This window comes from Harpia harpyja, chromosome 2 (assembly GCF_026419915.1).
Source record: "Harpia harpyja isolate bHarHar1 chromosome 2, bHarHar1 primary haplotype, whole genome shotgun sequence".
NCBI classification, from domain to species: Eukaryota; Metazoa; Chordata; class Aves; order Accipitriformes; family Accipitridae; genus Harpia; species Harpia harpyja.
Window position 1 is genome coordinate 22,303,735 of NC_068941.1, and position 142,369 is coordinate 22,446,103.

Here is a 142,369-nt window from a genome sequence, read left to right on the forward strand (position 1 = left end):
AAACGTCCGGCTCATTCTGCCACATGGAAGGGCCCAGCCCTGAAAGCTCTTGCTGCTCTTCACGATCACTTGGCATCCCATCCAGAGGCACAACAGCACTGGGGATCTGTGCTTTCCCAGAAACGCAACATCTCATGGCGCTCGGCCGCGGCAGAGCCTCTGCCGAAAAGGCAAACGTCCGGCTCCTTCTCCAAGGAAGGGCCCAGCCCTGAAAGCTCTTGCTGCTCTTCACGATCACTTGGCGCCCTATCTACAGGCAAAACAGCACTGGGGATCTGTGCTTTCCCAGAGACGCATCATCTCTTGGCGCTCGGCCGCGGCACAGCCTCTTGCCGAAAAGGCAAATGTCCGGCTCCTTCTCCCACAAGGAAGGGCTCAGCCCTGAAAGCTCTTGCTGCAGTTCACGGTCGCTTGGAGCCCTATCTACAGGCACAACAGCACTGGGGATCTGTGCTTTCCCAGAGACGCAACTTCTCATGGCGCTCGGCCGCGGCAGAGCCTCTGCCGAAAAGGCAAACGTCCGGCTCCTTCTCCCACAAGGAAGGGCCCAGCCCTGAAAGCTCTTGCTGCTCTTCACCTACCCTTGGCGCCCTATCTACAGGCACAACAGCACTGGGGATCTGTGCTTTCCCACAGACGCAACATCTCATGGCGCTCGGCAGCGCCAGAGACTCTTGCCAAAAAGGCAAACGTCCGGCTCCTTCTCCCACAAGGAAGGGCCCAGCCCTGAAAGCTCTTGCTGCTGTTCACGGTCACTTGGCACCCTATCTACAGGCACAACAGCACTGGGGATCTGTGCTTTCCCACAGACGCAACATCTCATGGTGCTCGGCCGTGGCTGAGTGTCTTGCCGAAAAGGCAAACGTCCGGCTCCTTCTCCCACAAGGAAGGGCCCAGCCCTGAAAGCTCTTGCTGCTCTTCACGATCACTTGGCACCCCATCCACAGGCACAACAGCACTGGGGATCTGTGCTTTCCCAGAGACGCAACATCTCATGGCGCTCGGCCGCGGCTGAGACTCTTGCCGAAAAGGCAAACGTCCGGCTCCTTCTCCCACAAGGAAGGGCCCAGCCATGAAAGCTCTTGCTGCTCTTCACGGTCCCTTGGCGCCCTATCTACAGGCACAACAGCACTGGGGATCTGTGCTTTCCCAGAGACGCAACATCTCATGGTGCTCGGCTGCGGCTGAGACTTGCCAAAAAGGCAAACGTCCGGCTCCTTCTCCCACAAGGAAGGGCCCAGCCCTGAAAGCTCTTGCTGCTCTTCACGGTCACTTGGCACCCTATCTACAGGCACAACAGCAGTGGGGATCTGTGCTTTCCCAGAGACGCAACATGTCATGGCGCTCGTCCACGGCAAAGCTTCTTGCCGAAAAGGCAAACGTCCGGCTCCTTCTCCCACATGGAAGGGCCCAGCCCTGAAAGCTCTTGCTGCTCTTCACGATCACTTGGCGCCCCATCCAGAGGCACAACAGCACTGGGGATCTGTGCTTTCCCAGAGACGCAACATCTCATGGCGCTCGGCCGCGGCACAGCCTCTTGCCGAAAAGGCAAACGTCCGGCTCCTTCTCCCACAAGGAAGGGCCCAGCCATGAAAGCTCTTGCTGCTCTTCACAGTCACTTGGCGCACTATCTACAGGCACAACAGCACTGGGGATCTGTGCTTTCCCAGAGACGCAACATCTCATGGTGCTCGGCCGCGGCTGACCCTCTTGCCAAAAAGGCAAACGTCCAGCTCCTTCTCCCACAAGGAAGGGCTCAGACCTGAAAGCTCTTGCTGCAGTTCACGGTCCCTTGGAGCCCTATCTACAGACACAACAGCACTGGGGATCTGTGCTTTCCCAGAGACGCAACATCTCATGGTGCTCGGCCGCGGCTGAGACTCTTGCCGAAAAGGCAAACGTCCGGCTCCTTCTCCCACAAGGAAGGGCCCAGCTCTGAAAGTTCTTGCTGCTCTTCACCTACCCTTGGCGCCCTATCTACAGGCACAACAGCACTGGGGATCTGTGCTTTCCCAGAGACGCAACATCTCATGGTGCTCGGCCGCGGCTGAGACTTGCCAAAAAGGCAAACGTCCGGCTCCTGGTCCCACACGGAAGGGCCCAGCCCTGAAAGCTCTTGCTGCTCTTCACGATCACTTGGCACACCATCCACAGGCACAACAGCACTGGGGATCTGTGCTTTCCCAGAGACGCAACTTCTCATGGCGCTCGGCCGCGGCAGAGCCTCTGCCGAAAAGGCAAACGTCCGGCTCCTTCTCCCACAAGGAAGGGCCCAGCCCTGAAAGCTCTTGCTGCTCTTCACCTACCCTTGGCGCCCTATCTACAGGCACAACAGCACTGGGGATCTGTGCTTTCCCAGAGACGCAACATCTCATGGTGATCGGCCGTGGCTGAGTGTCTTGCCGAAAAGGCAAACGTCTGGTACCTTCTCCCACAAGGAAGGGCCCAGCCCTGAAAGCTCTTGCTGCAGTTCACGGTCCCTTGGAGCCCTATCTACAGACACAACAGCACTGGAGATCTGTGCTTTCCCAGAGACGCAACATCTCATGGTGCTCGGCCGCGGCTGAGACTTGCCAAAAAGGCAAACGTCCGGCTCCTTCTCCCACAAGGAAGGGCACAGCTCTGAAAGTTCTTGCTGCTCTTCACCTACCCTTGGCGCCGTATCTACAGGCACAACAGCACTGGGGATCTGTGCTTTCCCAGAGACGCAACATCTCATGGCGCTCGTCCACGGCAAAGCTTCTTGCCGAAAAGGCAAACGTCCGGCTCCTTCTCCCACAAGGAAGGGCCCAGCCCTGAAAGCTCTTGCTGCTCTTCACCTACCCTTGGCGCCCTATCTACAGGCACAACAGCACTGGGGATCTGCGCTTTCCCAGAGACGCAACATCTCATGGCGCTCCGTGGCGGCACAGCCTCTTGCCGAAAAGGCAAACGTCTGGCTCCTTCTCCCACAAGGAAGGGCCCAGCCCTGAAAGCTCTTGCTGCTCTTCACCTACCCTTGGCGCCCTATCTACAGGCACAACAGCACTGGGGATCTGTGCTTTCCCAGAGACGCAACATCTCATGGCGCTCCGTGGCGGCAGAGCCTCTTGCCGAAAAGGCAAACGTCCGGCTCCTTCTCCCACAAGGAAGGGCCCAGACCTGAAAACTCTTGCTGCTCTTCACGATCACTTGGCGCCCCATCCACAGGCACAACAGCACTGGGGATCTGTGCTTTCCCACAGACGCAACATGTCATGGCGCTCGGCCGCGGCACAGCCTCTTGCCGAAAAGGCAAACGTCCGGCTCCTTCTCCCACAAGGAAGGGCCCAGCCCTGAAAGCTCTTGCTGCTCTTCACGGTCCCTTGGAGCCCTATCTACAGACACAACAGCACTGGGGATCTGTGCTTTCCCAGAGACGCAACATCTCATGGCGCTCGGCCGCGGCTGAGACTCTTGCCGAAAAGGCAAACGTCCGGCTCCTTCTCCCACAAGGAAGGGCCCAGCCATGAAAGCTCTTGCTGCTCTTCACGGTCCCTTGGCGCCCTATCTACAGGCACAACAGCACTGGGGATGTGTGCTTTCCCACAGACGCAACATCTCATGGCGCTCGGCCGCGGCAGAGCCTCTTGCCGAAAAGGCAAACGTCCGTCTCCTTCTCCCACAAGGAAGGGCCCAGCCCTGAAAGCTCTTGCTGCTCTTCACGGTCCCTTGGCGCCCTATCTACAGGCACAACAGCACTGGGGATCTGTGCTTTCCCAGAGACGCAACATCTCATGGTGCTCGGCTGCGGCTGAGACTTGCCAAAAAGGCAAACGTCCGGCTCCTTCTCCCACAAGGAAGGGCCCAGCCCTGAAAGCTCTTGCTGCTCTTCACGGTCACTTGGCACCCTATCTACAGGCACAACAGCAGTGGGGATCTGTGCTTTCCCAGAGACGCAACATGTCATGGCGCTCGTCCACGGCAAAGCTGCTTGCCGAAAAGGCAAACGTCCGGCTCCTTCTCCCACATGGAAGGGCCCAGCCCTGAAAGCTCTTGCTGCTCTTCACGATCACTTGGCGCCCCATCCAGAGGCACAACAGCACTGGGGATCTGTGCTTTCCCAGAGACGCAACATCTCATGGCGCTCGGCGGCGGCACAGCATCTTGCCGAAAAGGCAAACGTCCGGCTCCTGGTCCCACACGGAAGGGCCCAGCCCTGAAAGCTCTTGCTGCTCTTCACGATCACTTGGCACCCCATCCACAGGCACAACAGCACTGGGGATCTGTGCTTTCCCAGAGACGTAATATCTCATGGCGCTCGGCCGCGGCACAGCCTCTTGCCGAAAAGGCAAACGTCCGGCTCCTTCTCCCACAAGGAAGGGCCCAACCCTGAAAGCTCTTGCTGCTCTTCACGATCACTTGGTGCCCCATCCACAGGCACAATAGCACTGGGGATCTGTGCTTTCCCAGAGACGCAACATCTCTTGGCACTCGGCCGCGGCACAGCCTCTTGCCGAAAAGGCAAATGTCCGGCTCCTTCTCCCACAAGGAAGGGCTCAGCCCTGAAAGCTCTTGCTGCTCTTCACAGTCCCTTGGCACCCTATCTACAGGCACAACAGCACTGGGGATCTGTGCTTTCCCAGAGACGCAACTTCTCATGGCGCTCGGCCGCGGCAGAGCCTCTGCCGAAAAGGCAAACGTCCGGCTCCTTCTCCCACAAGGAAGGGCCCAGCCCTGAAAGCTCTTGCTGCTCTTCACCTACCCTTGGCGCCCTATCTACAGGCACAACAGCACTGGGGATCTGTGCTTTCCCACAGACGCAACATCTCATGGCGCTCGGCAGCGGCAGAGACTCTTGCCAAAAAGGCAAACATCCGGCTCCTTCTCCCACAAGGAAGGGCCCAGCCCTGAAAGATCTTGCTGCTCTTCACGGTCACTTGGCGCCCCATCCAGAGGCACAACAGCACTGGGGATCTGTGCTTTCCCAGAGACGCAACATCTCATGGTGATCGGCCGTGGCTGTGTGTCTTGCCGAAAAGGCAAATGTCTGGTACCTTCTCCCACAAGGAAGGGCCCAGCCCTGAAAGCTCTTGCTGCTCTTCACGATCACTTGGCACCCCATCCACAGGCACAACAGCACTGGGGATCTGTGCTTTCCCAGAGACGCAACATCTCATGGCGCTCGGCAGAGGCACAGCCTCTTGCCGAAAAGGCAAACGTCCGGCTCCTTCTCCCACAAGGAAGGGCCCAGCCCTGAAAGCTCTTGCTGCAGTTCACGGTCCCTTGGAGCCCTATCTACAGACACAACAGCACTGGAGATCTGTGCTTTCCCAGAGACGCAACATCTCATGGTGCTCGGCCGCGGCTGAGACTTGCCAAAAAGGCAAACGTCCGGCTCCTTCTCCCACAAGGAAGGGCCCAGCCCTGAAAGCTCTTGCTGCAGTTCACGGTCCCTTGGCGCCCTATCTACAGGCACAACAGCACTGGGGATCTGTGCTTTCCCAGAGACGCAACATCTCATGGCGCTCGTCCACGGCAAAGCTTCTTGCCGAAAAGGCAAACGTCCGGCTCCTTCTCCCACAAGGAAGGGCCCAGCCCTGAAAGCTCTTGCTGCTCTTCACCTACCCTTGGCGCCCTATCTACAGGCACAACAGCACTGGGGATCTGCGCTTTCCCAGAGACGCAACATCTCATGGCGCTCCGTGGCGGCACAGCCTCTTGCCGAAAAGGCAAACGTCTGGCTCCTTCTCCCACAAGGAAGGGCCCAGCCCTGAAAGCTCTTGCTGCTCTTCACCTACCCTTGGCGCCCTATCTACAGGCACAACAGCACTGGGGATCTGTGCTTTCCCACAGACGCAACATCTCATGGCGCTCCGTGGCGGCAGAGCCTCTTGCCGAAAAGGCAAACGTCCGGCTCCTTCTCCCACAAGGAAGGGCCCAGACCTGAAAACTCTTGCTGCTCTTCACGATTACTTGGCCCCCCATCCACAGGCACAACAGCACTGGGGATCTGTGCTTTCCCACAGACGCAACATCTCATGGCGCTCGGCCGCGGCAGAGCCTCTTGCCGAAAAGGCAAACGTCCGGCTCCTTCTCCCACAAGGAAGGGCCCAGCCCTGAAAGCTCTTGCTGCAGTTCACGGTCCCTTGGAGCCCTATCTACAGACACAACAGCACTGGGGATCTGTGCTTTCCCAGAGACGCAACATCTCATGGCGCTCGGCCGCGGCACAGCCTCTTGCCGAAAAGGCAAACGTCCGGCTCCTTCTCCCACAAGGAAGGGCCCAGCCCTGAAAGCTCTTGCTGCTCTTCACGATCACTTGGTGCCCCATCCACAGGCACAATAGCACTGGGGATCTGTGCTTTCCCAGAGACGCAACATCTCTTGGCACTCGGCCGCGGCACAGCCTCTTGCCGAAAAGGCAAATGTCCGGCTCCTTCTCCCACAAGGAAGGGCTCAGACCTGAAAGCTCTTGCTGCTCTTCACAGTCACTTGGCGCCCTATCTACAGGCACAACAGCACTGGGGATCTGTGCTTTCCCAGAGACGCAACTTCTCATGGCGCTCTGCCGCGGCAGAGCCTCTGCCGAAAAGGCAAACGTCCGGCTCCTTCTCCCACAAGGAAGGGCCCAGCCCTGAAAGCTCTTGCTGCTCTTCACCTACCCTTGGCGCCCTATCTACAGGCACAACAGCACTGGGGATCTGTGCTTTCCCACAGACGCAACATCTCATGGCGCTCGGCAGCGGCAGAGACTCTTGCCAAAAAGGCAAACATCCGGCTCCTTCTCCCACAAGGAAGGGCCCAGCCCTGAAAGCTCTTGCTGCTCTTCACGGTCACTTGGCGCCCCATCCAGAGGCACAACAGCACTGGGGATCTGTGCTTTCCCAGAGACGCAACATCTCATGGTGATCGGCCGTGGCTGAGTGTCTTGCCGAAAAGGCAAACGTCTGGTACCTTCTCCCACAAGGAAGGGCCCAGCCCTGAAAGCTCTTGCTGCTCTTCACGATCACTTGGCACCCCATCCACAGGCACAATAGCACTGGGGATCTGTGCTTTCCCAGAGACGCAACATCTCATGGCGCTCGGCAGAGGCACAGCCTCTTGCCGAAAAGGCAAACGTCCGGCTCCTTCTCCCACAAGGAAGGGCCCAGCCCTGAAAGCTCTTGCTGCAGTTCACGGTCCCTTGGAGCCCTATCTACAGACACAACAGCACTGGAGATCTGTGCTTTCCCAGAGACGCAACATCACATGGTGCTCGGCCGCGGCTGAGACTTGCCAAAAAGGCAAACGTCCGGCTTCTTCTCCCACAAGGAAGGGCCCAGCCCTGAAAGATCTTGCTGCTCTTCACGGTCACATGGCGCCCTATCTACAGGCACAACAGCACTGGGGATCTGTGCTTTCCCACAGACGCAACATCTCATGGCGCTCGGCCGCGGCACAGCCTCTTGCCGAAAAGGCAAACGTCCGGCTCCTTCTCCCACAAGGAAGGGCCCAGCCCTGAAAGCTCTTGCTGCTCTTCACCTACCCTTGGCGCCCTATCTACAGGCACAACAGCACTGGGGATCTGTGCTTTCCCAGAGACGCAACATCTCATGGCGCTCCGTGGCGGCAGAGCCTCTTGCCGAAAAGGCAAACGTCCGGCTCCTTCTCCCACAAGGAAGGGCCCAGACCTGAAAACTCTTGCTGCTCTTCACGATCACTTGGCGCCCCATCCACAGGCACAACAGCACTGGGGATCTGTGCTTTCCCACAGACGCAACATCTCATGGCGCTCGGCCGCGGCACAGCCTCTTGCCGAAAAGGCAAACGTCCGGCTCCTTCTCCCACAAGGAAGGGCCCAGCCCTGAAAGCTCTTGCTGCTCTTCACGGTCCCTTGGAGCCCTATCTACAGACACAACAGCACTGGGGATCTGTGCTTTCCCAGAGACGCAACATCTCATGGCGCTCGGCCGCGGCTGAGACTATTGCCGAAAAGGCAAACGTCCGGCTCCTTCTCCCACAAGGAAGGGCCCAGCCATGAAAGCTCTTGCTGCTCTTCACGGTCCCTTGGCGCCCTATCTACAGGCACAACAGCACTGGGGATGTGTGCTTTCCCACAGACGCAACATCTCATGGCGCTCGGCCGCGGCAGAGCCTCTTGCCGAAAAGGCAAACGTCCGTCTCCTTCTCCCACAAGGAAGGGCCCAGCCCTGAAAGCTCTTGCTGCTCTTCACGGTCCCTTGGCGCCCTATCTACAGGCACAACAGCACTGGGGATCTGTGCTTTCCCAGAGACGCAACATCTCATGGTGCTCGGCTGCGGCTGAGACTTGCCAAAAAGGCAAACGTCCGGCTCCTTCTCCCACAAGGAAGGGCCCAGCCCTGAAAGCTCTTGCTGCTCTTCACGGTCACTTGGCACCCTATCTACAGGCACAACAGCACTGGGGATCTGTGCTTTCCCAGAGACGCAACATGTCATGGCGCTCGTCCACGGCAAAGCTTCTTGCCGAAAAGGCAAACGTCCGGCTCCTTCTCCCACAAGGAAGGGCCCAGCCCTGAAAGCTCTTGCTGCTCTTCACCTACCCTTGGCGCCCTATCTACAGGCACAACAGCACTGGGGATCTGTGCTTTCCCAGAGACGCAACATCTCATGGCGCTCGGCGGCGGCACAGCATCTTGCCGAAAAGGCAAACGTCCGGCTCCTGGTCCCACACGGAAGGGCCCAGCCCTGAAAGCTCTTGCTGCTCTTCACGATCACTTGGCACCCCATCCACAGGCACAACAGCACTGGGGATCTGTGCTTTCCCAGAGACGTAATATCTCATGGCGCTCGGCCGCGGCACAGCCTCTTGCCGAAAAGGCAAACGTCCGGCTCCTTCTCCCACAAGGAAGGGCCCAACCCTGAAAGCTCTTGCTGCTCTTCACGATCACTTGGTGCCCCATCCACAGGCACAATAGCACTGGGGATCTGTGCTTTCCCAGAGACGCAACATCTCTTGGCGCTCGGCCGCGGCACAGCCTCTTGCCGAAAAGGCAAATGTCCGGCTCCTTCTCCCACAAGGAAGGGCTCAGCCCTGAAAGCTCTTGCTGCTCTTCACAGTCCCTTGGCGCCCTATCTACAGGCACAACAGCACTGGGGATCTGTGCTTTCCCAGAGACGCAACTTCTCATGGCGCTCGGCCGCGGCAGAGCCTCTGCCGAAAAGGCAAACATCCGGCTCCTTCTCCCACAAGGAAGGGCCCAGCCCTGAAAGCTCTTGCTGCTCTTCACCTACCCTTGGCGCCCTATCTACAGGCACAACAGCACTGGGGATCTGTGCTTTCCCACAGACGCAACATCTCATGGCGCTCGGCAGCGGCAGAGACTCTTGCCAAAAAGGCAAACATCCGGCTCCTTCTCCCACAAGGAAGGGCCCAGCCCTGAAACCTCTTGCTGCTCTTCACGGTCACTTGGCGCCCCATCCAGAGGCACAACAGCACTGGGGATCTGTGCTTTCCCAGAGACGCAACATCTCATGGTGATCGGCCGTGGCTGTGTGTCTTGCCGAAAAGGCAAATGTCTGGTACCTTCTCCCACAAGGAAGGGCCCAGCCCTGAAAGCTCTTGCTGCTCTTCACGATCACTTGGCACCCCATCCACAGGCACAACAGCACTGGGGATCTGTGCTTTCCCAGAGACGCAACATCTCATGGCGCTCGGCAGAGGCACAGCCTCTTGCCGAAAAGGCAAACGTCCGGCTCCTTCTCCCACAAGGAAGGGCCCAGCCCTGAAAGCTCTTGCTGCAGTTCACGGTCCCTTGGAGCCCTATCTACAGACACAACAGCACTGGAGATCTGTGCTTTCCCAGAGACGCAACATCTCATGGTGCTCGGCCGCGGCTGAGACTTGCCAAAAAGGCAAACGTCCGGCTCCTTCTCCCACAAGGAAGGGCCCAGCCCTGAAAGCTCTTGCTGCAGTTCACGGTCCCTTGGCGCCCTATCTACAGGCACAACAGCACTGGGGATCTGTGCTTTCCCAGAGACGCAACATCTCATGGCGCTCGTCCACGGCAAAGCTTCTTGCCGAAAAGGCAAACGTCCGGCTCCTTCTCCCACAAGGAAGGGCCCAGCCCTGAAAGCTCTTGCTGCTCTTCACCTACCCTTGGCGCCCTATCTACAGGCACAACAGCACTGGGGATCTGCGCTTTCCCAGAGACGCAACATCTCATGGCGCTCCGTGGCGGCACAGCCTCTTGCCGAAAAGGCAAACGTCTGGCTCCTTCTCCCACAAGGAAGGGCCCAGCCCTGAAAGCTCTTGCTGCTCTTCACCTACCCTTGGCGCCCTATCTACAGGCACAACAGCACTGGGGATCTGTGCTTTCCCACAGACGCAACATCTCATGGCGCTCCGTGGCGGCAGAGCCTCTTGCCGAAAAGGCAAACGTCCGGCTCCTTCTCCCACAAGGAAGGGCCCAGACCTGAAAACTCTTGCTGCTCTTCACGATTACTTGGCCCCCCATCCACAGGCACAACAGCACTGGGGATCTGTGCTTTCCCACAGACGCAACATCTCATGGCGCTCGGCCGCGGCAGAGCCTCTTGCCGAAAAGGCAAACATCCGGCTCCTTCTCCCACAAGGAAGGGCCCAGCCCTGAAAGCTCTTGCTGCAGTTCACGGTCCCTTGGAGCCCTATCTACAGACACAACAGCACTGGGGATCTGTGCTTTCCCAGAGACGCAACATCTCATGGCGCTCGGCCGCGGCACAGCCTCTTGCCGAAAAGGCAAACGTCCGGCTCCTTCTCCCACAAGGAAGGGCCCAGCCCTGAAAGCTCTTGCTGCTCTTCACGATCACTTGGTGCCCCATCCACAGGCACAACAGCACTGGGGATCTGTGCTTTCCCAGAGACGCAACATCTCTTGGCACTCGGCCGCGGCACAGCCTCTTGCCGAAAAGGCAAATGTCCGGCTCCTTCTCCCACAAGGAAGGGCTCAGACCTGAAAGCTCTTGCTGCTCTTCACAGTCACTTGGCGCCCTATCTACAGGCACAACAGCACTGGGGATCTGTGCTTTCCCAGAGACGCAACTTCTCATGGCGCTCTGCCGCGGCAGAGCCTCTGCCGAAAAGGCAAACGTCCGGCTCCTTCTCCCACAAGGAAGGGCCCAGCCCTGAAAGCTCTTGCTGCTCTTCACCTACCCTTGGCGCCCTATCTACAGGCACAACAGCACTGGGGATCTGTGCTTTCCCACAGACGCAACATCTCATGGCGCTCGGCAGCGGCAGAGACTCTTGCCAAAAAGGCAAACATCCGGCTCCTTCTCCCACAAGGAAGGGCCCAGCCCTGAAAGCTCTTGCTGCTCTTCACGGTCACTTGGCGCCCCATCCAGAGGCACAACAGCACTGGGGATCTGTGCTTTCCCAGAGACGCAACATCTCATGGTGATCGGCCGTGGCTGAGTGTCTTGCCGAAAAGGCAAACGTCTGGTACCTTCTCCCACAAGGAAGGGCCCAGCCCTGAAAGCTCTTGCTGCTCTTCACGATCACTTGGCACCCCATCCACAGGCACAATAGCACTGGGGATCTGTGCTTTCCCAGAGACGCAACATCTCATGGCGCTCGGCAGAGGCACAGCCTCTTGCCGAAAAGGCAAACGTCCGGCTCCTTCTCCCACAAGGAAGGGCCCAGCCCTGAAAGCTCTTGCTGCAGTTCACGGTCCCTTGGAGCCCTATCTACAGACACAACAGCACTGGAGATCTGTGCTTTCCCAGAGACGCAACATCACATGGTGCTCGGCCGCGGCTGAGACTTGCCAAAAAGGCAAACGTCCGGCTTCTTCTCCCACAAGGAAGGGCCCAGCCCTGAAAGATCTTGCTGCTCTTCACGGTCACATGGCGCCCTATCTACAGGCACAACAGCACTGGGGATCTGTGCTTTCCCAGAGACGCAACATCTCATGGCGCTCGTTCACGGCAAAGCTTCTTGCCGAAAAGGCAAACGTCCGGCTCCTTCTCCCACAAGGAAGGGCCCAGCCCTGAAAGCTCTTGCTGCTCTTCACCTACCCTTGGCGCCCTATCTACAGGCACAACAGCACTGGGGATCTGCGCTTTCCCAGAGACGCAACATCTCATGGCGCTCCGTGGCGGCACAGCCTCTTGCCGAAAAGGCAAACGTCTGGCTCCTTCTCCCACAAGGAAGGGCCCAGCCCTGAAAGCTCTTGCTGCTCTTCATGATCACTTGGCGCCCTATCTACAGGCACAACAGCACTGGGGATCTGTGCTTTCCCAGAGACGCAACATCTCATGGCGCTCCGTGGAGGCAGAGCCTCTTGCCGAAAAGGCAAACGTCCGGCTCCTTCTCCCACAAGGAAGGGCCCAGACCTGAAAACTCTTGCTGCTCTTCACGATCACTTGGCGCCCCATCCAGAGGCACAACAGCACTGGGGATCTGTGCTTTCCCACAGACGCAACATCTCATGGCGCTCGGCCGCGGCACAGCCTCTTGCCGAAAAGGCAAACGTCCGGCTCCTTCTCCCACAAGGAAGGGCCCAGCCCTGAAACCTCTTGCTGCTCTTCACGGTCACTTGGCGCCCCATCCAGAGGCACAACAGCACTGGGGATCTGTGCTTTCCCAGAGACGCAACATCTCATGGTGATCGGCCGTGGCTGAGTGTCTTGCCGAAAAGGCAAACGTCTGGTACCTTCTCCCACAAGGAAGGTCCCAGCCCTGAAAGCTCTTGCTGCTCTTCACGATCACTTGGCACCCCATCCACAGGCACAACAGCACTGGGGATCTGTGCTTTCCCAGAGACGCAACATCTCATGGCGCTCGGCAGAGGCACAGCCTCTTGCCGAAAAGGCAAACGTCCGGCTCCTTCTCCCACAAGGAAGGGCCCAGCCCTGAAAGCTCTTGCTGCTCTTCACGGTCCCTTGGAGCCCTATCTACAGACACAACAGCACTGGAGATCTGTGCTTTCCCAGAGACGCAACATCTCATGGTGCTCGGCCGCGGCTGAGACTTGCCAAAAAGGCAAACGTCCGGCTCCTTCTCCCACAAGGAAGGGCCCAGCTCTGAAAGTTCTTGCTGCTCTTCACCTACCCTTGGCGCCGTATCTACAGGCACAACAGCACTGGGGATCTGTGCTTTCCCAGAGACTCAACATCTCATGGCGCTCGTCCACGGCAAAGCTTCTTGCCGAAAAGGCAAACGTCCGGCTCCTTCTCCCACAAGGAAGGGCCCAGCCCTGAAAGCTCTTGCTGCTCTTCACCTACCCTTGGCGCCCTATCTACAGGCACAACAGCACTGGGGATCTGTGCTTTCCCAGAGACGCAACATCTCATGGCGCTCCGTGGCGGCAGAGCCTCTTGCCGAAAAGGCAAACGTCCGGCTCCTTCTCCCACAAGGAAGGGCCCAGACCTGAAAACTCTTGCTGCTCTTCACGATCACTTGGCGCCCCATCCACAGGCACAACAGCACTGGGGATCTGTGCTTTCCCACAGACGCAACATCTCATGGCGCTCGGCTGCGGCACAGCCTCTTGCCGAAAAGGCAAACGTCCGGCTCCTTCTCCCACAAGGAAGGGCCCAGCCCTGAAAGCTCTTGCTGCTCTTCACGGTCCCTTGGAGCCCTATCTACAGACACAACAGCACTGGGGATCTGTGCTTTCCCAGAGACGCAACATCTCTTGGCGCTCGGCCGCGGCTGAGACTCTTGCCGAAAAGGCAAACGTCCGGCTCCTTCTCCCACAAGGAAGGGCCCAGCCATGAAAGCTCTTGCTGCTCTTCACGGTCCCTTGGCGCCCTATCTACAGGCACAACAGCATTGGGGATGTGTGCTTTCCCACAGACGCAACATCTCATGGCGCTCGGCCGCGGCAGAGCCTCTTGCCGAAAAGGCAAACGTCCGTCTCCTTCTCCCACAAGGAAGGGCCCAGCCCTGAAAGCTCTTGCTGCTCTTCACGGTCCCTTGGCGCCCTATCTACAGGCACAACAGCACTGGGGATCTGTGCTTTCCCAGAGACGCAACATCTCATGGTGCTCGGCTGCGGCTGAGAATTGCCAAAAATGCAAACGTCCGGCTCCTTCTCCCACAAGGAAGGGCCCAGCCCTGAAAGCTCTTGCTGCTCTTCACGGTCACTTGGCGCCCTATCTACAGGCACAACAGCAGTGGGGATCTGTGCTTTCCCAGAGACGCAACATGTCATGGCGCTCGTCCACGGCAAAGCTTCTTGCCGAAAAGGCAAACGTCCGGCTCCTACTCCCACATGGAAGGGCCCAGCCCTGAAAGCTCTTGCTGCTCTTCACGATCACTTGGCGCCCCATCCAGAGGCACAACAGCACTGGGGATCTGTGCTTTCCCAGAGACGCAACATCTCATGGCGCTCGGCCACGGCACAGCCTCTTGCCGAAAAGGCAAACGTCCGGCTCCTGGTCCCACACGGAAGGGCCCAGCCCTGAAAGCTCTTGCTGCTCTTCACGATCACTTGGCACCCCATCCACAGGCACAACAGCACTGGGGATCTGTGCTTTCCCAGAGACGTAATATCTCATGGCGCTCGGCCGCGGCACAGCCTCTTGCCGAAAAGGCAAACGTCCGGCTCCTTCTCCCACAAGGAAGGGCCCAGCCCTGAAAGCTCTTGCTGCTCTTCACGATCACTTGGTGCCCCATCCACAGGCACAATAGCACTGGGGATCTGTGCTTTCCCAGAGACGCAACATCTCTTGGCACTCGGCCGTGGCACAGCCTCTTGCCGAAAAGGCAAATGTCCGGCTCCTTCTCCCACAAGGAAGGGCTCAGCCCTGAAAGCTCTTGCTGCTCTTCACAGTCCCTTGGCGCCCTATCTACAGGCACAACAGCACTGGGGATCTGTGCTTTCCCAGAGACGCAACTTCTCATGGCGCTCGGCCGCGGCTGAGACTTGCCAAAAAGGCAAACGTCCGGCTCCTTCTCCCACAAGGAAGGGCCCAGCCCTGAAAGCTCTTGCTGCTCTTCACCTACCCTTGGCGCCCTATCTACAGGCACAACAGCACTGGGGATCTGTGCTTTCCCACAGACGCAACATCTCATGGCGCTCGGCAGCGGCAGAGACTCTTGCCAAAAAGGCAAACATCCGGCTCCTTCTCCCACAAGGAAGGGCCCAGCCCTGAAACCTCTTGCTGCTCTTCACGGTCACTTGGCGCCCCATCCAGAGGCACAACAGCACTGGGGATCTGTGCTTTCCCAGAGACGCAACATCTCATGGTGATCGGACGTGGCTGTGTGTCTTGCCGAAAAGGCAAATGTCTGGTACCTTCTCCCACAAGGAAGGGCCCAGCCCTGAAAGCTCTTGCTGCTCTTCACGATCACTTGGCACCCCATCCACAGGCACAACAGCACTGGGGATCTGTGCTTTCCCAGAGACGCAACATCTCATGGCGCTCGGCAGAGGCACAGCCTCTTGCCGAAAAGGCAAACGTCCGGCTCCTTCTCCCACAAGGAAGGGCCCAGCCCTGAAAGCGCTTGCTGCTCTTCACCTACCCTTGGCGCCCTATCTACAGGCACAACAGCACTGGGATCTGCGCTTTCCCAGAGACGCAACATCTCATGGCGTTCCGTGGCGGCACAGCCTCTTGCCGAAAAGGCAAACGTCTGGCTCCTTCTCCCACAAGGAAGGGCCCAGCCCTGAAAGCTCTTGCTGCTCTTCACCTACCCTTGGCGCCCTATCTACAGGCACAACAGCACTGGGGATCTGTGCTTTCCCAGAGACGCAACATCTCATGGCGCTCCGTGGCGGCAGAGCCTCTTGCCGAAAAGGCAAACGTCCGGCTCCTTCTCCCACAAAGAAGGGCCCAGCCCTGAAAACTCTTGCTGCTCTTCACGATCACTTGGCGCCCCATCCACAGGCACAACAGCACTGGGGATCTGTGCTTTCCCACAGACGCAACATCTCATGGCGCTCGGCCGCGGCAGAGCCTCTTGCCGAAAAGGCAAACGTCCGGCTCCTTCTCCCACAAGGAAGGGCCCAGCCCTGAAAGCTCTTGCTGCAGTTCACGGTCCCTTGGAGCCCTATCTACAGACACAACAGCACTGGGGATCTGTGCTTTCCCAGAGACGCAACATCTCATGGTGCTCGGCCGCGGCTGAGACTCTTGCCGAAAAGGCAAACGTCCGGCTCCTTCTCCCACAAGGAAGGGCCCAGCTCTGAAAGTTCTTGCTGCTCTTCACCTACCCTTGGCGCCCTATCTACAGGCACAACAGCACTGGGGATCTGTGCTTTCCCACAGAGGCAACATCTCATGGTGCTCGGCTGCGGCTGAGACTTGCCAAAAATGCAAACGTCCAGCTCCTTCTCCCACAAGGAAGGGCCCAGCCCTGAAAGCTCTTGCTGCTCTTCACGGTCACTTGGCACCCTATCTACAGGCACAACAGCAGTGGGGATCTGTGCTTTCCCAGAGACGCAACATGTCATGGCGCTCGTCCACGGCAAAGCTTCTTGCCGAAAAGGCAAACGTCCGGCTCCTTCTCCCACATGGAAGGGCCCAGCCCTGAAAGCTCTTGCTGCTCTTCACGATCACTTGGCGCCCCATCCAGAGGCACAACAGCACTGGGGATCTGTGCTTTCCCAGAGACGCAACATCTCATGGTGCTCGGCCGCGGCTGACCCTCTTGCCAAAAAGGCAAACGTCCAGCTCCTTCTCCCACAAGGAAGGGCCCAGCCCTGAAAGCTCTTGCTGCTCTTTACCTACGCTTGGCGCCCTATCTACAGGCACAACAGCACTGGGGATCTGTGCTTTCCCAGAGACGCAACATCTCATGGCGCTCGGCGGCGGCACAGCATCTTGCCGAAAAGGCAAACGTCCGGCTCCTGGTCCCACACGGAAGGGCCCAGCCCTGAAAGCTCTTGCTGCTCTTCATGATCACTTGGCACCCCATCCACAGGCACAACAGCACTGGGGATCTGTGCTTTCCCAGAGACGTAATATCTCATGGTGCTCGGCCGCGGCACAGCCTCTTGCCGAAAAGGCAAACGTCCGGCTCCTTCTCCCACAAGGAAGGGCCCAGCCCTGAAAGCTCTTGCTGCTCTTCACGATCACTTGGTGCCCCATCCACAGGCATAATAGCACTGGGGATCTGTGCTTTCCCAGAGACGCAACATCTCTTGGCACTCGGCCGAGGCACAGCCTCTTGCCGAAAAGGCAAATGTCCGGCTCCTTCTCCCACAAGGAAGGGCTCAGCCCTGAAAGCTCTTGCTGCTCTTCACAGTCCCTTGGCGCCCTATCTACAGGCACAACAGCACTGGGGATCTGTGCTTTCCCAGAGACGCAACTTCTCATGGCGCTCGGCCGCGGCAGAGCCTCTGCCGAAAAGGCAAACGTCCGGCTCCTTCTCCCACAAGGAAGGGCCCAGCCCTGAAAGCTCTTGCTGCTCTTCACCTACCCTTGGCGCCCTATCTACAGGCACAACAGCACTGGGGATCTGTGCTTTCCCACAGACGCAACATCTCATGGCGCTCGGCAGCGGCAGAGACTCTTGCCAAAAAGGCAAACATCCGGCTCCTTCTCCCACAAGGAAGGGCCCAGCCCTGAAACCTCTTGCTGCTCTTCACGGTCACTTGGCGCCCCATCCAGAGGCACAAGAGCACTGGGGATCTGTGTTTTCCCAGAGACGCAACATCTCATGGTGATCGGCCGTGGCTGAGTGTCTTGCCGAAAAGGCAAACGTCTGGTACCTTCTCCCACAAGGAAGGGCCCAGCCCTGAAAGCTCTTGCTGCTCTTCACGATCACTTGGCACCCCATCCACAGGCACAACAGCACTGGGGATCTGTGCTTTCCCAGAGACGCAACATCTCATGGCGCTCGGCAGAGGCACAGCCTCTTGCCGAAAAGGCAAACGTCCGGCTCCTTCTCCCACAAGGAAGGGCCCAGCCCTGAAAGCTCTTGCTGCTCTTCACGGTCCCTTGGAGCCCTATCTACAGACACAACAGCACTGGAGATCTGTGCTTTCCCAGAGACGCAACATCTCATGGTGCTCGGCCGCGGCTGAGACTTGCCAAAAAGGCAAACGTCCGGCTCCTTCTCCCACAAGGAAGGGCCCAGCCCTGAAAGCTCTTGCTGCAGTTCACGGTCACATGGCGCCCTATCTACAGGCACAACAGCACTGGGGATCTGTGCTTTCCCAGAGACGCAACATCTCATGGCGCTCGTCCACGGCAAAGCTTCTTGCCGAAAAGGCAAACGTCCGGCTCCTTCTCCCACAAGGAAGGGCCCAGCCCTGAAAGCTCTTGCTGCTCTTCACCTACCCTTGGCGCCCTATCTACAGGCACAACAGCACTGGGGATCTGCGCTTTCCCAGAGACGCAACATCTCATGGCGCTCCGTGGCGGCACAGCCTCTTGCCGAAAAGGCAAACGTCTGGCTCCTTCTCCCACAAGGAAGGGCCCAGCCCTGAAAGCTCTTGCTGCTCTTCACCTACCCTTGGCGCCCTATCTACAGGCACAACAGCACTGGGGATCTGTGCTTTCCCAGAGACGCAACATCTCATGGCGCTCCGTGGCGGCAGAGCATCTTGCCGAAAAGGCAAACGTCCGGCTCCTTCTCCCACAAGGAAGGGCCCAGCCCTGAAAGCTCTTGCTGCTCTTCACGATCACTTGGTGCCCCATCCACAGGCACAATAGCACTGGGGATCTGTGCTTTCCCAGAGACGCAACATCTCTTGGCACTCGGCCGCGGCACAGCCTCTTGCCGAAAAGGCAAATGTCCGGCTCCTTCTCCCACAAGGAAGGGCTCAGCCCTGAAAGCTCTTGCTGCTCTTCACAGTCCCTTGGCGCCCTATCTACAGGCACAACAGCACTGGGGATCTGTGCTTTCCCAGAGACGCAACTTCTCATGGCGCTCGGCCGCGGCAGAAGCCTCTGCCGAAAAGGCAAACGTCCGGCTCCTTCTCCCACAAGGAAGGGCCCAGCCCTGAAAGCTCTTGCTGCTCTTCACCTACCCTTGGCGCCCTATCTACAGGCACAACAGCACTGGGGATCTGTGCTTTCCCACAGACGCAACATCTCATGGCACTCGGCAGCGGCAGAGGCTCTTGCCAAAAAGGCAAACATCCGTCTCCTTCTCCCACACGGAAGGGCCCAGCCCTGAAACCTCTTGCTGCTCTTCACGGTCACTTGGCGCCCCATCCACAGGCACCAACAGCACTGGGGATCTGTGCTTTCCCAGAGACGCAACATCTCATGGCGCTCGGCAGAGGCACAGCCTCTTGCCGAAAAGGCAAACGTCCGGCTCCTTCTCCCACAAGGAAGGGCCCAGCCCTGAAAGCTCTTGCTGCAGTTCACGGTCCCTTGGAGCCCTATCTACAGACACAGCAGCACTGGAGATCTGTGCTTTCCCAGAGACGCAACATCTCATGGTGCTCGGCCGCGGCTGAGACTTGCCAAAAAGGCAACGTCCGGCTCCTTCTCCCACAGGAAGGGCCCAGCCCTGAAAGCTCTTGCTGCTATTCACGGTCACATGGCGCCCTATCTACAGGCACAACAGCACTGGGGATCTGTGCTTTCCCAGAGACGCAACATCTCATGGCGCTCGTTCACGGCAAAGTTTCTTGCCGAAAAGGCAAACGTCCGGCTCCTTCTCCCACAAGGAAGGGCCCAGCCCTGAAAGCTCTTGCTGCTCTTCACCTACCCTTGGCGCCCTATCTACAGGCACAACAGCACTGGGGATCTGCGCTTTCCCAGAGACGCAACATCTCATGGCGCTCCGTGGCGCACAGCCTCTTGCCGAAAAGGCAAACGTCTGGCTCCTTCTCCCACAAGGAAGGGCCCAGCCCTGAAAGCTCTTGCTGCTCTTCACCTACCCTTGGCGCCCTATCTACAGACACAACAGCACTGGGGATCTGTGCTTTCCCAGAGACGCAACATCTCATGGTGCTCTGCCGCGGCTGAGACTCTTGCCGAAAAGGCAAACGTCCGGCTCCTTCTCCCACAAGGAAGGGCCCAGCCCTGAAAGCTCTTGCTGCAGTTCACGGTCCCTTGGAGCCCTATCTACAGACACAACAGCACTGGAGATCTGTGCTTTCCCAGAGACGCACATCTCATGGCGCTCAGCCGCGGCACAGCCTCTTGCCGAAAGGCAAACGTCCGGCTCCTTCTCCCACAAGGAAGGGCCCAGCCCTGAAGCTCTTGCTGCTCTTCACCTACCCTTGGCGCCCTATCTACAGGCACAACAGCACTGGGGATCTGTGCTTTCCCACAGACGCAACATCTCATGGCGCTCCGTGGCGGCAGAGCCTCTTGCCGAAAAGGCAAACGTCCGGCTCCTTCTCCCACAAAGAAGGGCCCAGCCCTGAAAACTCTTGCTGCTCTTCACGATCACTTGGCGCCCCATCCACAGGCACAACAGCACTGGGGATCTGTGCTTTCCACAGACGCAACATCTCATGGCGCTCGGCCCGCGGCAGAGCCTCTTGCCGAAAAGGCAAACGTCCGGCTCCTTCTCCCACAAGGAAGGGCCCAGCCCTGAAAGCTCTTGCTGCAGTTCACGGTCCCTTGGAGCCCTATCTACAGACACAACAGCACTGGGGATCTGTGCTTTCCCAGAGACGCAACATCTCATGGTGCTCGGCCGCGGCTGAGACTCTTGCCGAAAAGGCAAACGTCCGGCTCCTTCTCCCACAAGGAAGGGCCCAGCTCTGAAAGTTCTTGCTGCTCTTCACCTACCCTTGCCGCCCTATCTACAGGCACAACAGCACTGGGGATCTGTGCTTTCCCAGAGACGTAATATCTCATGGCGCTCGGCCGCGGCAGAGCCTCTTGCCGAAAAGGCAAACGTCCGGCTCCTTCTCCCACAAGGAAGGGCCCAGCCCTGAAAGCTGCGGCTGCTCTTCACGGTCACTTGGCGCCCTATCTACAGGCACAACAGCACTGGGGATCTGTGCTTTCCCAGAGACGCAACATGTCATGGCGCTCGTCCACGGCAAAGCTTCTTGCCGAAAAGGCAAACGTCCGGCTCCTTCTCCACAAGGAAGGGCCCAGCCCTGAAAGCTCTTGCTGCTCTTCACGATCACTTGGCGCCCCCATCCAGAGGCACAACAGCACTGGGGATCTGTGCTTTCCCAGAGACGCAACATCTCATGGTGCTCGGCCACAGCACAGCCTCTTGCCGAAAAGGCAAACGTCCGGCTCCTTTTTCCACAAGGAAGGCCCAAGAAAGCTCTTGCTGCTCTCTTCACAGTCACTTGGCGCACTATCTACAGGCACAACAGCACTGGGGATCTGTGCTTTCCCAGAGACGCAACATCTCATGGTGCTCGGCCGCGGCTGACCCTCTTGCCAAAAAGGCAAACGTCCAGCTCCTTCTCCCACAAGGAAGGGCCCAGCCCTGAAAGCTCTTGCTGCTCTTTACCTACGCTTGGCGCCCTATCTACAGGCACAACAGCACTGGGGATCTGTGCTTTCCCAGAGACGCAACATCTCATGGCGCTCGGCGGCGGCACAGCATCTTGCCGAAAAGGCAAACGTCCGGCTCCTGGTCCACACGGAAGGGCCCCAGCCCTGAAAGCTCTTGCTGCTCGTTCACGATCACTTGGCACCCCATCCACAGGCACAACAGCACTGGGGATCTGTGCTTTCCCAGAGACGCAACATCTCATGGCGCTCTGGCAGAGGCACAGCCTCTTGCCGAAAAGGCAAACGTCTCGGCTCCTTCTCCCACAAGGAAGGGCCCAGCCCTGAAAGCTCTTGCTGCAGTTCACGGTCCCTTGGAGCCCTATCTACAGACACAACAGCACTGGAGATCTGTGCTTTCCCAGAGACGCAACATCTCATGGTGCTCGGCCGCGGCTGAGACTTGCCAAAAAGGCAAACGTCCGGCTCCTTCTCCCACAAGGAAGGGCCCAGCCCTGAAAGCTCTTGCTGCTATTCACGGTCACATGGCGCCCTATCTACAGGCACAACAGCACTGGGGATCTGTGCTTTCCCAGAGACGCAACATCTCATGGCGCTCGTCCACGGCAAAGCTTCTTGCCGAAAAGGCAAACGTCCGGCTCCTTCTCCCACAAGGAAGGGCCCAGCCCTGAAAGCTCTTGCTGCTCTTCACCTACCCTTGGCGCCCTATCTACAGGCACAACAGCACTGGGGATCTGCGCTTTCCCAGAGACGCAACATCTCATGGCGCTCCGAGGCGGCACAGCCTCTTGCCGAAAAGGCAAACGTCTGGCTCCTTCTCCCACAAGGAAGGGCCCAGCCCTGAAAGCTCTTGCTGCTCTTCACCTACCCTTGGCGCCCTATCTACAGGCACAACAGCACTGGGGATCTGTGCTTTCCCAGAGACGCAACATCTCATGGCGCTCCGTGGCGGCAGAGCCTCTTGCCGAAAAGGCAAACGTCCGGCTCCTTCTCCCACAAGGAAGGGCCCAGACCTGAAAACTCTTGCTGCTCTTCACGATTACTTGGCGCCCCATCCACAGGCACAACAGCACTGGGGATCTGTGCTTTCCCACAGACGCAACATCTCATGGCGCTCGGCCGCGGCAGAGCCTCTTGCCGAAAAGGCAAACGTCCGGCTCCTTCTCCCACAAGGAAGGGCCCAGCCCTGAAAGCTCTTGCTGCAGTTCACGGTCCCTTGGAGCCCTATCTACAGACACAACAGCACTGGGGATCTGTGCTTTCCCAGAGACGCAACATCTCATGGCGCTCGGCCGCGGCACAGCCTCTTGCCGAAAAGGCAAACGTCCGGCTCCTTCTCCCACAAGGAAGGGCCCAGCCCTGAAAGCTCTTGCTGCTCTTCACGATCACTTGGTGCCCCATCCACAGGCACAATAGCACTGGGGATCTGTGCTTTCCCAGAGACGCAACATCTCTTGGCACTCGGCCGCGGCACAGCCTCTTGCCGAAAAGGCAAATGTCCGGCTCCTTCTCCCACAAGGAAGGGCTCAGCCCTGAAAGCTCTTGCTGCTCTTCACAGTCCCTTGGCGCCCTATCTACAGGCACAACAGCACTGGGGATCTGTGCTTTCCCAGAGACGCAACTTCTCATGGCGCTCGGCCGCGGCAGAGCCTCTGCCGAAAAGGCAAACGTCCGGCTCCTTCTCCCACAAGGAAGGGCCCAGCCCTGAAAGCTCTTGCTGCTCTTCACCTACCCTTGGCGCCCTATCTACAGGCACAACAGCACTGGGGATCTGTGCTTTCCCACAGACGCAACATCTCATGGCGCTCGGCAGCGGCAGAGACTCTTGCCAAAAAGGCAAACATCCGGCTCCTTCTCCCACAAGGAAGGGCCCAGCCCTGAAACCTCTTGCTGCTCTTCACGGTCACTTGGCGCCCCATCCAGAGGCACAACAGCACTGGGGATCTGTGCTTTCCCAGAGACGCAACATCTCATGGTGATCGGCCGTGGCTGAGTGTCTTGCCGAAAAGGCAAACGTCTGGTACCTTCTCCCACAAGGAAGGGCCCAGCCCTGAAAGCTCTTGCTGCTCTTCACGATCACTTGGCACCCCATCCACAGGCACAACAGCACTGGGGATCTGTGCTTTCCCAGAGACGCAACATCTCATGGTGCTCGGGCCGCGGCTGAGACTTGCCAAAAAGGCAAAACGTCCGGCTTCTTCTCCCACAAGGAAGGGCCCAGCCCTGAAAGCTCTTGCTGCTATTCACGGTCACATGGCGCCCTATCTACAGGCACAACAGCACTGGGGATCTGTGCTTTCCAGAGACGCAACATCTCATGGCGCTCGTTCACGGCAAAGCTTCTTGCCGAAAAGGCAAACGTCCGGCTCCTTCTCCCACAAGGAAGGGCCCAGCCCTGAAAGCTCTTCCTGCTCTTCACCTACCCTTGGTGCCCTATCTACAGGCACAACAGCACTGGGGATCTGCGCTTTCCCAGAGACGCAACATCTCATGGCGCTCCGTGGCGGCACAGCCTCTTGCCGAAAAGGCAAACGTCTGGCTCCTTCTCCCACAAGGAAGGGCCCAGCCCTGAAAGCTCTTGCTGCTCTTCACCTACCCTTGGCGCCCTATCTACAGGCACAACAGCACTGGGGATCTGTGCTTTCCCAGAGACGCAACATCTCATGGCGCTCCGTGGCGGCAGAGCCTCTTGCCGAAAAGGCAAACGTCCGGCTCCTTCTCCCACAAGGAAGGGCCCAGACCTGAAAACTCTTGCTGCTCTTCACGATCACTTGGCGCCCCATCCACAGGCACAACAGCACTGGGGATCTGTGCTTTCCCACAGACGCAACATCTCATGGCGCTCGGCCGCGGCACAGCCTCTTGCCGAAAAGGCAAACGTCCGGCTCCTTCTCCCACAAGGAAGGGCCCAGCCCTGAAAGCTCTTGCTGCAGTTCACGGTCCCTTGGAGCCCTATCTACAGACACAACAGCACTGGGGATCTGTGCTTTCCCAGAGACGCAACATCTCATGGCGCTCGGTCGCGGCAAAGCTTCTTGCCGAAAAGGCAAACGTCCGGCTCCTTCTCGCACAAGGAAGGGCCCAGCCCTGAAAGCTCTTGCTACTCTTCACGGTCCCTTGGCACCCTATCTACAGGCACAACAGCACTGGGGATCTGTGCTTTCCCACAGACGCAACATGTCATGGCGCTCGGCCACGGCAAACCTTCTTGCCGAAAAGGCAATCGTCCGGCTCCTTCTCCCACAAGGAAGGGCCCAGCCCTGAAAATTCTTGCCGCTCTTCACGATCACTTGGCGCCCCATCTACAGGCACAACAGCACTGGGGATCTGTGCTTTCCCAGAGACGCAACATCTCATGGCGCTCGGTCGCGGCACAGCCTCTTGCCGAAAAGGCAAACGTCCGGCTCCTTCTCCCACAAGGAAGGGCCCAGCCCTGAAAGCTCTTGCTGTTCTTCACCTACACTTGGCGCCCTATCTACAGGCACAACAGCACTGGGGATCTGTGCTTTCCCAGAGACGCAACATCTCATGGTGCTCGGGCCGCGGCTGAGACTTTTGCCGAAAAGGCAAACGTCCGGCTCCTTCTCCCACAAGGAAGGGCCCAGCCCTGAAAGCTGCGGCTGCTCTTCACGGTCACTTGGCGCCCTATCTACAGGCACAACAGCACTGGGGATCTGTTCTTTCCCAGAGACGCAACATCTCATGGCGCTCGGCCGCGGCTGAGACTCTTGCCGAAAAGGCAAATGTCCGGCTCCTTCTCCCACAAGGAAGGGCCCAGCCCTGAAAGCTCTTTCTGCTATTCACGGTCACTGGGCGCCCTATCTACAGGCACAACAGCACTGGGGATCTATGCTTTCCCAGAGACGCAACATCTCATGGCGCTCGGCCGCGGCACAGCCTCTTGCCGAAAAGGCAAACGTCCGGCTCCTTCTCCCACAAGGAAGGGCCCAGCCCTGAAAGCTCTTGCTGCTCTTCAGGATCACTTGGCGCCCTATCTACAGGCACAACAGCACTGGGGATCTGTGCTTTCCCAGAGACGCAATATCTCATGGTGCTCGGCCGTGTCTGACACTCTTGCCGAAAAGGCAAATGTCCGGCTCCTTCTCCCACAAGGAAGGGCCCAGCCCTGAAAGCTCTTGCTGCTCTTCACGGTCACTGGGCGCCCTATCTACAGGCACAACAGCACTGGGGATCTGTGCTTTCCCACAGACGCAACATCTCATGGCGCTCGGTCCGCGGCACAGCCTCTTGCCGAATAGGCAAACGTCCGGCTCCTTCTCCCACAAGGAAGGGCCCAGCCCTGAAAGCTCTTGCTGCTCTTCACCTACGCTTGGCACCCTATCTACAGGCACAACAGCACTGGGGATCTGTGCTTTCCCAGAGACGCAACATCTCATGGTGCTCGGCCGTGGCTGAGTGTCTTGCCGAAAAGGCAAACGTCCGGTTCTTTCTCCCACAAGGAAGGGCCCAGCCCTGAAAGCTCTTGCTGCTCTTCACGATCACTTGGCACCCCATCCACAGGCACAACAGCACTGGGGATCTGTGCTTTCCCAGAGACGCAACATCTCATGGCGCTCGGCCGCGGCACAGCCTCTTGCCGAATAGGCAAACGTCCGGCTCCTTCTCCCACAAGGAAGGGCCCAGCCCTGAAAGCTCTTGTGCAGTTCACGGTCCCTTGGAGCCCTATCTACAGGGACAACAGCACTGGGGATCTGTGCTTTCCCAGAGACGCAACATCTCATGGCGCTCGCCCCGCGGCTGAGACTCTTGCAGAAAAGGCAAACGTCCGGCTCCTTCTCCCACAAGGAAGGGCCCAGCCCTGAAAGCTCTTGCTGCTCTTCACGATCACTTGGCACCCCATCCACAGGCACAACAGCACTGGGGATCTGTGCTTTCCCAGAGACGCAACATCTCATGGCGCTCGGGCCGCGGCACAGCCTCTTGCCGAAAAGGCAAACGTCCGGCTCCTTCTCCCACAAGGAAGGGCCCAGCCCTGAAAGCTCTTCCTGCTCTTCACCTACCCTTGGCGCCCTATCTACAGGCACAACAGCACTGGGGATCTGTGCTTTCCCACAGAGGCAACATCTCATGGCGCTCGGCCGCGGCTGAGACTCTTGCCAAAAAGGCAAACGTCCGGCTCCTTCTCCCACAAGGAAGGGCCCAGCCATGAAACCTCTTGCTGCTCTTCACGGTCACTTGGCGCCCCATCCAGAGGCACAACAGCACTGGGGATCTGTGCTTTCCCAGAGACGCAACATCTCATGGTGCTCGGCCGTGGCTGAGTGTCTTGCCGAAAAGGCAAACGTCTGGTACTTTCTCCCACAAGGAAGGGCCCAGCCCTGAAAGCTCTTGCTGCTCTTCACGATCACTTGGCACCCCATCTACAGGCACAACAGCACTGGGGATCTGTGCTTTCCCAGAGACGCAACATCTCATGGCGCTCGGCCGCGGCACAGCCTCTTGCCGAAAAGGCAAACGTCCGGCTCCTTCTCCCACAAGGAAGGGCCCAGCCCTGAAAGCTCTTGCTGCTCTCCACGGTCCCTTGGAGCGCTATCTACAGACACAACAGCACTGGAGATCTGTGCTTTCCCAGAGACGCAACATCTCATGGTTCTCGGCCGCGGCTGAGACTCCTGCCGAAAAGGCAAACGTCCGGCTCCTTCTCCCACAAGGAAGGGCCCAGCCATGAAAGCTCTTGCTGCTCTTCACCTACCCTTGGCGCCCTATCTACAGGCACAACAGCACTGGGGATCTGTGTTTTCCCAGAGACGCAACATCTCATGGCGCTCGGCCGCGGCTGAGACTCTTGCCAAAAAGGCAAACGTCCGGCTCCTTCTCCCACAAGGAAGGGCCCAGCCCTGAAAGCTCTTGCTGCTCTTCACGGTCCCTTGGCGCCCTATCTACAGGCACAACAGCACTGGGGATCTGTGCTTTCCCAGAGACGCAACATCTCATGGCACTCGGCAGCAGCAGAGCCTCTTGCCGAAAAGGCAAACGTCCGGCTCCTTCTCCCACAAGGAAGGGCCCAGCCCTGAAAGCTCTTGCTGCTCTTCACGGTCCCCTGGCGCCCTATCTACAGGCACAACAGCACTGGGGATCTGTGCTTTCCCAGAGACGCAACATCTCATGGTGCTCGGCTGCGGCTGGGACTTGCCAAAAAGGCAAATGTCCGGCTCCTTCTCCCACAAGGAAGGACCCAGCCCTGAAAGCTCTTGCTGCCCTTCACCTACGCTTGGCGCCCCATCTACAGGCACAACAGCACTGGGGATCTGTGCTTTCCCAGAGACGCAACATGTCATGGCGCTCGTCCCCGGCAAAGCTTCTTGCCGAAAAGGCAAACGTCCGGCTCATTCTCCCACATGGAAGGGCCCAGCCCTGAAAGCTCTTGCTGCTCTTCACTATCACTTGGCGCCCCATCCAGAGGCACAACAGCACTGGGGATCTGTGCTTTCCCAGAGACGCAACATGTCATGGCGCTCGGCCACGGCACAGCCTCTTGCCGAAAAGGCAAACGTCCGGCTCCTTCTCCCACAAGGAAGGGCCCAGCCCTGAAAGCTCTTGCTGCTATTCACGGTCACTGGGAGCCCTATCTACAGGCACAACAGCACTGGGGATCTATGCTTTCCCACAGACACAACATCTCATGGCGCTCGGCCGCGGCAGAGCCTCTTGCCGAAAAGGCAAACGTCCGGCTCCTTCTCCCACAAGGAAGGGCCCAGCCCTGAAAGATCTTGCTGCAGTTCATGGTCCCTTGGAGCCCTATCTACAGGCACAACAGCACTGGGGATCTGTGCTTTCCCAGAGACGCAACATCTCATGGCGCTCGGCCGCCGCACAGCCTCTTGCCGAAAAGGCAAACGTCCGGCTCCTTCTCCCACAAGGAAGGTCCCAGCCCTGAAAGCTCTTGCTGCTCTTCATGATCACTTGGCGCCCTATCTACAGGCACAACAGCACTGGGGATCTGTGCTTTCCCAGAGACGCAACATCTCATGGTGCTCGGCCGTGTCTGACACTCTTGCCGAAAAGGCAAATGTCTGGCTCCTTCTCCCACAAGGAAGGGCCCAGCCCTGAAAGCTCTTGCTGCTCTTCACGATCACTTGGCACTCCATCCACAGGCACAACAGCACTGGGGATCTGTGCTTTCCCAGAGACGCAACATCTCATGGCGCTCGGCCGCGGCACAGCCTCTTGCCGAATAGGCAAACGTCCGGCTCCTTCTCCCACAAGGAAGTGCCCAGCCCTGAAAGCTCTTGCTGCTCTTCACCTACGCTTGGCACCCTATCTACAGGCACAACAGCACTGGGGATCTGTGCTTTCCCAGAGACGCAACATCTCATGGTGCTCGGCCGTGGCTGAGTGTCTTGCCGAAAAGGCAAACGTCCGGTTCTTTCTCCCACAAGGAAGGGCCCAGCCCTGAAAGCTCTTGCTGCTCTTCACGATCACTTGGCACCCCATCCACAGGCACAACAGCACTGGGGATCTGTGCTTTCCCAGAGACGCAACATCTCATGGCGCTCGGCCGCGGCACAGCCTCTTGCCGTAAAGGCAAACGTCCGGCTCCTTCTCCCACAAGGAAGGGCCCAGCCCTGAAAGCTCTTGCTGCAGTTCACGGTCCCTTGGAGCCCTATCTACAGACACAACAGCACTGGGGATCTGTGCTTTCCCAGAGACGCAACATCTCATGGCGCTCAGCCGCGGCTGAGACTCTTTCCGAAAAGGCAAACGTCCGGCTCCTTCTCCCACAAGGAAGGGCCCAGCCCTGAAAGCTCTTGCTGCTATTCACGGTCACATGGCGCCCTATCTACAGGCACAACAGCACTGGGGATCTCTGCTTTCCCAGAGACGCAACATCTCATGGCGCTCGTCCACGGCAAAGCTTCTTGCCGAAAAGGCAAACGTCCGGCTCCTTCTCCCACAAGGAAGGGCCCAGCCCTGAAAGCTCTTGCTGCTCTTCACCTACCCTTGGCGCCCTATCTACAGGCACAACAGCACTGGGGATCTGTGCTTTCCCAGAGACGCAACATCTCATGGCGCTCCGTGGCGGCAGAGCCTCTTGCCGAAAAGGCAAACGTCCGGCTCCTTCTCCCACAAGGAAGGGCCCAGACCTGAAAACTCTTGCTGCTCTTCACGATTACTTGGCGCCCCATCCACAGGCACAACAGCACTGGGGATCTGTGCTTTCCCACAGACGCAACATCTCATGGCGCTCGGCCGCGGCAGAGCCTCTTGCCGAAAAGGCAAACGTCCGGCTCCTTCTCCCACAAGGAAGGGCCCAGCCCTGAAAGCTCTTGCTGCAGTTCACGGTCCCTTGGAGCCTATCTACAGACACAACAGCACTGGGGATCTGTGCTTTCCCAGAGACGCAACATCTCATGGCGCTCCGTGGCGGCAGAGCCTCTTGCCGAAAAGGCAAACGTCCGGCTCCTTCTCCCACAAGGAAGGGCCCAGACCTGAAAGCTCTTGCTGCTCTTCACGATCACTTGGTGCCCCATCCACAGGCACAATAGCACTGGGGATCTGTGCTTTCCCAGAGACGCAACATCTCTTGGCACTCGGCCGCGGCACAGCCTCTTGCCGAAAAGGCAAATGTCCGGCTCCTTCTCCCACAAGGAAGGGCTCAGCCCTGAAAGCTCTTGCTGCTCTTCACAGTCCCTTGGCGCCCTATCTACAGGCACAACAGCACTGGGGATCTGTGCTTTCCCAGAGACGCAACTTCTCATGGCGCTCGGCCGCGGCAGAGCCTCTGCCGAAAAGGCAAACGTCCGGCTCCTTCTCCCACAAGGAAGGGCCCAGCCCTGAAAGCTCTTGCTGCTCTTCACCTACCCTTGGCGCCCTATCTACAGGCACAACAGCACTGGGGATCTGTGCTTTCCCACAGACGCAACATCTCATGGCGCTCGGCAGCGGCAGAGACTCTTGCCAAAAAGGCAAACATCCGGCTCCTTCTCCCACAAGGAAGGGCCCAGCCCTGAAACCTCTTGCTGCTCTTCACGGTCACTTGGCGCCCCATCCAGAGGCACAACAGCACTGGGGATCTGTGCTTTCCCAGAGACGCAACATCTCATGGTGATCGGCCGTGGCTGAGTGTCTTGCCGAAAAGGCAAACGTCTGGTACCTTCTCCCACAAGGAAGGGCCCAGCCCTGAAAGCTCTTGCTGCTCTTCACGATCACTTGGCACCCCATCCACAGGCACAACAGCAGTGGGGATCTGTGCTTTCCCAGAGACGCAATATCTCATGGCGCTCGGCAGAGGCACAGCCTCTTGCCGAAAAGGCAAACGTCCGGCTCCTTCTCCCACAAGGAAGGGCCCAGCCCTGAAAGCTCTTGCTGCAGTTCACGGTCCCTTGGAGCCCTATCTACAGACACAACAGCACTGGAGATCTGTGCTTTCCCAGAGACGCAACATCTCATGGTGCTCGGCCGCGGCACAGCCTCTTGCCGAAAAGGCAAACGTCCGGCTTCTTCTCCCACAAGGAAGGGCCCAGCCCTGAAAGCTCTTGCTGCTATTCACGGTCACATGGCGCCCTATCTACAGGAACAACAGCACTGGGGATCTGTGCTTTCCCAGAGACGCAACATCTCATGGCGCTCGTTCACGGCAAAGCTTCTTGCCGAAAAGGCAAACGTCCGGCTCCTTCTCCCACAAGGAAGGGCCCAGCCCTGAAAGCTCTTGCTGCTCTTCACCTACCCTTGGCGCCCTATCTACAGGCACAACAGCACTGGGGATCTGCGCTTTCCCAGAGACGCAACATCTCATGGCGCTCCGTGGCGGCACAGCCTCTTGCCGAAAAGGCAAACGTCTGGCTCCTTCTCCCACAAGGAAGGGCCCAGCCCTGAAAGCTCTTGCTGCTCTTCACCTACCCTTGGCGCCCTATCTACAGGCACAACAGCACTGGGGATCTGTGCTTTCCCAGAGACGCAACATCTCATGGCGCTCCGTGGCGGCAGAGCCTCTTGCCGAAAAGGCAAACGTCCGGCTCCTTCTCCCACAAGGAAGGGCCCAGACCTGAAAACTCTTGCTGCTCTTCAAGATCACTTGGCGCCCCATCCACAGGCACAACAGCACCGGGGATCTGTGCTTTCCCACAGACGCAACATCTCATGGCGCTCGGCCGCGGCACAGCCTCTTGCCGAAAAGGCAAACGTCCGGCTCCTTCTCCCACAAGGAAGGGCCCAGCCCTGAAAGCTCTTGCTGCAGTTCACGGTCCCTTGGAGCCCTATCTACAGACACAACAGCACTGGGGATCTGTGCTTTCCCAGAGACGCAACATCTCATGGTGCTCTGCCGCGGCTGAGACTCTTGCCGAAAAGGCAAACGTCCGGCTCCTTCTCCCACAAGGAAGGGCCCAGCTCTGAAAGCTCTTGCTGCTCTTCACCTACCCTTGGCGCCCTATCTACAGGCACAACAGCACTGGGGATCTGTGCTTTCCCACAAACGCAACATCTCATGGCGCACGGCCGCGGCAAAGCATCTTGCCGAAAAGGCAAATGTCCGGCTCCTTCTCCCACAAGGAAGGGCCCAGCCCTGAAAGCTCTTGCTGCTCTTCACGGTCCCTTGGCACCCTATCTACAGGCACAACAGCACTGGGGATCTGTGCTTTCCCAGAGACGCAACATGTCATGGCGCTCGGCCACGGCAAAGCTATTTGCCGAAAAGGCAATCGTCCGGCTCCTTCTCCCACAAGGAAGGGCCCAGCCCTGAAAATTCTTGCCGGTCTTCACGATCACTTGGCGCCCCATCTACAGGCACAACAGCACTGGGGATCTGTGCTTTCCCAGAGACGCAACATCTCATGGCGCTCGGTCGCGGCACAGCCTCTTGCCGAAAAGGCAAACGTCCGGCTCCTTCTCCCACAAGGAAGGGCCCAGCCCTGAAAGCTCTTGCTGTTCTTCACCTACACTTGGCACCCTATCTACAGGCACAACAGCACTGGGGATCTGTGCTTTCCCAGAGACGCAACATCTCATGGTGCTCGGCCGCGGCTGAGACTTTTGCCGAAAAGGCAAACGTCCGGCTCATTCTCCCACAAGGAAGGGCCCAGCCCTGAAAGCTGCGGCTGCTCTTCACGGTCACTTGGCGCCCTATCTACAGGCACAACAGCACTGGGGATCTGTTCTTTCCCAGAGACGCAACATCTCATGGCGCTCGTCCGCGGCTGAGACTCTTGCCGAAAAGGCAAATGTCCGGCTCCTTCTCCCACAAGGAAGGGCCCAGCCCTGAAAGCTCTTTCTGCTCTTCACGGTCACTGGGCGCCCTATCTACAGGCACAACAGCACTGGGGATCTATGCTTTCCCAGAGACGCAACATCTCATGGCGCTCGGCCGCGGCACAGCCTCTTGCCGAAAAGGCAAACGTCCGGCTCCTTCTCCCACAAGGAAGGGCCCAGCCCTGAAAGCTCTTGCTGCTCTTCATGATCACTTGGCGCCCTATCTACAGGCACAACAGCACTGGGGATCTGTGCTTTCCCAGAGACGCAATATCTCATGGTGCTCGGCCGTGTCTGACACTCTTGCCGAAAAGGCAAATGTCCGGCTCCTTCTCCCACAAGGAAGGGCCCAGCCCTGAAAGCTCTTGCTGCTCTTCACGGTCACTGGGCGCCCTATCTACAGGCACAACAGCACTGGGGATCTGTGCTTTCCCACAGACGCAACATCTCATGGCGCTCGGCCGCGGCACAGCCTCTTGCCGAATAGGCAAACGTCCGGCTCCTTCTCCCACAAGGAAGGACCCAGCCCTGAAAGCTCTTGCTGCTCTTCACCTACGCTTGGCACCCTATCTACAGGCACAACAGCACTGGGGATCTGTGCTTTCCCAGAGACGCAACATCTCATGGCGCTCGGCCGTGGCTGAGTGTCTTGCCGAAAAGGCAAACGTCCGGTTCTTTCTCCCACAAGGAAGGGCCCAGCCCTGAATGCTGTGGCTGCTCTTCACGGTCCCTTGGCGCCCTATCTACAGGCACAACAGCACTGGGGATCTGTGCTTTCCCAGAGACGCAACATCTCATGGCGCTCGGCCGCGGCACAGCCTCTTGCCGAAAAGGCAAACGTCCGGCTCCTTCTCCCACAAGGAAGGGCCCAGCCCTGAAAGCTCTTGCTGCTCTTCACGATCACTTGGCACCCCATCCACAGGCACAACAGCACTGGGGATCTGTGCTTTCCCAGATACGCAACATCTCATGGTGCTCGGCCGTGGCTGAGTGTCTTGCCGAAAAGGCAAACGTCCGGCTCCTTCTCCCACAAGGAAGGGCCCAGCCCTGAAAGCTCTTGCTGCTTTTCACGATCACTTGGCACCCCATCTACAGGCACAACAGCACTGGGGATCTGTGCTTTCCCAGAGACGCAACATCTCATGGCGCTCGGCCGCGGCACAGCCTCTTGCCGAAAAGGCAAACGTCCGGCTCCTTCTCCCACAAGGAAGGGCCCAGCCCTGAAAGCTCTTGCTGCTCTTCACGATCACTTGGCACCCCATCCACAGGCACAACAGCACTGGGGATCTGTGCTTTCCCAGAGACGCAACATCTCATGGCGCTCGGCCGCGGCACAGTCTCTTGCCGAAAAGGCAAACGTCCGGCTCCTCCTCCCACAAGGAAGGGCCCAGCCCTGAAAGCTCTTCCTGCTCTTCACCTACCCTTGGCGCCCTATCTACAGGCACAACAGCACTGGGGATCTGTGCTTTCCCACAGACGCAACATCTCATGGCGCTCGGCCGCGGCTGAGACTCTTGCCAAAAAGGCAAACGTCCGGCTCCTTCTCCCACAAGGAAGGGCCCAGCCCTGAAAGCTCTTGCTGCTCTTCACGGTCACTTGGCGCCCCATCCAGAGGAACAACAGCACTGGAGATCTGTGCTTTCCCAGAGACGCAACATCTCATGGTTCTCGGCCGCGGCTGAGACTCCTGCTGAAAAGGCAAACGTCCGGCTCCTTCTCCCACAAGGAAGGTCCCAGCCATGAAAGCTCTTGCTGCTCTTCACCTACCCTTGGCGCCCTATCTACAGGCACAACAGCACTGGGGATCTGTGCTTTCCCAGAGACGCAACATCTCATGGCGCTCGGCCGCGGCACAGCCTCTTGCCGAAAAGGCAAACGTCCGGCTCCTTCTCCCACAAGGAAGGGCCCAGCCCTGAAAGCTCTTGCTGCTCTTCACGGTCCCTTGGCGCCCTATCTACAGGCACAACAGCACTGGGGATCTGTGCTTTCCCAGAGACGCAACATCTCATGGCACTCGGCAGCGGCAGAGCCTCTTGCCGAAAAGGCAAACGTCCGGCTCCTTCTCCCACAAGGAAGGGCCCAGCCCTGAAAGCTCTTGCTGCTCTTCACGGTCCCCTGGCGCCCTATCTACAGGCACAACAGCACTGGGGATCTGTGCTTTCCCAGAGACGCAACATCTCATGGTGCTCGGCTGCGGCTGGGACTTGCCAAAAAGGCAAATGTCCGGCTCCTTCTCCCACAAGGAAGGACCCAGCCCTGAAAGCTCTTGCTGCCCTTCACCTACGATTGGCGCCCCATCTACAGGCACAACAGCACTGGGGATCTGTGCTTTCCCAGAGACGCAACATGTCATGGCGCTCGTCCCCGGCAAAGCTTCTTGCGGAAAAGGCAAACGTCCGGCTCCTTCTCCCACATGGAAGGGCCCAGCCCTGAAAGCTCTTGCTGCTCTTCACTATCACTTGGCGCCCCATCCAGAGGCACAACAGCACTGGGGATCTGTGCTTTCCCAGAGACGCAACATGTCATGGCGCTCGGCCACGGCACAGCCTCTTGCCGAAAAGGCAAACGTCCGGCTCCTTCTCCCACAAGGAAGGGCCCAGCCCTGAAAGCTCTTGCTGCTATTCACGGTCACTGGGCGCCCTATCTACAGGCACAACAGCACTGGGGATCTATGCTTTCCCACAGACGCAACATCTCATGGCGCTCGGCCGCGGCACAGCCTCTTGCCGAATAGGCAAACGTCCGGCTCCTTCTCCCACATGGAAGGGCCCAGCCCTGAAAGATCTTGCTGCAGTTCACGGTCCCTTGGAGCCCTATCTACAGGCACAACAGCACTGGGGATCTGTGCTTTCCCAGAGACGCAACATCTCATGGCGCTCGGCCGCGGCACAGCCTCTTGCCGAAAAGGCAAACGTCCGGCTCCTTCTCCCACAAGGAAGGGCCCAGCCCTGAAAGCTCTTGCTGCTCTTCATGATCACTTGGCGCCCTATCTACAGGCACAACAGCACTGGGGATCTGTGCTTTCCCAGAGACGCAACATCTCATGGTGCTCGGCCATGTCTGACACTCTTGCCGAAAAGGCAAATGTCCGGCTCCTTCTCCCACAAGGAAGGGCCCAGCCCTGAAAGCTCTTGCTGCTCTTCACGATCACTTGGCACTCCATCCACAGGCACAACAGCACTGGGGATCTGTGCTTTCCCAGAGACGCAACATCTCATGGCGCTCGGCCGCGGCACAGCCTCTTGCCGAATAGGCAAACGTCCGGCTCCTTCTCCCACAAGGAAGGGCCCAGCCCTGAAAGCTCTTGCTGCTCTTCACCTACGCTTGGCACCCTATCTACAGGCACAACAGCACTGGGGATCTGTGCTTTCCCAGAGACGCAACATCTCATGGTGCTCGGCCGTGGCTGAGTGTCTTGCCGAAAAGGCAAACGTCCGGTTCTTTCTCCCACAAGGAAGGGCCCAGCCCTGAAAGCTCTTGCTGCTCTTCACGATCACTTGGCACCCCATCCACAGGCACAACAGCACTGGGGATCTGTGCTTTCCCAGAGACGCAACATCTCATGGCGCTCGGCCGCGGAACAGCCTCTTGCCGAAAAGGCAAACGTCCGGCTCCTTCTCCCACAAGGAAGGGCCCAGCCCTGAAAGCTCTTGCTGCAGTTCACGGTCCCTTGGAGCCCTATCTACAGACACAACAGCACTGGGGATCTGTGCTTTCCCAGAGACGCAACATCTCATGGCGCTCGGCCGCGGCTGAGACTCTTGCCGAAAAGGCAAACGTCCGGCTCCTTCTCCCACAAGGAAGGGCCCAGCCCTGAAAGCTCTTGCTGCTCTTCACCTACCCTTGGTGCCCTATCTACAGGCACAACAGCACTGGGGATCTGTGCTTTCCCAGAGACGCAACATCTCATGGCGCTCGGCCGCGGCTGAGACTCTTGCCAAATAGGCAAACATCTGCCTCCTTCTCCCACAAGGAAGGGCCCAGCCCTGAAAGCTCTTGCTGCTCTTCACGATCACATGGCACCCCATCCACAGGCACAACAGCACTGGGGATCTGTGCTTTCCCAGAGACGCAACATCTCATGGCGCTCGGCCGCGGCACAGCCTCTTGCCGAAAAGGCAAACGTCCGGCTCCTTCTCCCACAAGGAAGGGCCCAGCCCTGAAAGCTCTTGCTGCTCTTCACCTACCCTTGGCGCCCTATCTACAGGCACAACAGCACTGGGGATCTGTGCTTTCCCACAGAGGCAACATCTCATGGCGCTCGGCCGCGGCTGAGACTCTTGCCAAAAAGGCAAACGTCCGGCTCCTTCTCCCACAAGGAAGGGCCCAGCCCTGAAAGCTCTTGCTGCTCTTCACGGTCACATGGCGCCCCATCCAGAGGCACAACAGCACTGGGGATCTGTGCTTTCCCAGAGACGCAACATCTCATGGTGCTCGGCCGTGGCTGAGTGTCTTGCCGAAAAGGCAAACGTCTGGTTCTTTCTCCCACAAGGAAGGGCCCAACCCTGAAAGCTCTTGCTGCTCTTCACGATCACTTGGCACCCCATCCACAGGCACAACAGCACTGGGGATCTGTGCTTTCCCAGAGACGCAACATCTCATGGCGCTCAGCCGTGGCTGAGACTCTTGCCAAAAAGGCAAACGTCCGGCTCCTTCTCCCACAAGGAAGGGCCCAGCCCTGAAAGCTCTTGCTGCTCTTCACGATCACTTGGCACCCCATCCACAGGCACAACAGCACTGGGGATCTGTGCTTTCCCAGAGACGCAACATCTCATGGCGCTCGGCCGCGGCACAGCCTCTTGCCGAAAAGGCAAACGTCCGGCTCCTTCTCCCACAAGGAAGGGCCCAGCCCTGAAAGCTCTTGCTGCTCTTCACGGTCCCTTGGAGCCCTATCTACAGACACAACAGCACTGGAGATCTGTGCTTTCCCAGTGACGCAACATCTCATGGTGCTCGGCCGCGGCACAGCCTCTTGCCGAAAAGGCAAACGTCCGGCTCCTTGTCCCACAAGGAAGGGCCCAGCCCTGAAAGCTCTTGCTGCTCTTCACGGTCACATGGCGCCCTATCTACAGGCACAACAGCACTGGGGATCTATGCTTTCCCACAGACGCAACATCTCATGGCGCTCGGCCGCGGCACAGCCTCTTGCCGAATAGGCAAACGTCCGGCTCCTTCTCCCACAAGGAAGGGCCCAGCCCTGAAAGATCTTGCTGCAGTTCACGGTCCCTTGGAGCCCTATCTACAGGCACAACAGCACTGGGGATCTGTGCTTTCCCAGAGACGCAACATCTCATGGCGCTCGGCCGCGGCACAGCCTCTTGCCGAAAAGGCAAACGTCCGGCTCCTTCTCCCACAAGGAAGGGCCCAGCCCTGAAAGCTCTTGCTGCTCTTCATGATCACTTGGCGCCCTATCTACAGGCACAACAGCACTGGGGATCTGTGCTTTCCCAGAGACGCAACATCTCATGGTGCTCGGCCGTGTCTGACACTCTTGCCGAAAAGGCAAATGTCCGGCTCCTTCTCCCACAAGGAAGGGCCCAGCCCTGAAAGCTCTTGCTGCTCTTCACGATCACTTGGCACTCCATCCACAGGCACAACAGCACTGGGGATCTGTGCTTTCCCAGAGACGCAACATCTCATGGCGCTCGGCCGCGGCACAGCCTCTTGCCGAATAGGCAAACGTCCGGCTCCTTCTCCCACAAGGAAGGGCCCAGCCCTGAAAGCTCTTGCTGCTCTTCACCTACGCTTGGCACCCTATCTACAGGCACAACAGCACTGGGGATCTGTGCTTTCCCAGAGACGCAACATCTCATGGTGCTCGGCCGTGGCTGAGTGTCTTGCCGAAAAGTCAAACGTCCGGTTCTTTCTCCCACAAGGAAGGGCCCAGCCCTGAAAGCTCTTGCTGCTCTTCACGATCACTTGGCACCCCATCCACAGGCACAACAGCACTGGGGATCTGTGCTTTCCCAGAGACGCAACATCTCATGGCGCTCGGCCGCGGAACAGCCTCTTGCCGAAAAGGCAAACGTCCGGCTCCTTCTCCCACAAGGAAGGGCCCAGCCCTGAAAGCTCTTGCTGCAGTTCACGGTCCCTTGGAGCCCTATCTACAGACACAACAGCACTGGGGATCTGTGCTTTCCCAGAGACGCAACATCTCATGGCGCTCGGCCGCGGCTGAGACTCTTGCCGAAAAGGCAAACGTCCGGCTCCTTCTCCCACAAGGAAGGGCCCAGCCCTGAAAGCTCTTGCTGCTCTTCACCTACCCTTGGTGCCCTATCTACAGGCACAACAGCACTGGGGATCTGTGCTTTCCCAGAGACGCAACATCTCATGGCGCTCGGCCGCGGCTGAGACTCTTGCCAAATAGGCAAACATCTGCCTCCTTCTCCCACAAGGAAGGGCCCAGCCCTGAAAGCTCTTGCTGCTCTTCACGATCACATGGCACCCCATCCACAGGCACAACAGCACTGGGGATCTGTGCTTTCCCAGAGACGCAACATCTCATGGCGCTCGGCCGCGGCACAGCCTCTTGCCGAAAAGGCAAACGTCCGGCTCCTTCTCCCACAAGGAAGGGCCCAGCCCTGAAAGCTCTTGCTGCTCTTCACGGTCCCTTGGAGCCCTATCTACAGACACAACAGCACTGGAGAACTGTGCTTTCCCAGTGACGCAACATCTCATGGTGCTCGGCCGCGGCACAGCCTCTTGCCGAAAAGGCAAACGTCCGGCTCCTTGTCCCACAAGGAAGGGCCCAGCCCTGAAAGCTGTTGCTGCTCTTCACGGTCACATGGCGCCCTATCTACAGGCACAACAGCACTGGGGATATGTGCTTTCCCAGAGACGCAACATCTCATGGTGCTCGGCCGTGGCTGAGACTCTTGCCAAAAAGGCAAACGTCCGGCTCCTTCTCCCACAAGGAAGGGCCCAGCCCTGAAAGCTCTTGCTGCTCTTCACGGTCACATGGCGCCCCATCCAGAGGCACAACAGCACTGGGGATCTGTGCTTTCCCAGAGACGCAACATCTCATGGTGCTCGGCCGTGGCTGAGTGTCTTGCCGAAAAGGCAAACGTCTGGTTCTTTCTCCCACAAGGAAGGGCCCAACCCTGAAAGCTCTTGCTGCTCTTCACGATCACTTGGCACCCCATCCACAGGCACAACAGCACTGGGGATCTGTGCTTTCCCAGAGACGCAACATCTCATGGCGCTCGGCCGTGGCTGAGACTCTTGCCAAAAAGGCAAACGTCCGGCTCCTTCTCCCACAAGGAAGGGCCCAGCCCTGAAAGCTCTTGCTGCTCTTCACGATCACTTGGCACCCCATCCACAGGCACAACAGCACTGGGGATCTGTGCTTTCCCAGAGACGCAACATCTCATGGCGCTCGGCCGCGGCACAGCCTCTTGCCGAAAAGGCAAACGTCCGGCTCCTTCTCCCACAAGGAAGGGCCCAGCCCTGAAAGCTCTTGCTGCTCTTCACGGTCCCTTGGAGCCCTATCTACAGACACAACAGCACTGGAGATCTGTGCTTTCCCAGTGACGCAACATCTCATGGTGCTCGGCCGCGGCACAGCCTCTTGCCGAAAAGGCAAACGTCCGGCTCCTTGTCCCACAAGGAAGGGCCCAGCCCTGAAAGCTGTTGCTGCTCTTCACGGTCACATGGCGCCCTATCTACAGGCACAACAGCACTGGGGATATGTGCTTTCCCAGAGACGCAACATCTCATGGTGCTCGGCCGTGGCTGAGACTCTTGCCAAAAAGGCAAACGTCCGGCTCCTTCTCCCACAAGGAAGGGCCCAGCCCTGAAAGCTCTTGCTGCTCTTCACGGTCCCTTGGTGCCCTATCTACAGGCACAACAGCACTGGGGATCTGTGCTTTCCCAGAGACGCAACACCTCATGGCGCTCGGCCGCCGCACAGCCTCTTGCCGAAAAGGCAAACGTCCGGCTCCTTCTCCCACAAGGAAGGGCCCAGCCCTGAAAGCTCTTGCTGCTCTTCACGGTCACATGGCACCCTATCTATAGGCACAACAGCACTGGGGATCTGTGCTTTCCCAGAGACGCAACATCTCATGGTGCTCGGCCGCGACACAGCCTCTTGCCGAAAAGGCAAACGTCCGGCTCCTTCTCCCACAAGGAATGTCCCAGCCCTGAATGCTCTTGCTGCCCTTCACCTACGCTTGGCACCCTATCTACAGGCACAACAGCACTGGGGATCTGTGCTTTCCCACAGACGCAACATCTCATGGCGCTCGGCCGCGGCACAGCCTCTTGCCGAAAAGGCAAACGTCCGGCTCCTTTTCCCACAAGGAAGGGCCCAGCCATGAAAGCTCTTGCTGCTCTTCACAGTCACTTGGCGCCCTATCTACAGGCACAACAGCACTGGGGATCTGTGCTTTCCCAGAGACGCAACATCTCATGGGGCTCAGCCGCGGCAGAGCCTCTTGCCGAAATGGCAAACGTCCGGCTCCTTCTCCCACAAGGAAGGGCCCAGCCCTGAAAGCTCTTGCTGCTCTTCACCTACCCTTGGCGCCCGATATAAAGGCACAACAGCGCTGGGGATCTGTGCTTTCCCAGAGACGCAACATCTCATGGCGCTCGGCGGGGGCAGAGCCTCTTGCCGAAAAGGCAAACGTCCGGCTCCTTCTCCCACAAGGAAGGGCCCAGCCCTGAAAATTCTTGCCGCTCTTCACGATCACTTGGCGCCCCATCTACAGGCACAACAGCACTGGGGATCTGTGCTTTCCCAGAGACGCAACATCTCATGGCGCTCGGCCGAGGCTGAAACTTTTGCTGAAAAGGCAAACATCTGCCTCCTTCTCCCACAAGGAAGGGCCCAGCCCTGAAAGCTCTTGCTGCTCTTCACGGTCCCATGGCACTCTATCTACAGGCACAACAGCACTGGGGATCTGTGCTTTCCCAGAGACGTAATATCTCATGGCGCTCGGCCGCGGCACAGCCTCTTGCCGAAAAGGCAAACGTCCGGCTCCTTCTCCCACAAGGAAGGGCCCAGCCCTGAAAGCTCTTGCTGCTCTTCACGATCACTTGGCGCCCCATCCACAGACACAACAGCACTGGGGATCTGTGCTTGCCCAGAGACGCAACATCTCATGGCGCTCGGCCGCGGCACAGCATCTTGCCGAAAAGGCAAACGTCCGGCTCCTTGTCCCACAAGGAAGGGCCCAGCCCTGAAAGCTGTTGCTGCTCTTCACCTACACTTGGCGCCCTATCTACAGGCACAACAGCACTGGGGATCTGTGCTTTCCCAGTGACGCAACATCTCATGGTGCTCGGCAGCGGCAGAGCCTCTTGCCGAAAAGGCAAACGTCCGGCACCTTCTCCCACAAGGAAGGGCCCAGCCCTGAAAGCTCTTGCTGCTCTTCACGGTCCCCTGGCGCCCTATCTACAGGCACAACAGCACTGGGGATCTGTGCTTTCCCAGAGACGCAACATCTCATGGTGCTCGACTGCGGCTGGGACTTGCCAAAAAGGCAAATGTCCGGCTCCTTCTCCCACAAGGAAGGACCCAGCCCTGAAAGCTCTTGCTGCTCTTCACCTACGCTTGGCACCCTATCTACAGGCACAACAGCACTGGGGATCTGTGCTTTCCCAGAGACGCAACATGTCATGGCGCTCGTCCCCCGGCAAAGCTTCTTGCGGAAAAGGCAAACGTCCGGCTCCTTCTCCCACATGGAAGGGCCCAGCCCTGAAAGCTCTTGCTGCTCTTCACTATCACTTGGCCCCCCATCCAGAGGCACAACAGCACTGGGGATCTGTGCTTTCCCAGAGACGCAACATGTCATGGCGCTCGGCCACGGCACAGCCTCTTGCCGAAAAGGCAAACGTCCGGCTCCTTCTCCCACAAGGAAGGGCCCAGCCCTGAAAGCTCTTGCTGCTATTCACGGTCACTGGGCGCCCTATCTACAGGCACAACAGCACTGGGGATCTATGCTTTCCCACAGACGCAACATCTCATGGCGCTCGGCCGCGGCACAGCCTCTTGCCGAATAGGCAAACGTCCGGCTCCTTCTCCCACAAGGAAGGGCCCAGCCCTGAAAGATCTTGCTGCAGTTCACGGTCCCTTGGAGCCCTATCTACAGGCACAACAGCACTGGGGATCTGTGCTTTCCCAGAGACGCAACATCTCATGGCGCTCGGCCGCGGCACAGCCTCTTGCCGAAAAGGCAAACGTCCGGCTCCTTCTCCCACAAGGAAGGGCCCAGCCCTGAAAGCTCTTGCTGCTCTTCATGATCACTTGGCGCCCTATCTACAGGCACAACAGCACTGGGGATCTGTGCTTTCCCAGAGACGCAACATCTCATGGTGCTCGGCCGTGTCTGACACTCTTGCCGAAAAGGCAAATGTCCGGCTCCTTCTCCCACAAGGAAGGGCCCAGCCCTGAAAGCTCTTGCTGCTCTTCACGATCACTTGGCACTCCATCCACAGGCACAACAGCACTGGGGATCTGTGCTTTCCCAGAGACGCAACATCTCATGGCGCTCGGCGGCGGTACAGCCTCTTGCCGAATAGGCAAACGTCCGGCTCCTTCTCCCACAAGGAAGGGCCCAGCCCTGAAAGCTCTTGCTGCTCTTCACCTACGCTTGGCACCCTATCTACAGGCACAACAGCACTGGGGATCTGTGCTTTCCCAGAGACGCAACATCTCATGGTGCTCGGCCGTGGCTGAGTGTCTTGCCGAAAAGGCAAACGTCCGGTTCTTTCTCCCACAAGGAAGGGCCCAGCCCTGAAAGCTCTTGCTGCTCTTCACGATCACTTGGCACCCCATCCACAGGCACAACAGCACTGGGGATCTGTGCTTTCCCAGAGACGCAACATCTCATGGCGCTCGGCGGCGGAACAGCCTCTTGCCGAAAAGGCAAACGTCCGGTTCTTTCTCCCACAAGGAAGGGCCCAGCCCTGAAAGCTCTTGCTGCAGTTCACGGTCCCTTGGAGCCCTATCTACAGACACAACAGCACTGGGGATCTGTGCTTTCCCAGAGACGCAACATCTCATGGCGCTCGGCCGCGGCTGAGACTCTTGCCGAAAAGGCAAACGTCCGGCTCCTTCTCCCACAAGGAAGGGCCCAGCCCTGAAAGCTCTTGCTGCTCTTCACCTACCCTTGGTGCCCTATCTACAGGCACAACAGCACTGGGGATCTGTGCTTTCCCAGAGACGCAACATCTCATGGCGCTCAGCCGCGGCTGAGACTCTTGCCAAATAGGCAAACATCTGCCTCCTTCTCCCACAAGGAAGGGCCCAGCCCTGAAAGCTCTTGCTGCTCTTCACGATCACATGGCACCCCATCCACAGGCACAACAGCACTGGGGATCTGTGCTTTCCCAGAGACGCAACATCTCATGGCACTCGGCCGCGGCACAGCCTCTTGCCGAAAAGGCAAACGTCCGGCTCCTTCTCCCACAAGGAAGGGCCCAGCCCTGAAAGCTCTTGCTGCTCTTCACCTACCCTTGGCGCCCTATCTACAGGCACAACAGCACTGGGGATCTGTGCTTTCCCACAGAGGCAACATCTCATGGCGCTCGGCCGCGGCTGAGACTCTTGCCAAAAAGGCAAACGTCCGGCTCCTTCTCCCACAAGGAAGGGCCCAGCCCTGAAAGCTCTTGCTGCTCTTCACGGTCACATGGCGCCCCATCCAGAGGCACAACAGCACTGGGGATCTGTGCTTTCCCAGAGACGCAACATCTCATGGTGCTCGGCCGTGGCTGAGTGTCTTGCCGAAAAGGCAAACGTCTGGTTCTTTCTCCCACAAGGAAGGGCCCAGCCCTGAAAGCTCTTGCTGCAGTTCACGGTCCCTTGGAGCCCTATCTACAGACACAACAGCACTGGGGATCTGTGCTTTCCCACAGACGCAACATCTCATGGCGCTCGGCCGCCGCACAGCCTCTTGCCGAAAAGGCAAACGTCCGGCTCCTTCTCCCACAAGGAAGGGCCCAGCCCTGAAAGCTCTTGCTGCTCTTCACGATCACTTGGCACTCCATCCACAGGCACAACAGCACTGGGGATCTGTGCTTTCCCAGAGACGCAACATCTCATGGCGCTCGGCCGCGGCACAGCCTCCTGCCGAATAGGCAAACGTCCGGCTCCTTCTCCCACAAGGAAGGGCCCAGCTCTGAAAGCTCTTGCTGCTCTTCACCTACGCTTGGCACCCTATCTACAGGCACAACAGCACTGGGGATCTGTGCTTTCCCAGAGACGCAACATCTCATGGTGCTCGGCCGTGGCTGAGTGTCTTGCCGAAAAGGCAAACGTCCGGTTCTTTCTCCCACAAGGAAGGGCCCAGCCCTGAAAGCTCTTGCTGCTCTTCACGATCACTTGGCACCCCATCCACAGGCACAACAGCACTGGGGATCTGTGCTTTCCCAGAGACGCAACATCTCATGGCGCTCGGCCGCGGCAGAGCCTCTTGCCGAAAAGGCAAACGTCCGGCTCCTTCTCCCACAAGGAAGGGCCCAGCCCTGAAAGCTCTTGCTGCAGTTCACGGTCCCTTGGAGCCCTATCTACAGACACAACAGCACTGGGGATCTGTGCTTTCCCAGAGACGCAACATCTCATGGCGCTCGGCCGCGGCTGAGACTCTTGCCGAAAAGGCAAACGTCCGGCTCCTTCTCCCACAAGGAAGGGCCCAGCCCTGAAAGCTCTTGCTGCTCTTCACGATCACTTGGCACCCCATCCACAGGCACAACAGCACTGGGGATCTGTGCTTTCCCAGAGACGCAACATCTCATGGCGCTCGGCCGCGGCACAGCCTCTTGCCGAAAAGGCAAACGTCCGGCTCCTTCTCCCACAAGGAAGGGCCCAGCCCTGAAAGCTCTTGCTGCTCTTCACGGTCCCTTGGAGCCCTATCTACAGACACAACAGCACTGGAGATCTGTGCTTTCCCAGTGACGCAACATCTCATGGTGCTCGGCCGCGGCACAGCCTCTTGCCGAAAAGGCAAACGTCCGGCTCCTTGTCCCACAAGGAAGGGCCCAGCCCTGAAAGCTGTTGCTGCTCTTCACGGTCACATGGCGCCCTATCTACAGGCACAACAGCACTGGGGATATGTGCTTTCCCAGAGACGCAACATCTCATGGTGCTCGGCCGTGGCTGAGACTCTTGCCAAAAAGGCAAACGTCCGGCTCCTTCTCCCACAAGGAAGGGCCCAGCCATGAAAGCTCTTGCTGCTCTTCACGGTCCCTTGGTGCCCTATCTACAGGCACAACAGCACTGGGGATCTGTGCTTTCCCAGAGACGCAACACCTCATGGCGCTCGGCCGCCGCACAGCCTCTTGCCGAAAAGGCAAACGTCCGGCTCCTTCTCCCACAAGGAAGGGCCCAGCCCTGAAAGCTCTTGCTGCTCTTCACGATCACTTGGCACCCCATCCACAGGCACAACAGCACTGGGGATCTGTGCTTTCCCAGAGACGCAACATCTCATGGCGCTCGGCGGCGGAACAGCCTCTTGCCGAAAAGGCAAACGTCCGGCTCCTTCTCCCACAAGGAAGGGCCCAGCCCTGAAAGCTCTTGCTGCAGTTCACGGTCCCTTGGAGCCCTATCTACAGACACAACAGCACTGGGGATCTGTGCTTTCCCAGAGACGCAACATCTCATGGCGCTCGGCCGCGGCTGAGACTCTTGCCGAAAAGGCAAACGTCCGGCTCCTTCTCCCACAAGGAAGGGCCCAGCCCTGAAAGCTCTTGCTGCTCTTCACCTACCCTTGGTGCCCTATCTACAGGCACAACAGCACTGGGGATCTGTGCTTTCCCAGAGACGCAACATCTCATGGCGCTCAGCCGCGGCTGAGACTCTTGCCAAATAGGCAAACATCTGCCTCCTTCTCCCACAAGGAAGGGCCCAGCCCTGAAAGCTCTTGCTGCTCTTCACGGTCACATGGCGCCCCATCCAGAGGCACAACAGCACTGGGGATCTGTGCTTTCCCAGAGACGCAACATCTCATGGTGCTCGGCCGTGGCTGAGTGTCTTGCCGAAAAGGCAAACGTCTGGTTCTTTCTCCCACAAGGAAGGGCCCAACCCTGAAAGCTCTTGCTGCTCTTCACGATCACTTGGCACCCCATCCACAGGCACAACAGCACTGGGGATCTGTGCTTTCCCAGAGACGCAACATCTCATGGCGCTCGGCCGTGGCTGAGACTCTTGCCAAAAAGGCAAACGTCCGGCTCCTTCTCCCACAAGGAAGGGCCCAGCCCTGAAAGCTCTTGCTGCTCTTCACGATCACTTGGCACTCCATCCACAGGCACAACAGCACTGGGGATCTGTGCTTTCCCAGAGACGCAACATCTCATGGCGCTCGGCCGCGGCACAGCCTCTTGCCGAATAGGCAAACGTCCGGCTCCTTCTCCCACAAGGAAGGGCCCAGCTCTGAAAGCTCTTGCTGCTCTTCACCTACGCTTGGCACCCTATCTACAGGCACAACAGCACTGGGGATCTGTGCTTTCCCAGAGACGCAACATCTCATGGTGCTCGGCCGTGGCTGAGTGTCTTGCCGAAAAGGCAAACGTCCAGTTCTTTCTCCCACAAGGAAGGGCCCAGCCCTGAAAGCTCTTGCTGCTCTTCACGATCACTTGGCACCCCATCCACAGGCACAACAGCACTGGGGATCTGTGCTTTCCCAGAGACGCAACATCTCATGGCGCTCGGCCGCGGCAGAGCCTCTTGCCGAAAAGGCAAACGTCCGGCTCCTTCTCCCACAAGGAAGGGCCCAGCCCTGAAAGCTCTTGCTGCAGTTCACGGTCCCTTGGAGCCCTATCTACAGACACAACAGCACTGGGGATCTGTGCTTTCCCAGAGACGCAACATCTCATGGCGCTCGGCCGCGGCTGAGACTCTTGCCGAAAAGGCAAACGTCCGGCTCCTTCTCCCACAAGGAAGGGCCCAGCCCTGAAAGCTCTTGCTGCTCTTCACCTACCCTTGGTGCCCTATCTACAGGCACAACAGCACTGGGGATCTGTGCTTTCCCAGAGACGCAACATCTCATGGCGCTCAGCCGCGGCTGAGACTCTTGCCAAATAGGCAAACATCTGCCTCCTTCTCCCACAAGGAAGGGCCCAGCCCTGAAAGCTCTTGCTGCTCTTCACGATCACATGGCACCCCATCCACAGGCACAACAGCACTGGGGATCTGTGCTTTCCCAGAGACGCAACATCTCATGGCACTCGGCCGCGGAACAGCCTCTTGCCGAAAAGGCAAACGTCCGGCTCCTTCTCCCACAAGGAAGGGCCCAGCCCTGAAAGCTCTTGCTGCTCTTCACGGTCCCTTGGCGCCCTATCTACAGGCACAACAGCACTGGGGATCTGTGCTTTCCCACAGAGGCAACATCTCATGGCGCTCAGCCGCGGCTGAGACTCTTGCCAAAAAGGCAAACGTCCGGCTCCTTCTCCCACAAGGAAGGGCCCAGCCCTGAAAGCTCTTGCTGCTCTTCACGGTCACATGGCGCCCCATCCAGAGGCACAACAGCACTGGGGATCTGTGCTTTCCCAGAGACGCAACATCTCATGGTGCTCGGCCGTGGCTGAGTGTCTTGCCGAAAAGGCAAACGTCTGGTTCTTTCTCCCACAAGGAAGGGCCCAACCCTGAAAGCTCTTGCTGCTCTTCACGATCACTTGGCACCCCATCCACAGGCACAACAGCACTGGGGATCTGTGCTTTCCCAGAGACGCAACATCTCATGGCGCTCGGCCGTGGCTGAGACTCTTGCCAAAAAGGCAAACGTCCGGCTCCTTCTCCCACAAGGAAGGGCCCAGCCCTGAAAGCTCTTGCTGCTCTTCACGATCACTTGGCACCCCATCCACAGGCACAACAGCACTGGGGATCTGTGCTTTCCCAGAGACGCAACATCTCATGGCGCTCGGCCGCGGCACAGCCTCTTGCCGAAAAGGCAAACGTCCGGCTCCTTCTCCCACAAGGAAGGGCCCAGCCCTGAAAGCTCTTGCTGCTCTTCACGGTCCCTTGGAGCCCTATCTACAGACACAACAGCACTGGAGATCTGTGCTTTCCCAGTGACGCAACATCTCATGGTGCTCGGCCGCGGCACAGCCTCTTGCCGAAAAGGCAAACGTCCGGCTCCTTGTCCCACAAGGAAGGGCCCAGCCCTGAAAGCTGTTGCTGCTCTTCACGGTCACATGGCGCCCTATCTACAGGCACAACAGCACTGGGGATATGTGCTTTCCCAGAGACGCAACATCTCATGGTGCTCGGCCGTGGCTGAGACTCTTGCCAAAAAGGCAAACGTCCGGCTCCTTCTCCCACAAGGAAGGGCCCAGCCCTGAAAGCTCTTGCTGCAGTTCACGGTCCCTTGGAGCCCTATCTACAGACACAACAGCACTGGGGATCTGTGCTTTCCCACAGACGCAACATCTCATGGCGCTCGGCCGCGGCTGAGACTCTTGCCGAAAAGGCAAACGTCCGGCTCCTTCTCCCACAAGGAAGGGCCCAGCCCTGAAAGCTCTTGCTGCTCTTCACCTACCCTTGGTGCCCTATCTACAGGCACAACAGCACTGGGGATCTGTGCTTTCCCAGAGACGCAACATCTCATGGCGCTCAGCCGCGGCTGAGACTCTTGCCAAATAGGCAAACATCTGCCTCCTTCTCCCACAAGGAAGGGCCCAGCCCTGAAAGCTCTTGCTGCTCTTCACGATCACATGGCACCCCATCCACAGGCACAACAGCACTGGGGATCTGTGCTTTCCCAGAGACGCAACATCTCATGGCACTCGGCCGCGGCACAGCCTCTTGCCGAAAAGGCAAACGTCCGGCTCCTTCTCCCACAAGGAAGGGCCCAGCCCTGAAAGCTCTTGCTGCTCTTCACCTACCCTTGGCGCCCTATCTACAGGCACAACAGCACTGGGGATCTGTGCTTTCCCACAGAGGCAACATCTCATGGCGCTCGGCCGCGGCTGAGACTCTTGCCAAAAAGGCAAACGTCCGGCTCCTTCTCCCACAAGGAAGGGCCCAGCCCTGAAAGCTCTTGCTGCTCTTCACGGTCACATGGCGCCCCATCCAGAGGCACAACAGCACTGGGGATCTGTGCTTTCCCAGAGACGCAACATCTCATGGTGCTCGGCCGTGGCTGAGTGTCTTGCCGAAAAGGCAAACGTCTGGTTCTTTCTCCCACAAGGAAGGGCCCAACCCTGAAAGCTCTTGCTGCTCTTCACGATCACTTGGCACCCCATCCACAGGCACAACAGCACTGGGGATCTGTGCTTTCCCAGAGACGCAACATCTCATGGCGCTCGGCCGTGGCTGAGACTCTTGCCAAAAAGGCAAACGTCCGGCTCCTTCTCCCACAAGGAAGGGCCCAGCCCTGAAAGCTCTTGCTGCTCTTCACGATCACTTGGCACCCCATCCACAGGCACAACAGCACTGGGGATCTGTGCTTTCCCAGAGACGCAACATCTCATGGCGCTCGGCCGCGGCACAGCCTCTTGCCGAAAAGGCAAACGTCCGGCTCCTTCTCCCACAAGGAAGGGCCCAGCCCTGAAAGCTCTTGCTGCTCTTCACGGTCCCTTGGAGCCCTATCTACAGACACAACAGCACTGGAGATCTGTGCTTTCCCAGTGACGCAACATCTCATGGTGCTCGGCCGCGGCACAGCCTCTTGCCGAAAAGGCAAACGTCCGGCTCCTTGTCCCACAAGGAAGGGCCCAGCCCTGAAAGCTGTTGCTGCTCTTCACGGTCACATGGCGCCCTATCTACAGGTACAACAGCACTGGGGATATGTGCTTTCCCAGAGACGCAACATCTCATGGTGCTCGGCCGTGGCTGAGACTCTTGCCAAAAAGGCAAACGTCCGGCTCCTTCTCCCACAAGGAAGGGCCCAGCCATGAAAGCTCTTGCTGCTCTTCACGGTCCCTTGGTGCCCTATCTACAGGCACAACAGCACTGGGGATCTGTGCTTTCCCAGAGACGCAACACCTCATGGCGCTCGGCCGCCGCACAGACTCTTGCCGAAAAGGCAAACGTCCGGCTCCTTCTCCCACAAGGAAGGGCCCAGCCCTGAAAGCTCTTGCTGCTCTTCACGGTCACATGGCACCCTATCTATAGGCACAACAGCACTGGGGATCTGTGCTTTCCCAGAGACGCAACATCTCATGGTGCTCGGCCGCGACACAGCCTCTTGCCGAAAAGGCAAACGTCCGGCTCCTTCTCCCACAAGGAATGTCCCAGCCCTGAATGCTCTTGCTGCCCTTCACCTACGCTTGGCACCCTATCTACAGGCACAACAGCACTGGGGATCTGTGCTTTCCCACAGACGCAACATCTCATGGCGCTCGGCCGCGGCACAGCCTCTTGCCGAAAAGGCAAACGTCCGGCTCCTTTTCCCACAAGGAAGGGCCCAGCCCTGAAAGCTCTTGCTGCTCTTCACGATCACATGGCACCCCATCCACAGGCACAACAGCACTGGGGATCTGTGCTTTCCCAGAGACGCAACATCTCATGGCACTCGGCCGCGGCACAGCCTCTTGCCGAAAAGGCAAACGTCCGGCTCCTTCTCCCACAAGGAAGGGCCCAGCCCTGAAAGCTCTTGCTGCTCTTCACGGTCCCTTGGAGCCCTATCTACAGACACAACAGCACTGGAGATCTGTGCTTTCCCAGTGACGCAACATCTCATGGTGCTCGGCCGCGGCACAGCCTCTTGCCGAAAAGGCAAACGTCCGGCTCCTTGTCCCACAAGGAAGGGCCCAGCCCTGAAAGCTGTTGCTGCTCTTCACGGTCACATGGCGCCCTATCTACAGGCACAACAGCACTGGGGATATGTGCTTTCCCAGAGACGCAACATCTCATGGTGCTCGGCCGTGGCTGAGACTCTTGCCAAAAAGGCAAACGTCCGGCTCCTTCTCCCACAAGGAAGGGCCCAGCCCTGAAAGCTCTTGCTGCTCTTCACGGTCCCTTGGTGCCCTATCTACAGGCACAACAGCACTGGGGATCTGTGCTTTCCCAGAGACGCAACACCTCATGGCGCTCGGCCGCCGCACAGCCTCTTGCCGAAAAGGCAAACGTCCGGCTCCTTCTCCCACAAGGAAGGGCCCAGCCCTGAAAGCTCTTGCTGCTCTTCACGATCACTTGGCACCCCATCCACAGGCACAACAGCACTGGGGATCTGTGCTTTCCCAGAGACGCAACATCTCATGGCGCTCGGCGGCGGAACAGCCTCTTGCCGAAAAGGCAAACGTCCGGCTCCTTCTCCCACAAGGAAGGGCCCAGCCCTGAAAGCTCTTGCTGCAGTTCACGGTCCCTTGGAGCCCTATCTACAGACACAACAGCACTGGGGATCTGTGCTTTCCCAGAGACGCAACATCTCATGGCGCTCGGCCGCGGCTGAGACTCTTGCCGAAAAGGCAAACGTCCGGCTCCTTCTCCCACAAGGAAGGGCCCAGCCCTGAAAGCTCTTGCTGCTCTTCACCTACCCTTGGTGCCCTATCTACAGGCACAACAGCACTGGGGATCTGTGCTTTCCCAGAGACGCAACATCTCATGGCGCTCAGCCGCGGCTGAGACTCTTGCCAAATAGGCAAACATCTGCCTCCTTCTCCCACAAGGAAGGGCCCAGCCCTGAAAGCTCTTGCTGCTCTTCACGATCACATGGCACCCCATCCACAGGCACAACAGCACTGGGGATCTGTGCTTTCCCAGAGACGCAACATCTCATGGCACTCGGCCGCGGCACAGCCTCTTGCCGAAAAGGCAAACGTCCGGCTCCTTCTCCCACAAGGAAGGGCCCAGCCCTGAAAGCTCTTGCTGCTCTTCACCTACCCTTGGCGCCCTATCTACAGGCACAACAGCACTGGGGATCTGTGCTTTCCCACAGAGGCAACATCTCATGGCGCTCGGCCGCGGCTGAGACTCTTGCCAAAAAGGCAAACGTCCGGCTCCTTCTCCCACAAGGAAGGGCCCAGCCCTGAAAGCTCTTGCTGCTCTTCACGGTCACATGGCGCCCCATCCAGAGGCACAACAGCACTGGGGATCTGTGCTTTCCCAGAGACGCAACATCTCATGGTGCTCGGCCGTGGCTGAGTGTCTTGCCGAAAAGGCAAACGTCTGGTTCTTTCTCCCACAAGGAAGGGCCCAACCCTGAAAGCTCTTGCTGCTCTTCACGATCACTTGGCACCCCATCCACAGGCACAACAGCACTGGGGATCTGTGCTTTCCCAGAGACGCAACATCTCATGGCGCTCGGCCGTGGCTGAGACTCTTGCCAAAAAGGCAAACGTCCGGCTCCTTCTCCCACAAGGAAGGGCCCAGCCCTGAAAGCTCTTGCTGCTCTTCACGATCACTTGGCACCCCATCCACAGGCACAACAGCACTGGGGATCTGTGCTTTCCCAGAGACGCAACATCTCATGGCGCTCGGCCGCGGCACAGCCTCTTGCCGAAAAGGCAAACGTCCGGCTCCTTCTCCCACAAGGAAGGGCCCAGCCCTGAAAGCTCTTGCTGCTCTTCACGGTCCCTTGGAGCCCTATCTACAGACACAACAGCACTGGAGATCTGTGCTTTCCCAGTGACGCAACATCTCATGGTGCTCGGCCGCGGCACAGCCTCTTGCCGAAAAGGCAAACGTCCGGCTCCTTGTCCCACAAGGAAGGGCCCAGCCCTGAAAGCTGTTGCTGCTCTTCACGGTCACATGGCGCCCTATCTACAGGCACAACAGCACTGGGGATATGTGCTTTCCCAGAGACGCAACATCTCATGGTGCTCGGCCGTGGCTGAGACTCTTGCCAAAAAGGCAAACGTCCGGCTCCTTCTCCCACAAGGAAGGGCCCAGCCATGAAAGCTCTTGCTGCTCTTCACGGTCCCTTGGTGCCCTATCTACAGGCACAACAGCACTGGGGATCTGTGCTTTCCCAGAGACGCAACACCTCATGGCGCTCGGCCGCCGCACAGCCTCTTGCCGAAAAGGCAAACGTCCGGCTCCTTCTCCCACAAGGAAGGGCCCAGCCCTGAAAGCTCTTGCTGCTCTTCACGGTCACATGGCACCCTATCTATAGGCACAACAGCACTGGGGATCTGTGCTTTCCCAGAGACGCAACATCTCATGGTGCTCGGCCGCGACACAGCCTCTTGCCGAAAAGGCAAACGTCCGGCTCCTTCTCCCACAAGGAATGTCCCAGCCCTGAATGCTCTTGCTGCCCTTCACCTACGCTTGGCACCCTATCTACAGGCACAACAGCACTGGGGATCTGTGCTTTCCCACAGACGCAACATCTCATGGCGCTCGGCCGCGGCACAGCCTCTTGCCGAAAAGGCAAACGTCCGGCTCCTTTTCCCACAAGGAAGGGCCCAGCCCTGAAAGCTCTTGCTGCTCTTCACGATCACATGGCACCCCATCCACAGGCACAACAGCACTGGGGATCTGTGCTTTCCCAGAGACGCAACATCTCATGGCACTCGGCCGCGGAACAGCCTCTTGCCGAAAAGGCAAACGTCCGGCTCCTTCTCCCACAAGGAAGGGCCCAGCCCTGAAAGCTCTTGCTGCTCTTCACGGTCCCTTGGCGCCCTATCTACAGGCACAACAGCACTGGGGATCTGTGCTTTCCCACAGAGGCAACATCTCATGGCGCTCGGCCGCGGCTGAGACTCTTGCCAAAAAGGCAAACGTCCGGCTCCTTCTCCCACAAGGAAGGGCCCAGCCCTGAAAGCTCTTGCTGCTCTTCACGGTCACATGGCGCCCCATCCAGAGGCACAACAGCACTGGGGATCTGTGCTTTCCCAGAGACGCAACATCTCATGGTGCTCGGCCGTGGCTGAGTGTCTTGCCGAAAAGGCAAACGTCTGGTTCTTTCTCCCACAAGGAAGGGCCCAACCCTGAAAGCTCTTGCTGCTCTTCACGATCACTTGGCACCCCATCCACAGGCACAACAGCACTGGGGATCTGTGCTTTCCCAGAGACGCAACATCTCATGGCGCTCGGCCGTGGCTGAGACTCTTGCCAAAAAGGCAAACGTCCGGCTCCTTCTCCCACAAGGAAGGGCCCAGCCCTGAAAGCTCTTGCTGCTCTTCACGATCACTTGGCACCCCATCCACAGGCACAACAGCACTGGGGATCTGTGCTTTCCCAGAGACGCAACATCTCATGGCGCTCGGCCGCGGCACAGCCTCTTGCCGAAAAGGCAAACGTCCGGCTCCTTCTCCCACAAGGAAGGGCCCAGCCCTGAAAGCTCTTGCTGCTCTTCACGGTCCCTTGGAGCCCTATCTACAGACACAACAGCACTGGAGATCTGTGCTTTCCCAGTGACGCAACATCTCATGGTGCTCGGCCGCGGCACAGCCTCTTGCCGAAAAGGCAAACGTCCGGCTCCTTGTCCCACAAGGAAGGGCCCAGCCCTGAAAGCTGTTGCTGCTCTTCACGGTCACATGGCGCCCTATCTACAGGCACAACAGCACTGGGGATATGTGCTTTCCCAGAGACGCAACATCTCATGGTGCTCGGCCGTGGCTGAGACTCTTGCCAAAAAGGCAAACGTCCGGCTCCTTCTCCCACAAGGAAGGGCCCAGCCATGAAAGCTCTTGCTGCTCTTCACGGTCCCTTGGTGCCCTATCTACAGGCACAACAGCACTGGGGATCTGTGCTTTCCCAGAGACGCAACACCTCATGGCGCTCGGCCGCCGCACAGCCTCTTGCCGAAAAGGCAAACGTCCGGCTCCTTCTCCCACAAGGAAGGGCCCAGCCCTGAAAGCTCTTGCTGCTCTTCACGATCACTTGGCACCCCCATCCACAGGCACAACAGCACTGGGGATCTGTGCTTTCCCAGAGACGCAACATCTCATGGCGCTCGGCGGCGGAACAGCCTCTTGCCGAAAAGGCAAACGTCCGGCTCCTTCTCCCACAAGGAAGGGCCCAGCCCTGAAAGCTCTTGCTGCAGTTCACGGTCCCTTGGAGCCCTATCTACAGACACAACAGCACTGGGGATCTGTGCTTTCCCAGAGACGCAACATCTCATGGCGCTCGGCCGCGGCTGAGACTCTTGCCGAAAAGGCAAACGTCCGGCTCCTTCTCCCACAAGGAAGGGCCCAGCCCTGAAAGCTCTTGCTGCTCTTCACCTACCCTTGGTGCCCTATCTACAGGCACAACAGCACTGGGGATCTGTGCTTTCCCAGAGACGCAACATCTCATGGCGCTCAGCCGCGGCTGAGACTCTTGCCAAATAGGCAAACATCTGCCTCCTTCTCCCACAAGGAAGGGCCCAGCCCTGAAAGCTCTTGCTGCTCTTCACGATCACATGGCACCCCATCCACAGGCACAACAGCACTGGGGATCTGTGCTTTCCCAGAGACGCAACATCTCATGGCACTCGGCCGCGGCACAGCCTCTTGCCGAAAAGGCAAACGTCCGGCTCCTTCTCCCACAAGGAAGGGCCCAGCCCTGAAAGCTCTTGCTGCTCTTCACCTACCCTTGGCGCCCTATCTACAGGCACAACAGCACTGGGGATCTGTGCTTTCCCACAGAGGCAACATCTCATGGCGCTCCGGCCGCGGCTGAGACTCTTGCCAAAAAGGCAAACGTCCGGCTCCTTCTCCCACAAGGAAGGGCCCAGCCCTGAAAGCTCTTGCTGCTCTTCACGGTCACATGGCGCCCCATCCAGAGGCACAACAGCACTGGGGATCTGTGCTTTCCCAGAGACGCAACATCTCATGGTGCTCGGCCGTGGCTGAGTGTCTTGCCGAAAAGGCAAACGTCTGGTTCTTTCTCCCACAAGGAAGGGCCCAACCCTGAAAGCTCTTGCTGCTCTTCACGATCACTTGGCACCCCATCCACAGGCACAACAGCACTGGGGATCTGTGCTTTCCCAGAGACGCAACATCTCATGGCGCTCGGCCGTGGCTGAGACTCTTGCCAAAAAGGCAAACGTCCGGCTCCTTCTCCCACAAGGAAGGGCCCAGCCCTGAAAGCTCTTGCTGCTCTTCACGATCACTTGGCACCCCATCCACAGGCACAACAGCACTGGGGATCTGTGCTTTCCCAGAGACGCAACATCTCATGGCGCTCGGCCGCGGCACAGCCTCTTGCCGAAAAGGCAAACGTCCGGCTCCTTCTCCCACAAGGAAGGGCCCAGCCCTGAAAGCTCTTGCTGCTCTTCACGGTCCCTTGGAGCCCTATCTACAGACACAACAGCACTGGAGATCTGTGCTTTCCCAGTGACGCAACATCTCATGGTGCTCGGCCGCGGCACAGCCTCTTGCCGAAAAGGCAAACGTCCGGCTCCTTGTCCCACAAGGAAGGGCCCAGCCCTGAAAGCTGTTGCTGCTCTTCACGGTCACATGGCGCCCTATCTACAGGCACAACAGCACTGGGGATATGTGCTTTCCCAGAGACGCAACATCTCATGGTGCTCGGCCGTGGCTGAGACTCTTGCCGAAAAGGCAAACGTCCGGCTCCTTCTCCCACAAGGAAGGGCCCAGCCCTGAAAGCTGCGGCTGCTCTTCACGGTCCCTTGGCACCCCATCCACAGGCGCAACAGCACTGGGGATATGTGCTTTCCCAGAGACGCAACATCTCATGGTGCTCGGCCGTGGCACAGCCTCTTGCCAAAAAGGCAAACGTCCGGCTCCTTCTCCCACAAGGAAGGGCCCAGCCCTGAAAGCTCTTGCTGCTCTTCACCTACGCTTGGCACCCTATCTACAGGCACAACAGCACTGGGGATCTGTGCTTTCCCAGAGACGCAACATCTCATGGTGCTCGGCCGTGGCTGAGTGTCTTGCCGAAAAGGCAAACGTCCGGTTCTTTCTCCCACAAGGAAGGGCCCAGCCCTGAAAGCTCTTGCTGCTCTTCACGATCACTTGGCACCCCATCCACAGGCACAACAGCACTGGGATCTGTGCTTTCCCAGAGACGCAACATCTCATGGCGCTCGGCCGCGGAACAGCCTCTTGCCGAAAAGGCAAACGTCCGGCTCCTTCTCCCACAAGGAAGGGCCCAGCCCTGAAAGCTCTTGCTGCAGTTCACGGTCCCTTGGAGCCCCTATCTACAGACACAACAGCACTGGGGATCTGTGCTTTCCCAGAGACGCAACATCTCATGGCGCTCGGGCCCGCGGGCTGAGACTCTTGCCGAAAAGGCAAACGTCCGGCTCCTTCTCCCACAAGGAAGGGCCCAGCCCTGAAAGCTCTTGCTGCTCTTCACCTACCCTTGGTGCCCTATCTACAGGCACAACAGCACTGGGGATCTGTGCTTTCCCAGAGACGCAACATCTCATGGCGCTCAGCCGCGGCTGAGACTCTTGCCAAATAGGCAAACATCTGCCTCCTTCTCCCACAAGGAAGGGCCCAGCCCTGAAAGCTCTTGCTGCTCTTCACGATCACATGGCACCCCCATCCACAGGCACAACAGCACTGGGGATCTGTGCTTTCCCAGAGACGCAACATCTCATGGCACTCGGCCGCGGCACAGCCTCTTGCCGAAAAGGCAAACGTCCGGCTCCTTCTCCCACAAGGAAGGGCCCAGCCCTGAAAGCTCTTGCTGCTCTTCACGGTCACATGGCACCCTATCTATAGGCACAACAGCACTGGGGATCTGTGCTTTCCCAGAGACGCAACATCTCATGGTGCTCGGCCGCGACACAGCCTCTTGCCGAAAAGGCAAACGTCCGGCTCCTTCTCCCACAAGGAATGTCCCAGCCCTGAATGCTCTTGCTGCCCTTCACCTACGCTTGGCACCCTATCTACAGGCACAACAGCACTGGGGATCTGTGCTTTCCCACAGACGCAACATCTCATGGCGCTCGGCCGCGGCACAGCCTCTTGCCGAAAAGGCAAACGTCCGGCTCCTTTTCCCACAAGGAAGGGGCCCAGCCATGAAAGCTCTTGCTGCTCTTCACAGTCACTTGGCGCCCTATCTACAGGCACAACAGCACTGGGGATCTGTGCTTTCCCAGAGACGCAACATCTCATGGGGCTCAGCGCGGCAGAGCCTCTTGCCGAAATGGCAAACGTCCGGCTCCTTCTCCCACAAGGAAGGGTCCAGCCCTGAAAGCTCTTGCTGCTCTTCACCTACCCTTGGCGCCCGATATAAAGGCACAACAGCACTGGGGATCTGTGCTTTCCCAGAGACGCAACATCTCATGGCGCTCGGCGGGGGGCAGAGCCTCTTGCCGAAAAGGCAAACGTCCGGCTCCTTCTCCCACAAGGAAGGGCCCAGCCCTGAAAATTCTTGCCGCTCTTCACGATCACTTGGCGCCCCATCTACAGGCACAACAGCACTGGGGATCTGTGCTTCCCAGAGACGCAACATCTCATGGCGCTCGGCCGAGGCTGAAACTTTTGCTGAAAAGGCAAACATCTGCCTCCTTCTCCCACAAGGAAGGGCCCAGCCCTGAAAGCTCTTGCTGCTCTTCACGGTCCCATGGCACTCTATCTACAGGCACAACAGCACTGTGGATCTGTGCTTTCCCAGAGACGTAATATCTCATGGCGCTCGGGCCGCGGCACAGCCTCTTGCCGAAAAGGCAAACGTCCGGCTCCTTCTCCCCACAAGGAAGGGCCCAGCCCTGAAAGCTCTTGCTGCTCTTCACGATCACTTGGCGCCCCATCCACAGACACAACAGCACTGGGGATCTGTGCTTGCCCAGAGACGCAACATCTCATGGCGCTCGGCCGCGGCACAGCATCTTGCCGAAAAGGCAAACGTCCGGCTCCTTGTCCCACAAGGAAGGGCCCAGCCCTGAAAGCTGTTGCTGCTCTTCACCTACACTTGGCGCCCTATCTACAGGCACAACAGCACTGGGGATCTGTGCTTTCCCAGTGACGCAACATCTCATGGTGCTCGGCAGCGGCAGAGCCTCTTGCCGAAAAGGCAAACGTCCGGCTCGTTCTCCCACAAGGAAGGGCCCAGCCCTGAAAGCTCTTGCTGCTCTTCACGGTCCCCTGGCGCCCTATCTACAGGCACAACAGCACTGGGGATCTGTGCTTTCCCAGAGACGCAACATCTCATGGTGCTCGGCTGCGGCTGGGACTTGCCAAAAAGGCAAATGTCCGGCTCCTTCTCCCACAAGGAAGGACCCAGCCCTGAAAGCTCTTGCTGCCCTTCACCTACGCTTGGCGCCCCTTCTACAGGCACAACAGCACTGGGGGATCTGTGCTTTCCCAGGAGACGCAACATTGTCATGGCGCTCGTCCCCGGCAAAGCTTCTTGCGGAAAAGGCAAACGTCCGGCTCCTTCTCCCACATGGAAGGGGCCCAGCCCTGAAAGCTCTTGCTGCTCTTCACGGTCACTTGGCGCCCCATCCAGAGGCACAACAGCACTGGGGATCTGTGCTTTCCCAGAGACGCAACATGTCATGGCGCTCGGCCACGGCACAGCCTCTTGCCGAAAAGGCAAACGTCCGGCTCCTTCTCCCACAAGGAAGGGGCCCAGCCCTGAAAGCTCTTGCTGCTATTCACGGTCACTGGGCGCCCTATCTGACAGGCACAACAGCACTGGGGATCTATGCTTTCCCACAGACGCAACATCTCATGGCGCTCGGCCGCGGCACAGCCTCTTGCCGAATAGGCAAACGTCCGGCTCCTTCTCCCACAAGGAAGGGCCCAGCCCTGAAAGATCTTGCTGCAGTTCACGGTCCCTTGGAGCCCTATCTACAAGCACAACAGCACTGGGGATCTGTGCTTTCCCAGAGACGCAACATCTCACGGCGCTCGGCCGCGGCACAGCCTCTTGCCGAAAAGGCAAACGTCCGGCTCCTTCTCCCACAAGGAAGGGCCCAGCCCTGAAAGCTCTTGCTGCTCTTCATGATCACTTGGCGCCCTATCTACAGGCACAACAGCACTGGGGATCTGTGCTTTCCCAGAGACGCAACATCTCATGGTGCTCGGCCGTGTCTGACACTCTTGCCGAAAAGGCAAATGTCCGGCTCCTTCTCCCACAAGGAAGGGCCCAGCCCTGAAAGCTCTTGCTGCTCTTCACGATCACTTGGCACTCCATCCACAGGCACAACAGCACTGGGGATCTGTGCTTTCCCAGAGACGCAACATCTCATGGCGCTCGGCCGCGGCACAGCCTCTTGCCGAATAGGCAAACGTCCGGCTCCTTCTCCCACAAGGAAGGGCCCAGCTCTGAAAGCTCTTGCTGCTCTTCACCTACGCTTGGCACCCTATCTACAGGCACAACAGCACTGGGGATCTGTGCTTTCCCAGAGACGCAACATCTCATGGCGCTCGGCCGCGGAACAGCCTCTTGCCGAAAAGGCAAACGTCCGGCTCCTTCTCCCACTAGGAAGGGCCCAGCCCTGAAAGCTCTTGCTGCAGTTCACATCTACAGACACAACAGCACTGGGGGATCTGTGCTTTCCCAGAGACGCAACATCTCATGGCGCTCGGCCGCGGCTGAGACTCTTGCCGAAAAGGCAAACGTCCGGCTCCTTCTCCCCACAAGGAAGGGCCCAGCCCTGAAAGCTCTTGCTGCTCTTCACCTACCCTTGGTGCCCTATCTACAGGCACAACAGCACTGGGGATCTGTGCTTTCCCAGAGACGCAACATCTCATGGCGCTCAGCCCGCGGCTGAGACTCTTGCCAAATAGGCAAACATCTGCCTCCTTCTCCATCAAGGAAGGGCCCAGCCCTGAAAGCTCTTGCTGCTCTTCACGATCACATGGCACCCCCCATCCACAGGCACAACAGCACTGGGGATCTGTGCTTTCCCAGAGACGCAACATCTCATGGCACTCGGCCGCGGAACAGCCTCTTGCCGAAAAGGCAAACGTCCGGCTCCTTCTCCCACAAGGAAGGGCCCAGCCCTGAAAGCTCTTGCTGCTCTTCACGGTCCCTTGGCGCCCTATCTACAGGCACAACAGCACTGGGGATCTGTGCTTTCCCACAGAGGCAACATCTCATGGCGCTCGGCCGCGGCTGAGACTCTTGCCAAAAAGGCAAACGTCCGGCTCCTTCTCCCACAAGGAAGGGCCCAGCCCTGAAAGCTCTTGCTGCTCTTCACGGTCACATGGCGCCCCCATCCAGAGGCACAACAGCACTGGGGATCTGTGCTTTCCCAGAGACGCAACATCTCATGGTGCTCGGCCGTGGCTGAGTGTCTTGCCGAAAAGGCAAACGTCTGGTTCTTTCTCCCACAAGGAAGGGCCCAACCCTGAAAGCTCTTGCCTGCTCTTCACGATCACTTGGCACCCCATCCACAGGCACAACAGCACTGGGGATCTGTGCTTTCCCAGAGACGCAACATCTCATGGCGCTCGGCCGTGGCTGAGACTCTTGCCAAAAAGGCAAACGTCCGGCTCCTTCTCCCCACAAGGAAGAGCCCAGCCCTGAAAGCTCTTGCTGCTCTTCACGATCACTTGGCACCCCCCCATCCACAGGCACAACAGCACTCGGGGATATGTGCTTTCCCAGAGACGCAACATCTCATGGTGCTCGGCCGTGGCACAGCCCTCTTGCCAAAAAGGCAAACGTCCGGCTCCTTCTCCCACAAGGAAGGGCCCAGCCATGAAAGCTCTTGCTGCTCTTTCACGGTCCCTTGGTGCCCTATCTACAGGCACAACAGCACTGTGGATCTGTGCTTTCCCAGAGACGCAACACCTCATGGCGCTCGGCCGCCGCACAGCCTCTTGCCGAAAAGGCAAACGTCCGGCTCCTTCTCCCACAAGGAAGGGCCCAGCCCTGAAAGCTCTTGCTGCTCTTCACGGTCACATGGCACCCTATCTATAGGCACAACAGCACTGGGGATCTGTGCTTTCCCAGAGACGCAACATCTCATGGTGCTCGGCCGCGACACAGCCTCTTGCCGAAAAGGCAAACGTCCGGCTCCTTCTCCCACAAGGAATGTCCCAGCCCTGAATGCTCTTGCTGCCCTTCACCTACGCTTGGCACCCTATCTACAGACACAACAGCACTGGGGATCTGTGCTTTCCCAGAGACGCAACATCTCATGGCGCTCGGCCGCGGCACAGCCTCTTGCCGAAAAGGCAAACGTCCGGCTCCTTTTCCCACAAGGAAGGGCCCAGCCATGAAAGCTCTTGCTGCTCTTCACAGTCACTTGGCACCCTATCTACAGGCACAACAGCACTGGGGATCTGTGCTTTCCCAGAGACGCAACATCTCATGGGGCTCAGCCGCGGCAGAGCCTCTTGCCGAAATGGCAAACCGTCCGGCTCCTTCTCCCACAAGGAAGGGCCCAGCCATGAAAGCTCTTGCTGCTCTTCACGGTCACATGGTGCCCTATCTACAGGCACAACAGCACTGGGGATCTCTGCTTTCCCCAGAGACGCAAAACCTCATGGCGCTCGGCCCGCCGCACAGCCTCTTGCCGAAAAGGCAAACGTCCGGCTCCCTTCTCCCACAAGGAAGGGCCCCAGCCCTGAAAGCTCTTGCTGCTCTTCACGGTCACATGGCACCCTATCTATAGGCACAACAGCACTGGGGATCTGTGCTTTCCCAGAGACGCAACATCTCATGGTGCTCGGCCGCGACACAGCCTCTTGCCGAAAAGGCAAACGTCCGGCTCCTTCTCCCACAAGGAATGTCCCAGCCCTGAATGCTCTTGCTGCTCTTCACAGTCACTTGGCGCCCTATCTACAGGCACAACAGCACTGGGGATCTGTGCTTTCCAGAGACGCAACATCTCATGGGGCTCAGCCGCGGCAGAGCCTCTTGCCGAAATGGCAAACGTCCGGCTCCTTCTCCCACAAGGAAGGGCCCAGCCCTGAATGCTCTTGCTGCTCTTCACCTACCCTTGGAGCCCTATCTACAGACACAACAGCACTGGGGATCTGTGCTTTCCCCAGAGACGCAACATCTCATGGCGCTCGGCGGGGGCAGAGCCTCTTGCCGAAAAGGCAAACGTCCGGCTCCTTCTCCCCACAAGGAAGGGCCCAGCCCTGAAAATTCTTGCCGCTCTTCACGGTCCCATGGCACTCTATCTACAGGCACAACAGCACTGGGGATCTGTGCTTTCCCCAGAGACGTAATATCTCCATGGCGCTCGGCCGCGGCAGAGCCTCTTGCCCGAAAAGGCAAACGTCCGGCTCCTTCTCCCACAAGGAAGGGCCCAGCCCTGAAAGATCTTGCTGCTCTTCACGATCACTTGGCGCCCCATCCACAGACACAACAGCACTGGGGATCTGTGCTTGCCCAGAGACGCAACATCTCATGGCGCTCGGCCGCGCACAGCATCTTGCCGAAAAGGCAAACATCCGGCTCCTTGTCCCACAAGGAAGGGCCCAGCCCTGAAAGCTGTTGCTGCTCTTCACCTACACTTGGGCCCCTATCTACAGGCACAACAGCACTGGGGATCTGTGCTTTCCCAGTGACGCAACATCTCATGGTGGCTCGGCAGCGGCAGAGCCTCTTGCCGAAAAGGCAAACGTCCGGCTCCTTGTCCCACAAGGAAGGGCCCAGCTCTGAAAGCTGTTGCTGCTCTTCACGGTCACATGGCGCCCTATCTACAGGCACAACAGCACTGGGGATATGTGCTTTCCCAGAGACGCAAACATCTCATGGTGCTCGGCCGTGGCTGAGACTCTTGCCAAAAAGGCAAACTTCCGGCTCCTTCTCCCACAAGGAAGGGCCCCAGCCCTGAAAGCTCTTGCTGCTCTTCACCTACGCTTGGCACCCTATCTACAGGCACAACAGCACTGGGGATCTGTGCTTTCCCCAGAGACGCAACATCTCATGGTGCTCGGCAGCGGCAGAGCCTCTTGCCGAAAAGGCAAACGTCCGGCTCCTTCTCCCACAAGGAAGGGCCCAGCCCTGAAAGCTCTTGCTGCTCTTCACGGTCACTTGGCGCCCCTATCTACAGGCACAACAGCACTGGGGATCTGTGCTTTCCCAGAGACGCAACATCTCATAGTGCTCCGGCCGCGGACACAGCCTCTTGCCGAAAAGGCAAACGTCCGGCTCCTTCTCCCACAAGGAATTGTCCCAGCCCTGAATGCTCTTGCTGCCCTTCACCTACGCTTGGCACCCTATCTACAGGCACAACAGCACTGGGGATCTGTGCTTTCCCAGAGACGCAACAACTCATGGTGGCTCGGCCGCGGCAGAGCCTCTTGCCGAAAAGGCCAAACGTCCGGCTCCTTCTCCCACAAGGAAGGGCCCAGCCCTGAAAGCTCTTGCTGCAGTTCATGGTCCCTGGGAGCCCTATCTACAGACACAACAGCACTGGGGATCTGTGCTTTCCTAGAGACGCAACATCTCATGGTGCTTCGGCCGCGGCGACAGACTCTTGCCGAAAAGGCAAACGTCCGGCTCCTTCTCCCACAAGGAAGGGCCCAGCCCTGAAAGCTCTTGCTGCTCTTCACCTACCCTTGGCGCCCTATCTACAGGCACAACAGCACTGGGGATCTGTGCTTTCCCAGAGACGCAACATCTCATGGTGCTCGGCCGTGGCTGAGTGTCTTGCCGAAAAGGCAAACGTCTGGTTCTTTCTCCACCAAGGAAGGGCCCAACCCTGAAAGCTCTTGCTGCTCTTCACGGTCCACTTGGCACCCCATCCACAGGCACAACAGCACTGGGGATCTGTGCTTTCCCAGAGACGCAAACATCTCATGGCGCTCGGCCCGTGGCTGAGGACTCTTGCCAAAAAGGCAAACGTCCGGCTCCTTCTCCCACAAGGAAGGGCCCAGCCCTGAAAGCTCTTGCTGCTCTTCACGATCACTTGGCACCCCCATCCACAGGCACAACAGCACTGGGGATCTGTGCTTTCCCAGAGACGCAACATCTCATGGCGCTCGGCCGCGGCACAGCCTCTTGCCGAAAAGCAAACGTCCGGCTCCTTCTCCCACAAGGAAGGGCCCAGCCCTGAAAGCTCTTGCTGCTTTTCACGGTCCCTTGGAGCCCTATCTACAGACACAACAGCACTGGAGATCTGTGCCTTTCCCAGTGACGCAACATCTCATGGTGCTCGGGCCGCGGCACAGCCTCTTGCCGAAAAGGCAAACGTCCGGCTCCCTGTCCCACAAGGAAGGGGCCCAGCCCTGAAAGCTGTTGCTGCTCTTCACGGTCACCTGGCGCCCTATCTACAGGCACAACAGCACTGGGGATCTGTGCTTTCCCAGAGACGCAACATCTCATGGTGCTCGGCTGTGGCTGAGACTCTTGCCAAAAAGGCAAACGTCCGGCTCCTTCTCCCCACAAGGAAGGGCCCAGCCATGAAAGCTCCTGCTGCTCTTCACGGTCCCCTTGGTGCCCTATCTACAGGCACAACAGCACTGGGGATCTGTGCTTTCCCAGAGACGCAACATCTCATGGTGCTCGGCCGCCGCACAGCCTCTTGCCGAAAAGGCAAACATCCGGCTCATCCTCCCACAAGGAAGGGCCCAGCCATGAAAGCTCTTGCTGCTCTTCACGGTCCCTTGGTGCCCTATCTACAGGCACAACAGCACTGGGGATCTGTGCTTTCCCAGAGACGCAACACCTCATGGCGCTCCCCCGCCGCACAGCCTCTTGCCGAAAAGGCAAACGTCCGGCTCCTTCTCCCACAAGGAAGGGCCCAGCCCTGAAAGCTCTTGCTGCTCTTCACGGTCACTTGGCGCCCTATCTACAGGCACAACAGCACTGGGGATCTGTGCTTTCCCAGAGACGCAACATCTCATAGTGCTCGGCCGCGACACAGCCTCTTGCTGAAAAGGCAAACGTCCGGCTCCTTCTCCCACAAGGAATGTCCCAGCCCTGAATGCTCTTGCTGCCCTTCACCTACGCTTGGCACCCTATCTACAGGCACAACAGCACTGGGGATCTGTGCTTTCCCAGAGACGCAACATCTCATGGTGCTCGGCCGCGGCTGAGACTCTTGCCAAAAAGGCAAACATCCGCCTCCTTCTCCCACAAGGAAGGGCCCAGCCATGAAAGCTCTTGCTGCTCTTCACGATCACTTGGCACCCCATCTACAGGCACAACAGCACTGGGGATCTGTGCTTTCCCAGAGACGCAACATCTCATGGCGCTCGGCCGCGGCACAGCCTCTTGCCGAAAAGGCAAACGTCCGGCTCCTTCTCCCACAAGGAAGCGCCCAGCCCTGAAAGCTCTTGCTGCTCTTCACGGTCCCTTGGAGCCCTATCTACAGACACAACAGCACTGGAGATCTGTGCTTTCCCAGAGACGCAACATCTCATGGTGCTCGGCCGTGGCTGAGACTCTTGCCAAAAAGGCAAACGTCCGGCTCCTTCTCCCACAAGGAAGGGCCCAGCCATGAAAGCTCTTGCTGCTCTTCACGGTCCCTTGGTGCCCTATCTACAGGCACAACAGCACTGGGGATCTGTGCTTTCCCAGAGACGCAACACCTCATGGCGCTCGGCCGCCGCACAGCCTCTTGCCGAAAAGGCAAACGTCCGGCTCCTTCTCCCACAAGGAAGGGCCCAGCCCTGAAAGCTCTTGCTGCTCTTCACGGTCACATGGCACCCTATCTATAGGCACAACAGCACTGGGGATCTGTGCTTTCCCAGAGACGCAACATCTCATGGTGCTCGGCCGCGGCAGAGCCTCTTGCCGAAATGGCAAACGTCCGGCTCCTTGTCCCACAAGGAAGGGCCCAGCCCTGAAAGCTCTTGCTGCTCTTCACCTACCCTTGGCGCCCTATATACAGGCACAACAGCACTGGGGATCTGTGCTTTCCCAGAGACGCAACATCTCATGGCGCTCGGCGGGGGCAGAGCCTCTTGCCGAAAAGGCAAACGTCCGGCTCCTTCTCCCACAAGGAAGGGCCCAGCCCTGAAAATTCTTGCCGCTCTTCACGATCACTTGGCGCCCCATCTACAGGCACAACAGCACTGGGGATCTGTGCTTTCCCAGAGACGCAACATCTCATGGACCTCGGCCGCGGCTGAGACTTTTGCTGAAAAGGCAAACGTCCGGCTCCTTCTCCCACAAGGAAGGGCCCAGCCCTGAAAGCTCTTGCTGCTCTTCACGGTCCCTTGGAGCCCTATCTACAGACACAACAGCACTGGAGATCTGTGCTTTCCCAGTGACGCAACATCTCATGGTGCTCGGCCGCGGCACAGCCTCTTGCCGAAAAGGCAAACGTCCGGCTCCTTGTCCCACAAGGAAGGGCCCAGCCCTGAAAGCTGTTGCTGCTCTTCACGGTCACATGGCGCCCTATCTACAGGCACAACAGCACTGGGGATATGTGCTTTCCCAGAGACGCAACATCTCATGGTGCTCGGCCGTGGCTGAGACTCTTGCCGAAAAGGCAAACGTCCGGCTCCTTCTCCCACAAGGAAGGGCCCAGCCCTGAAAGCTGCGGCTGCTCTTCACGGTCCCTTGGCACCCCATCCACAGGCGCAACAGCACTGGGGATATGTGCTTTCCCAGAGACGCAACATCTCATGGTGCTCGGCCGTGGCACAGCCTCTTGCCAAAAAGGCAAACGTCCGGCTCCTTCTCCCACAAGGAAGGGCCCAGCCCTGAAAGCTCTTGCTGCTCTTCACCTACGCTTGGCACCCTATCTACAGGCACAACAGCACTGGGGATCTGTGCTTTCCCAGAGACGCAACATCTCATGGTGCTCGGCCGTGGCTGAGTGTCTTGCCGAAAAGGCAAACGTCCGGTTCTTTCTCCCACAAGGAAGGGCCCAGCCCTGAAAGCTCTTGCTGCTCTTCACGATCACTTGGCACCCCATCCACAGGCACAACAGCACTGGGGATCTGTGCTTTCCCAGAGACGCAACATCTCATGGCGCTCGGCCGCGGAACAGCCTCTTGCCGAAAAGGCAAACGTCCGGCTCCTTCTCCCACAAGGAAGGGCCCAGCCCTGAAAGCTCTTGCTGCAGTTCACGGTCCCTTGGAGCCCTATCTACAGACACAACAGCACTGGGGATCTGTGCTTTCCCAGAGACGCAACATCTCATGGCGCTCGGCCGCGGCTGAGACTCTTGCCGAAAAGGCAAACGTCCGGCTCCTTCTCCCACAAGGAAGGGCCCAGCCCTGAAAGCTCTTGCTGCTCTTCACCTACCCTTGGTGCCCTATCTACAGGCACAACAGCACTGGGGATCTGTGCTTTCCCAGAGACGCAACATCTCATGGCGCTCAGCCGCGGCTGAGACTCTTGCCAAATAGGCAAACATCTGCCTCCTTCTCCCACAAGGAAGGGCCCAGCCCTGAAAGCTCTTGCTGCTCTTCACGATCACATGGCACCCCATCCACAGGCACAACAGCACTGGGGATCTGTGCTTTCCCAGAGACGCAACATCTCATGGCACTCGGCCGCGGCACAGCCTCTTGCCGAAAAGGCAAACGTCCGGCTCCTTCTCCCACAAGGAAGGGCCCAGCCCTGAAAGCTCTTGCTGCTCTTCACGGTCACATGGCACCCTATCTATAGGCACAACAGCACTGGGGATCTGTGCTTTCCCAGAGACGCAACATCTCATGGTGCTCGGCCGCGACACAGCCTCTTGCCGAAAAGGCAAACGTCCGGCTCCTTCTCCCACAAGGAATGTCCCAGCCCTGAATGCTCTTGCTGCCCTTCACCTACGCTTGGCACCCTATCTACAGGCACAACAGCACTGGGGATCTGTGCTTTCCCACAGACGCAACATCTCATGGCGCTCGGCCGCGGCACAGCCTCTTGCCGAAAAGGCAAACGTCCGGCTCCTTTTCCCACAAGGAAGGGCCCAGCCATGAAAGCTCTTGCTGCTCTTCACAGTCACTTGGCGCCCTATCTACAGGCACAACAGCACTGGGGATCTGTGCTTTCCCAGAGACGCAACATCTCATGGGGCTCAGCCGCGGCAGAGCCTCTTGCCGAAATGGCAAACGTCCGGCTCCTTCTCCCACAAGGAAGGGTCCAGCCCTGAAAGCTCTTGCTGCTCTTCACCTACCCTTGGCGCCCGATATAAAGGCACAACAGCACTGGGGATCTGTGCTTTCCCAGAGACGCAACATCTCATGGCGCTCGGCGGGGGCAGAGCCTCTTGCCGAAAAGGCAAACGTCCGGCTCCTTCTCCCACAAGGAAGGGCCCAGCCCTGAAAATTCTTGCCGCTCTTCACGATCACTTGGCGCCCCATCTACAGGCACAACAGCACTGGGGATCTGTGCTTTCCCAGAGACGCAACATCTCATGGCGCTCGGCCGAGGCTGAAACTTTTGCTGAAAAGGCAAACATCTGCCTCCTTCTCCCACAAGGAAGGGCCCAGCCCTGAAAGCTCTTGCTGCTCTTCACGGTCCCATGGCACTCTATCTACAGGCACAACAGCACTGTGGATCTGTGCTTTCCCAGAGACGTAATATCTCATGGCGCTCGGCCGCGGCACAGCCTCTTGCCGAAAAGGCAAACGTCCGGCTCCTTCTCCCACAAGGAAGGGCCCAGCCCTGAAAGCTCTTGCTGCTCTTCACGATCACTTGGCGCCCCATCCACAGACACAACAGCACTGGGGATCTGTGCTTGCCCAGAGACGCAACATCTCATGGCGCTCGGCCGCGGCACAGCATCTTGCCGAAAAGGCAAACGTCCGGCTCCTTGTCCCACAAGGAAGGGCCCAGCCCTGAAAGCTGTTGCTGCTCTTCACCTACACTTGGCGCCCTATCTACAGGCACAACAGCACTGGGGATCTGTGCTTTCCCAGTGACGCAACATCTCATGGTGCTCGGCAGCGGCAGAGCCTCTTGCCGAAAAGGCAAACGTCCGGCTCGTTCTCCCACAAGGAAGGGCCCAGCCCTGAAAGCTCTTGCTGCTCTTCACGGTCCCCTGGCGCCCTATCTACAGGCACAACAGCACTGGGGATCTGTGCTTTCCCAGAGACGCAACATCTCATGGTGCTCGGCTGCGGCTGGGACTTGCCAAAAAGGCAAATGTCCGGCTCCTTCTCCCACAAGGAAGGACCCAGCCCTGAAAGCTCTTGCTGCCCTTCACCTACGCTTGGCGCCCCTTCTACAGGCACAACAGCACTGGGGATCTGTGCTTTCCCAGAGACGCAACATGTCATGGCGCTCGTCCCCGGCAAAGCTTCTTGCGGAAAAGGCAAACGTCCGGCTCCTTCTCCCACATGGAAGGGCCCAGCCCTGAAAGCTCTTGCTGCTCTTCACGGTCACTTGGCGCCCCATCCAGAGGCACAACAGCACTGGGGATCTGTGCTTTCCCAGAGACGCAACATGTCATGGCGCTCGGCCACGGCACAGCCTCTTGCCGAAAAGGCAAACGTCCGGCTCCTTCTCCCACAAGGAAGGGCCCAGCCCTGAAAGCTCTTGCTGCTATTCACGGTCACTGGGCGCCCTATCTACAGGCACAACAGCACTGGGGATCTATGCTTTCCCACAGACGCAACATCTCATGGCGCTCGGCCGCGGCACAGCCTCTTGCCGAATAGGCAAACGTCCGGCTCCTTCTCCCACAAGGAAGGGCCCAGCCCTGAAAGATCTTGCTGCAGTTCACGGTCCCTTGGAGCCCTATCTACAAGCACAACAGCACTGGGGATCTGTGCTTTCCCAGAGACGCAACATCTCACGGCGCTCGGCCGCGGCACAGCCTCTTGCCGAAAAGGCAAACGTCCGGCTCCTTCTCCCACAAGGAAGGGCCCAGCCCTGAAAGCTCTTGCTGCTCTTCATGATCACTTGGCGCCCTATCTACAGGCACAACAGCACTGGGGATCTGTGCTTTCCCAGAGACGCAACATCTCATGGTGCTCGGCCGTGTCTGACACTCTTGCCGAAAAGGCAAATGTCCGGCTCCTTCTCCCACAAGGAAGGGCCCAGCCCTGAAAGCTCTTGCTGCTCTTCACGATCACTTGGCACTCCATCCACAGGCACAACAGCACTGGGGATCTGTGCTTTCCCAGAGACGCAACATCTCATGGCGCTCGGCCGCGGCACAGCCTCTTGCCGAATAGGCAAACGTCCGGCTCCTTCTCCCACAAGGAAGGGCCCAGCTCTGAAAGCTCTTGCTGCTCTTCACCTACGCTTGGCACCCTATCTACAGGCACAACAGCACTGGGGATCTGTGCTTTCCCAGAGACGCAACATCTCATGGCGCTCGGCCCGCGGAACAGCCTCTTGCCGAAAAGGCAAACGTCCGGCTCCTTCTCCCACAAGGAAGGGCCCAGCCCTGAAAGCTCTTGCTGCAGTTCACGGTCCCTTGGAGCCCTATCTACAGACACAACAGCACTGGGGATCTGTGCTTTCCCAGAGACGCAACATCTCATGGCGCTCGGCCGCGGCTGAGACTCTTGCCGAAAAGGCAAACGTCCGGCTCCTTCTCCCACAAGGAAGGGCCCAGCCCTGAAAGCTCTTGCTGCTCTTCACCTACCCTTGGTGCCCTATCTACAGGCACAACAGCACTGGGGATCTGTGCTTTCCCAGAGACGCAACATCTCATGGCGCTCAGCCGCGGCTGAGACTCTTGCCAAATAGGCAAACATCTGCCTCCTTCTCCATCAAGGAAGGGCCCAGCCCTGAAAGCTCTTGCTGCTCTTCACGATCACATGGCACCCCATCCACAGGCACAACAGCACTGGGGATCTGTGCTTTCCCAGAGACGCAACATCTCATGGCACTCGGCCGCGGAACAGCCTCTTGCCGAAAAGGCAAACGTCCGGCTCCTTCTCCCACAAGGAAGGGCCCAGCCCTGAAAGCTCTTGCTGCTCTTCACGGTCCCTTGGCGCCCTATCTACAGGCACAACAGCACTGGGGATCTGTGCTTTCCCACAGAGGCAACATCTCATGGCGCTCGGCCGCGGCTGAGACTCTTGCCAAAAAGGCAAACGTCCGGCTCCTTCTCCCACAAGGAAGGGCCCAGCCCTGAAAGCTCTTGCTGCTCTTCACGGTCACATGGCGCCCCATCCAGAGGCACAACAGCACTGGGGATCTGTGCTTTCCCAGAGACGCAACATCTCATGGTGCTCGGCCGTGGCTGAGTGTCTTGCCGAAAAGGCAAACGTCTGGTTCTTTCTCCCACAAGGAAGGGCCCAACCCTGAAAGCTCTTGCTGCTCTTCACGATCACTTGGCACCCCATCCACAGGCACAACAGCACTGGGGATCTGTGCTTTCCCAGAGACGCAACATCTCATGGCGCTCGGCCGTGGCTGAGACTCTTGCCAAAAAGGCAAACGTCCGGCTCCTTCTCCCACAAGGAAGAGCCCAGCCCTGAAAGCTCTTGCTGCTCTTCACGATCACTTGGCACCCCATCCACAGGCACAACAGCACTGGGGATATGTGCTTTCCCAGAGACGCAACATCTCATGGTGCTCGGCCGTGGCACAGCCTCTTGCCAAAAAGGCAAACGTCCGGCTCCTTCTCCCACAAGGAAGGGCCCAGCCATGAAAGCTCTTGCTGCTCTTCACGGTCCCTTGGTGCCCTATCTACAGGCACAACAGCACTGTGGATCTGTGCTTTCCCAGAGACGCAACACCTCATGGCGCTCGGCCGCCGCACAGCCTCTTGCCGAAAAGGCAAACGTCCGGCTCCTTCTCCCACAAGGAAGGGCCCAGCCCTGAAAGCTCTTGCTGCTCTTCACGGTCACATGGCACCCTATCTATAGGCACAACAGCACTGGGGATCTGTGCTTTCCCAGAGACGCAACATCTCATGGTGCTCGGCCGCGACACAGCCTCTTGCCGAAAAGGCAAACGTCCGGCTCCTTCTCCCACAAGGAATGTCCCAGCCCTGAATGCTCTTGCTGCCCTTCACCTACGCTTGGCACCCTATCTACAGACACAACAGCACTGGGGATCTGTGCTTTCCCAGAGACGCAACATCTCATGGCGCTCGGCCGCGGCACAGCCTCTTGCCGAAAAGGCAAACGTCCGGCTCCTTTTCCCACAAGGAAGGGCCCAGCCATGAAAGCTCTTGCTGCTCTTCACAGTCACTTGGCACCCTATCTACAGGCACAACAGCACTGGGGATCTGTGCTTTCCCAGAGACGCAACATCTCATGGGGCTCAGCCGCGGCAGAGCCTCTTGCCGAAATGGCAAACGTCCGGCTCCTTCTCCCACAAGGAAGGGCCCAGCCATGAAAGCTCTTGCTGCTCTTCACGGTCACATGGTGCCCTATCTACAGGCACAACAGCACTGGGGATCTCTGCTTTCCCAGAGACGCAAAACCTCATGGCGCTCGGCCGCCGCACAGCCTCTTGCCGAAAAGGCAAACGTCCGGCTCCTTCTCCCACAAGGAAGGGCCCAGCCCTGAAAGCTCTTGCTGCTCTTCACGGTCACATGGCACCCTATCTATAGGCACAACAGCACTGGGGATCTGTGCTTTCCCAGAGACGCAACATCTCATGGTGCTCGGCCGCGACACAGCCTCTTGCCGAAAAGGCAAACGTCCGGCTCCTTCTCCCACAAGGAATGTCCCAGCCCTGAATGCTCTTGCTGCTCTTCACAGTCACTTGGCGCCCTATCTACAGGCACAACAGCACTGGGGATCTGTGCTTTCCCAGAGACGCAACATCTCATGGGGCTCAGCCGCGGCAGAGCCTCTTGCCGAAATGGCAAACGTCCGGCTCCTTCTCCCACAAGGAAGGGCCCAGCCCTGAATGCTCTTGCTGCTCTTCACCTACCCTTGGAGCCCTATCTACAGACACAACAGCACTGGGGATCTGTGCTTTCCCAGAGACGCAACATCTCATGGCGCTCGGCGGGGGGCAGAGCCTCTTGCCGAAAAGGCAAACGTCCGGCTCCTTCTCCCACAAGGAAGGGCCCAGCCCTGAAAATTCTTGCCGCTCTTCACGGTCCCATGGCACTCTATCTACAGGCACAACAGCACTGGGGATCTGTGCTTTCCCAGAGACGTAATATCTCATGGCGCTCGGCCGCGGCAGAGCCTCTTGCCGAAAAGGCAAACGTCCGGCTCCTTCTCCCACAAGGAAGGGCCCAGCCCTGAAAGATCTTGCTGCTCTTCACGATCACTTGGCGCCCCATCCACAGACACAACAGCACTGGGGATCTGTGCTTGCCCAGAGACGCAACATCTCATGGCGCTCGGCCGCGGCACAGCATCTTGCCGAAAAGGCAAACATCCGGCTCCTTGTCCCACAAGGAAGGGCCCAGCCCTGAAAGCTGTTGCTGCTCTTCACCTACACTTGGCGCCCTATCTACAGGCACAACAGCACTGGGGATCTGTGCTTTCCCAGTGACGCAACATCTCATGGTGCTCGGCAGCGGCAGAGCCTCTTGCCGAAAAGGCAAACGTCCGGCTCCTTGTCCCACAAGGAAGGGCCCAGCTCTGAAAGCTGTTGCTGCTCTTCACGGTCACATGGCGCCCTATCTACAGGCACAACAGCACTGGGGATATGTGCTTTCCCAGAGACGCAACATCTCATGGTGCTCGGCCGTGGCTGAGACTCTTGCCAAAAAGGCAAACTTCCGGCTCCTTCTCCCACAAGGAAGGGCCCAGCCCTGAAAGCTCTTGCTGCTCTTCACCTACGCTTGGCACCCTATCTACAGGCACAACAGCACTGGGGATCTGTGCTTTCCCAGAGACGCAACATCTCATGGTGCTCGGCAGCGGCAGAGCCTCTTGCCGAAAAGGCAAACGTCCGGCTCCTTCTCCCACAAGGAAGGGCCCAGCCCTGAAAGCTCTTGCTGCTCTTCACGGTCACTTGGCGCCCTATCTACAGGCACAACAGCACTGGGGATCTGTGCTTTCCCAGAGACGCAACATCTCATAGTGCTCGGCCGCGACACAGCCTCTTGCCGAAAAGGCAAACGTCCGGCTCCTTCTCCCACAAGGAATGTCCCAGCCCTGAATGCTCTTGCTGCCCTTCACCTACGCTTGGCACCCTATCTACAGGCACAACAGCACTGGGGATCTGTGCTTTCCCAGAGACGCAACAACTCATGGTGCTCGGCCGCGGCAGAGCCTCTTGCCGAAAAGGCAAACGTCCGGCTCCTTCTCCCACAAGGAAGGGCCCAGCCCTGAAAGCTCTTGCTGCAGTTCATGGTCCCTGGGAGCCCTATCTACAGACACAACAGCACTGGGGATCTGTGCTTTCCTAGAGACGCAACATCTCATGGTGCTCGGCCGCGGCGACAGACTCTTGCCGAAAAGGCAAACGTCCGGCTCCTTCTCCCACAAGGAAGGGCCCAGCCCTGAAAGCTCTTGCTGCTCTTCACCTACCCTTGGCGCCCTATCTACAGGCACAACAGCACTGGGGATCTGTGCTTTCCCAGAGACGCAACATCTCATGGTGCTCGGCCGTGGCTGAGTGTCTTGCCGAAAAGGCAAACGTCTGGTTCTTTCTCCCACAAGGAAGGGCCCAACCCTGAAAGCTCTTGCTGCTCTTCACGGTCACTTGGCACCCCATCCACAGGCACAACAGCACTGGGGATCTGTGCTTTCCCAGAGACGCAACATCTCATGGCGCTCGGCCGTGGCTGAGACTCTTGCCAAAAAGGCAAACGTCCGGCTCCTTCTCCCACAAGGAAGGGCCCAGCCCTGAAAGCTCTTGCTGCTCTTCACGATCACTTGGCACCCCATCCACAGGCACAACAGCACTGGGGATCTGTGCTTTCCCAGAGACGCAACATCTCATGGCGCTCGGCCGCGGCACAGCCTCTTGCCGAAAAGGCAAACGTCCGGCTCCTTCTCCCACAAGGAAGGGCCCAGCCCTGAAAGCTCTTGCTGCTTTTCACGGTCCCTTGGAGCCCTATCTACAGACACAACAGCACTGGAGATCTGTGCTTTCCCAGTGACGCAACATCTCATGGTGCTCGGCCGCGGCACAGCCTCTTGCCGAAAAGGCAAACGTCCGGCTCCCTGTCCCACAAGGAAGGGCCCAGCCCTGAAAGCTGTTGCTGCTCTTCACGGTCACCTGGCGCCCTATCTACAGGCACAACAGCACTGGGGATCTGTGCTTTCCCAGAGACGCAACATCTCATGGTGCTCGGCTGTGGCTGAGACTCTTGCCAAAAAGGCAAACGTCCGGCTCCTTCTCCCACAAGGAAGGGCCCAGCCATGAAAGCTCCTGCTGCTCTTCACGGTCCCTTGGTGCCCTATCTACAGGCACAACAGCACTGGGGATCTGTGCTTTCCCAGAGACGCAACACCTCATGGCGCTCGGCCGCCGCACAGCCTCTTGCCGAAAAGGCAAACGTCCGGCTCCTTCTCCCACAAGGAAGGGCCCAGCCCTGAAAGCTCTTGCTGCTCTTCACGGTCACATGGCACCCTATCTATAGGCACAACAGCACTGGGGATCTGTGCTTTCCCAGAGACGCAACATCTCATGGGGCTCAGCCGCGGCAGAGCCTCTTGCCGAAATGGCAAACGTCCGGCTCCTTCTCCCACAAGGAAGGGCCCAGCCCTGAAAGCTCTTGCTGTTCTTCACCTACCCTTGGCGCCCTATCTACAGGCACAACAGCACTGGGGATCTGTGCTTTCCCAGAGATACAACATCTCATGGTGCTCGGCCGCCGCACAGCCTCTTGCCGAAAAGGCAAACATCCGGCTCATCCTCCCACAAGGAAGGGCCCAGCCATGAAAGCTCTTGCTGCTCTTCACGGTCCCTTGGTGCCCTATCTACAGGCACAACAGCACTGGGGATCTGTGCTTTCCCAGAGACGCAACACCTCATGGCGCTCCCCCGCCGCACAGCCTCTTGCCGAAAAGGCAAACGTCCGGCTCCTTCTCCCACAAGGAAGGGCCCAGCCCTGAAAGCTCTTGCTGCTCTTCACGGTCACTTGGCGCCCTATCTACAGGCACAACAGCACTGGGGATCTGTGCTTTCCCAGAGACGCAACATCTCATAGTGCTCGGCCGCGACACAGCCTCTTGCTGAAAAGGCAAACGTCCGGCTCCTTCTCCCACAAGGAATGTCCCAGCCCTGAATGCTCTTGCTGCCCTTCACCTACGCTTGGCACCCTATCTACAGGCACAACAGCACTGGGGATCTGTGCTTTCCCAGAGACGCAACATCTCATGGTGCTCGGCCGCGGCTGAGACTCTTGCCAAAAAGGCAAACATCCGCCTCCTTCTCCCACAAGGAAGGGCCCAGCCATGAAAGCTCTTGCTGCTCTTCACGATCACTTGGCACCCCATCTACAGGCACAACAGCACTGGGGATCTGTGCTTTCCCAGAGACGCAACATCTCATGGCGCTCGGCCGCGGCACAGCCTCTTGCCGAAAAGGCAAACGTCCGGCTCCTTCTCCCACAAGGAAGCGCCCAGCCCTGAAAGCTCTTGCTGCTCTTCACGGTCCCTTGGAGCCCTATCTACAGACACAACAGCACTGGAGATCTGTGCTTTCCCAGAGACGCAACATCTCATGGTGCTCGGCCGTGGCTGAGACTCTTGCCAAAAAGGCAAACGTCCGGCTCCTTCTCCCACAAGGAAGGGCCCAGCCATGAAAGCTCTTGCTGCTCTTCACGGTCCCTTGGTGCCCTATCTACAGGCACAACAGCACTGGGGATCTGTGCTTTCCCAGAGACGCAACACCTCATGGCGCTCGGCCGCCGCACAGCCTCTTGCCGAAAAGGCAAACGTCCGGCTCCTTCTCCCACAAGGAAGGGCCCAGCCCTGAAAGCTCTTGCTGCTCTTCACGGTCACATGGCACCCTATCTATAGGCACAACAGCACTGGGGATCTGTGCTTTCCCAGAGACGCAACATCTCATGGTGCTCGGCCGCGGCAGAGCCTCTTGCCGAAATGGCAAACGTCCGGCTCCTTGTCCCACAAGGAAGGGCCCAGCCCTGAAAGCTCTTGCTGCTCTTCACCTACCCTTGGCGCCCTATATACAGGCACAACAGCACTGGGGATCTGTGCTTTCCCAGAGACGCAACATCTCATGGCGCTCGGCGGGGGCAGAGCCTCTTGCCGAAAAGGCAAACGTCCGGCTCCTTCTCCCACAAGGAAGGGCCCAGCCCTGAAAATTCTTGCCGCTCTTCACGATCACTTGGCGCCCCATCTACAGGCACAACAGCACTGGGGATCTGTGCTTTCCCAGAGACGCAACATCTCATGGACCTCGGCCGCGGCTGAGACTTTTGCTGAAAAGGCAAACATCTGCCTCCTTCTCCCACAAGGAAGGGCCCAGCCCTGAAAGCTCTTGCTGCTCTTCACGGTCACATGGCACTCTATCTACAGGCACAACAGCACTGGGGATCTGTGCTTTCCCAGAGACGTAATATCTCATGGCGCTCGGCCGCGGCAGAGCCTCTTGCCGAAAAGGCAAACGTCCGGCTCCTTCTCCCACAAGGAAGGGCCCAGCCCTGAAAGCTCTTGCTGCTCTTCACGGTCCCTTGGTGCCCTATCTACAGGCACAACAGCACTGGGGATCTGTGCTTTCCCAGAGACGTAATATCTCATGGCGCTCGGCCGCGGCACAGCATCTTGCCGAAAAGGCAAACGTCCGGCTCCTTGTCCCACAAGGAAGGGCCCAGCCCTGAAAGCTCTTGCTGCTCTTCACCTACACTTGGTGCCCTATCTACAGGCACAACAGCACTGGGGATCTGTGCTTTCCCAGTGACGCAACATCTCATGGTGCTCGGCAGCGGCAGAGCCTCTTGCCGAAAAGGCAAACGTCCGGCTCCTTGTCCCACAAGGAAGGGCCCAGCTCTGAAAGCTGTTGCTGCTCTTCACGGTCACATGGCGCCCTATCTACAGGCACAACAGCACTGGGGATATGTGCTTTCCCAGAGACGCAACATCTCATGGCGCTCGGCGGGGGCAGAGCCTCTTGCCGAAAAGGCAAACGTCCGGCTCCTTCTCCCACAAGGAAGGGCCCAGCCCTGAAAATTCTTGCCGCTCTTCACGATCACTTGGCGCCCCATCTACAGGCACAACAGCACTGGGGATCTGTGCTTTCCCAGAGACGCAACATCTCATGGACCTCGGCCGCGGCTGAGACTTTTGCTGAAAAGGCAAACATCTGCCTCCTTCTCCCACAAGGAAGGGCCCAGCCCTGAAAGCTCTTGCTGCTCTTCACGGTCACATGGCACTCTATCTACAGGCACAACAGCACTGGGGATCTGTGCTTTCCCAGAGACGTAATATCTCATGGCGCTCGGCCGCGGCAGAGCCTCTTGCCGAAAAGGCAAACGTCCGGCTCCTTCTCCCACAAGGAAGGGCCCAGCCCTGAAAGCTCTTGCTGCTCTTCACGGTCCCTTGGTGCCCTATCTACAGGCACAACAGCACTGGGGATCTGTGCTTTCCCAGAGACGTAATATCTCATGGCGCTCGGCCGCGGCACAGCATCTTGCCGAAAAGGCAAACGTCCGGCTCCTTGTCCCACAAGGAAGGGCCCAGCCCTGAAAGCTCTTGCTGCTCTTCACCTACACTTGGCGCCCTATCTACAGGCACAACAGCACTGGGGATCTGTGCTTTCCCAGAGACGCAACATCTCATGGTGCTCGGCAGCGGCAGAGCCTCTTGCCGAAAAGGCAAACGTCCGGCTCCTTGTCCCACAAGGAAGGGCCCAGCTCTGAAAGCTGTTGCTGCTCTTCACGGTCACATGGCGCCCTATCTACAGGCACAACAGCACTGGGGATCTGTGCTTTCCCAGAGACGCAACATCTCATGGCGCTCGGCCGTGGCTGAGACTCTTGCCAAAAAGGCAAACGTCCGGCTCCTTCTCCCACAAGGAAGAGCCCAGCCCTGAAAGCTCTTGCTGCTCTTCACGATCACTTGGCACCCCATCCACAGGCGCAACAGCACTGGGGATATGTGCTTTCCCAGAGACGCAACATCTCATGGTGCTCGGCCGTGGCACAGCCTCTTGCCAAAAAGGCAAACGTCCGGCTCCTTCTCCCACAAGGAAGGGCCCAGCCATGAAAGCTCTTGCTGCTCTTCACGGTCCCTTGGTGCCCTATCTACAGGCACAACAGCACTGTGGATCTGTGCTTTCCCAGAGACGCAACACCTCATGGCGCTCGGCCGCCGCACAGCCTCTTGCCGAAAAGGCAAACGTCCGGCTCCTTCTCCCACAAGGAAGGGCCCAGCCCTGAAAGCTCTTGCTGCTCTTCACGGTCACATGGCACCCTATCTATAGGCACAACAGCACTGGGGATCTGTGCTTTCCCAGAGACGCAACATCTCATGGTGCTCGGCCGCGACACAGCCTCTTGCCGAAAAGGCAAACGTCCGGCTCCTTCTCCCACAAGGAATGTCCCAGCCCTGAATGCTCTTGCTGCCCTTCACCTACGCTTGGCACCCTATCTACAGACACAACAGCACTGGGGATCTGTGCTTTCCCAGAGACGCAACATCTCATGGCGCTCGGCCGCGGCACAGCCTCTTGCCGAAAAGGCAAACGTCCGGCTCCTTTTCCCACAAGGAAGGGCCCAGCCATGAAAGCTCTTGCTGCTCTTCACAGTCACTTGGCGCCCTATCTACAGGCACAACAGCACTGGGGATCTGTGCTTTCCCAGAGACGCAACATCTCATGGGGCTCAGCCGCGGCAGAGCCTCTTGCCGAAATGGCAAACGTCCGGCTCCTTCTCCCACAAGGAAGGGCCCAGCCATGAAAGCTCTTGCTGCTCTTCACGGTCCCTTGGTGCCCTATCTACAGGCACAACAGCACTGGGGATCTGTGCTTTCCCAGAGACGCAAAACCTCATGGCGCTCGGCCGCCGCACAGCCTCTTGCCGAAAAGGCAAACGTCCGGCTCCTTCTCCCACAAGGAAGGGCCCAGCCCTGAAAGCTCTTGCTGCTCTTCACGGTCACATGGCACCCTATCTATAGGCACAACAGCACTGGGGATCTGTGCTTTCCCAGAGACGCAACATCTCATGGTGCTCGGCCGCGGCACAGCCTCTTGCCGAAAAGGCAAACGTCCGGCTCCTTCTCCCACAAGGAATGTCCCAGCCCTGAATGCTCTTGCTGCTCTTCACAGTCACTTGGCGCCCTATCTACAGGCACAACAGCACTGGGGATCTGTGCTTTCCCAGAGACGCAACATCTCATGGGGCTCAGCCGCGGCAGAGCCTCTTGCCGAAATGGCAAACGTCCGGCTCCTTCTCCCACAAGGAAGGGCCCAGCCCTGAATGCTCTTGCTGCTCTTCACCTACCCTTGGAGCCCTATCTACAGACACAACAGCACTGGGGATCTGTGCTTTCCCAGAGACGCAACATCTCATGGCGCTCGGCGGGGGCAGAGCCTCTTGCCGAAAAGGCAAACGTCCGGCTCCTTCTCCACAAGGAAGGGCCCAGCCCTGAAAATTCTTGCCGCTCTTCACGGTCCCATGGCACTCTATCTACAGGCACAACAGCACTGGGGATCTGTGCTTTCCCAGAGACGTAATATCTCATGGCGCTCGGCCGCGGCAGAGCCTCTTGCCGAAAAGGCAAACGTCCGGCTCCTTCTCCCACAAGGAAGGGCCCAGCCCTGAAAGATCTTGCTGCTCTTCACGATCACTTGGCGCCCCATCCACAGACACAACAGCACTGGGGATCTGTGCTTGCCCAGAGACGCAACATCTCATGGCGCTCGGCCGCGGCACAGCATCTTGCCGAAAAGGCAAACATCCGGCTCCTTGTCCCACAAGGAAGGGCCCAGCCCTGAAAGCTGTTGCTGCTCTTCACCTACACTTGGCGCCCTATCTACAGGCACAACAGCACTGGGGATCTGTGCTTTCCCAGTGACGCAACATCTCATGGTGCTCGGCAGCGGCAGAGCCTCTTGCCGAAAAGGCAAACGTCCGGCTCCTTGTCCCACAAGGAAGGGCCCAGCTCTGAAAGCTGTTGCTGCTCTTCACGGTCACATGGCGCCCTATCTACAGGCACAACAGCACTGGGGATATGTGCTTTCCCAGAGACGCAACATCTCATGGTGCTCGGCCGTGGCTGAGACTCTTGCCAAAAAGGCAAACTTCCGGCTCCTTCTCCCACAAGGAAGGGCCCAGCCCTGAAAGCTCTTGCTGCTCTTCACCTACGCTTGGCACCCTATCTACAGGCACAACAGCACTGGGGATCTGTGCTTTCCCAGAGACGCAACATCTCATGGTGCTCGGCAGCGGCAGAGCCTCTTGCCGAAAAGGCAAACGTCCGGCTCCTTCTCCCACAAGGAAGGGCCCAGCCCTGAAAGCTCTTGCTGCTCTTCACGGTCACTTGGCGCCCTATCTACAGGCACAACAGCACTGGGGATCTGTGCTTTCCCAGAGACGCAACATCTCATAGTGCTCGGCCGCGACACAGCCTCTTGCCGAAAAGGCAAACGTCCGGCTCCTTCTCCCACAAGGAATGTCCCAGCCCTGAATGCTCTTGCTGCCCTTCACCTACGCTTGGCACCCTATCTACAGGCACAACAGCACTGGGGATCTGTGCTTTCCCAGAGACGCAACATCTCATGGTGCTCGGCCAAGGCTGAGACTCTTGCCAAAAAGGCAAACATCCGCCTCCTTCTCCCACAAGGAAGGGCCCAGCCATGAAAGCTCTTGCTGCTCTTCAACTACCCTTGGAACCCTATCTACAGGCACAACAGCACTGGGGATCTGTGCTTTCCCAGAGACGTAATATCTCATGGCGCTCGGACGCGGCAGAGCCCCTTGCCGAAAAGGCAAACGTCCGGCTCCTTCTCCCACAAGGAAGGGCCCAGCCCTGAAAGCTCTTGCTGCTCTTCACGATCACTTGGCGCCCTATCCACAGGCACAACAGCACTGGGGATCTGTGCTTTCCCAGAGACGCAACATGTCATGGCGCTCGGCCACGGCAGAGCCTCTTGCCGAAAAGGCAAACGTCCGGCTCCTTCTCCCACAAGGAAGGGCCCAGCCCTGAATGCTGTGGCTGCTCTTCACGGTCCCTTGGCGCCCTATCTACAGGCACAACAGCACTGGGGATCTGTGCTTTCCCAGAGACGCAACAACTCATGGTGCTCGGCCGCGGCAGAGCCTCTTGCCGAAAAGGCAAACGTCCGGCTCCTTCTCCCACAAGGAAGGGCCCAGCCCTGAAAGCTCTTGCTGCAGTTCATGGTCCCTGGGAGCCCTATCTACAGACACAACAGCACTGGGGATCTGTGCTTTCCCAGAGACGCAACATCTCATGGTGCTCGGCCGCGGCGACAGACTCTTGCCGAAAAGGCAAACGTCCGGCTCCTTCTCCCACAAGGAAGGGCCCAGCCCTGAAAGCTCTTGCTGCTCTTCACCTACCCTTGGCGCCCTATCTACAGGCACAACAGCACTGGGGATCTGTGCTTTCCCAGAGACGCAACATCTCATGGTGCTCGGCCGTGGCTGAGTGTCTTGCCGAAAAGGCAAACGTCTGGTTCTTTCTCCCACAAGGAAGGGCCCAACCCTGAAAGCTCTTGCTGCTCTTCACGATCACTTGGCACCCCATCCACAGGCACAACAGCACTGGGGATCTGTGCTTTCCCAGAGACGCAACATCTCATGGCGCTCGGCCGTGGCTGAGACTCTTGCCAAAAAGGCAAACGTCCGGCTCCTTCTCCCACAAGGAAGGGCCCAGCCCTGAAAGCTCTTGCTGCTCTTCACGATCACTTGGCACCCCATCCACAGGCACAACAGCACTGGGGATCTGTGCTTTCCCAGAGACGCAACATCTCATGGCGCTCGGCCGCGGCACAGCCTCTTGCCGAAAAGGCAAACGTCCGGCTCCTTCTCCCACAAGGAAGGGCCCAGCCCTGAAAGCTCTTGCTGCTTTTCACGGTCCCTTGGAGCCCTATCTACAGACACAACAGCACTGGAGATCTGTGCTTTCCCAGTGACGCAACATCTCATGGTGCTCGGCCGCGGCACAGCCTCTTGCCGAAAAGGCAAACGTCCGGCTCCCTGTCCCACAAGGAAGGGCCCAGCCCTGAAAGCTGTTGCTGCTCTTCACGGTCACCTGGCGCCCTATCTACAGGCACAACAGCACTGGGATCTGTGCTTTCCCAGAGACGCAACATCTCATGGTGCTCGGCTGTGGCTGAGACTCTTGCCAAAAAGGCAAACGTCCGGCTCCTTCTCCCACAAGGAAGGGCCCAGCCATGAAAGCTCCTGCTGCTCTTCACGGTCCCTTGGTGCCCTATCTACAGGCACAACAGCACTGGGGATCTGTGCTTTCCCAGAGACGCAACACCCTCATGGCGCTCGGCCGCCGCACAGCCTCTTGCCGAAAAGGCAAACGTCCGGCTCCTTCTCCCACAAGGAAGGGCCCAGCCCTGAAAGCTCTTGCTGCTCTTCACGGTCACATGGCACCCTATCTATAGGCACAACAGCACTGGGGATCTGTGCTTTCCCAGAGACGCAACATCTCATGGGGCTCAGCCGCGGCAGAGCCTCTTGCCGAAATGGCAAACGTCCGGCTCCTTCTCCCACAAGGAAGGGCCCAGCCCTGAAAGCTCTTGCTGTTCTTCACCTACCCTTGGCGCCCTATCTACAGGCACAACAGCACTGGGGATCTGTGCTTTCCCAGAGATACAACATCTCATGGTGCTCGGCCGCCGCACAGCCTCTTGCCGAAAAGGCAAACATCCGGCTCATCCTCCCACAAGGAAGGGCCCAGCCATGAAAGCTCTTGCTGCTCTTCACGGTCCCTTGGTGCCCTATCTACAGGCACAACAGCACTGGGGATCTGTGCTTTCCCAGAGACGCAACACCTCATGGCGCTCCCCCGCCGCACAGCCTCTTGCCGAAAAGGCAAACGTCCGGCTCCTTCTCCCACAAGGAAGGGCCCAGCCCTGAAAGCTCTTGCTGCTCTTCACGGTCACTTGGCGCCCTATCTACAGGCACAACAGCACTGGGGATCTGTGCTTTCCCAGAGACGCAACATCTCATAGTGCTCGGCCGCGACACAGCCTCTTGCTGAAAAGGCAAACGTCCGGCTCCTTCTCCCACAAGGAATGTCCCAGCCCTGAATGCTCTAGCTGCCCTTCACCTACGCTTGGCACCCTATCTACAGGCACAACAGCACTGGGGATCTGTGCTTTCCCAGAGACGCAACATCTCATGGTGCTCGGCCGCGGCTGAGACTCTTGCCAAAAAGGCAAACATCCGCCTCCTTCTCCCACAAGGAAGGGCCCAGCCATGAAAGCTCTTGCTGCTCTTCACGATCACTTGGCACCCCATCTACAGGCACAACAGCACTGGGGATCTGTGCTTTCCCAGAGACGCAACATCTCATGGCGCTCGGCCGCGGCACAGCCTCTTGCCGAAAAGGCAAACGTCCGGCTCCTTCTCCCACAAGGAAGCGCCCAGCCCTGAAAGCTCTTGCTGCTCTTCACGGTCCCTTGGAGCCCTATCTACAGACACAACAGCACTGGAGATCTGTGCTTTCCAGAGACGCAACATCTCATGTGCTCGGCCGTGGCTGAGACTCTTGCCAAAAAGGCAAACGTCCGGCTCCTTCTCCCACAAGGAAGGGCCCAGCCATGAAAGCTCTTGCTGCTCTTCACGGTCCCTTGGTGCCCTATCTAACAGCACAACAGCACTGGGATCTGTGCTTTCCCAGAGACGCAACACCTCATGGCGCTCGGCCGCCGCACAGCCTCTTGCCGAAAAGGCAAACGTCCGGCTCCTTCTCCCACAAGGAAGGGCCCAGCCCTGAAAGCTCTTGCTGCTCTTCACGGTCACATGGCACCCTATCTATAGGCACAACAGCACTGGGGATCTGTGCTTTCCCAGAGACGCAACATCTCATGGTGCTCGGCCGCGGCAGAGCCTCTTGCCGAAATGGCAAACGTCCGGCTCCTTGTCCCACAAGGAAGGGCCCAGCCCTGAAAGCTCTTGCTGCTCTTCACCTACCCTTGGCGCCCTATATACAGGCACAACAGCACTGGGGATCTGTGCTTTCCCAGAGACGCAACATCTCATGGCGCTCGGCGGGGGCAGAGCCTCTTGCCGAAAAGGCAAACGTCCGGCTCCTTCTCCCACAAGGAAGGGCCCAGCCCTGAAAATTCTTGCCGCTCTTCACGATCACTTGGCGCCCCATCTACAGGCACAACAGCACTGGGGATCTGTGCTTTCCAGAGACGCAACATCTCATGGACCTCGGCCGCGGCTGAGACTTTTGCTGAAAAGGCAAACATCTGCCTCCTTCTCCCACAAGGAAGGGCCCAGCCCTGAAAGCTCTTGCTGCTCTTCACGGTCACATGGCACTCTATCTACAGGCACAACAGCACTGGGGATCTGTGCTTTCCCAGAGACGTAATATCTCATGGCGCTCGGCCGCGGCAGAGCCTCTTGCCGAAAAGGCAAACGTCCGGCTCCTTCTCCCACAAGGAAGGGCCCAGCCCTGAAAGCTCTTGCTGCTCTTCACGGTCCCTTGGTGCCCTATCTACAGGCACAACAGCACTGGGGATCTGTGCTTTCCCAGAGACGTAATATCTCATGCTGCTCGGCCGCGGCACAGCATCTTGCCGAAAAGGCAAACGTCCGGCTCCTTGTCCCACAAGGAAGGGCCCAGCCCTGAAAGCTCTTGCTGCTCTTCACCTACACTTGGTGCCCTATCTACAGGCACAACAGCACTGGGGATCTGTGCTTTCCCAGTGACGCAACATCTCATGGTGCTCGGCAGCGGCAGAGCCTCTTGCCGAAAAGGCAAACGTCCGGCTCCTTGTCCCACAAGGAAGGGCCCAGCTCTGAAAGCTGTTGCTGCTCTTCACGGTCACATGGCGCCCTATCTACAGGCACAACAGCACTGGGGATATGTGCTTTCCCAGAGACGCAACATCTCATGGCGCTCGGCGGGGGCAGAGCCTCTTGCCGAAAAGGCAAACGTCCGGCTCCTTCTCCCACAAGGAAGGGCCCAGCCCTGAAAATTCTTGCCGCTCTTCACGATCACTTGGCGCCCCATCTACAGGCACAACAGCACTGGGGATCTGTGCTTTCCCAGAGACGCAACATCTCATGGACCTCGGCCGCGGCTGAGACTTTTGCTGAAAAGGCAAACATCTGCCTCCTTCTCCCACAAGGAAGGGCCCAGCCCTGAAAGCTCTTGCTGCTCTTCACGGTCACATGGCACTCTATCTACAGGCACAACAGCACTGGGGATCTGTGCTTTCCCAGAGACGTAATATCTCATGGCGCTCGGCCGCGGCAGAGCCTCTTGCCGAAAAGGCAAACGTCCGGCTCCTTCTCCCACAAGGAAGGGCCCAGCCCTGAAAGCTCTTGCTGCTCTTCACGGTCCCTTGGTGCCCTATCTACAGGCACAACAGCACTGGGGATCTGTGCTTTCCCAGAGACGTAATATCTCATGGCGCTCGGCCGCGGCACAGCATCTTGCCGAAAAGGCAAACGTCCGGCTCCTTGTCCCACAAGGAAGGGCCCAGCCCTGAAAGCTCTTGCTGCTCTTCACCTACACTTGGCGCCCTATCTACAGGCACAACAGCACTGGGGATCTGTGCTTTCCCAGAGACGCAACATCTCATGGTGCTCGGCAGCGGCAGAGCCTCTTGCCGAAAAGGCAAACGTCCGGCTCCTTGTCCCACAAGGAAGGGCCCAGCTCTGAAAGCTGTTGCTGCTCTTCACGGTCACATGGCGCCCTATCTACAGGCACAACAGCACTGGGGATATGTGCTTTCCCAGAGACGCAACATCTCATGGTGCTCGGCCGTGGCTGAGACTCTTGCCAAAAAGGCAAACGTCCGGCTCCTTCTCCCACAAGGAAGGGCCCAGCCCTGAAAGCTCTTGCTGCTCTTCACGGTCACTTGGCGCCCTATCTACAGGCACAACAGCACTGGGGATCTGTGCTTTCCCAGAGACGCAACATCTCATGGCGCTCGGCAGCGGCAGAGCCTCTTGCCGAAAAGGCAAACGTCCGGCTCCTTCTCCCACAAGGAAGGGCCCAGCCCTGAAAGCTCTTGCTGTTCTTCACCTACCCTTGGCGCCCTATCTACAGGCACAACAGCACTGGGGATCTGTGCTTTCCCAGAGATACAACATCTCATGGTGCTCGGCCGCGGCTGAGACTCTTGCCGAAAAGGCAAACATCCGGCTCCTTCTCCCACAAGGAAGGGCCCAGCCATGAAAGCTCTTGCTGCTCTTCACGGTCCCTTGGTGCCCTATCTACAGGCACAACAGCACTGGGGATCTGTGCTTTCCCAGAGACGCAACACCTCATGGCGCTCCCCCGCCGCACAGCCTCTTGCCGAAAAGGCAAACGTCCGGCTCCTTCTCCCACAAGGAAGGGCCCAGCCCTGAAAGCTCTTGCTGCTCTTCACGGTCACTTGGCGCCCTATCTACAGGCACAACAGCACTGGGGATCTGTGCTTTCCCAGAGACGCAACATCTCATAGTGCTCGGCCGCGACACAGCCTCTTGCCGAAAAGGCAAACGTCCGGCTCCTTCTCCCACAAGGAATGTCCCAGCCCTGAATGCTCTTGCTGCCCTTCACCTACGCTTGGCACCCTATCTACAGGCACAACAGCACTGGGGATCTGTGCTTTCCCAGAGACGCAACATCTCATGGTGCTCGGCCAAGGCTGAGACTCTTTCCAAAAAGGCAAACATCCGCCTCCTTCTCCCACAAGGAAGGGCCCAGCCATGAAAGCTCTTGCTGCTCTTCAACTACCCTTGGCACCCTATCTACAGGCACAACAGCACTGGGGATCTGTGCTTTCCCAGAGACGTAATATCTCATGGCGCTCGGCCGCGGCAGAGCCCCTTGCCGAAAAGGCAAACGTCCGGCTCCTTCTCCCACAAGGAAGGGCCCAGCCCTGAAAGCTCTTGCTGTTCTTCACGATCACTTGGCGCCCTATCCACAGGCACAACAGCACTGGGGATCTGTGCTTTCCCAGAGACGCAACATCTCATGGCGCTCGGCCACGGCAGAGCCTCTTGCCGAAAAGGCAAACGTCCGGCTCCTTCTCCCACAAGGAAGGGCCCAGCCCTGAATGCTGTGGCTGCTCTTCACGGTCCCTTGGCGCCCTATCTACAGGCACAACAGCACTGGGGATCTGTGCTTTCCCAGAGACGCAACAACTCATGGTGCTCGGCCGTGGCTGATAGTCTTGCCAAAAAGGCAAACGTCCGGCTCATTCTTCCACAAGGAAGGGCCCAGCCCTGAAAACTCTTGCTGCTCTTCACGATCACTTGGCGCCCCATCAACAGGCACAACAGCACTGGGGATCTGTGCTTTCCCAGAGACGCAACATCTCATGGTGCTCGGCCGCGGCAGAGCCTCTTGCCGAAAAGGCAAACGTCCGGCTCCTTCTCCCACAAGGAAGGGCCCAGCCCTGAATGCTGTGGCTGCAGTTCATGGTCCCTGGGAGCCCTATCTACAGACACAACAGCACTGGGGATCTGTGCTTTCCCAGAGACGCAACATCTCATGGCGCTCGGCCGCGGCTGAGACTCTTGCCGAAAAGGCAAACATCCGCCTCCTTCTCCCACAAGGAAGGGCCCAGCCCTGAAAGATCTTGCTGCTCTTCACGGTCACTGGGCGCCCTATCTACAGGCACAACAGCACTGGGGATCTGTGCTTTCCCACAGACGCAACATCTCATGGCACTCGGCCGCGGCACAGCCTCTTGCCGAAAAGGCAAACGTCCGGCTCCTTCTCCCACAAGGAAGGGCCCAGCCCTGAAAGCTCTTGCTGCTCTTCACGGTCCCTTGGTGCCCTGTCTACAGGCACAACAGCACTGGGGAACTGTGCTTTCCCAGAGACGCAACATCTCATAGTGCTCGGCCGCGACACAGCCTCTTGCCGAAAAGGCAAACATCTGGCTCCTTCTCCCACAAGGAATGTCCCAGCCCTGAATGCTCTTGCTGCCCTTCACCTACGCTTGGCACCCTATCTACAGGCACATCAGCACTGGGGATCTGTGCTTTCCCAGAGACGCAACATCTCATGGCGCTCGGCCGCCGCACAGCCTCTTGCCAAAAAGGCAAACGTCCTGCTCCTTCTCCCACAAGGAAGGGCCCAGCCCTGAAAGCTCTTGCTGCTCTTCACGATCACTTGGCGCCCCATCCACAGGCACAACAGCACTGGGGATCTGTGCTTTCCCAGAGACGTAATATCTCATGGCGCTCGGCCGCGGCCGAGCCTCTTGCCGAAAAGGCAAACGTCCGGCTCCTTCTCCCACAAGGAAGGGCCCAGCCCTGAAAGCTCTTGCTGCTCTTCACGATCACTTGGCGCCCTATCTACAGGCACAACAGCACTGGGGATCTGTGCTTTCCCAGAGACGCAACATCTCATGGCGCTCGGCCGCGACACAGCCTCTTGCCGAAAAGGCAAACGTCCGGCTCCTTCTCCCACAAGGAAGGGCCCAGCCCTGAAAGCTCTTGCTGCTCTTCACGGTCACATGGCGCCCTATCTACAGGCACAACAGCACTGGGGATCTGTGCTTTCCCAGAGACGCAACATCTTATGGCGCTCGGCCGCGGATGACCCTCTCGCCGAAAAGGCAAACGTCCGGCTCCTTCTCCCACAAGGAAGGGCCCAGCCCTGAAAGCTCTTGCTGCTCTTCACCTACGCTTGGCGCCCTATCTCAAGGCACAACAGCATTGGGGATCTGTGCTTTCCCAGAGACGCAACATCTCATGGCGCTCGGCGGCGGCACAGCATCTTGCCGAAAAGGCAAATGTCCGGCTCCTTGTCCCACAAGGAAGGGCCCAGCCCTGAAAGCTCTTGCTGCTCTTCACGGTCACATGGTGCCCTATCTACAGGCACAACAGCACTGGGGATCTCTGCTTTCCCAGAGACGCAACATCTCATAGTGCTCGGCCGCGACACAGCCTCTTGCTGAAAAGGCAAACGTCCGGCTCCTTCTCCCACAAGGAAGGTCCCAGCCCTGAATGCTCTTGCTGCCCTTCACCTACGCTTGGCACCCTATCTACAGGCACAACAGCACTGGGGATCTGTGCTTTCCCAGAGACGCAACATCTCATGGTGCTCGGCCGCGGCTGAGACTCTTGCCAAAAAGGCAAACATCCGCCTCCTTCTCCCACAAGGAAGGGCCCAGCCATGAAAGCTCTTGCTGCTCTTCACGATCACTTGGCACCCCATCTACAGGCACAACAGCACTGGGGATCTGTGCTTTCCCAGAGACGCAACATCTCATGGCGCTCGGCCGCGGCACAGCCTCTTGCCGAAAAGGCAAACGTCCGGCTCCTTCTCCCACAAGGAAGCGCCCAGCCCTGAAAGCTCTTGCTGCTCTTCACGGTCCCTTGGAGCCCTATCTACAGACACAACAGCACTGGAGATCTGTGCTTTCCCAGAGACGCAACATCTCATGGTGCTCGGCCGTGGCTGAGACTCTTGCCAAAAAGGCAAACGTCCGGCTCCTTCTCCCACAAGGAAGGGCCCAGCCATGAAAGCTCTTGCTGCTCTTCACGGTCCCTTGGTGCCCTATCTACAGGCACAACAGCACTGGGGATCTGTGCTTTCCCAGAGACGCAACACCTCATGGCGCTCGGCCGCCGCACAGCCTCTTGCCGAAAAGGCAAACGTCCGGCTCCTTCTCCCACAAGGAAGGGCCCAGCCCTGAAAGCTCTTGCTGCTCTTCACGGTCACATGGCACCCTATCTATAGGCACAACAGCACTGGGGATCTGTGCTTTCCCAGAGACGCAACATCTCATGGTGCTCGGCCGCGGCAGAGCCTCTTGCCGAAATGGCAAACGTCCGGCTCCTTGTCCCACAAGGAAGGGCCCAGCCCTGAAAGCTCTTGCTGCTCTTCACCTACCCTTGGCGCCCTATATACAGGCACAACAGCACTGGGGATCTGTGCTTTCTCAGAGACGCAACATCTCATGGCGCTCGGCGGGGGCAGAGCCTCTTGCCGAAAAGGCAAACGTCCGGCTCCTTCTCCCACAAGGAAGGGCCCAGCCCTGAAAATTCTTGCCGCTCTTCACGATCACTTGGCGCCCCATCTACAGGCACAACAGCACTGGGGATCTGTGCTTTCCCAGAGACGCAACATCTCATGGACCTCGGCCGCGGCTGAGACTTTTGCTGAAAAGGCAAACATCTGCCTCCTTCTCCCACAAGGAAGGGCCCAGCCCTGAAAGCTCTTGCTGCTCTTCACGGTCACATGGCACTCTATCTACAGGCACAACAGCACTGGGGATCTGTGCTTTCCCAGAGACGTAATATCTCATGGCGCTCGGCCGCGGCAGAGCCTCTTGCCGAAAAGGCAAACGTCCGGCTCCTTCTCCCACAAGGAAGGGCCCAGCCCTGAAAGCTCTTGCTGCTCTTCACGGTCCCTTGGTGCCCTATCTACAGGCACAACAGCACTGGGGATCTGTGCTTTCCCAGAGACGTAATATCTCATGGCGCTCGGCCGCGGCACAGCATCTTGCCGAAAAGGCAAACGTCCGGCTCCTTGTCCCACAAGGAAGGGCCCAGCCCTGAAAGCTCTTGCTGCTCTTCACGATCACTTGGCGCCCTATCTACAGGCACAACAGCACTGGGGATCTGTGCTTTCCCAGTGACGCAACATCTCATGGTGCTCGGCAGCGGCAGAGCCTCTTGCCGAAAAGGCAAACGTCCGGCTCCTTGTCCCACAAGGAAGGGCCCAGCTCTGAAAGCTGTTGCTGCTCTTCACGGTCACATGGCGCCCTATCTACAGGCACAACAGCACTGGGGATATGTGCTTTCCCAGAGACGCAACATCTCATGGCGCTCGGCGGGGGCAGAGCCTCTTGCCGAAAAGGCAAACGTCCGGCTCCTTCTCCCACAAGGAAGGGCCCAGCCCTGAAAATTCTTGCCGCTCTTCACGATCACTTGGCGCCCCATCTACAGGCACAACAGCACTGGGGATCTGTGCTTTCCCAGAGACGCAACATCTCATGGACCTCGGCCGCGGCTGAGACTTTTGCTGAAAAGGCAAACATCTGCCTCCTTCTCCCACAAGGAAGGGCCCAGCCCTGAAAGCTCTTGCTGCTCTTCACGGTCACATGGCACTCTATCTACAGGCACAACAGCACTGGGGATCTGTGCTTTCCCAGAGACGTAATATCTCATGGCGCTCGGCCGCGGCAGAGCCTCTTGCCGAAAAGGCAAACGTCCGGCTCCTTCTCCCACAAGGAAGGGCCCAGCCCTGAAAGCTCTTGCTGCTCTTCACGGTCCCTTGGTGCCCTATCTACAGGCACAACAGCACTGGGGATCTGTGCTTTCCCAGAGACGTAATATCTCATGGCGCTCGGCCGCGGCACAGCATCTTGCCGAAAAGGCAAACGTCCGGCTCCTTGTCCCACAAGGAAGGGCCCAGCCCTGAAAGCTCTTGCTGCTCTTCACGATCACTTGGCGCCCTATCTACAGGCACAACAGCACTGGGGATCTGTGCTTTCCCAGTGACGCAACATCTCATGGTGCTCGGCAGCGGCAGAGCCTCTTGCCGAAAAGGCAAACGTCCGGCTCCTTGTCCCACAAGGAAGGGCCCAGCTCTGAAAGCTGTTGCTGCTCTTCACGGTCACATGGCGCCCTATCTACAGGCACAACAGCACTGGGGATATGTGCTTTCCCAGAGACGCAACATCTCATGGTGCTCGGCCGTGGCTGAGACTCTTGCCAAAAAGGCAAACGTCCGGCTCCTTCTCCCACAAGGAAGGGCCCAGCCCTGAAAGCTCTTGCTGTTCTTCACGGTCACTTGGCGCCCTATCTACAGGCACAACAGCACTGGGGATCTGTGCTTTCCCAGAGATACAACATCTCATGGTGCTCGGCCGCGGCTGAGACTCTTGCCGAAAAGGCAAACATCCGGCTCCTTCTCCCACAAGGAAGGGCCCAGCCATGAAAGCTCTTGCTGCTCTTCACGGTCCCTTGGTGCCCTATCTACAGGCACAACAGCACTGGGGATCTGTGCTTTCCCAGAGACGCAACACCTCATGGCGCTCCCCCGCCGCACAGCCTCTTGCCGAAAAGGCAAACGTCCGGCTCCTTCTCCCACAAGGAAGGGCCCAGCCCTGAAAGCTCTTGCTGCTCTTCACGGTCACTTGGCGCCCTATCTACAGGCACAACAGCACTGGGGATCTGTGCTTTCCCAGAGACGCAACATCTCATAGTGCTCGGCCGCGACACAGCCTCTTGCCGAAAAGGCAAACGTCCGGCTCCTTCTCCCACAAGGAATGTCCCAGCCCTGAATGCTCTTGCTGCCCTTCACCTACGCTTGGCACCCTATCTACAGGCACAACAGCACTGGGGATCTGTGCTTTCCCAGAGACGCAACATCTCATGGTGCTCGGCCAAGGCTGAGACTCTTTCCAAAAAGGCAAACATCCGCCTCCTTCTCCCACAAGGAAGGGCCCAGCCATGAAAGCTCTTGCTGCTCTTCAACTACCCTTGGCACCCTATCTACAGGCACAACAGCACTGGGGATCTGTGCTTTCCCAGAGACGTAATATCTCATGGCGCTCGGCCGCGGCAGAGCCCCTTGCCGAAAAGGCAAACGTCCGGCTCCTTCTCCCACAAGGAAGGGCCCAGCCCTGAAAGCTCTTGCTGTTCTTCACGATCACTTGGCGCCCTATCCACAGGCACAACAGCACTGGGGATCTGTGCTTTCCCAGAGACGCAACATCTCATGGCGCTCGGCCACGGCAGAGCCTCTTGCCGAAAAGGCAAACGTCCGGCTCCTTCTCCCACAAGGAAGGGCCCAGCCCTGAATGCTGTGGCTGCTCTTCACGGTCCCTTGGCGCCCTATCTACAGGCACAACAGCACTGGGGATCTGTGCTTTCCCAGAGACGCAACAACTCATGGTGCTCGGCCGTGGCTGATAGTCTTGCCAAAAAGGCAAACGTCCGGCTCATTCTTCCACAAGGAAGGGCCCAGCCCTGAAAACTCTTGCTGCTCTTCACGATCACTTGGCGCCCCATCAACAGGCACAACAGCACTGGGGATCTGTGCTTTCCCAGAGACGCAACATCTCATGGTGCTCGGCCGCGGCAGAGCCTCTTGCCGAAAAGGCAAACGTCCGGCTCCTTCTCCCACAAGGAAGGGCCCAGCCCTGAATGCTGTGGCTGCAGTTCATGGTCCCTGGGAGCCCTATCTACAGACACAACAGCACTGGGGATCTGTGCTTTCCCAGAGACGCAACATCTCATGGCGCTCGGCCGCGGCTGAGACTCTTGCCGAAAAGGCAAACATCCGCCTCCTTCTCCCACAAGGAAGGGCCCAGCCCTGAAAGATCTTGCTGCTCTTCACGGTCACTGGGCGCCCTATCTACAGGCACAACAGCACTGGGGATCTGTGCTTTCCCACAGACGCAACATCTCATGGCACTCGGCCGCGGCACAGCCTCTTGCCGAAAAGGCAAACGTCCGGCTCCTTCTCCCACAAGGAAGGGCCCAGCCCTGAAAGCTCTTGCTGCTCTTCACGGTCCCTTGGTGCCCTGTCTACAGGCACAACAGCACTGGGGAACTGTGCTTTCCCAGAGACGCAACATCTCATAGTGCTCGGCCGCGACACAGCCTCTTGCCGAAAAGGCAAACATCCGGCTCCTTCTCCCACAAGGAATGTCCCAGCCCTGAATGCTCTTGCTGCCCTTCACCTACGCTTGGCACCCTATCTACAGGCACATCAGCACTGGGGATCTGTGCTTTCCCAGAGACGCAACATCTCATGGCGCTCGGCCGCCGCACAGCCTCTTGCCAAAAAGGCAAACGTCCTGCTCCTTCTCCCACAAGGAAGGGCCCAGCCCTGAAAGCTCTTGCTGCTCTTCACGATCACTTGGCGCCCCATCCACAGGCACAACAGCACTGGGGATCTGTGCTTTCCCAGAGACGTAATATCTCATGGCGCTCGGCCGCGGCCGAGCCTCTTGCCGAAAAGGCAAACGTCCGGCTCCTTCTCCCACAAGGAAGGGCCCAGCCCTGAAAGCTCTTGCTGCTCTTCACGATCACTTGGCGCCCTATCTACAGGCACAACAGCACTGGGGATCTGTGCTTTCCCAGAGACGCAACATCTCATGGCGCTCGGCCGCGACACAGCCTCTTGCCGAAAAGGCAAACGTCCGGCTCCTTCTCCCACAAGGAAGGGCCCAGCCCTGAAAGCTCTTGCTGCTCTTCACGGTCACATGGCGCCCTATCTACAGGCACAACAGCACTGGGGATCTGTGCTTTCCCAGAGACGCAACATCTTATGGCGCTCGGCCGCGGATGACCCTCTTGCCGAAAAGGCAAACGTCCGGCTCCTTCTCCCACAAGGAAGGGCCCAGCCCTGAAAGCTCTTGCTGCTCTTCACCTACGCTTGGCGCCCTATCTCAAGGCACAACAGCATTGGGGATCTGTGCTTTCCCAGAGACGCAACATCTCATGGCGCTCGGCGGCGGCACAGCATCTTGCCGAAAAGGCAAATGTCCGGCTCCTTGTCCCACAAGGAAGGGCCCAGCCCTGAAAGCTCTTGCTGCTCTTCACGGTCACATGGTGCCCTATCTACAGGCACAACAGCACTGGGGATCTCTGCTTTCCCAGAGACGCAACATCTCATGGTGCTCGGCCGCGGCACAGCCTCTTGCCGAAAAGGCAAACGTCCGGCTCCTTCTCCCACAAGGAAGGTCCCAGCCCTGAAAGCTCTTGCTGCCCTTCACCTACGCTTGGCACCCTATCTACAGGCACAACAGCACTGGGGATCTGTGCTTTCCCAGAGACGCAACATCTCATGGTGCTCGGCCGCGGCAGAGCCTCTTGCCAAAAAGGCAAACGTCCGGCTCCTTCTCCCACAAGGAAGGGCCCAGCCCTGAAAGCTCTTGCTGCTCTTCACCTACGCTTGGCACCCTATCTACAGGCACAACAGCACTGGGGATCTGTGCTTTCCCAGAGACGCAACATCTCATGGCACTCGGCAGCGGCAGAGCCTCTTGCCGAAAAGGCAAACGTCCGCCTCCTTCTCCCACAAGGAAGGGCCCAGCCCTGAAAGCTCTTGCTGCTCTTCACGGTCCCTTGGTGCCCTATCTACAGGCACAACAGCACTGGGGATCTGTGCTTTCCCAGAGACGCAACATATCATGGTGCTCTGCCGCGGCTGAGACTCTTGCCAAAAAGGCAAACATCCGCCTCCTTCTCCCACAAGGAAGGGCCCAGCCCTGAAAGATCTTGCTGCTCTTCACGGTCACTGGGCGCCCTATCTACAGGCACAACAGCACTGGGGATCTGTGCTTTCCCAGAGACGTAATATCTCATGGCACTCGGCCGCGGCACAGCCTCTTGCCGAAAAGGCAAACGTCCGGCTCCTTCTCCCACAAGGAAGGGCCCAGCCCTGAAATCTCTTGCTGCTCTTCACGGTCCCTTGGAGCCCTATCTACAGACACAACAGCACTGGAGATCTGTGCTTTCCCAGAGACGCAACATCTCATGGTGCTCGGCCGTGGCTGAGACTCTTGCCAAAAAGGCAAACGTCCGGCTCCTTCTCCCACAAGGAAGGGCCCAGCCATGAAAGCTCTTGCTGCTCTTCACGGTCCCTTGGTGCCCTATCTACAGGCACAACAGCACTGGGGATCTGTGCTTTCCCAGAGACGCAACACCTCATGGCGCTCGGCCGCCGCACAGCCTCTTGCCGAAAAGGCAAACGTCCGGCTCCTCCTCCCACAAGGAAGGGCCCAGCCCTGAAAGCTCTTGCTGCTCTTCACGGTCACATGGCACCCTATCTATAGGCACAACAGCACTGGGGATCTGTGCTTTCCCAGAGACGCAACATCTCATGGTGCTCGGCCGCGACACAGCCTCTTGCCGAAAAGGCAAACGTCCGGCTCCTTCTCCCACAAGGAATGTCCCAGCCCTGAATGCTCTTGCTGCCCTTCACCTACGCTTGGCACCCTATCTACAGGCACAACAGCACTGGGGATCTGTGCTTTCCCAGAGACGCAACATCTCATGGTGCTCGGCAGCGGCAGAGCTTCTTGCCGAAAAGGCAAACGTCCGGCTCCTTGTCCCACAAGGAAGGGCCCAGCTCTGAAAGCTGTTGCTGCTCTTCACGGTCACATGGCGCCCTATCTACAGGCACAACAGCACTGGGGATATGTGCTTTCCCAGAGACGCAACATCTCATGGTGCTCGGCCGTGGCTGAGACTCTTGCCAAAAAGGCAAACGTCCGGCTCCTTCTCCCACAAGGAAGGGCCCAGCCCTGAAAGCTCTTGCTGCTCTTCACGGTCACTTGGCGCCCTATCTACAGGCACAACAGCACTGGGGATCTGTGCTTTCCCAGAGACGCAACATCTCATGGCGCTCGGCAGCGGCAGAGCCTCTTGCCGAAAAGGCAAACGTCCGGCTCCTTCTCCCACAAGGAAGGGCCCAGCCCTGAAAGCTCTTGCTGTTCTTCACCTACCCTTGGCGCCCTATCTACAGGCACAACAGCACTGGGGATCTGTGCTTTCCCAGAGATACAACATCTCATGGTGCTCGGCCGCGGCTGAGACTCTTGCCGAAAAGGCAAACATCCGGCTCCTTCTCCCACAAGGAAGGGCCCAGCCATGAAAGCTCCTGCTGCTCTTCACGGTCCCTTGGTGCCCTATCTACAGGCACAACAGCACTGGGGATCTGTGCTTTCCCAGAGACGCAACACCTCATGGCGCTCCCCCGCCGCACAGCCTCTTGCCGAAAAGGCAAACGTCCGGCTCCTTCTCCCACAAGGAAGGGCCCAGCCCTGAAAGCTCTTGCTGCTCTTCACGGTCACTTGGCGCCCTATCTACAGGCACAACAGCACTGGGGATCTGTGCTTTCCCAGAGACGCAACATCTCATAGTGCTCGGCCGCGACACAGCCTCTTGCCGAAAAGGCAAACGTCCGGCTCCTTCTCCCACAAGGAATGTCCCAGCCCTGAATGCTCTTGCTGCCCTTCACCTACGCTTGGCACCCTATCTACAGGCACAACAGCACTGGGGATCTGTGCTTTCCCAGAGACGCAACATCTCATGGTGCTCGGCCAAGGCTGAGACTCTTGCCAAAAAGGCAAACATCCGCCTCCTTCTCCCACAAGGAAGGGCCCAGCCATGAAAGCTCTTGCTGCTCTTCAACTACCCTTGGCACCCTATCTACAGGCACAACAGCACTGGGGATCTGTGCTTTCCCAGAGACGTAATATCTCATGGCGCTCGGCCGCGGCAGAGCCCCTTGCCGAAAAGGCAAACGTCCGGCTCCTTCTCCCACAAGGAAGGGCCCAGCCCTGAAAGCTCTTGCTGCTCTTCACGATCACTTGGCGCCCTATCCACAGGCACAACAGCACTGGGGATCTGTGCTTTCCCAGAGACGCAACATGTCATGGCGCTCGGCCACGGCAGAGCCTCTTGCCGAAAAGGCAAACGTCCGGCTCCTTCTCCCACAAGGAAGGGCCCAGCCCTGAATGCTGTGGCTGCTCTTCACGGTCCCTTGGCGCCCTATCTACAGGCACAACAGCACTGGGGATCTGTGCTTTCCCAGAGACGCAACAACTCATGGTGCTCGGCCGTGGCTGATAGTCTTGCCAAAAAGGCAAACGTCCGGCTCATTCTTCAACAAGGAAGGGCCCAGCCCTGAAAACTCTTGCTGCTCTTCACGATCACTTGGCGCCCCATCAACAGGCACAACAGCACTGGGGATCTGTGCTTTCCCAGAGACGCAACATCTCATGGTGCTCGGCCGCGGCAGAGCCTCTTGCCGAAAAGGCAAACGTCCGGCTCCTTCTCCCACAAGGAAGGGCCCAGCCATGAAAGCTCTTGCTGCTCTTCACGGTCCCTTGGTGCCCTATCTACAGGCACAACAGCACTGGGGAACTGTGCTTTCCCAGAGACGCAACTTCTCATAGTGCTCGGCCGCGACACAGCCTCTTGCCGAAAAGGCAAACGTCCGGCTCCTTCTCCCACAAGGAATGTCCCAGCCCTGAATGCTCTTGCTGCCCTTCACCTACGCTTGGCACCCTATCTACAGGCACAACAGCACTGGGGATCTGTGCTTTCCGAGAGACGCAACATCTCATGGCGCTCGGCCGCCGCACAGCCTCTTGCCAAAAAGGCAAACGTCATGCTCCTTCTCCCACAAGGAAGGGCCCAGCCCTGAAAGCTCTTGCTGCTCTTCACGATCACTTGGCGCCCCATCCACAGGCACAACAGCACTGGGGATCTGTGCTTTCCCAGAGACGTAATATCTCATGGCGCTCGGCCGCGGCCGAGCCTCTTGCCGAAAAGGCAAAAGTCCGGCTCCTTCTCCCACAAGGAAGGGCCCAGCCCTGAAAGCTCTTGCTGCTCTTCACGATCACTTGGCGCCCTATCTACAGGCACAACAGCACTGGGGATCTGTGCTTTCCCAGAGACGCAACATCTCATGGCGCTCGGCCGCGACACAGCCTCTTGCCGAAAAGGCAAACGTCCGGCTCCTTCTCCCACAAGGAAGGGCCCAGCCCTGAAAGCTCTTGCTGCTCTTCACGGTCACATGGCGCCCTATCTACAGGCACAACAGCACTGGGGATCTGTGCTTTCCCAGAGACGCAACATCTTATGGCGCTCGGCCGCGGATGACCCTCTCGCCGAAAAGGCAAACGTCCGGCTCCTTCTCCCACAAGGAAGGGCCCAGCCCTGAAAGCTCTTGCTGCTCTTCACCTATGCTTGGCGCCCTATCTCAAGGCACAACAGCATTGGGGATCTGTGCTTTCCCAGAGACGCAACATCTCATGGCGCTCGGCGGCGGCACAGCATCTTGCCGAAAAGGCAAATGTCCGGCTCCTTGTCCCACAAGGAAGGGCCCAGCCCTGAAAGCTCTTGCTGCTCTTCACGGTCACATGGTGCCCTATCTACAGGCACAACAGCACTGGGGATCTGTGCTTTCCCAGAGACGCAACATCTCATGGTGCTCGGCCGCGGCACAGCCTCTTGCCGAAAAGGCAAACGTCCGGCTCCTTCTCCCACAAGGAAGGTCCCAGCCCTGAAAGCTCTTGCTGCCCTTCACCTACGCTTGGCACCCTATCTACAGGCACAACAGCACTGGGGATCTGTGCTTTCCCAGAGACGCAACATCTCATGGTGCTCGGCCGCGGCAGAGCCTCTTGCCAAAAAGGCAAACGTCCGCTCCTTCTCCCACAAGGAAGGGCCCAGCCCTGAAAGCTCTTGCTGCTCTTCACCTACGCTTGGCACCCTATCTACAGGCACAACAGCACTGGGGATCTGTGCTTTCCCAGAGACGCAACATCTCATGGCACTCGGCAGCGGCAGAGCCTCTTGCCGAAAAGGCAAACGTCCGGCTCCTTCTCCCACAAGGAAGGGCCCAGCCCTGAAAGCTCTTGCTGCTCTTCACGGTCCCTTGGTGCCCTATCTACAGGCACAACAGCACTGGGGATCTGTGCTTTCCCAGAGACGCAACATATCATGGTGCTCTGCCGCGGCTGAGACTCTTGCCAAAAAGGCAAACATCCGCCTCCTTCTCCCACAAGGAAGGGCCCAGCCCTGAAACCTCTTGCTGCTCTTCAACTACCCTTGGCGCCCTATCTACAGGCACAACAGCACTGGGATCTGTGCTTCCCAGAGACGTAATATCTCATGGCGCTCGGCCGCGGCTGAGACTCTTGCCGAAAAGGCAAACATCCGCCTCCTTCTCCCACAAGGAAGGGCCCAGCCCTGAAAGATCTTGCTGCTCTTCACGGTCCCTTGGCGCCCTATCTACAGGCACAACAGCACTGGGGATCTGTGCTTTCCCAGAGACGCAACATCTCATGGCGCTCGGCCGCGGCAGAGCCTCTTGCCGAAAAGGCAAACGTCCGGCTCCTTCTCCCACAAGGAAGGGCCCAGCCCTGAAAGCTCTTGCTGCTCTTCACGGTCCCTTGGTGCCCTATCTACAGGCACAACAGCACTGGGATACTGTGCTTTCCCAGAGACGTAATATCTCATGGCGCTCGGGCCGCCGCACAGCCTCTTGCCGAAAGGGCAAACGTCCTGCTCCTTCTCCCACAAGGAAGGGCCAGCCCTGAAAGCTCTTGCTGCTCTTCACGGTCACTGGGCGCCCTATCTACAGGCACAACAGCACTGGGGATCTGTGCTTTCCCAGAGACGCAACATCTTATGGCGCTCGGCCGCGGATGACCCTCTCGCCGAAAAGGCAAACGTCCGGCTCCTTCTCCCACAAGGAAGGGCCCAGCCCTGAAAGCTCTTGCTGCTCTTCACCTACGCTTGGCGCCCTATCTACAGGCACAACAGCACTGGGGATCTGTGCTTTCCCAGAGACGCAACATCTCATGGCGCTCGGCGGCGGCACAGCATCTTGCCGAAAAGGCAAATGTCCGGCTCCTTGTCCCACAAGGAAGGGCCCAGCCCTGAAAGCTCTTGCTGCTCTTCACGGTAACTTGGCGCCCTATCTACAGGCACAACAGCACTGGGGATCTGTGCTTTCCCAGAGACGCAACATCTCATGGTGCTCGGCCGCGGCACAGCCTCTTGCCGAAAAGGCAAACTTCCGACTCCTTCTCCACAAGGAAGGTCCCAGCCCTGAAAGCTCTTGCTGCCCTTCACCTACGCTTGGCACCCTATCTACAGGCACAACAGCACTGGGGATCTGTGCTTTCCCAGAGACGCAACATCTCATGGTGCTCGGCCGCGGCAGAGCCTCTTGCCAAAAAGGCAAACGTCCGGCTCCTTCTCCCACAAGGAAGGGCCAGCCCTGAAAGCTCTTGCTGCTCTTCACCTACGCTTGGCACCCTATCTACAGGCACAACAGCACTGGGGATCTGTGCTTTCCAGAGACGCAACTTCTCATGGCGCTCGGCCGCGGCAGAGCCTCTGCCGAAAAGGCAAACGTCCGGCTCCTTCTCCACAAGGAAGGGCCCAGCCCTGAAAGCTCTTGCTGCTCTTCACGGTCCCTTTGCGCCCTATCTACAGGCACAACAGCACTGGGGATCTGTGCTTTCCCAGAGACGCAACATCTCATGGCACTCGGCAGCGGCAGAGCCTCTTGCCGAAAAGGCAAACGTCCGGCTCCTTCTCCCACAAGGAAGGGCCCAGCCCTGAAAGCTCTTGCTGCTCTTCACGGTCCCTTGGTGCCCTATCTACAGGCACAACAAGCACTGGGGATCTGTGCTTTCCCAGAGACGCAACATATCATGGTGCTCTGCCGCGGCTGAGACTCTTGCCAAAAAGGCAAACATCCGCCTCCTTCTCCCACAAGGAAGGGCCCAGCCCTGAAACCTCTTGCTGCTCTTCAACTACCCTTGGCGCCCTATCTACAGGCACAACAGCACTGGGGATCTGTGCTTTCCCAGAGACGTAATATCTCATGGCGCTCGGCCGCGGCTGAGACTCTTGCCGAAAAGGCAAACATCCGCCTCCTTCTCCCACAAGGAAGGGCCCAGCCCTGAAAGCTCTTGCTGCTCTTCAACTACCCTTGGCGCCCTATCTACAGGCACAACAGCACTGGGGATCTGTGCTTTCCCAGAGACGCAACATCTCATGGCGCTCGGCCGCGGCAGAGCCTCTTGCCGAAAAGGCAAACGTCCGGCTCCTTCTCCCACAAGGAAGGGCCCAGCCCTGAAAGCTCTTGCTGCTCTTCACGGTCCCTTGGTGCCCTATCTACAGGCACAACAGCACTGGGATACTGTGCTTTCCCAGAGACGTAATATCTCATGGCGCTCGGCCGCCGCACAGCCTCTTGCCGAAAGGGCAAACGTCCTGCTCCTTCTCCCACAAGGAAGGGCCCAGCCCTGAAAGCTCTTGCTGCTCTTCACGGTCACTGGGCGCCCTATCTACAGGCACAACAGCACTGGGGATCTGTGCTTTCCCAGAGACGCAACATCTTATGGCGCTCGGCCGCGGCACAGCCTCTCGCCGAAAGGCAAACGTCCGGCTCCTTCTCCCACAAGGAAGGGCCCAGCCCTGAAAGCTCTTGCTGCTCTTCACCTACGCTTGGCGCCCTATCTACAGGCACAACAGCACTGGGGATCTGTGCTTTCCCAGAGACGCAACATCTCATGGCGCTCGGCGGCGGCACAGCATCTTGCCGAAAAGGCAAATGTCCGGCTCCTTGTCCCACAAGGAAGGGCCCAGCCCTGAAAGCTCTTGCTGCTCTTCACGGTAACTTGGCGCCCTATCTACAGGCACAACAGCACTGGGGATCTGTGCTTTCCCAGAGACGCAACATCTCATGGTGCTCGGCCGCGGCACAGCCTCTTGCCGAAAAGGCAAACGTCCGACTCCTTCTCCCACAAGGAAGGTCCCAGCCCTGAAAGCTCTTGCTGCCCTTCACCTACGCTTGGCACCCTATCTACAGCACAACAGCACTGGGGATCTGTGCTTTCCCAGAGACGCAAACATCTCATGGTGCTCGGGCCGCGGCAGAGCCTCTTGCCAAAAAGGCAAACGTCCGGCTCCTTCTCCCACAAGGAAGGGCCCAGCCCTGAAAGCTCTTGCTGCTCTTCACCTACGCTTGGCACCCTATCTACAGGCACAACAGCACTGGGGATCTGTGCTTTCCCAGAGACGCAACTTCTCATGGCGCTCGGCCGCGGCAGAGCCTCTGCCGAAAAGGCAAACGTCCGGCTCCTTCTCCCACAAGGAAGGGCCCAGCCCTGAAAGCTCTTGCTGCTCTTCACGGTCCCTTTGCGCCCTATCTACAGGCACAACAGCACTGGGGATCTGTGCTTTCCCAGAGACGCAACATCTCATGGCACTCGGCAGCGGCAGAGCCTCTTGCTGAAAAGGCAAACGTCCGGCTCCTTCTCCCACAAGGAAGGGCCCAGCCCTGAAAGCTCTGGCTGCTCTTCACGGTCCCTTGGTGCCCTATCTACAGGCACAACAGCACTGGGGATCTGTGCTTTCCCAGAGACGCAACATCTCATGGCACTCGGCAGCGGCAGAGCCTCTTGCCGAAAAGGCAAACGTCCGGCTCCTTCTCCCACAAGGAAGGGCCCAGCCCTGAAAGCTCTTGCTGCTTTTCACGATCACTTGGCGCCCTATCCACAGGCACAGCAGCACTGGGGATCTCTGCTTTCCCAGAGACGCAACATCTCATGGTGCTCGGCCGTGGCTGAGACTCTTGCCAAAAAGGCAAACGTCCGGCTCCTTCTCCCACAAGGAAGGGCCCAGCCCTGAAAGCTCTTGCTGCTCTTCACGGTCACATGGCGCCCCATCCAGAGGCACAACAGCACTGGGGATCTGTGCTTTCCCAGAGACGCAACATCTCATGGTGCTCGGCCGCGGCTGAGACTTGTCAAAAAAGGCAAACGTCCGGCTCCTTCTCCCACAAGGAAGGGCCCAGCCCTGAAAGCTCTTGCTGCTCTTCACGGTAACTTGGCGCCCTATCTACAGGCACAACAGCACTGGGGATCTGTGCTTTCCCAGAAACGCAACTTCTCATGGCGCTCGGCCGCGGCTGAGACTTGCCAAAAAGGCAAACGTCCGGCTCATTCTGCCACATGGAAGGGCCCAGCCCTGAAAGCTCTTGCTGCTCTTCACGATCACTTGGCATCCCATCCAGAGGCACAACAGCACTGGGATCTGTGCTTTCCCAGAAACGCAACATCTCATGGCGCTCGGCCGCGGCACAGCCTCTTGCCGAAAAGGCAAACGTCCGGCTCCTTCTCCCACAAGGAAGGGCCCAGCCCTGAAAGCTCTTGCTGCTCTTCACGATCACTTGGCGCCCTATCTACAGGCAAAACAGCACTGGGGATCTGTGCTTTCCCAGAGACGCAACATCTCATGGCGCTCGGACCGTGGCTGAGACTCTTGCCGAAAAGGCAAACATCCGCCTCCTTCTCCCACAAGGAAGGGCCCAGCCCTGAAAGATCTTGCTGCTCTTCACGGTCACTGGGCGCCCTATCTACAGGCACAACAGCACTGGGGATCTGTGCTTTCCCAGAGACGCAACATCTCATGGCGCTCGGCCGCGGCACAGCCTCTTGCCGAAAAGGCAAACATCCGGCTCCTTCTCCCACAAGGAAGGGCCCAGCCCTGAAAGCTCTTGCTGCTCTTCACGGTCCCTTGGTGCCTTATCTACAGGCACAACAGCACTGGGGAACTGTGCTTTCCCAGAGACGTAATATCTCATGGCGCTCGGCCGCCGCACAGCCTCTTGCCGAAAAGGCAAACGTCCGGCTCCTTCTCCCACAAGGAAGGGCCCAGCCCTGAAAGCTCTTGCTGCTCTTCACGATCACTTGGCGCCCCATCCACAGGCACAACAGCACTGGGGATCTGTGCTTTCCCAGAGACGTAATATCTCATGGCGCTCGGCCGCGGCCGAGCCTCTTGCCGAAAAGGAAACGTCCGGCTTCTTCTCCCACAAGGAAGGGCCCAGCCCTGAAAGCTCTTGCTGCTCTTCACGATCACTTGGCGCCCTATCTACAGGCACAACAGCACTGGGGATCTGTGCTTTCCCAGAGACGCAACATCTAATGGTGCTCGGCCGCGGCTGAGACTTGCCAAAAAGGCAAACGTCCGGCTCCTTCTCCCACAAGGAAGGGCCCAGCCCTGAAAGCTCTTGCTGCTCTTCACGGTAACTTGGCGCCCTATCTACAGGCACAACAGCACTGGGGATCTGTGCTTTCCCAGAGACGCAACATCTCATGGCGCTCGGCCGTGGCTGAGACTCTTGCCGAAAAGGCAAACATCCGCCTCCTTCTCCCACAAGGAAGGGCCCAGCCCTGAAAGATCTTGCTGCTCTTCACGGTCACTGGGCGCCCTATCTACAGGCACAACAGCACTGGGGATCTGTGCTTTCCCAGAGACGCAACATCTCATGGCGCTCGGCCGCGGCACAGCCTCTTGCCGAAAAGGCAAACGTCCGGCTCCTTCTCCCACAAGGAAGGGCCCAGCCCTGAAAGCTCTTGCTGCTCTTCACGGTCCCTTGGTGCCCTATCTACAGGCACAACAGCACTGGGGAACTGTGCTTTCCCAGAGACGTAATATCTCATGGCGCTCGGCCGCCGCACAGCCTCTTGCCGAAAAGGCAAACGTCCGGCTCCTTCTCCCACAAGGAAGGGCCCAGCCCTGAAAGCTCTTGCTGCTCTTCACGATCACTTGGCGCCCCATCCACAGGCACAACAGCACTGGGGATCTGTGCTTTCCCAGAGACGTAATATCTCATGGCGCTCGGCCGCGGCCGAGCCTCTTGCCGAAAAGGAAACGTCCGGCTTCTTCTCCCACAAGGAAGGGGCCCAGCCCTGAAAGCTCTTGCTGCTCTTCACGATCACCTTGGCGCCCTATCTACAGGCACAACAGCACTGGGGATCTGTGCTTTCCCAGAGACGCAAACATCTAATGGTGCTCGGCCGCGGCTGAGACTTGCCAAAAAGGCAAACGTCCGGCTCCTTCTCCCACAAGGAAGGGCCCAGCCCTGAAAGCTCTTGCTGCTCTTCACGGTAACTTGGCGCCCTATCTACAGGCACAACAGCACTGGGGATCTGTGCTTTCCCAGAAACGCAACTTCTCATGGCGCTCGGCCGCGGCTGAGACTTGCCAAAAAGGCAAACGTCCGGCTCATTCAGCCACATGGAAGGGCCCAGCCCTGAAAGCTCTTGCTGCTCTTCACGATCACTTGGCATCCCATCCAGAGGCACAACAGCACTGGGGATCTGTGCTTTCCCAGAAACGCAACATCTCATGGCGCTCGGCCGCGGCACAGCCTCTTGCCGAAAAGGCAAACGTCCGGCTCCTTCTCCCACAAGGAAGGGCCCAGCCCTGAAAGCTCTTGCTGCTCTTCACGATCACTTGGCGCCCTATCTACAGGCAAAACAGCACTGGGGATCTGTGCTTTCCCAGAGACGCAACATCTCATGGCGCTCGGCGGCGGTACAGCCTCTTGCCGAAAAGGAAAACGTCCGGCTCCTTCTCCCACAAGGAAGGGCCCAGCCCTGAAAGCTGCGGCTGCTCTTCACGGTCACTTGGCGCCCTATCTACAGGCACAACAGCACTGGGGATCTGTGCTTTCCCAGAGACGCAACATCTCATGGTGCTCGGCCCGCGGCTGAGACTTGTCAAAAAGGCAAACGTCCGGCTCCTTCTCCCACAAGGAAGGGCCCAGCCCTGAAAGCTCTTGCTGCTCTTCACGGTAACTTGGCGCCCTATCTACAGGCACAACAGCACTGGGGATCTGTGCTTTCCCAGAAACGCAACTTCTCATGGCGCTCGGCCGCGGCTGAGACTTGCCAAAAAGGCAAACGTCCGGCTCATTCTGCCACATGGAAGGGCCCAGCCCTGAAAGCTCTTGCTGCTCTTCACGATCACTTGGCATCCCATCCAGAGGCACAACAGCACTGGGGATCTGTGCTTTCCCAGAAACGCAACATCTCATGGCGCTCGGCCGCGGCACAGCCTCTTGCCGAAAAGGCAAACGTCCGGCTCCTTCTCCCACAAGGAAGGGCCCAGCCCTGAAAGCTCTTGCTGCTCTTCACGGTCCCTTGGTGCCCTATCTACAGGCACAACAGCACTGGGGAACTGTGCTTTCCCAGAGACGTAATATCTCATGGCGCTCGGCCGCCGCACAGCCTCTTGCCGAAAAGGCAAACGTCCGGCTCCTTCTCCCACAAGGAAGGGCCCAGCCCTGAAAGCTCTTGCTGCTCTTCACGATCACTTGGCGCCCCATCCACAGGCACAACAGCACTGGGGATCTGTGCTTTCCCAGAGACGTAATATCTCATGGCGCTCGGCCGCGGCCGAGCCTCTTGCCGAAAAGGAAACGTCCGGCTTCTTCTCCCACAAGGAAGGGCCCAGCCCTGAAAGCTCTTGCTGCTCTTCACGATCACTTGGCGCCCTATCTACAGGCACAACAGCACTGGGGATCTGTGCTTTCCCAGAGACGCAACATCTAATGGTGCTCGGCCGCGGCTGAGACTTGCCAAAAAGGCAAACGTCCGGCTCCTTCTCCCACAAGGAAGGGCCCAGCCCTGAAAGCTCTTGCTGCTCTTCACGGTCCCTTGGTGCCCTATCTACAGGCACAACAGCACTGGGGAACTGTGCTTTCCCAGAGACGTAATATCTCATGGCGCTCGGCCGCCGCACAGCCTCTTGCCGAAAAGGCAAACGTCCGGCTCCTTCTCCCACAAGGAAGGGCCCAGCCCTGAAAGATCTTGCTGCTCTTCACGATCACTTGGCGCCCCATCCACAGGCACAACAGCACTGGGGATCTGTGCTTTCCCAGAGACGTAATATCTCATGGCGCTCGGCCGCGGCACAGCCTCTTGCCGAAAAGGAAAGGTCCGGCTTCTTCTCCCACAAGGAAGGGCCCAGCCCTGAAAGCTCTTGCTGCTCTTCACGATCACTTGGCGCCCTATCTACAGGCACAACAGCACTGGGGATCTGTGCTTTCCCAGAGACGTAATATCTCATGGCGCTCGGCCGCGGCCGAGCCTCTTGCCGAAAAGGAAACGTCCGGCTCCTTCTCCCACAAGGAAGGGCCCAGCCCTGAAAGCTCTTGCTGCTCTTCACGATCACTTGGCGCCCTATCTACAGGAACAACAGCACTGGGGATCTGTGCTTTCCCAGAGACGCAACATCTCATGGCGCTCGGCCGCGACACAGCCTCTTGCCGAAAAGGCAAACGTCCGGCTCCTTCTCCCACAAGGAAGGGCCCAGCCCTGAAAGCTCTTGCTGCTCTTCACGGTCACTTGGCGCCCTATCTACAGGCACAACAGCACTGGGGATCTGTGCTTTCCCAGAGACGCAACATCTTATGGCGCTCGGCCGCGGATGACCCTCTCGCCGAAAAGGCAAACGTCCGGCTCCTTGTCCCACAAGGAAGGGCCCAGCCCTGAAAGCTCTTGCTGCTCTTCACCTACGCTTAGCGCCCTATCTACAGGCACAACAGCACTGGGGATCTGTGCTTTCCCAGAGACGCAACATCTAATGGTGCTCGGCCGCGGCTGAGACTTGCCAAAAAGGCAAACGTCCGGCTCCTTCTCCCACAAGGAAGGGCCCAGCCCTGAAAGCTCTTGCTGCTCTTCACGGTAACTTGGCGCCCTATCTACAGGCACAACAGCACTGGGGATCTGTGCTTTCCCAGAAACGCAACTTCTCATGGCGCTCGGCCGCGGCTGAGACTTGCCAAAAAGGCAAACGTCCGGCTCATTCAGCCACATGGAAGGGCCCAGCCCTGAAAGCTCTTGCTGCTCTTCACGATCACTTGGCATCCCATCCAGAGGCACAACAGCACTGGGGATCTGTGCTTTCCCAGAAACGCAACATCTCATGGCGCTCGGCCGCGGCACAGCCTCTTGCCGAAAAGGCAAACGTCCGGCTCCTTCTCCCACAAGGAAGGGCCCAGCCCTGAAAGCTCTTGCTGCTCTTCACGATCACTTGGCGCCCTATCTACAGGCAAAACAGCACTGGGGATCTGTGCTTTCCCAGAGACGCAACATCTCATGGCGCTCGGCGGCGGTACAGCCTCTTGCCGAAAAGGAAAACGTCCGGCTCCTTCTCCCACAAGGAAGGGCCCAGCCCTGAAAGCTGCGGCTGCTCTTCACGGTCACTTGGCGCCCTATCTACAGGCACAACAGCACTGGGGATCTGTGCTTTCCCAGAGACGCAACATCTCATGGTGCTCGGCCGCGGCTGAGACTTGTCAAAAAGGCAAACGTCCGGCTCCTTCTCCCACAAGGAAGGGCCCAGCCCTGAAAGCTCTTGCTGCTCTTCACGGTAACTTGGCGCCCTATCTACAGGCACAACAGCACTGGGGATCTGTGCTTTCCCAGAAACGCAACTTCTCATGGCGCTCGGCCGCGGCTGAGACTTGCCAAAAAGGCAAACGTCCGGCTCATTCTGCCACATGGAAGGGCCCAGCCCTGAAAGCTCTTGCTGCTCTTCACGATCACTTGGCATCCCATCCAGAGGCACAACAGCACTGGGGATCTGTGCTTTCCCAGAAACGCAACATCTCATGGCGCTCGGCCGCGGCACAGCCTCTTGCCGAAAAGGCAAACGTCCGGCTCCTTCTCCCACAAGGAAGGGCCCAGCCCTGAAAGCTCTTGCTGCTCTTCACGGTCCCTTGGTGCCCTATCTACAGGCCACAACAGCACTGGGGAACTGTGCTTTCCCAGAGACGTAATATCTCATGGCGCTCGGCCGCCGCACAGCCTCTTGCCGAAAAGGCAAACGTCCGGCTCCTTCTCCCACAAGGAAGGGCCCAGCCCTGAAAGCTCTTGCTGCTCTTCACGATCACTTGGCGCCCCATCCACAGGCACAACAGCACTGGGGATCTGTGCTTTCCCAGAGACGTAATATCTCATGGCGCTCGGCCGCGGCCGAGCCTCTTGCCGAAAAGGAAACGTCCGGCTTCTTCTCCCACAAGGAAGGGCCCAGCCCTGAAAGCTCTTGCTGCTCTTCACGATCACTTGGCGCCCTATCTACAGGCACAACAGCACTGGGGATCTGTGCTTTCCCAGAGACGCAACATCTAATGGTGCTCGGCCGCGGCTGAGACTTGCCAAAAAGGCAAACGTCCGGCTCCTTCTCCCACAAGGAAGGGCCCAGCCCTGAAAGCTCTTGCTGCTCTTCACGGTCCCTTGGTGCCCTATCTACAGGCACAACAGCACTGGGGAACTGTGCTTTCCCAGAGACGTAATATCTCATGGCGCTCGGCCGCCGCACAGCCTCTTGCCGAAAAGGCAAACGTCCGGCTCCTTCTCCCACAAGGAAGGGCCCAGCCCTGAAAGCTCTTGCTGCTCTTCACGATCACTTGGCGCCCCATCCACAGGCACAACAGCACTGGGGATCTGTGCTTTCCCAGAGACGTAATATCTCATGGCGCTCGGCCGCGGCCGAGCCTCTTGCCGAAAAGGAAACGTCCGGCTTCTTCTCCCACAAGGAAGGGCCCAGCCCTGAAAGCTCTTGCTGCTCTTCACGATCACTTGGCGCCCTATCTACAGGCACAACAGCACTGGGGATCTGTGCTTTCCCAGAGACGTAATATCTCATGGCGCTCGGCCGCGGCCGAGCCTCTTGCCGAAAAGGAAACGTCCGGCTCCTTCTCCCACAAGGAAGGGCCCAGCCCTGAAAGCTCTTGCTGCTCTTCACGATCACTTGGCGCCCTATCTACAGGAACAACAGCACTGGGGATCTGTGCTTTCCCAGAGACGCAACATCTCATGGCGCTCGGCCGCGACACAGCCTCTTGCCGAAAAGGCAAACGTCCGGCTCCTTCTCCCACAAGGAAGGGCCCAGCCCTGAAAGCTCTTGCTGCTCTTCACGGTCACTTGGCGCCCTATCTACAGGCACAACAGCACTGGGGATCTGTGCTTTCCCAGAGACGCAACATCTTATGGCGCTCGGCCGCGGATTGACCCTCTCGCCGAAAAGGCAAACGTCCGGCTCCTTGTCCCACAAGGAAGGGCCCAGCCCTGAAAGCTCTTGCTGCTCTTCACCTACGCTTAGCGCCCTATCTACAGGCACAACAGCACTGGGGATCTGTGCTTTCCCAGAGACGCAACATCTCATGGCGCTCGGCGGCGGCACAGCATCTTGCCGAAAAGGCAAATGTCCGGCTCCTTGTCCCACAAGGAAGGGCCCAGCCCTGAAAGCTCTTGCTGCTCTTCACGGTCACATGGCGCCCTATCTACAGGCACAACAGCACTGGGGATCTGTGCTTTCCCAGAGACGCAACATCTCATGGTGCTCGGCCGCGGCACAGCCTCTTGCCGAAAAGGCAAACGTCCGGCTCCTTCTCCCACAAGGAAGGTCCCAGCCCTGAAAGCTCTTGCTGCCCTTCACCTACGCTTGGCACCCTATCTACAGGCACAACAGCACTGGGGATCTGTGCTTTCCCAGAAACGCAACTTCTCATGGCGCTCGGCCGCGGCTGAGACTTGCCAAAAAGGCAAACGTCCGGCTCATTCTGCCACATGGAAGGGCCCAGCCCTGAAAGCTCTTGCTGCTCTTCACGATCACTTGGCATCCCATCCAGAGGCACAACAGCACTGGGGATCTGTGCTTTCCCAGAAACGCAACATCTCATGGCGCTCGGCCGCGGCACAGCCTCTTGCCGAAAAGGCAAACGTCCGGCTCCTTCTCCCACAAGGAAGGGCCCAGCCCTGAAAGCTCTTGCTGCTCTTCACCTACGCTTGGCACCCTATCTACAGGCACAACAGCACTGGGGATCTGTGCTTTCCCAGAGACGCAACATCTCATGGCGCTCGGCCGCGGCTGAGACTCTTGCCGAAAAGGCAAACATCCGCCTCCTTCTCCCACAAGGAAGGGCCCAGCCCTGAAAGATCTTGCTGCTCTTCACGGTCACTGGGCGCCCTATCTACAGGCACAACAGCACTGGGGATCTGTGCTTTCCCAGAGACGCAACATGTCATGGCGCTCGGCCGCGGCACAGCCTCTTGCCGAAAAGGCAAACGTCCGGCTCCTTCTCCCACAAGGAAGGGCCCAGCCCTGAAAGCTCTTGCTGCTCTTCACGGTCCCTTGGTGCCCTATCTACAGGCACAACAGCACTGGGGAACTGTGCTTTCCCAGAGACGTAATATCTCATGGCGCTCGGCCGCCGCACAGCCTCTTGCCGAAAAGGCAAACGTCCTGCTCCTTCTCCCACAAGGAAGGGCCCAGCCCTGAAAGCTCTTGCTGCTCTTCACGATCACTTGGCGCCCCATCCACAGGCACAACAGCACTGGGGATCTGTGCTTTCCCAGAGACGTAATATCTCATGGCGCTCGGCCGCGGCCGAGCCTCTTGCCGAAAAGGAAACGTCCGGCTCCTTCTCCCACAAGGAAGGGCCCAGCCCCTGAAAGCTCTTGCTGCTCTTCACGATCACTTGGCGCCCTATCTACAGGCACAACAGCACTGGGGATCTGTGCTTTCCCAGAGACGCAACATCTCATGGCGCTCGGCCGCGACACAGCCTCTTGCCGAAAAGGCAAACGTCCGGCTCCTTCTCCCACAAGGAAGGGCCCAGCCCTGAAAGCTCTTGCTGCTCTTCACGGTCACATGGCGCCCTATCTACAGGCACAACAGCACTGGGGATCTGTGCTTTCCCAGAGACGCAACATCTCATGGTGCTCGGCCGCGGCACAGCCTCTTGCCGAAAAGGCAAACGTCCGGCTCCTTCTCCCACAAGGAAGGTCCCAGCCCTGAAAGCTCTTGCTGCCCTTCACCTACGCTTGGCACCCTATCTACAGGCACAACAGCACTGGGGATCTGTGCTTTCCCAGAGACGCAACATCTCATGGTGCTCGGCCGCGGCAGAGCCTCTTGCCAAAAAGGCAAACGTCCGGCTCCTTCTCCCACAAGGAAGGGCCCAGCCCTGAAAGCTCTTGCTGCTCTTCACCTACGCTTGGCACCCTATCTACAGGCACAACAGCACTGGGGATCTGTGCTTTCCCAGAGACGCAACTTCTCATGGCGCTCGGCCGCGGCAGAGCCTCTGCCGAATAGGCAAACGTCCGGCTCCTTCTCCCACAAGGAAGGGCCCAGCCCTGAAAGCTCTTGCTGCTCTTCACAGTCCCTTTGCGCCCTATCTACAGGCACAACAGCATTGGGGATCTGTGCTTTCCCAGAGACGTAATATCTCATGGCGCTCGGCCGCGACACAGCCTCTTGCCGAAAAGGCAAACGTCCGGCTCCTTCTCCCACAAGGAAGGGCCCAGCCCTGAAAGCTCTTGCTGCTCTTCACGGTCACATGGAGCCCTATCTACAGGCACAACAGCACTGGGGATCTGTGCTTTCCCAGAGACGCAACATCTTATGGCGCTCGGCCGCGGATGACCCTCTCGCCGAAAAGGCAAACGTCCGGCTCCTTCTCCCACAAGGAAGGGCCCAGCCCTGAAAGCTCTTGCTGCTCTTCACCTACGCTTGGCACCCTATCTACAGGCACAACAGCACTGGGGATCTGTGCTTTCCCAGAGACGCAACATCTCATGGCGCTCGGCGGCGGCACAGCATCTTGCCGAAAAGGCAAATGTCCGGCTCCTTGTCCCACAAGGAAGGGCCCAGCCCTGAAAGCTCTTGCTGCTCTTCACGGTCACATGGCGCCCTATCTACAGGCACAACAGCACTGGGGATCTGTGCTTTCCCAGAGACGCAACATCTCATGGTGCTCGGCCGCGGCACAGCCTCTTGCCGAAAAGGCAAACGTCCGGCTCCTTCTCCCACAAGGAAGGTCCCAGCCCTGAAAGCTCTTGCTGCCCTTCACCTACGCTTGGCACCCTATCTACAGGCACAACAGCACTGGGGATCTGTGCTTTCCCAGAGACGCAACATCTCATGGTGCTCGGCCGCGGCAGAGCCTCTTGCCAAAAAGGCAAACGTCCGGCTCCTTCTCCCACAAGGAAGGGCCCAGCCCTGAAAGCTCTTGCTGCTCTTCACCTACGCTTGGCACCCTATCTACAGGCACAACAGCACTGGGGATCTGTGCTTTCCCAGAGACGCAACTTCTCATGGCGCTCGGCCGCGGCAGAGCCTCTTGCCGAAAAGGCAAACGTCCGGCTCCTTCTCCCACAAGGAAGGGCCCAGCCCTGAAAGCTCTTGCTGCTCTTCACGGTCCCTTTGCGCCCTATCTACAGGCACAACAGCACTGGGGATCTGTGCTTTCCCAGAGACGCAACATCTCATGGCACTCGGCAGCGGCAGAGCCTCTTGCCGAAAAGGTAAACGTCCGGCTCCTTCTCCCACAAGGAAGGGCCCAGCCCTGAAAGCTCTTGCTGCTCTTCACGGTCCCTTGGTGCCCTATCTACAGGCACAACAGCACTGGGGATCTGTGCTTTCCCAGAGACGTAATATCTCATGGCGCTCGGCCGCGGCAGAGCCTCTTGCCGAAAAGGCAAAGGTCCGGCTCCTTCTCCAACAAGGAAGGGCCCAGCCCTGAAAGCTCCTGCTGCTCTTCACGATCACTTGGCGCCCTATCCACAGGCACAGCAGCACTGGGGATCTCTGCTTTCCCAGAGACGCAACATCTCATGGTGCTCGGCCGTGGCTGAGACTCTTGCCAAAAAGGCAAACGTCCGGCTCCTTCTCCCACAAGGAAGGGCCCAGCCCTGAAAGCTGCGGCTGCTCTTCACGGTCACTTGGCGCCCTATCTACAGGCACAACAGCACTGGGGATCTGTGCTTTCCCAGAGACGCAACATCTCATGGTGCTCGGCCGCGGCTGAGACTTGCCAAAAAGGCAAACGTCCGGCTCCTTCTCCCACAAGGAAGGGCCCAGCCCTGAAAGCTCTTGCTGCTCTTCACGGTAACTTGGCGCCCTATCTACAGGCACAACAGCACTGGGGATCTGTGCTTTCCCAGAAACGCAACTTCTCATGGCGCTCGGCCGCGGCTGAGACTTGCCAAAAAGGCAAACGTCCGGCTCATTCTGCCACATGGAAGGGCCCAGCCCTGAAAGCTCTTGCTGCTCTTCACGATCACTTGGCATCCCATCCAGAGGCACAACAGCACTGGGGATCTGTGCTTTCCCAGAAACGCAACATCTCATGGCGCTCGGCCGCGGCACAGCCTCTTGCCGAAAAGGAAAACGTCCGGCTCCTTCTCCCACAAGGAAGGGCCCAGCCCTGAAAGCTCTTGCTGCTCTTCACGATCACTTGGCGCCCTATCTACAGGCAAAACAGCACTGGGGATCTTTGCTTTCCCAGAGACGCAACATCTCATGGCGCTCGGCGGCGGTACAGCCTCTTGCCGAAAAGGAAAACGTCCGGCTCCTTCTCCCACAAGGAAGGGCCCAGCCCTGAAAGCTCTTGCTGGTCTTCACCTACGCTTGGCACCCTATCTACAGGCACAACAGCACTGGGGTCTGTGCTTTCCCAGAGACGCAACATCTCATGGCGCTCGGCCGCGGCTGAGACTCTTGCCGAAAAGGCAAACGTCCGGCTCCTTCTCCCACAAGGAAGGGCCCAGCCCTGAAAGCTCTTGCTGCTCTTCACGGTCACATGGCGCCCTATCTACAGGCACAACAGCACTGGGGATCTGTGCTTTCCCAGAGACGCAACATCTTATGGCGCTCGGCCGCGTATGACCCTCTCGCCGAAAAGGCAAACGTCCGGCTCCTTCTCCCACAAGGAAGGGCCCAGCCCTGAAAGCTCTTGCTGCTCTTCACCTACGCTTGGCGCCCTATCTACAGGCACAACAGCACTGGGGATCTGTGCTTTCCCAGAGACGCAACATCTCATGGCGCTCGGCGGCGGCACAGCATCTTGCCGAAAAGGCAAATGTCCGGCTTCTTGTCCCACAAGGAAGGGCCCAGCCCTGAAAGCTCTTGCTGCTCTTCACGGTCACATGGCGCCCTATCTACAGGCACAACAGCACTGGGGATCTGTGCTTTCCCAGAGACGCAACATCTCATGGTGCTCGGCCGCGGCAGAGCCTCTTGCCAAAAAGGTAAACGTCCGGCTCCTTCTCCCACAAGGAAGGGCCCAGCCCTGAAAGCTCTTGCTGCTCTTCACCTACGCTTGGCACCCTATCTACAGGCACAACAGCACTGGGGATCTGTGCTTTCCCAGAGACGCAACTTCTCATGGCGCTCGGCCGCGGCAGAGACTCTTGCCGAAAAGGCAAACGTCCGGCTCCTTCTCCCACAAGGAAGGGCCCAGCCCTGAAAGCTCTTGCTGCTCTTCACGGTCCCTTGGCGCCCTATCTACAGGCACAACAGCACTGGGGATCTGTGCTTTCCCAGAGACGCAACATCTCATGGCACTCGGCAGCGGCAGAGCCTCTTGCCGAAAAGGCAAACGTCCGGCTCCTTCTCCCACAAGGAAGGGCCCAGCCCTGAAAGCTCTTGCTGCTCTTCACGGTCCCTTGGTGCCCTATCTACAGGCACAACAGCACTGGGGATCTGTGCTTTCCCAGAGACGTAATATCTCATGGCGCTCGGCCGCGGCAGAGCCTCTTGCCGAAAAGGCAAAGGTCCGGCTCCTTCTCCAACAAGGAAGGGCCCAGCCCTGAAAGCTCCTGCTGCTCTTCACGGTCACTTGGCGCCCTATCTACAGGCACAACAGCACTGGGGATCTGTGCTTTCCCAGAGACGCAACATCTCATGGCGCTCGGCCGCGGCTGAGACTTGCCAAAAAGGCAAACGTCCGGCTCCTTGTCCCACAAGGAAGGGCCCAGCCCTGAAAGCTCTTGCTGCTCTTCACGGTAACTTGGCGCCCTATCTACAGGCACAACAGCACTGGGGATCTGTGCTTTCCCAGAAACGCAACTTCTCATGGCGCTCGGCCGCGGCTGAGACTTGCCAAAAAGGCAAACGTCCGGCTCCTTCTCCCACAAGGAAGGGCCCAGCCCTGAAAGCTCTTGCTGCTCTTCACGGTCACATGGCGCCCTATCTACAGGCACAACAGCACTGGGGATCTGTGCTTCCCCAGAGACGCAACATCTTATGGCGCTCGGCCGCGGATGACCCTCTCGCCGAAAAGGCAAACGTCCGGCTCCTTCTCCCACAAGGAAGGGCCCAGCCCTGAAAGCTCTTGCTGCTCTTCACCTACGCTTGGCGCCCTATCTACAGGCACAACAGCACTGGGGATCTGTGCTTTCCCAGAGACGCAACATCTCATGGCGCTCGGCGGCGGCACAGCATCTTGCCGAAAAGGCAAATGTCCGGCTCCTTGTCCCACAAGGAAGGGCCCAGCCCTGAAAGCTCTTTCTGCTCTTCACGGTCACATGGCGCCCTATCTACAGGCACAACAGCACTGGGGATCTGTGCTTTCCCAGAGACGCAACATCTCATGGTGCTCGGCCGCGGCACAGCCTCTTGCCGAAAAGGCAAACGTCTGGCTCCTTCTCCCACAAGGAAGGTCCCAGCCCTGAAAGCTCTTGCTGCCCTTCACCTACGCTTGGCACCCTATCTACAGGCACAACAGCACTGGGGATCTGTGCTTTCCCAGAGACGCAACATCTCATGGTGCTCGGCCGCGGCAGAGCCTCTTGCCAAAAAGGCAAACGTCCGGCTCCTTCTCCCACAAGGAAGGGCCCAGCCCTGAAAGCTCTTGCTGCTCTTCACCTACGCTTGGCACCCTATCTACAGGCACAACAGCACTGGGGATCTGTGCTTTCCCAGAGACGCAACTTCTCATGGCGCTCGGCCGCGGCAGAGCCTCTGCCGAAAAGGCAAACGTCCGGCTCCTTCTCCCACAAGGAAGGGCCCAGCCCTGAAAGCTCTTGCTGCTCTTCACGGTCCCTTGGCGCCCTATCTACAGGCACAACAGCACTGGGGATCCGTGCTTTCCCAGAGACGCAACATCTCATGGCACTCAGCAGCGGCAGAGCCTCTTGCCGAAAAGGCAAACGTCCGGCTCCTTCTCCCACAAGGAAGGGCCCAGCCCTGAAAGCTCTTGCTGCTCTTCACGGTCCCTTGGTGCCCTATCTACAGGCACAACAGCACTGGGGATCTGTGCTTTCCCAGAGACGCAACATATCATGGTGATCTGCCGCGGCTGAGACTCTTGCCAAAAAGGCAAACATCCGCCTCCTTCTCCCACAAGGAAGGGCCCAGCCCTGAAACCTCTTGCTGCTCTTCAACTACCCTTGGCACCCTATCTACAGGCACAACAGCACTGGGGATCTGTGCTTTCCCAGAGACGTAATATCTCATGGCGCTCGGCCGCGGCAGAGCCTCTTGCCGAAAAGGCAAACGTCCGGCTCCTTCTCCCACAAGGAAGGGCCCAGCCCTGAAAGCTCTTGCTGCTCTTCACGATCACTTGGCACCCTATCCACAGGCACAGCAGCACTGGGGATCTCTGCTTTCCCAGAGACGCAACATCTCATGGTGCTCGGCCGCGGCTGAGACTCTTGCCAAAAAGGCAAACGTCCGGCTCCTTCTCCCACAAGGAAGGGCCCAGCCCTGAAAGCTGCGGCTGCTCTTCACGGTCACTTGGCGCCCTATCTACAGGCACAACAGCACTGGGGATCTGTGCTTTCCCAGAGACGCAACATCTCATGGTGCTCGGCCGCGGCTGAGACTTGCCAAAAAGGCAAACGTCCGGCTCCTTGTCCCACAAGGAAGGGCCCAGCCCTGAAAGCTCTTGCTGCTCTTCACGGTAACTTGGCGCCCTATCTACAGGCACAACAGCACTGGGGATCTGTGCTTTCCCAGAAACGCAACTTCTCATGGCGCTCGGCCGCGGCTGAGACTTGCCAAAAAGGCAAACGTCCGGCTCATTCTGCCACATGGAAGGGCCCAGCCCTGAAAGCTCTTGCTGCTCTTCACGATCACTTGGCATCCCATCCAGAGGCACAACAGCACTGGGGATCTGTGCTTTCCCAGAAACGCAACATCTCATGGCGCTCGGCCGCGGCACAGCCTCTTGCCGAAAAGGCAAATGTCCGGCTCCTTCTCCCACAAGGAAGGGCCCAGCCCTGAAAGCTCTTGCTGCTCTTCACGATCACTTGGCGCCCTATCTACAGGCAAAACAGCACTGGGGATCTTTGCTTTCCCAGAGACGCAACATCTCATGGCGCTCGGCGGCGGTACAGCCTCTTGCCGAAAAGGCAAACGTCCGGCTCCTTCTCCCACAAGGAAGGGCCCAGCCCTGAAAGCTCTTGCTGCTCTTCACCTACGCTTGGCACCCTATCTACAGGCACAACAGCACTGGGGATCTGTGCTTTCCCAGAGACGCAACATCTCATGGCGCTCGGTCGCGGCAGAGCCTCTTGCCGAAAAGGCAAACGTCCGGCTCCTTCTCCCACAAGGAAGGGCCCAGCCATGAAAGCTCTTGCTGCCCTTCACCTACGCTTGGCACCCTACCTACAGGCACAACAGCACTGGGGATCTGTACTTTCCCAGAGACGCAACATCTCATGGTGCTCGGCCGCGGCTGAGACTCTTGCCAAAAAGGCAAACGTCCGGCTCCTTCTCCCACAAGGAAGGGCCCAGCCCTGAAAGCTCTTGCTGCTCTTCACCTACGCTTGGCACCCTATCTACAGGCACAACAGCACTGGGGATCTGTGCTTTCCCAGAGACGCAACATCTCATGGCACTCGGCAGCGGCAGAGCCTCTTGCCGAAAAGGCAAACGTCCGGCTCCTTCTCCCACAAGGAAGGGCCCAGCCCTGAAAGCTCTTGCTGCTCTTCACGGTCCCTTGGTGCCCTATCTACAGGCACAACAGCACTGGGGATCTGTGCTTTCCCAGAGACGCAACATCTCATGGTGCTCGGCCGCGGCTGAGACTCTTGCCAAAAAGGCAAACATCCGCCTCCTTCTCCCACAAGGAAGGGCCCAGCCATGAAACCTCTTGCTGATCTTCAACTACCCTTGGCGCCCTATCTACAGGCACAACAGCACTGGGGATCTGTGCTTTCCCAGAGACGTAATATCTCATGGCGCTCGTCCGCGGCAGAGCCTCTTGCCGAAAAGGCAAACGTCCGGCTCCTTCTCCCACAAGGAAGGGCCCAGCCCTGAAAGCTCCTGCTGCTCTTCACGATCACTTGGCGCCCTATCCACAGGCACAGCAGCACTGGGGATCTCTGCTTTCCCAGAGACGCAACATCTCATGGTGCTCGGCCGTGGCTGAGACTCTTGCCAAAAAGGCAAACGTCCGGCTCCTTCTCCCACAAGGAAGGGCCCAGCCCTGAAAGCTGCGGCTGCTCTTCACGGTCACTTGGCGCCCTATCTACAGGCACAACAGCACTGGGGATCTGTGCTTTCCCAGAGACGCAACATCTCATGGTGCTCGGCCGCGGCTGAGACTTGCCAAAAAGGCAAACGTCCGGCTCCTTGTCCCACAAGGAAGGGCCCAGCCCTGAAAGCTCTTGCTGCTCTTCACGGTAACTTGGCGCCCTATCTACAGGCACAACAGCACTGGGGATCTGTGCTTTCCCAGAAACGCAACTTCTCATGGCGCTCGGCCGCGGCTGAGACTTGCCGAAAAGGCAAACGTCCGGCTCATTCTGCCACATGGAAGGGCCCAGCCCTGAAAGCTCTTGCTGCTCTTCACGATCACTTGGCATCCCATCCAGAGGCACAACAGCACTGGGGATCTGTGCTTTCCCAGAAACGCAACATCTCATGGTGCTCGGCCGCGGCACAGCCTCTTGCCGAAAAGGCAAACGTCCGGCTCCTTCTCCCACAAGGAAGGGCCCAGCCCTGAAAGCTCTTGCTGCTCTTCACGATCACTTGGCGCCCTATCTACAGGCAAAACAGCACTGGGGATCTTTGCTTTCCCAGAGAAGCAACATCTCATGGCGCTCGGCGGCGGTACAACCTCTTGCCGAAAAGGAAAACGTCCGGCTCCTTCTCCCACAAGGAAGGGCCCAGCCCTGAAAGCTGCGGCTGCTCTTCACGGTCACTTGGCGCCGTATCTACAGGCACAACAGCACTGGGGATCTGTGCTTTCCCAGAGAAGCAACATCTCATGGCGCTCGGCGGCGGTACAACCTCTTGCCGAAAAGGAAAACGTCCGGCTCCTTCTCCCACAAGGAAGGGCCCAGCCCTGAAAGCTGCGGCTGCTCTTCACGGTCACTTGGCGCCGTATCTACAGGCAAAACAGCACTGGGGATCTTTGCTTTCCCAGAGATGCAACATCTCATGGCGCTCGGCGGCGGTACAGCCTCTTGCCGAAAAGGAAAACGTCCGGCTCCTTCTCCCACAAGGAAGGGCCCAGCCCTGAAAGCTCTTGCTGCTCTTCACCTACGCTTGGCACCCTATCTACAGGCACAACAGCACTGGGGATCTGTGCTTTCCCAGAGACGCAACATCTCATGGTGCTCGGCCGCGGCAGAGCCTCTTGCCGAAAAGGCAAACGTCCGGCTCCTTCTCCCACAAGGAAGGGCCCAGCCCTGAAAGCTCTTGCTGCCCTTCACGTACGCTTGGCACCCTATCTACAGGCACAACAGCACTGGGGATCTGTGCTTTCCCAGAGACGCAACATCTCATGGTGCTCGGCCGCGGCTGAGACTCTTGCCAAAAAGGCAAACGTCCGGCTCCTTCTCCCACAAGGAAGGGCCCAGCCCTGAAAGCTCTTGCTGCTCTTCACCTACGCTTGGCACCCTATCTACAGGAAAAACAGCACTGGGGATCTGTGCTTTCCCAGAGACGCAACTTCTCATGGCGCTCGGCAGCGGCAGAGCCTCTGCCGAAAAGGCAAACGTCCGGCTCCTTCTCCCACAAGGAAGGGCCCAGCCCTGAAAGCTCTTGCTGCTCTTCACGGTCCCTTGGCGCCCTATCTACAGGCACAACAGCACTGGGGATCTGTGCTTTCCCAGAGACGCAACATCTCATGGCACTCGGCAGCCTCAGAGCCTCTTGCCGAAAAGGCAAACGTCCGGCTCCTTCTCCCACAAGGAAGGGCCCAGCCCTGAAAGCTCTTGCTGCTCTTCACGGTCCCTTGGTGCCCTATCTACAGGCACAACAGCACTGGGGATCTGTGCTTTCCCAGAGACGCAACATATCATGGTGCTCTGCCGCGGCTGAGACTCTTGCCAAAAAGGCAAACATCCGCCTCCTTCTCCCACAAGGAAGGGCCCAGCCATGAAACCTCTTGCTGCTCTTCAACTACCCTTGGCGCCCTATCTACAGGCACAACAGCACTGGGGATCTGTGCTTTCCCAGAGACGTAATATCTCATGGCGCTCGGCCGCGGCAGAGCCTCTTGCCGAAAAGGCAAACGTCCGGCTCCTTCTCCCACAAGGAAGGGCCCAGCCCTGAAAGCTGCGGCTGCTCTTCACGGTCACTTGGCGCCCTATCTACAGGCACAACAGCACTGGGGATCTGTGCTTTCCCAGAGACGCAACATCTCATGGTGCTCGGCCGCGGCTGAGACTTGCCAAAAAGGCAAACGTCCGGCTCCTTGTCCCACAAGGAAGGGCCCAGCCCTGAAAGCTCTTGCTGCTCTTCACGGTAACTTGGCGCCCTATCTACAGGCACAACAGCACTGGGGATCTGTGCTTTCCCAGAAACGTAACTTCTCATGGCGCTCGGCCGCGGCTGAGACTTGCCGAAAAGGCAAAAGTCCGGCTCATTCTGCCACATGGAAGGGCCCAGCCCTGAAAGCTCTTGCTGCTCTTCACGATCACTTGGCATCCCATCCAGAGGCACAACAGCACTGGGGATCTGTGCTTTCCCAGAAACGCAACATCTCATGGTGCTCGGCCGCGGCACAGCCTCTTGCCGAAAAGGCAAACTTCCGGCTCCTTCTCCCACAAGGAAGGGCCCAGCCCTGAAAGCTCTTGCTGCTCTTCACGATCACATGGCGCCCTATCTACAGGCAAAACAGCACTGGGGATCTTTGCTTTCCCAGAGAAGCAACATCTCATGGCGCTCGGCGGCGGTACAGCCTCTTGCCGAAAAGGCAAACGTCCGGCTCCTTCTCCCACAAGGAAGGGCCCAGCCCTGAAAGCTGCGGCTGCTCTTCACGGTCACTTGGCGCCGTATCTACAGGCACAACAGCACTGGGGATCTGTGCTTTCCCAGAGACGCAACATCTCATGGTGCTCGGCCGCGGCTGAGACTTGCCAAAAAGGCAAACGTCCGGCTCCTTCTCCCACAAGGAAGGGCCCAGCTCTGAAAGCTCTTGCTGCTCTTCACGGTCCCTTGGCGCCCTATCTACAGGCACAACAGCACTGGAGATCTGTGCTTTCCCAGAAACGCAACATCTCATGGCGCTCGGCCGCGGCACAGCCTCTTGCCGAAAAGGCAAACGTCCGGCTCCTTCTCCCACATGGAAGGGCCCAGCCCTGAAAGCTCTTGCTGCTCTTCACGATCACTTGGCGTCCCATCCAGAGGAACAACAGCACTGGGGATCTGTGCTTTCCCAGAGACGCAACATCTCATGGCGCTCGGCCGCGGCACAGCCTCTTGCCGAAAAGGCAAACGTCCGGCTCCTTCTCCCACAAGGAAGGGCCCAGCCCTGAAAGCTCTTGCTGCTCTTCACGATCACTTGGCGCCCTATCTACAGGCAAAACAGCACTGGGGATCTTTGCTTTCCCAGAGATGCAACATCTCATGGCGCTCGGCGGCGGTACAGCCTCTTGCCGAAAAGGCAAACGTCCGGCTCCTTCTCCCACAAGGAAGGGCCCAGCCCTGAAAGCTCTTGCTGCTCTTCACCTACGCTTGGCACCCTATCTACAGGCACAACAGCACTGGGGATCTGTGCTTTCCCAGAGACGCAACATCTCATGGTGCTCGGCCGCGGCAGAGCCTCTTGCCGAAAAGGCAAACGTCCGGCTCCTTCTCCCACAAGGAAGGGCCCAGCCCTGAAAGCTCTTGCTGCCCTTCACGTACGCTTGGCACCCTATCTACAGGCACAACAGCACTGGGGATCTGTGCTTTCCCAGAGACGCAACATCTCATGGTGCTCGGCCGCGGCTGAGACTCTTGCCAAAAAGGCAAACGTCCGGCTCCTTCTCCCACAAGGAAGGGCCCAGCCCTGAAAGCTCTTGCTGCTCTTCACCTACGCTTGGCACCCTATCTACAGGCAAAACAGCACTGGGGATCTGTGCTTTCCCAGAGACGCAACTTCTCATGGCGCTCGGCAGCGGCAGAGCCTCTGCCGAAAAGGCAAACGTCCGGCTCCTTCTCCCACAAGGAAGGGCCCAGCCCTGAAAGCTCTTGCTGCTCTTCACGGTCCCTTGGCGCCCTATCTACAGGCACAACAGCACTGGGGATCTGTGCTTTCCCAGAGACGCAACATCTCATGGCACTCGGCAGCGGCAGAGCCTCTTGCCGAAAAGGCAAACGTCCGGCTCCTTCTCCCACAAGGAAGGGCCCAGCCCTGAAAGCTGTTGCTGCTCTTCACGGTCCCTTGGTGCCCTATCTACAGGCACAACAGCACTGGGGATCTGTGCTTTCCCAGAGACGCAACATATCATGGTGCTCTGCCGCGGCTGAGACTCTTGCCAAAAAGGCAAACATCCGCCTCCTTCTCCCACAAGGAAGGGCCCAGCCATGAAACCTCTTGCTGCTCTTCAACTACCCTTGGCGCCCTATCTACAGGCACAACAGCACTGGGGATCTGTGCTTTCCCAGAGACGTAATATCTCATGGCGCTCGGCCGCGGCAGAGCCTCTTGCCGAAAAGGCAAACGTCCGGCTCCTTCTCCCACAAGGAAGGGCCCAGCCCTGAAAGCTGCGGCTGCTCTTCACGGTCACTTGGCGCCCTATCTACAGGCACAACAGCACTGGGGATCTGTGCTTTCCCAGAGACGCAACATCTCATGGTGCTCGGCCGCGGCTGAGACTTGCCAAAAAGGCAAACGTCCGGCTCCTTCTCCCACAAGGAAGGGCCCAGCCCTGAAAGCTGCGGCTGCTCTTCACGGTCCCTTGGCGCCCTATCTACAGGCACAACAGCACTGGGGATCTGTGCTTTCCCAGAGACGCAACTTCTCATGGCGCTCGGCCGCGGCTGAGACTTGCCGAAAAGGCAAACGTCCGGCTCATTCTGCCACATGGAAGGGCCCAGCCCTGAAAGCTCTTGCTGCTCTTCACGATCACTTGGCATCCCATCCAGAGGCACAACAGCACTGGGGATCTGTGCTTTCCCAGAAACGCAACATCTCATGGTGCTCGGCCGCGGCACAGCCTCTTGCCGAAAAGGCAAACGTCCGGCTCCTTCTCCCACAAGGAAGGGCCCAGCCCTGAAAGCTCTTGCTGCTCTTCACGATCACTTGGCGCCCTATCTACAGGCAAAACAGCACTGGGGATCTTTGCTTTCCCAGAGAAGCAACATTTCATGGCGCTCGGCGGCGGTACAACCTCTTGCCGAAAAGGAAAACGTCCGGCTCCTTCTCCCACAAGGAAGGGCCCAGCCCTGAAAGCTGCGGCTGCTCTTCACGGTCACTTGGCGCCGTATCTACAGGCACAACAGCACTGGGGATCTGTGCTTTCCCAGAGACGCAACATCTCATGGTGCTCGGCCGCGGCTGAGACTTGCCAAAAAGGCAAACGTCCGGCTCCTTCTCCCACAAGGAAGGGCCCAGCCCTGAAAGCTCTTGCTGCTCTTCACGGTCCCTTGGCGCCCTATCTACAGGCACAACAGCACTGGAGATCTGTGCTTTCCCAGAAACGCAACATCTCATGGCGCTCGGCCGCGGCACAGCCTCTTGCCGAAAAGGCAAACGTCCGGCTCCTTCTCCCACAAGGAAGGGCCCAGCCCTGAAAGCTCTTGCTGCTCTTCACGATCACTTGGCGTCCCATCCAGAGGAACAACAGCACTGGGGATCTGTGCTTTCCCAGAGACGCAACACCTCATGGCGCTCGGCCGCGGCACAGCCTCTTGCCGAAAAGGCAAACGTCCGGCTCCTTCTCCCACAAGGAAGGGCCCAGCCCTGAAAGCTCTTGCTGCTCTTCACGATCACTTGGCGCCCTATCTACAGGCAAAACAGCACTGGGGATCTTTGCTTTCCCAGAGATGCAACATCTCATGGCGCTCGGCGGCGGTACAGCCTCTTGCCGAAAAGGAAAACGTCCGGCTCCTTCTCCCACAAGGAAGGGCCCAGCCCTGAAAGCTCTTGCTGCTCTTCACCTACGCTTGGCACCCTATCTACAGGCACAACAGCACTGGGGATCTGTGCTTTCCCAGAGACGCAACATCTCATGGTGCTCGGCCGCGGCAGAGCCTCTTGCCGAAAAGGCAAACGTCCGGCTCCTTCTCCCACAAGGAAGGGCCCAGCCCTGAAAGCTCTTGCTGCCCTTCACGTACGCTTGGCACCCTATCTACAGGCACAACAGCACTGGGGATCTGTGCTTTCCCAGAGACGCAACATCTCATGGTGCTCGGCCGCGGCTGAGACTCTTGCCAAAAAGGCAAACGTCCGGCTCCTTCTCCCACAAGGAAGGGCCCAGCCCTGAAAGCTCTTGCTGCTCTTCACCTACGCTTGGCACCCTATCTACAGACAAAACAGCACTGGGGATCTGTGCTTTCCCAGAGACGCAACTTCTCATGGCGCTCGGCAGCGGCAGAGCCTCTGCCGAAAAGGCAAACGTCCGGCTCCTTCTCCCACAAGGAAGGGCCCAGCCCTGAAAGCTCTTGCTGCTCTTCACGGTCCCTTGGCGCCCTATCTACAGGCACAACAGCACTGGGGATCTGTGCTTTCCCAGAGACGCAACATCTCATGGCACTCGGCAGCCTCAGAGCCTCTTGCCGAAAAGGCAAACGTCCGGCTCCTTCTCCCACAAGGAAGGGCCCAGCCCTGAAAGCTCTTGCTGCTCTTCACGGTCCCTTGGTGCCCTATCTACAGGCACAACAGCACTGGGGATCTGTGCTTTCCCAGAGACGCAACATATCATGGTGCTCTGCCGCGGCTGAGACTCTTGCCAAAAAGGCAAACATCCGCCTCCTTCTCCCACAAGGAAGGGCCCAGCCATGAAACCTCTTGCTGCTCTTCAACTACCCTTGGCGCCCTATCTACAGGCACAACAGCACTGGGGATCTGTGCTTTCCCAGAGACGTAATATCTCATGGCGCTCGGCCGCGGCAGAGCCTCTTGCCGAAAAGGCAAACGTCCGGCTCCTTCTCCCACAAGGAAGGGCCCAGCCCTGAAAGCTGCGGCTGCTCTTCACGGTCACTTGGCGCCCTATCTACAGGCACAACAGCACTGGGGATCTGTGCTTTCCCAGAGACGCAACATCTCATGGTGCTCGGCCGCGGCTGAGACTTGCCAAAAAGGCAAACGTCCGGCTCCTTCTCCCACAAGGAAGGGCCCAGCCCTGAAAGCTGCGGCTGCTCTTCACGGTCCCTTGGCGCCCTATCTACAGGCACAACAGCACTGGGGATCTGTGCTTTCCCAGAGACGCAACTTCTCATGGCGCTCGGCCGCGGCTGAGACTTGCCGAAAAGGCAAACGTCCGGCTCATTCTGCCACATGGAAGGGCCCAGCCCTGAAAGCTCTTGCTGCTCTTCACGATCACTTGGCATCCCATCCAGAGGCACAACAGCACTGGGGATCTGTGCTTTCCCAGAAACGCAACATCTCATGGTGCTCGGCCGCGGCACAGCCTCTTGCCGAAAAGGCAAACGTCCGGCTCCTTCTCCCACAAGGAAGGGCCCAGCCCTGAAAGCTCTTGCTGCTCTTCACGATCACTTGGCGCCCTATCTACAGGCAAAACAGCACTGGGGATCTTTGCTTTCCCAGAGAAGCAACATCTCATGGCGCTCGGCGGCGGTACAGCCTCTTGCCGAAAAGGAAAACGTCCGGCTCCTTCTCCCACAAGGAAGGGCCCAGCCCTGAAAGCTGCGGCTGCTCTTCACGGTCACTTGGCGCCGTATCTACAGGCACAACAGCACTGGGGATCTGTGCTTTCCCAGAGACGCAACATCTCATGGTGCTCGGCCGCGGCTGAGACTTGCCAAAAAGGCAAACGTCCGGCTCCTTCTCCCACAAGGAAGGGCCCAGCCCTGAAAGCTCTTGCTGCTCTTCACGGTCCCTTGGCGCCCTATCTACAGGCACAACAGCACTGGAGATCTGTGCTTTCCCAGAAACGCAACATCTCATGGCGCTCGGCCGCGGCACAGCCTCTTGCCGAAAAGGCAAACGTCCGGCTCCTTCTCCCACAAGGAAGGGCCCAGCCCTGAAAGCTCTTGCTGCTCTTCACCTACACTTGGCGTCCCATCCAGAGGAACAACAGCACTGGGGATCTGTGCTTTCCCAGAGACGCAACACCTCATGGCGCTCGGCCGCGGCACAGCCTCTTGCCGAAAAGGCAAACGTCCGGCTCCTTCTCCCACAAGGAAGGGCCCAGCCCTGAAAGCTCTTGCTGCTCTTCACGATCACTTGGCGCCCTATCTACAGGCAAAACAGCACTGGGGATCTTTGCTTTCCCAGAGATGCAACATCTCATGGCGCTCGGCGGCGGTACAGCCTCTTGCCGAAAAGGAAAACGTCCGGCTCCTTCTCCCACAAGGAAGGGCCCAGCCCTGAAAGCTCTTGCTGCTCTTCACCTACGCTTGGCACCCTATCTACAGGCACAACAGAACTGGGGATCTGTGCTTTCCCAGAGACGCAACTTCTCATGGCGCTCGGCAGCGGCAGAGCCTCTGCCGAAAAGGCAAACGTCCGGCTCCTTCTCCCACAAGGAAGGGCCCAGCCCTGAAAGCTCTTGCTGCTCTTCACGGTCCCTTGGCGCCCTATCTACAGGCACAACAGCACTGGGGATCTGTGCTTTCCCAGAGACGCAACATCTCATGGCACTCGGCAGCCTCAGAGCCTCTTGCCGAAAAGGCAAACGTCCGGCTCCTTCTCCCACAAGGAAGGGCCCAGCCCTGAAAGCTCTTGCTGCTCTTCACGGTCCCTTGGTGCCCTATCTACAGGCACAACAGCACTGGGGATCTGTGCTTTCCCAGAGACGCAACATATCATGGTGCTCTGCCGCGGCTGAGACTCTTGCCAAAAAGGCAAACATCCGCCTCCTTCTCCCACAAGGAAGGGCCCAGCCATGAAACCTCTTGCTGCTCTTCAACTACCCTTGGCGCCCTATCTACAGGCACAACAGCACTGGGGATCTGTGCTTTCCCAGAGACGTAATATCTCATGGCGCTCGGCCGCGGCAGAGCCTCTTGCCGAAAAGGCAAACGTCCGGCTCCTTCTCCCACAAGGAAGGGCCCAGCCCTGAAAGCTGCGGCTGCTCTTCACGGTCACTTGGCGCCCTATCTACAGGCACAACAGCACTGGGGATCTGTGCTTTCCCAGAGACGCAACATCTCATGGTGCTCGGCCGCGGCTGAGACTTGCCAAAAAGGCAAACGTCCGGCTCCTTCTCCCACAAGGAAGGGCCCAGCCCTGAAAGCTGCGGCTGCTCTTCACGGTCCCTTGGCGCCCTATCTACAGGCACAACAGCACTGGGGATCTGTGCTTTCCCAGAGACGCAACTTCTCATGGCGCTCGGCCGCGGCTGAGACTTGCCGAAAAGGCAAACGTCCGGCTCATTCTGCCACATGGAAGGGCCCAGCCCTGAAAGCTCTTGCTGCTCTTCACGATCACTTGGCATCCCATCCAGAGGCACAACAGCACTGGGGATCTGTGCTTTCCCAGAAACGCAACATCTCATGGTGCTCGGCCGCGGCACAGCCTCTTGCCGAAAAGGCAAACGTCCGGCTCCTTCTCCCACAAGGAAGGGCCCAGCCCTGAAAGCTCTTGCTGCTCTTCACGATCACTTGGCGCCCTATCTACAGGCAAAACAGCACTGGGGATCTTTGCTTTCCCAGAGAAGCAACATCTCATGGCGCTCGGCGGCGGTACAGCCTCTTGCCGAAAAGGAAAACGTCCGGCTCCTTCTCCCACAAGGAAGGGCCCAGCCCTGAAAGCTGCGGCTGCTCTTCACGGTCACTTGGCGCCGTATCTACAGGCACAACAGCACTGGGGATCTGTGCTTTCCCAGAGACGCAACATCTCATGGTGCTCGGCCGCGGCTGAGACTTGCCAAAAAGGCAAACGTCCGGCTCCTTCTCCCACAAGGAAGGGCCCAGCCCTGAAAGCTCTTGCTGCTCTTCACGGTCCCTTGGCGCCCTATCTACAGGCACAACAGCACTGGAGATCTGTGCTTTCCCAGAAACGCAACATCTCATGGCGCTCGGCCGCGGCACAGCCTCTTGCCGAAAAGGCAAACGTCCGGCTCCTTCTCCCACAAGGAAGGGCCCAGCCCTGAAAGCTCTTGCTGCTCTTCACCTACACTTGGCGTCCCATCCAGAGGAACAACAGCACTGGGGATCTGTGCTTTCCCAGAGACGCAACACCTCATGGCGCTCGGCCGCGGCACAGCCTCTTGCCGAAAAGGCAAACGTCCGGCTCCTTCTCCCACAAGGAAGGGCCCAGCCCTGAAAGCTCTTGCTGCTCTTCACGATCACTTGGCGCCCTATCTACAGGCAAAACAGCACTGGGGATCTTTGCTTTCCCAGAGATGCAACATCTCATGGCGCTCGGCGGCGGTACAGCCTCTTGCCGAAAAGGAAAACGTCCGGCTCCTTCTCCCACAAGGAAGGGCCCAGCCCTGAAAGCTCTTGCTGCTCTTCACCTACGCTTGGCACCCTATCTACAGGCACAACAGAACTGGGGATCTGTGCTTTCCCAGAGACGCAACATCTCATGGTGCTCGGCCGCGGCAGAGCCTCTTGCCGAAAAGGCAAACGTCCGGCTCCTTCTCCCACAAGGAAGGGCCCAGCCCTGAAAGCTCTTGCTGCCCTTCACGTACGCTTGGCACCCTATCTACAGGCACAACAGCACTGGGGATCTGTGCTTTCCCAGAGACGCAACATCTCATGGTGCTCGGCCGCGGCTGAGACTCTTGCCAAAAAGGCAAACGTCCGGCTCCTTCTCCCACAAGGAAGGGCCCAGCCCTGAAAGCTCTTGCTGCTCTTCACGGTCCCTTGGCGCCCTATCTACAGGCAAAACAGCACTGGGGATCTGTGCTTTCCCAGAGACGCAACTTCTCATGGCGCTCGGCAGCGGCAGAGCCTCTGCCGAAAAGGCAAACGTCCGGCTCCTTCTCCCACAAGGAAGGGCCCAGCCCTGAAAGCTCTTGCTGCTCTTCACGGTCCCTTGGCGCCCTATCTACAGGCACAACAGCACTGGGGATCTGTGCTTTCCCAGAGACGCAACATCTCATGGCACTCGGCAGCGGCAGAGCCTCTTGCCGAAAAGGCAAACGTCCGGCTCCTTCTCCCACAAGGAAGGGCCCAGCCCTGAAAGCTCTTGCTGCTCTTCACGGTCCCTTGGTGCCCTATCTACAGGCACAACAGCACTGGGGATCTGTGCTTTCCCAGAGACGCAACATATCATGGTGCTCTGCCGCGGCTGAGACTCTTGCCAAAAAGGCAAACATCCGCCTCCTTCTCCCACAAGGAAGGGCCCAGCCATGAAACCTCTTGCTGCTCTTCAACTACCCTTGGCGCCCTATCTACAGGCACAACAGCACTGGGGATCTGTGCTTTCCCAGAGACGTAATATCTCATGGCGCTCGGCCGCGGCAGAGCCTCTTGCCGAAAAGGCAAACGTCCGGCTCCTTCTCCCACAAGGAAGGGCCCAGCCCTGAAAGCTCTTGCTGCTCTTCACGATCACTTGGCGCCCTATCCACAGGCACAGCAGCACTGGGGATCTCTGCTTTCCCAGAGACGCAACATCTCATGGTGCTCGGCCGTGGCTGAGACTCTTGCCAAAAAGGCAAACTTCCGGCTCCTTCTCCCACAAGGAAGGGCCCAGCCCTGAAAGCTGCGGCTGCTCTTCACGGTCACTTGGCGCCCTATCTACAGGCACAACAGCACTGGGGATCTGTGCTTTCCCAGAGACGCAACATCTCATGGTGCTCGGCCGCGGCTGAGACTTGCCAAAAAGGCAAACGTCCGGCTCCTTGTCCCACAAGGAAGGGCCCAGCCCTGAAAGCTCTTGCTGCTCTTCACGGTAACTTGGCGCCCTATCTACAGGCACAACAGCACTGGAGATCTGTGCTTTCGCAGAAACGCAACATCTCATGGCGCTCGGCCGCGGCTGAGACTTGCCAAAAAGGCAAACGTCCGGCTCATTCTGCCACATGGAAGGGCCCAGCCCTGAAAGCTCTTGCTGCTCTTCACGATCACTTGGCGTCCCATCCAGAGGCACAACAGCACTGGGGATCTGTGCTTTCCCAGAAACGCAACATCTCATGGCGCTCGGCCGCGGCACAGCCTCTTGCCAAGAAGGCAAACGTCCGGCTCCTTCTCCCACAAGGAAGGGCCCAGCCCTGAAAGCTCTTGCTGCTCTTCACGATCACTTGGCGCCCTATCTACAGGCAAAACAGCACTGGGGATCTTTGCTTTCCCAGAGAAGCAACATCTCATGGCGCTCGGCGGCGGTATAGCCTCTTGCCGAAAAGGAAAACGTCCGGCTCCTTCTCCCACAAGGAAGGGCCCAGCCCTGAAAGCTGCGGCTGCTCTTCACGGTCACTTGGCGCCCTATCTACAGGCACAACAGCACTGGGGATCTGTGCTTTCCCAGAAACGCAACATCTCATGGCGCTCGGCCGCGGCACAGCCTCTTGTCGAAAAGGCAAACGTCCGGCTCCTTCTCCCACAAGGAAGGGCCCAGCCCTGAAAGCTCTTGCTGCTCTTCACGGTCCCTTGGCGCCCTATCTACAGGCACAACAGCACTGGGGATCTTTGCTTTCCCAGAAACGCAACATCTCATGGCGCTCGGCCGCGGCACAGCCTCTTGCCGAAAAGGCAAACGTCCGGCTCCTTCTCCCACAAGGAATGTCCCAGCCCTGAAAGCTCTTGCTGCTCTTCACGGTCCCTTGGCACCCTATCTACAGGCACAACAGCACTGGGGATCTGTGCTTTCCCAGAAACGCAACATCTCATGGAGCTCGGCCGCGGCACAGCCTCTTGCCGAAAAGGCAAACGTCCGGCTCCTTCTCCCACAAGGAAGGGCCCAGCCCTGAAAGCTCTTGCTGCTCTTCACGATCACTTGGCGCCCTATCTACAGGCAAAACAGCACTGGGGATCTTTGCTTTCCCAGAGACGCAACATCTCATGGCGCTCGGCGGCGGTACAGCCTCTTGCCGAAAAGGAAAACGTCCGGCTCCTTCTCCCACAAGGAAGGGCCCAGCCCTGAAAGCTGTTGCTGCTCTTCACTATCACTTGGCACCCTATCCACAGGCACAGCAGCACTGGGGACCTCTGCTTTCCCAGAGACGCAACATCTCATGGTGCTCGGCCGTGGCTGAGACTCTTGCCAAAAAGGCAAACGTCCGGCTACTTCTCCCACAAGGAAGGGCCCAGCCCTGAAAGCTGCGGCTGCTCTTCACGGTCACTTGGCGCCCTATCTACAGGCACAACAGCACTGGGGATCTGTGCTTTCCCAGAGACGCAACATCTCATGGTGCTCGGCCGCGGCTGAGACTTGCCAAAAAGGCAAACGTCCGGCTCCTTCTCCCACAAGGAAGGGCCCAGCCCTGAAAGCTCTTGCTGCTCTTCACGGTAACTTGGCGCCCTATCTACAGGCACAACAGCACTGGGGATCTGTGCTTTCCCAGAAACGCAACATCTCATGGCACTCGGCCGCGGCTGAGACTTGCCAAAAAGGCAAACGTCCGGCTCATTCTCCCACATGGAAGGGCCCAGCCCTGAAAGCTCTTGCTGCTCTTCACGATCACTTGGCGTCCCATCCAGAGGCACAACAGCACTGGGGATCTGTGCTTTCCCAGAGACGCAACATGTCATGGCGCTCGTCCACGGCACAGCCTCTTGCCGAAAAGGCAAACGTCCGGCTCCTTCTCCCACAAGGAAGGGCCCTGCCCTGAAAGCTCTTGCTGCAGTTCACGGTCCCTTGGCGCCCTATCTACAGGCAAAACAGCACTGGGGATCTTTGCTTTCCCAGAGACGCAACATCTCATGGCGCTCAGCGGCGGTACAGCCTCTTGCCGAAAAGGCAAACGTCCGGCTCCTTCTCCCACAAGGAAGGGCCCAGCCCTGAAAGCTCTTGCTGCTCTTCACGATCACTTGGCGCCCTATCCACAGGCACAGCAGCACTGGGGATCTCTGCTTTCCCAGAGACGCAACATCTCATGGTGCTCGGCCGTGGCTGAGACTCTTGCCAAAAAGGCAAACGTCTGGCTCCTTCTCCCACAAGGAAGGGCCCAGCCCTGAAAGCTGCGGCTGCTCTTCACGGTCCCTTGGCGCCCTATCTACAGGCACAACAGCACTGGGGATCTGTGCTTTCCCAGAGACGCAACATCTCATGGCGCTCAGCCGCGGCTGAGACTTGCCAAAAAGGCAAACGTCCGGCTCCTTCTCCCACAAGGAAGGGCCCAGCCCTGAAAGCTCTTGCTGCTCTTCACGGTAATTTGGTGCCCTATCTACAGGCACAACAGCACTGGGGATCTGTGCTTTCCCAGAAACGCAACATCTCATGGCGCTCGGCCGCGGCTGAGACTTGCCAAAAAGGCAAACGTCCGGCTCATTCTGCCACATGGAAGGGCCCAGCCCTGAAAGCTCTTGCTGTTCTTCACGATCACTTGGCGTCCCATCCAGAGGCACAACAGCACTGGGGATCTCTGCTTTCCCAGAGACGCAACATCTCATGGTGCTCGGCCGTGGCTGAGGCTCTTGCCAAAAAGGCAAACGTCCGGCTCCTTGTCCCACAAGGAAGGGCCCAGCCCTGAAAGCTGCGGCTGCTCTTCACGGTCACTTGGCGCCCTATCTACAGGCACAACAGCACTGGGGATCTGTGCTTTCCCAGAGACGCAACATCTCATGGTGCTCGGCCGCGGCTGAGACTTGCCAAAAAGGCAAACGTCCGGCTCCTTCTCCCACAAGGAAGGGCCCAGCCCTGAAAGCTCTTGCTGCTCTTCACGGTCCCTTGGCGCCCTATCTACAGGCACAACAGCACTGGGGATCTGTGCTTTCCCAGAAACGCAACATCTCATGGCGCTCGGCCGCGGCAGAGCCTCTTGCCGAAAAGGCAAACGTCCGGCTCCTTCTCCCACAAGGAAGGGCCCAGCCCTGAAAGCTCTTGCTGCTCTTCACGATCACTTGGCGCCCTATCTACAGGCACAACAGCACTGGGGATCTGTGCTTTCCCAGAGACGCAACATCTCATGGCGCTCGGCGGCGGTACAGCCTCTTGCCGCAAAGGAAAACGTCCGGCTCCTTCTCCCACAAGGAAGGGCCCAGCCCTGAAAGCTCTTGCTGCTCTTCACCTACGCTTGGCACCCTATCTACAGGCACAACAGCACTGGGGATCTGTGCTTTCCCAGAGACGCAACATCTCATGGCGCTCGGCCACGGCAGAGCCTCTTGCCGAAAAGGCAAACGTCCGGCTCCTTCTCCCACAAGGAAGGGCCCAGCCCTGAAAGCTCTTGCTGCTCTTCACGGTCCCTTGGCGCCCTATCTACAGGCACAACAGCACTGGGGATCTGTGCTTTCCCAGAAACGCAACATCTCATGGCACTCGGCCGCGGCTGAGACTTGCCAAAAAGGCAAACGTCCGGCTCCTTCTCCCACAAGGAAGGGCCCAGCCCTGAAAGCTCTTGCTGCAGTTCACGGTCCCTTGGCGCCCTATCTACAGGCAAAACAGCACTGGGGATCTTTGCTTTCCCAGAGATGCAACATCTCATGGCGCTCGGCGGCGGTACAGCCTCTTGCCGAAAAGGAAAACGTCCGGCTCCTTCTCCCACAAGGAAGGGCCCAGCCCTGAAAGCTCTTGCTGCTCTTCACGATCACTTGGCGCCCTATCCACAGGCACAGCAGCACTGGGGATCTCTGCTTTCCCAGAGACGCAACATCTCATGGTGCTCGGCCGTGGCTGAGGCTCTTGCCAAAAAGGCAAACGTCCGGCTCCTTCTCCCACAAGGAAGGGCCCAGCCCTGAAAGCTGCGGCTGCTCTTCACGGTCACTTGGCGCCCTATCTACAGGCACAACAGCACTGGGGATCTGTGCTTTCCCAGAGACGCAACATCTCATGGTGCTCGGCCGCGGCTGAGACTTGCCAAAAAGGCAAACGTCCGGCTCCTTCTCCCACAAGGAAGGGCCCAGCCCTGAAAGCTCTTGCTGCTCTTCACGGTCCCTTGGCGCCCTATCTACAGGCACAACAGCACTGGGGATCTGTGCTTTCCCAGAAACGCAACATCTCATGGCGCTCGGCCGCGGCAGAGCCTCTTGCCGAAAAGGCAAACGTCCGGCTCCTTCTCCCACAAGGAAGGGCCCAGCCCTGAAAGCTCTTGCTGCTCTTCACGATCACTTGGCGCCCTATCTACAGGCACAACAGCACTGGGGATCTGTGCTTTCCCAGAGACGCAACATCTCATGGCGCTCGGCGGCGGTACAGCCTCTTGCCGCAAAGGAAAACGTCCGGCTCCTTCTCCCACAAGGAAGGGCCCAGCCCTGAAAGCTCTTGCTGCTCTTCACCTACGCTTGGCACCCTATCTACAGGCACAACAGCACTGGGGATCTGTGCTTTCCCAGAGACGCAACATCTCATGGCGCTCGGCCGCGGCAGAGCCTCTTGCCGAAAAGGCAAACGTCCGGCTCCTTCTCCCACAAGGAAGGGCCCAGCCCTGAAAGCTCTTGCTGCTCTTCACGGTCCCTTGGCGCCCTATCTACAGGCACAACAGCACTGGGGATCTGTGCTTTCCCAGAAACGCAACTTCTCATGGCACTCGGCCGCGGCTGAGACTTGCCAAAAAGGCAAACGTCCGGCTCCTTCTCCCACAAGGAAGGGCCCAGCCCTGAAAGCTCTTGCTGCAGTTCACGGTCCCTTGGCGCCCTATCTACAGGCAAAACAGCACTGGGGATCTTTGCTTTCCCAGAGATGCAACATCTCATGGCGCTCGGCGGCGGTACAGCCTCTTGCCGAAAAGGAAAACGTCCGGCTCCTTCTCCCACAAGGAAGGGCCCAGCCCTGAAAGCTCTTGCTGCTCTTCACGATCACTTGGCGCCCTATCCACAGGCACAGCAGCACTGGGGATCTCTGCTTTCCCAGAGACGCAACATCTCATGGTGCTCGGCCGTGGCTGAGGCTCTTGCCAAAAAGGCAAACGTCCGGCTCCTTCTCCCACAAGGAAGGGCCCAGCCCTGAAAGCTGCGGCTGCTCTTCACGGTCACTTGGCGCCCTATCTACAGGCACAACAGCACTGGGGATCTGTGCTTTCCCAGAGACGCAACATCTCATGGTGCTCGGCCGCGGCTGAGACTTGCCAAAAAGGCAAACGTCCGGCTCCTTCTCCCACAAGGAAGGGCCCAGCCCTGAAAGCTCTTGCTGCTCTTCACGGTCCCTTGGCGCCCTATCTACAGGCACAACAGCACTGGGGATCTGTGCTTTCCCAGAAACGCAACATCTCATGGCGCTCGGCCGCGGCAGAGCCTCTTGCCGAAAAGGCAAACGTCCGGCTCCTTCTCCCACAAGGAAGGGCCCAGCCCTGAAAGCTCTTGCTGCTCTTCACGATCACTTGGCGCCCTATCTACAGGCACAACAGCACTGGGGATCTGTGCTTTCCCAGAGACGCAACATCTCATGGCGCTCGGCGGCGGTACAGCCTCTTGCCGCAAAGGCAAACGTCCGGCTCCTTGTCCCACAAGGAAGGGCCCAGCCCTGAAAGCTCTTGCTGCTCTTCACCTACGCTTGGCACCCTATCTACAGGCACAACAGCACTGGGGATCTGTGCTTTCCCAGAGACGCAACATCTCATGGCGCTCGGCCGCGGCAGAGCCTCTTGCCGAAAAGGCAAACGTCCGGCTCCTTCTCCCACAAGGAAGGGCCCAGCCCTGAAAGCTCTTGCTGCTCTTCACGGTCCCTTGGCGCCCTATCTACAGGCACAACAGCACTGGGGATCTGTGCTTTCCCAGAAACGCAACATCTCATGGCACTCGGCCGCGGCTGAGACTTGCCAAAAAGGCAAACGTCCGGCTCCTTCTCCCACAAGGAAGGGCCCAGCCCTGAAAGCTCTTGCTGCAGTTCACGGTCCCTTGGCGCCCTATCTACAGGCAAAACAGCACTGGGGATCTTTGCTTTCCCAGAGATGCAACATCTCATGGCGCTCGGCGGCGGTACAGCCTCTTGCCGAAAAGGAAAACGTCCGGCTCCTTCTCCCACAAGGAAGGGCCCAGCCCTGAAAGCTCTTGCTGCTCTTCACGATCACTTGGCACCCTATCCACAGGCACAGCAGCACTGGGGATCTCTGCTTTCCCAGAGACGCAACATCTCATGGTGCTCGGCCGTGGCTGAGGCTCTTGCCAAAAAGGCAAACGTCCGGCTCCTTCTCCCACAAGGAAGGGCCCAGCCCTGAAAGCTGCGGCTGCTCTTCACGGTCACTTGGCGCCCTATCTACAGGCACAACAGCACTGGGGATCTGTGCTTTCCCAGAGACGCAACATCTCATGGTGCTCGGCCGCGGCTGAGACTTGCCAAAAAGGCAAACGTCCGGCTCCTTCTCCCACAAGGAAGGGCCCAGCCCTGAAAGCTCTTGCTGCTCTTCACGGTAATTTGGCGCCCTATCTACAGGCACAACAGCACTGGGGATCTGTGCTTTCCCAGAAACGCAACATCTCATGGCGCTTGGCCGCGGCTGAGACTTGCCAAAAAGGCAAACGTCCGGCTCATTCTGCCACATGGAAGGGCCCAGCCCTGAAAGCTCTTGCTGCTCTTCACGATCACTTGGCGTCCCATCCAGAGGCACAACAGCACTGGGGATCTGTGCTTTCCCAGAAACGCAACATCTCATGGCGCTCGGCCGCGGCACAGTCTCTTGCCGAAACGGCAAACGTCCGGCTCCTTCTCCCACAAGGAAGGGCCCAGCCCTGAAAGCTCTTGCTGCTCTTCACGATCACTTGGCGCCCTATCTACAGGCAAAACAGCACTGGGGATCTTTGCTTTCCCAGAGACGCAACATCTCATGGCGCTCGGCGGCGGTACAGCCTCTTGCCGAAAAGGAAAATGTCCGGCTCCTTCTCCCACAAGGAAGGGCCCAGCCCTGAAAGCTGTGGCTGCTCTTCACGGTCACTTGGCGCCGTATCTACAGGCACAACAGCACTGGGGATCTGTGCTTTCCCAGAGACGCAACATCTCATGGTGCTCGGCCGCGGCTGAGACTTGCCAAAAAGGCAAACGTCCGGCTCCTTCTCCCACAAGGAAGGGCCCAGCCCTGAAAGCTCTTGCTGCTCTTCACGGTCCCTTGGCGCCCTATCTACAGGCACAACAGCACTGGGGATCTGTGCTTTCCCAGAAACGCAACATCTCATGGCGCTCGGCCGCGGCAGAGCCTCTTGCCGAAAAGGCAAACGTCCGGCTCCTTCTCCCACAAGGAAGGGCCCAGCCCTGAAAGCTCTTGCTGCTCTTCACGATCACTTGGCGTCCCATCCAGAGGCACAACAGCACTGGGGATCTGTGCTTTCCCAGAAACGCAACATCTCATGGCGCTCGGCCGCGGCACAGCCTCTTGCCGAAAAGGCAAACGTCCGGCTCCTTCTCCCACAAGGAAGGGCCCAGCCCTGAAAGCTCTTGCTGCTCTTCACGGTCCCTTGGCGCCCTATCTACAGGCACAACAGCACTGGGGATCTGTGCTTTCCCAGAGACGCAACATCTCATGGCACTCGGCAGCGGCAGAGCCTCTTTCCGAAAAGGCAAACGTCCGGCTCCTTCTCCCACAAGGAAGGGCCCAGCCCTGAAAGCTCTTGCTGCTCTTCACGATCACTTGGCGCCCTATCCACAGGCACAGCAGCACTGGGGATCTCTGCTTTCCCAGAGACGCAACATCTCATGGTGCTCGGCCGTGGCTGAGACTCTTGCCAAAAAGGCAAACGTCCGGCTCCTTCTCCCACAAGGAAGGGCCCAGCCCTGAAAGCTCTTGCTGCTCTTCACGGTCACTTGGCGCCCTATCTACAGGCACAACAGCACTGGGGATCTGTGCTTTCCCAGTGACGCAACATCTCATGGTGCTCGGCAGCGGCAGAGCCTCTTGCCGAAAAGGCAAACGTCCGGCTCCTTGTCCCACAAGGAATGGCCCAGCTCTGAAAGCTGTTGCTGCTCTTCACGGTCACATGGCACCCTATCTACAGGCACAACAGCACTGGGGATATGTGCTTTCCCAGAGACGCAACATCTCATGGTGCTCGGCCGTGGCTGAGACTCTTGCCAAAAAGGCAAACGTCCGGCTCCTTCTCCCACAAGGAAGGGCCCAGCCCTGAAAGCTCTTGCTGCTCTTCACCTACGCTTGGCACCCTATCTACAGGCACAACAGCACTGGGGATCTGTGCTTTCCCAGAGATGCAACATCTCATGGCACTCGGCAGCGGCAGAGACTCTTGCCGAAAAGGCAAACTTCCGGCTCCTTCTCCCACAAGGAAGGGCCCAGCCATGAAAGCTCTTGCTGCTCTTCACGGTCCCTTGGTGCCCTATCTACAGGCACAACAGCACTGGGGATCTGTGCTTTCCCAGAGACGCAGCATGTCATGGCGCTCGGCCGCGACACAGCCTCTTGCCGAAAAGGCAAACGTCCGGCTCCTTCTCCCACAAGGAAGGGCCCAGCCCTGAAAGCTCTTGCTGCTCTTCACGGTCACTTGGCGCCCTATCTACAGGCACAACAGCACTGGGGATCTGTGCTTTCCCAGAGACGCAACATGTCATAGTGCTCGGCCGCGACACAGCCTCTTGCCGAAAAGGCAAACGTCCGGCTCCTTCTCCCACAAGGAATGTCCCAGCCCTGAATGCTCTTGCTGCCCTTCACCTACGCTTGGCACCCTATCTACAGGCACAACAGCACTGGGGATCTGTGCTTTCCCAGAAACGCAACTTCTCATGGCGCTCGGCCGCGGCTGAGACTTGCCAAAAAGGCAAACGTCCGGCTCATTCTGCCACATGGAAGGGCCCAGCCCTGAAAGCTCTTGCTGCTCTTCACGATCACTTGGCATCCCATCCAGAGGCACAACAGCACTGGGGATCTGTGCTTTCCCAGAGACGC